This window comes from Symphalangus syndactylus, chromosome 3, assembly GCF_028878055.3.
Source record: "Symphalangus syndactylus isolate Jambi chromosome 3, NHGRI_mSymSyn1-v2.1_pri, whole genome shotgun sequence".
NCBI classification, from domain to species: Eukaryota; Metazoa; Chordata; class Mammalia; order Primates; family Hylobatidae; genus Symphalangus; species Symphalangus syndactylus.
In genome coordinates this window covers 157,438,508-157,582,686 of record NC_072425.2, presented here as the reverse complement: position 1 = coordinate 157,582,686, position 144,179 = coordinate 157,438,508, and positions in this window count along the sequence as shown.

Genomic DNA, 144,179 nt, shown 5'->3' with positions numbered 1-144,179 from the left:
CTCTGTTAGTTGAATGCACAGAACAGAAAGAATTTTTACAGAATGCTACTGTGTAGTTTATATTTGAATATATTCCTTTTTCCACTATTACCCTCTTAGCGCTCCGAATGTCCACTTGCATTTTCTACAGAAAGAGTGTTCAGAACTGCGCAATCAAAAGTATGGTTTAACTCTGTTAGCTTAATGAACATATCAGAAATAAGTTTCACACAATGCTTCTGTGTAGTTTTTATTTGAAGATATTTTTTTTCCCAATATAGGCCTCTTAGCGCTCAGAATGTCCAATTGCAGTTTCTACAGAAAGAGTGTTTCAGAAAGGCTCAATCAAAAGTAAGGTTCAACTCTGTTAGTTGAATGCACAGAACAGAAAGAAGTTTCATACACTGCTTCTGTGTAGTTTATATTTGAACATATTCTTTTTTCCACACTTACCCACTTAGCGCTACGAATGTCCAGTTGCATTTTCTACAGACAGAGTGTTTCAAAACTGCTCAATCAAAAGTATGGTTTAACTCTGTTAGCTGAATGCTCAGATCAGAAAGAAGTTTCACAGAATGCTTCTGTGTAGTTTATATTTGAATATATTCCTTTTTCCACTACTACTCTCTTAGCGCTCCAAATGTCCAGTTGCATTTTCTACAGAAAGAGAGTTCAGATCTGCTCAATCAAAAGTATGGTTTAACTCTGTTAGCTGAATGCACAGATCAGAAAGAAGTTTCACAGAATCATTCTGTGTAGTTTATATTTGGAGACATTCCTTTTTCCACTATTACCCTCTTAGCGCTCTGAATCTCCACTTGCATTTTCTACAGAAAGAGTATTTCAGAACGGCTCAATCAAAACTAAGGTTCAACTCTTTTAGTTGAACAAACAGAACAGAAAGAAGTTTCACACAATTCTTCTGTGTAGTTTTTATTTGTAGACATTCTTTTTCCCAATATAGGCCTCTTAGCGCTCAGAATGTCCAATTGCAGTTTCTACAGAAAGAGTGTTTCAGAACGGCTCAATCAAAAGTAAGGTTCAACTCTGTTAGTTGAATGCACAGAACAGAAAGAAGTTTCATACAATGCTTCTGTGTAGTTTATATTTGAACATATTCTTTTTTCCACTATTACCCACTTAGCGCTACGAATGTCCAGTTGCATTTTCTACAGACAGAGTGTTTCAAAACTACTCAATCAAAATTATGGTTTAACTCTGTTAGCTGAATGCTCAGATCAGAAAAAAGTTTCACAGAATGCTTCTGTGTAGTTTATATTTGAATATATTCCTTTTATCCACTACGACGCTCTTAGCCCTCCAAATGTCCAGTTGCATTTTCTACAGAAAGAGTGTTCATATCTGCTCAATCAAAAGTATGGTTTAACTCTGTTAGCTGAATGCACAGATCAGAAAGAAGTTTCACCGAATGATTCTGTGTAGTTTATATTTGAAGACATTCCTTTTTCCACTATTACCCTCTTAGCGCTCCGAATCTCCACTTGCATTTTCTACAAAAAGAGTGTTTCAAAACTGCTCAATCAAAAATATGTTTTATCTCTGTTAACTGAATTTACAGATCAGAAATAAGTTTCACAGAATGCATCTGTGTAGTTTTTATTTGAAGATATTCTTTTTCCCAATGTAGGCCTCTTAGCGCTTAGCATGTCCAATTGCAGTTTCTACAGAAAGAGTGTTTCAGAACGGCTCAATCAAAAGTAAGGTTCAACTCTGTTAGTTGAATGCACAGAACAGAAAGAATTTTCACAGAATGCTACTGTGTAGTTTATATTTGAATATATTCCTTTTTCCACTATTACCCTCTTTGCGCTCCGAATGTCCACTTGCATTTTCTACAGAAAGAGTGTTCAGAACTGCGCAATCAAAAGTATGGTTTAACTCAGTTAGCTTAATGAACATATCAGAAATAAGTTTCAAACAATGATTCTGTGTAGTTTTTATTTGAAGATATTGTTTTTCCCAATATAGGCCTCTTAGCGCTCAGAATGTCCAATTGCAGTTTCTACAGAAAGAGTGATTCAGAAAGGCTCAATCAAAGGTAAGGTTCAACTCTGTTAGTTGAATGCACAGAACAGAAAGGAGTTTCATACAATGCTTCTGTGTAGTTTATATTTGAACATATTCTTTTTTCCACTATTACCCACTTAGCGCTACGAATGTCCAGTTGCATTTTCTACAGACAGAGTGTTTCAAAACTGCTCAATCAAAAGTATGGTTTAACTCTGTTAGCTTAATGAACATATCAGAAATAAGTTTCACACAATGCTTCTGTGTAGTTTTTATTTGAAGATATTATTTTTCCCAATATAGGCCTCTTAGCGCTCAGAATGTCCAATTGCAGTTTCTACAGAAAGAGCGTTTCAGAAAGGCTCAATCAAAAGTAAGGTTCAACTCTGTTAGTTGAATGCACAGAACAGAAAGTAGTTTCATACAATGCTTCTGTGTAGTTTATATTTGAACATATTCTCTTTTCCACTATTACCCACTTAGCGCTACGAATGTCCAGTTGCATTTTCTACAGACAGAGTGTTTCAAAACTGCTCAATCAAAAGTATGGTTTAACTCTGTTAGCTGAATGCTCAGATCAGAAAGAAGTTTCACAGAATGCTTCTGTGTAGTTTATATTTGAATATATTCCTTTTTTCCACTACTACGCTCTTAGCGCTCCAAATGTCCAGTTGCATTTTCTACAGAAAGAGTGTTCAGATCTGCTCAATCAAAGTATGGTTTAACTCTGTTAGCTGAATGCACAGATCAGAAAGAAGTTTCACCGAATGATTCTGTGTAGTTTATATTTGAAGACATTCCTTTTTCCACTATTAAACTCTTAGCGCTCCGAATATCCACTTGCATTTTCTACAAAAAGAGTGTTTCATAACTGCTCAATCAAAAATATGTTTTATCTCTGTTAACTGAATTTACAGATCAGAAATAAGTTTCACAGAATGCATCTGTGTAGTTTTTATTTGAAGATATTTTTTTTCCCAATGTAGGCCTCTTAGCGCTTAGCATGTCCAATTGCAGTTTCTACAGAAAGAGTGTTTCAGAACGGCTCAATCAAAAGTAAGGTTCAACTCTGTTAGTTGAATGCACAGAACAGAAAGAATTTTCACAGAATGCTACTGTGTAGTTTATATTTGAATATATTCCTTTTTCCACTATTACCCTCTTAGCGCTCCGAATGTCCACTTGCATTTTCTACAGAAAGAGTGTTCAGAACTGCGCAATCAAAAGTATGGTTTAACTCTGTTAGCTTAATGAACATATCAGAAATAAGTTTCACACAATGCTTCTGTGTAGTTTTTATTTGAAGATATTTTTTTTCCCAATATAGGCCTCTTAGCGCTCAGAATGTCCAATTGCAGTTTCTACAGAAAGAGTGTTTCAGAAAGGCTCAATCAAAAGTAAGGTTCAACTCTGTTAGTTGAATGCACAGAACAGAAAGAAGTTTCATACACTGCTTCTGTGTAGTTTATATTTGAACATATACTTTTTTCCATAATTACCCACTTAGCGCTACGAATGTCCAGTTGCATTTTCTACAGACAGAGTGTTTCAAAACTGCTCAATCAAAAGTATGGTTTAACTCTGTTAGCTGAATGCTCAGATCAGAAAGAAGTTTCACAGAATGCTTCTGTGTAGTTTATATTTGAATATATTCCTTTTTCCACTACTTCTCTCTTAGCGCTCCAAATGTCCAGTTGCATTTTCTACAGAAAGAGAGTTCAGATCTGCTCAATCAAAAGTATGGTTTAATTCTGTTAGCTGAATGCACAGATCAGAAAGAAGTTTCACAGAATGATTCTGTGTAGTTTATATTTGGAGACATTCCTTTTTCCACTATTACCCTCTTAGCGCTCTGAATCTCCACTTGCATTTTCTACAGAAAGAGTATTTCAGAACGGCTCAATCAAAACTAAGGTTCAACTCTTTTAGTTGAACAAACTGAACAGAAAGAAGTTTCACACAATTCTTCTGTGTAGTTTTTATTTGTAGACATTCTTTTTCCCAATATAGGCCTCTTAGCGCTCAGAATGTCCAATTGCAGTTTCTACAGAAAGAGTGTTTCAGAACGGCTCAATCAAAAGTAAGGTTCAACTCTGTTAGTTGAATGCACAGAACAGAAAGAAGTTTCATACAATGCTTCTGTGTAGTTTATATTTGAACATATTCTTTTTTCCACTATTACCCACTTAGCGCTACGAATGTCCAGTTGCATTTTCTACAGACAGAGTGTTTCAAAACTGCTCAATCAAAATTATGGTTTAACTCTGTTAGCTGAATGCTCAGATCAGAAAAAAGTTTCACAGAATGCTTCTGTGTAGTTTATATTTGAATATATTCCTTTTTTCCACTACTACGCTCTTAGCGCTCCAAATGTCCAGTTGCATTTTCTACAGAAAGAGTGTTCATATCTGCTCAATCAAAAGTATGGTTTAACTCTGTTAGCTGAATGCACAGATCAGAAAGAAGTTTCACCGAATGATTCTGTGTAGTTTATATTTGAAGACATTCCTTTTTCCACTATTACCTTCTTAGCGCTCCGAATCTCCACTTGCATTTTCTACAAAAAGAGTGTTTCATAACTGCTCAATCAAAAATATGTTTTATCTCTGTTAACTGAATTTACAGATCAGAAATAAGTTTCACAGAATGCATCTGTGTAGTTTTTATTTGAAGATATTCTTTTTCCCAATATAGGCCTCTTAGCGCTTAGCATGTCCAATTGCAGTTTCTACAGAAAGAGTGTTTCAGAACGGCTCAATCAAAAGTAAGGTTCAACTCTGTTAGTTGAATGCACAGAACAGAAAGAATTTTCACAGAATGCTACTGTGTAGTTTATATTTGAATATATTCCTTTTTCCACTATTACCCTCTTAGCGCTCCGAATGTCCACTTGCATTTTCTACAGAAAGAGTGTTCAGAACTGCGCAATCAAAAGTATGGTTTAACTCTGTTAGCTTAATGAACATATCAGAAATAAGTTTCACACAATGATTCTGTGTAGTTTTTATTTGAAGATATTGTTTTTCCCAATATAGGCCTCTTAGCGCTCAGAATGTCCAATTGCAGTTTCTACAGAAAGAGTGTTTCAGAAAGGCTCAATCAAAAGGAAGGTTCAACTCTGTTAGTTGAATGCACAGAACAGAAAGAAGTTTCATACAATGCTTCTGTGTAGTTTATATTTGAACATATTCTTTTTTCCACTATTACCCACTTAGCGCTACGAATGTCCAGTTGCATTTCCTACAGACAGAGTGTTTCAAAACTGCTCAATCAAAAGTATGGTTTAACTCTGTTAGCTGAATGCTCAGATCAGAAAGAAGTTTCACAGAATGCTTCTGTGTAGTTTATATTTGAATATATTCCTTTTTCCACTACTACTCTCTTAGCGCTCCAAATGTCCAGTTGCATTTTCTACAGAAAGAGAGTTCAGATCTGCTCAATCAAAAGTATGGTTTCACTCTGTTAGCTGAATGCACAGATCAGAAAGAAGTTTCACAGAATGATTCTGTGTAGTTTATATTTGGAGACATTCCTTTTTCCACTATTACCCTCTTAGCGCTCCGAATCTCCACTTGCATTTTCTACAGAAAGAGTGTTTCAGAACGGCTCAATCAAAACTAAGGTTCAACTCTTTTAGTTGAACAAACAGAACAGAAAGAAGTTTCACAAAATTCTTCTGTGTAGTTTTTATTTGTAGACATTCTTTTTCCCAATATAGGCCTCTTAGCGCTCAGAATGTCCAATTGCAGTTTCTACAGAAAGAGTGTTTCAGAACGGCTCAATCAAAAGTAAGGTTCAACTCTGTTAGTTGAATGCACAGAACAGAAAGAAGTTTCATACAATGCTTCTGTGTAGTTTATATTTGAACATATTCTTTTTTCCACTATTACCCACTTAGCGCTACGAATGTCCAGTTGCATTTTCTACAGACAGAGTGTTTCAAAACTGCTCAATCAAAATTATGGTTTAACTCTGTTAGCTGAATGCTCAGATCAGAAAAAAGTTTCACAGAATGCTTCTGTGTAGTTTATATTTGAATATATTCCTTTTTTCCACTACTACGCTCTTAGCGCTCCAAATGTCCAGTTGCATTTTCTACAGAAAGAGTGTTCATATCTGCTCAATCAAAAGTATGGTTTAACTCTGTTAGCTGAATGCACAGATCAGAAAGAAGTTTCACCGAATGATTCTGTGTAGTTTATATTTGAAGACATTCCTTTTTCCACTATTACCTTCTTAGCGCTCCGAATCTCCACTTGCATTTTCTACAAAAAGAGTGTTTCATAACTGCTCAATCAAAAATATGTTTTATCTCTGTTAACTGAATTTACAGATCAGAAATAAGTTTCACAGAATGCATCTGTGTAGTTTTTATTTGAAGATATTCTTTTTCCCAATATAGGCCTCTTAGCGCTTAGCATGTCCAATTGCAGTTTCTACAGAAAGAGTGTTTCAGAACGGCTCAATCAAAAGTAAGGTTCAACTCTGTTAGTTGAATGCACAGAACAGAAAGAATTTTCACAGAATGCTACTGTGTAGTTTATATTTGAATATATTCCTTTTTCCACTATTACCCTCTTAGCGCTCCGAATGTCCACTTGCATTTTCTACAGAAAGAGTGTTCAGAACTGCGCAATCAAAAGTATGGTTTAACTCTGTTAGCTTAATGAACATATCAGAAATAAGTTTCACACAATGATTCTGTGTAGTTTTTATTTGAAGATATTGTTTTTCCCAATATAGGCCTCTTAGCGCTCAGAATGTCCAATTGCAGTTTCTACAGAAAGAGTGTTTCAGAAAGGCTCAATCAAAAGGAAGGTTCAACTCTGTTAGTTGAATGCACAGAACAGAAAGAAGTTTCATACAATGCTTCTGTGTAGTTTATATTTGAACATATTCTTTTTTCCACTATTACCCACTTAGCGCTACGAATGTCCAGTTGCATTTCCTACAGACAGAGTGTTTCAAAACTGCTCAATCAAAAGTATGGTTTAACTCTGTTAGCTGAATGCTCAGATCAGAAAGAAGTTTCACAGAATGCTTCTGTGTAGTTTATATTTGAATATATTCCTTTTTCCACTACTACTCTCTTAGCGCTCCAAATGTCCAGTTGCATTTTCTACAGAAAGAGAGTTCAGATCTGCTCAATCAAAAGTATGGTTTCACTCTGTTAGCTGAATGCACAGATCAGAAAGAAGTTTCACAGAATGATTCTGTGTAGTTTATATTTGGAGACATTCCTTTTTCCACTATTACCCTCTTAGCGCTCCGAATCTCCACTTGCATTTTCTACAGAAAGAGTGTTTCAGAACGGCTCAATCAAAACTAAGGTTCAACTCTTTTAGTTGAACAAACAGAACAGAAAGAAGTTTCACAAAATTCTTCTGTGTAGTTTTTATTTGTAGACATTCTTTTTCCCAATATAGGCCTCTTAGCGCTCAGAATGTCCAATTGCAGTTTCTACAGAAAGAGTGTTTCAGAACGGCTCAATCAAAAGTAAGGTTCAACTCTGTTAGTTGAATGCACAGAACAGAAAGAAGTTTCATACAATGCTTCTGTGTAGTTTATATTTGAACATATTCTTTTTTCCACTATTACCCACTTAGCGCTACGAATGTCCAGTTGCATTTTCTACAGACAGAGTGTTTCAAAACTGCTCAATCAAAAGTATGGTTTAACTCTGTTAGCTTAATGAACATATCAGAAATAAGTTTCACACAATGCTTCTGTGTAGTTTTTATTTGAAGATATTATTTTTCCCAATATAGGCCTCTTAGCGCTCAGAATGTCCAATTGCAGTTTCTACAGAAAGAGCGTTTCAGAAAGGCTCAATCAAAAGTAAGGTTCAACTCTGCTAGTTGAATGCACAGAACAGAAAGTAGTTTCATACAATGCTTCTGTGTAGTTTATATTTGAACATATTCTCTTTTCCACTATTACCCACTTAGCGCTACGAATGTCCAGTTGCATTTTCTACAGACAGAGTGTTTCAAAACTGCTCAATCAAAAGTATGGTTTAACTCCGTTAGCTGAATGCTCAGATCAGAAAGAAGTTTCACAGAATGCTTCTGTGTAGTTTATATTTGAATATATTCCTTTTTTCCACTACTACGCTCTTAGCGCTCCAAATGTCCAGTTGCATTTTCTACAGAAAGAGTGTTCAGATCTGCTCAATCAAAGTATGGTTTAACTCTGTTAGCTGAATGCACAGATCAGAAAGAAGTTTCACCGAATGATTCTGTGTAGTTTATATTTGAAGACATTCCTTTTTCCACTATTACCCACTTAGCGCTCCGAATCTCCACTTGCATTTTCTACAAAAAGAGTGTTTCATAACTGCTCAATCAAAAATATGTTTTATCTCTGTTAACTGAATTTACAGATCAGAAATAAGTTTCACAGAATGCATCTGTGTAGTTTTTATTTGAAGATATTTTTTTTCCCAATGTAGGCCTCTTAGCGCTTAGCATGTCCAATTGCAGTTTCTACAGAAAGAGTGTTTCAGAACGGCTCAATCAAAAGTAAGGTTCAACTCTGTTAGTTGAATGCACAGAACAGAAAGAATTTTCACAGAATGCTACTGTGTAGTTTATATTTGAATATATTCCTTTTTCCACTATTACCCTCTTAGCGCTCCGAATGTCCACTTGCATTTTCTACAGAAAGAGTGTTCAGAACTGCGCAATCAAAAGTATGGTTTAATTCTGTTAGCTTAATGAACATATCAGAAATAAGTTTCACACAATGCTTCTGTGTAGTTTTTATTTGAAGATATTTTTTTTCCCAATATCGGCCTCTTAGCGCTCAGAATGTCCAATTGCAGTTTCTACAGAAAGAGTGTTTCAGAAAGGCTCAATCAAAAGTAAGGTTCAACTCTGTTAGTTGAATGCACAGAACAGAAAGAAGTTTCATACACTGCTTCTGTGTAGTTTATATTTGAACATATTCTTTTTTCCACTATTACCCACTTAGCGCTACGAATGTCCAGTTGCATTTTCTACAGACAGAGTGTTTCAAAACTGCTCAATCAAAAGTATGGTTTTACTCTGTTAGCTGAATGCTCAGATCAGAAAGAAGTTTCACAGAATGCTTCTGTGTAGTTTATATTTGAATATATTCCTTTTTCCACTACTACTCTCTTAGCGCTCCAAATGTCCAGTTGCATTTTCTACAGAAAGAGAGTTCAGATCTGCTCAATCAAAAGTATGGTTTCACTCTGTTAGCTGAATGCACAGATCAGAAAGAAGTTTCACCGAATGATTCTGTGTAGTTTATATTTGAAGACATTCCTTTTTCCACTAATACCCTCTTAGCGCTCCGAATCTCCACTTGCATTTTCTAAAAAAGAGTGTTTCATAACTGCTCAATCAAAAATATGTTTTATCTCTGTTAACTGAATTTACAGATCAGAAATAAGTTTCACAGAATGCATCTGTGTAGTTTTTATTTGAAGATATTCTTTTTCCCAATGTAGGCCTCTTAGCGCTTAGCTTGTCCAATTGCAGTTTCTACAGAAAGAGTGTTTCAGAACGGCTCAATCAAAAGTAAGGTTCAACTCTGTTAGTTGAATGCACAGAACAGAAAGAATTTTCACAGAATGCTACTGTGTAGTTTATATTTGAATATATTCCTTTTTCCACTATTACCCTCTTAGCGCTCCGAATGTCCACTTGCATTTTCTACAGAAAGAGTGTTCAGAACTGCGCAATCAAAAGTATGGTTTAACTCTGTTAGCTTAATGAACATATCAGAAATAAGTTTCACACAATGCTTCTGTGTAGTTTTTATTTGAAGATATTTTTTTTCCCAATATCGGCCTCTTAGCGCTCAGAATGTCCAATTGCAGTTTCTACAGAAAGAGTGTTTCAGAAAGGCTCAATCAAAAGTAAGGTTCAACTCTGTTAGTTGAATGCACAGAACAGAAAGAAGTTTCATACAATGCTTCTGTGTAGTTTATATTTGAACATATTCTTTTTTCCACTATTACCCACTTAGCGCTACGAATGTCCAGTTGCATTTTCTACAGACAGAGTGTTTCAAAACTGCTCAATCAAAATTATGGTTTAACTCTGTTAGCTGAATGCTCAGATCAGAAAAAAGTTTCACAGAATGCTTCTGTGTAGTTTATATTTGAATATATTCCTTTTTTCCACTACTACGCTCTTAGCGCTCCAAATGTCCAGTTGCATTTTCTACAGAAAGAGTGTTCATATCTGCTCAATCAAAAGTATGGTTTAACTCTGTTAGCTGAATGCACAGATCAGAAAGAAGTTTCACCGAATGATTCTGTGTAGTTTATATTTGAAGACATTCCTTTTTCCACTATGACACTCTTAGCGCTCCGAATCTCCACTTGCATTTTCTACAAAAAGAGTGTTTCATAACTGCTCAATCAAAAATATGTTTTATCTCTGTTAACTGAATTTACAGATCAGAAATAAGTTTCACAGAATGCATCTGTGTAGTTTTTATTTGAAGATATTCTTTTTCCCAATGTAGGCCTCTTAGCGCTTAGCATGTCCAATTGCAGTTTCTACAGAAAGAGTGTTTCAGAACGGCTCAATCAAAAGTAAGGTTCAACTCTGTTAGTTGAATGCACAGAACAGAAAGAAGTTTCATACAATGCTTCTGTGTAGTTTATATTTGAACATATTCTTTTTTCCACTATTACCCACTTAGCGCTACGAATGTCCAGTTGCATTTCCTACAGACAGAGTGTTTCAAAACTGCTCAATCAAAAGTATGGTTTAACTCTGTTAGCTGAATGCTCAGATCAGAAAGAAGTTTCACAGAATGCTTCTGTGTAGTTTATATTTGAATATATTTCTTTTTCCACTACTACTCTCTTAGCGCTCCAAATGTCCAGTTGCATTTTCTACAGAAAGAGAGTTCAGATCTGCTCAATCAAAAGTATGGTTTCACTCTGTTAGCTGAATGCACAGATCAGAAAGAAGTTTCACCGAATGATTCTGTTTAGTTTATATTTGAAGACATTCCTTTTTCCACTAATACCCTCTTAGCACTCCGAATCTCCACTTGCATTTTCTACAAAAAGAGTGTTTCATAACTGCTCAATCAAAAATATGTTTTATCTCTGTTAACTGAATTTACAGATCAGAAATAAGTTTCACAGAATGCATCTGTGTAGTTTTTATTTGAAGATATTCTTTTTCCCAATGTAGGCCTCTTAGCGCTTAGCATGTCCAATTGCAGTTTCTACAGAAAGAGTGTTTCAGAACGGCTCAATCAAAAGTAAGGTTCAACTCTGTTAGTTGAATGCACAGAACAGAAAGAATTTTCACAGAATGCTACTGTGTAGTTTATATTTGAATATATTCCTTTTTCCACTATTACCCTCTTAGCGCTCCGAATGTCCACTTGCATTATCTACAGAAAGAGTGTTCAGAACTGCGCAATCAAAAGTATGGTTTAACTCTGTTAGCTTAATGAACATATCAGAAATAAGTTTCACACAATGATTCTGTGTAGTTTTTATTTGAAGATATTTTTTTTCCCAATATAGGCCTCTTAGCGCTCAGAATGTCCAATTGCAGTTTCTACAGAAAGAGTGTTTCAGAAAGGCTCAGTCAAAAGTAAGGTTCAACTCTGTTAGTTGAATGCACAGAAAAGAAAGAAGTTTCATACAATGCTTCTGTGTAGTTTATATTTGAACATATTATTTTTTCCACTATTACCCACTTAGCGCTACGAATGTCCAGTTGCATTTTCTACAGACAGAGTGTTTCAAAACTGCTCAATCAAAAGTATGGTTTAACTCTGTTAGCTGAATGCTCAGATCAGAAAGAAGTTTCACAGAATGCTTCTGTGTAGTTTATATTTGAATATATTCCTTTTTCCACTACTACTCTCTTAGCGCTCCAAATGTCCAGTTGCATTTTCTACAGAAAGAGAGTTCAGATCTGCTCAATCAAAAGTATGGTTTCACTCTGTTAGCTGAATGCACAGATCAGAAAGAAGTTTCACAGAATGATTCTGTGTAGTTTATATTTGGAGACATTCCTTTTTCCACTATTACCCTCTTAGCGCTCCGAATCTCCACTTGCATTTTCTACAGAAAGAGTGTTTCAGAACGGCTCAATCAAAACTAAGGTTCAACTCTTTTAGTTGAACAAACAGAACAGAAAGAAGTTTCACAAAATTATTCTGTGTAGTTTTTATTTGTAGACATTCTTTTTCCCAATATAGGCCTCTTAGCGCTCAGAATGTCCAATTGCAGTTTCTACAGAAAGAGTGTTTCAGAACGGCTCAATCAAAAGTAAGGTTCAACTCTGTTAGTTGAATGCACAGAACAGAAAGAAGTTTCATACACTGCTTCTGTGTAGTTTATATTTGAACATATTCTTTTTTCCACAATTACCCACTTAGCGCTACGAATGTCCAGTTGCATTTTCTACAGACAGAGTGTTTCAAAACTGCTCAATCAAAAGTATGGTTTAACTCTGTTAGCTGAATGCTCAGATCAGAAAGAAGTTTCACAGAATGCTTCTGTGTAGTTTATATTTGAATATATTCCTTTTTCCACTACTACTCTCTTAGCGCTCCAAATGTCCAGTTGCATTTTCTACAGAAAGAGAGTTCAGATCTGCTCAATCAAAAGTATGGTTTAACTCTGTTAGCTGAATGCACAGATCAGAAAGAAGTTTCACAGAATGATTCTGTGTAGTTTATATTTGGAGACATTCCTTTTTCCACTATTACCCTCTTAGCGCTCTGAATCTCCACTTGCATTTTCTACAGAAAGAGTATTTCAGAACGGCTCAATCAAAACTAAGGTTCAACTCTTTTAGTTGAACAAACAGAACAGAAAGAAGTTTCACACAATTCTTCTGTGTAGTTTTTATTTGTAGACATTCTTTTTCCCAATATAGGCCTCTTAGCGCTCAGAATGTCCAATTGCAGTTTCTACAGAAAGAGTGTTTCAGAACGGCTCAATCAAAAGTAAGGTTCAACTCTGTTAGTTGAATGCACAGAATAGAAAGAAGTTTCATACAATGCTTCTGTGTAGTTTATATTTGAACATATTCTTTTTTCCACTATTACCCACTTAGCGCTACGAATGTCCAGTTGCATTTTCTACAGACAGAGTGTTTCAAAACTGCTCAATCAAAATTATGGTTTAACTCTGTTAGCTGAATGCTCAGATCAGAAAAAAGTTTCACAGAATGCTTCTGTGTAGTTTATATTTGAATATATTCCTTTTTTCCACTACTACGCTCTTAGCGCTCCAAATGTCCAGTTGCATTTTCTACAGAAAGAGTGTTCATATCTGCTCAATCAAAAGTATGGTTTAACTCTGTTAGCTGAATGCACAGATCAGAAAGAAGTTTCACCGAATGATTCTGTGTAGTTTATATTTGAAGACATTCCTTTTTCCACTATTACCCTCTTAGCGCTCCGAATCTCCACTTGCATTTTCTACAAAAAGAGTGTTTCATAACTGCTCAATCAAAAATATGTTTTATCTCTGTTAACTGAATTTACAGATCAGAAATAAGTTTCACAGAATGCATCTGTGTAGTTTTTATTTGAAGATATTCTTTTTCCCAATGTAGGCCTCTTAGCGCTTAGCATGTCCAATTGCAGTTTCTAAAGAAAGAGTGTTTCAGAACGGCTCAATCAAAGTAAGGTTCAACTCTGTTAGTTGAATGCACAGAACAGAAAGAATTTTCACAGAATGCTACTGTGTAGTTTATATTTGAATATATTCCTTTTTCCACTATTACCCTCTTAGCGCTCCGAATGTCCACTTGCATTTTCTACAGAAAGAGTGTTCAGAACTGCGCAATCAAAAGTATGGTTTAACTCTGTTAGCTTAATGAACATATCAGAAATAAGTTTCACACAATGATTCTGTGTAGTTTTTATTTGAAGATACTGTTTTTCCCAATATAGGCCTCTTAGCGCTCAGAATGTCCAATTGCAGTTTCTACAGAAAGAGTGTTTCAGAAAGGCTCAATCAAAAGTAATGTTCAACTCTGTTAGTTGAATGCACAGAACAGAAAGAAGTTTCATACAATGCTTCTGTGTAGTTTATATTTGAACATATTCTTTTTTCCACTATTACCCACTTAGCGCTACGAATGTCCAGTTGCATTTTCTACAGACAGAGTGTTTCAAAACTGCTCAATCAAAAGTATGGTTTAACTCTGTTAGCTGAATGCTCAGATCAGAAAGAAGTTTCACAGAATGCTTCTGTGTAGTTTATATTTGAATATATTCCTTTTTCCACTACTACTCTCTTAGCGCTCCAAATGTCCAGTTGCATTTTCTACAGAAAGAGAGTTCAGATCTGCTCAATCAAAAGTATGGTTTCACTCTGTTAGCTGAATGCACAGATCAGAAAGAAGTTTCACCGAATGATTCTGTTTAGTTTATATTTGAAGACATTCCTTTTTCCACTAATACCCTCTTAGCACTCCGAATCTCCACTTGCATTTTCTACAAAAAGAGTGTTTCATAACTGCTCAATCAAAAATATGTTTTATCTCTGTTAACTGAATTTACAGATCAGAAATAAGTTTCACAGAATGCATCTGTGTAGTTTTTATTTGAAGATATTCTTTTTCCCAATGTAGGCCTCTTAGCGCTTAGCATGTCCAATTGCAGTTTCTACAGAAAGAGTGTTTCAGAACGGCTCAATCAAAAGTAAGGTTCAACTCTGTTAGTTGAATGCACAGAACAGAAAGAATTTTCACAGAATGCTACTGTGTAGTTTATATTTGAATATATTCCTTTTTCCACTATTACCCTCTTAGCGCTCCGAATGTCCACTTGCATTTTCTACAGAAAGAGTGTTCAGAAATGCGCAATCAAAAGTATGGTTTAACTCTGTTAGCTTAATGAACATATCAGAAATAAGTTTCACACAATGCTTCTGTGTAATTTTTATTTGAAGATATTATTTTTCCCAATATAGGCCTCTTAGCGCTCAGAATGTCCAATTGCAGTTTCTACAGAAAGAGTGTTTCAGAAAGGCTCAATCAAAAGTAAGGTTCAACTCTGTTAGTTGAATGCACAGAACAGAAAGAAGTTTCATACACTGCTTCTGTGTAGTTTATATTTGAACATATTCTTTTTTCCACAATTACCCACTTAGCGCTACGAATGTCCAGTTGCATTTTCTACAGACAGAGTGTTTCAAAACTGCTCAATCAAAATTATGGTTTAACTCTGTTAGCTGAATGCTCAGATCAGAAAAAAGTTTCACAGAATGCTTCTGTGTAGTTTATATTTGAATATATTCCTTTTTTCCACTACTACGCTCTTAGCGCTCTAAATGTCCAGTTGCATTTTCTACAGAAAGAGTGTTCATATCTGCTCAATCAAAAGTATGGTTTAACTCTGTTAGCTGAATGCACAGATCAGAAAGAAGTTTCACCGAATGATTCTGTGTAGTTTATATTTGAAGACATTCCTTTTTCCACTATTACCCTCTTAGCGCTCCGAATCTCCACTTGCATTTTCTACAAAAAGAGTGTTTCATAACTGCACAATCAAAAATATGTTTTATCTCTGTTAACTGAATTTACAGATCAGAAATAAGTTTCACAGAATGCATCTGTGTAGTTTTTATTTGAAGATATTCTTTTTCCCAATGTAGGCCTCTTAGCGCTTAGCATGTCCAATTGCAGTTTCTACAGAAAGAGTGTTTCAGAACGGCTCAATCAAAAGTAAGGATCAACTCTGTTAGTTGAATGCACAGAACAGAAAGAATTTTCACAGAATGCTACTGTGTAGTTTATATTTGAATATATTCCTTTTTCCACTATTACCCTCTTAGCGCTCCGAATGTCCACTTGCATTTTCTACAGAAAGAGTGTTCAGAACTGCGCAATCAAAAGTATGGTTTAACTCTGTTAGCTTAATGAACATATCAGAAATAAGTTTCACACAATGATTCTGTGTAGTTTTTATTTGAAGATATTTTTTTTCCCAATATAGGCCTCTTAGCGCTCAGAATGTACAATTGCAGTTTCTACAGAAAGAGTGTTTCAGAAAGGCTCAATCAAAAGTAAGGTTCAACTCTGTTAGTTGAATGCACAGAAAAGAAAGAAGTTTCATACAATGCTTCTGTGTAGTTTATATTTGAACATATTCTTTTTTCCACTATTACCCACTTAGCGCTACGAATGTCCAGTTGCATTTTCTACAGACAGAGTGTTTCAAAACTGCTCAATCAAAAGTATGGTTTAACTCTGTTAGCTGAATGCTCAGATCAGAAAGAAGTTTCACAGAATGATTCTGTGTAGTTTAAATTTGAGACATTCCTTTTTCCACTATTACCCTCTTAGCGCTCCGAATCTCCACTTGCATTTTCTACAGAAAGAGTGTTTCAGAACGGCTCAATCAAAACTAAGGTTCAACTCTTTTAGTTGAACAAACAGAACAGAAAGAAGTTTCACAAAATTCTTCTGTGTAGTTTTTATTTGTAGACATTCTTTTTCCCAATATAGGCCTCTTAGCGCTCAGAATGTCCAATTGCAGTTTCTACAGAAAGAGTGTTTCAGAACGGCTCAATCAAAAGTAAGGTTCAACTCTGTTAGTTGAATGCACAGAACAGAAAGATGTTTCATACAATGCTTCTGTGTAGTTTATATTTGAACATATTCTTTTTTCCACTATTACCCACTTAGCGCTTCGAATGTCCAGTTGCATTTTCTACAGACAGAGTGTTTCAAAACTGCTCAATCAAAAGTATGGTTTAACTCTGTTAGCTGAATGCTCAGATCAGAAAAATGTTTCACAGAATTCTTCTGTGTAGTTTATATTTGAATATATTCCTTTTTCCACTACTACGCTCTTAGCGCTACAAATGTCCAGTTGCATTTTCTACAGAAAGAGTGTTCAGATCTGCTCAATCAAAAGTATGGTTTAACTCTGTTAGCTGAATGCACAGATCAGAAAGAAGTTTCACCGAATGATTCTGTGTAGTTTATATTTGAAGACATTCCTTTTTCCACTATTACCCTCTTAGCGCTCCGAATCTCCACTTGCATTTTCTACAAAAAGAGTGTTTCATAACTGCTCAATCAAAAATATGTTTTATCTCTGTTAACTGAATTTACAGATCAGAAATAAGTTTCACAGAATGCATCTGTGTAGTTTTTATTTGAAGATATTCTTTTTCCCAATGTAGGCCTCTTAGCGCTTAGCATGTCCAATTGCAGTTTCTACAGAAAGAGTGTTTCAGAACGGCTCAATCAAAAGTAAGGTTCAACTCTGTTAGTTGAATGCACAGAACAGAAAGAATTTTCACAGAATGCTACTGTGTAGTTTATATTTGAATATATTCCTTTTTCCACTATTACCCTCTTAGCGCTCCGAATGTCCACTTGCATTTTCTACAGAAAGAGTGTTCAGAACTGCGCAATCAAAAGTATGGTTTAACTCTGTTAGCTTAATGAACATATCAGAAATAAGTTTCACACAATGCTTCTGTGTAGTTTTTATTTGAAGATATTATTTTTCCCAATATAGGCCTCTTAGCGCTCAGGATGTCCAATTGCAGTTTCTACAGAAAGAGTGTTTCAGAAAGGCTCAATCAAAATAAGGTTCAACTCTGTTAGTTGAATGCACAGAACAGAAAGAAGTTTCATAGAATGCTTCTGTGTAGTTCATATTTGAACATATTCTTTTTTCCACTATTACCCACTTAGCGCTACGAAGGTCCAGTTGCATTTTCTACAGACAGAGTGTTTCAAAACTGCTCAATCAAAAGTATGGTTTAAATCTGTTAGCTGAATGCTCGGATCAGAAAGAAGTTTCACAGAATGCTTCTGTGTAGTTTATATTTGAATATATTCCTTTTTCCACTACTACTCTCTTAGCGCTCCAAATGTCCAGTTGCATTTTCTACAGAAAGAGTGTTCAGATCTGCTCAATCAAAAGTATGGTTTAACTCTGTTAGCTGAATGCACAGATCAGAAAGAAGTTTCACAGAATGATTCTGTGCAGTTTATATTTGGAGACATTCCTTTTTCCACTATTACCCTCTTAGCGCTCTGAATCTCCACTTGCATTTTCTATAGATAGTGTGTTTCAGAACGGCTCAATCAAAACTAAGGTTCAACTCTTTTAGTTGAACAAACAGAACAGAAAGAAGTTTCACACAATTCTTCTGTGTAGTTTTTATTTGTAGACATTCTTTTCCCAATATAGGCCTCTTAGCGCTCAGAATGTCCAATTGCAGTTTCTACAGAAAGAGTGTTTCAGAACGGCTCAATCAAAAGTAAGGTTCAACTCTGTTGGTTGAATGCACAGAACAGAAAGAAGTTTCATACAATGCTTCTGTGTAGTTTATATTTGAACATATTCTTTTTTCCACTATTACCCAGTTAGCGCTACGAATGTCCAGTTGCATTTTCTACAGACAGAGTGTTTCAAAACTGCTCAATCAAAAGTATGGTTTAACTCGGTTAGCTGAATGCTCAGATCAGAAAGAAGTTTCACAGAATGCTTCTGTGTAGTTTATATTTGAATATATTCCTTTTTCCACTACTACGCTCTTAGCGCTCCAAATGTCCAGTTGCATTTTCTACAGAAAGAGGGTTCAGATCTGCTCAATCAAAAGTATGGTTTAACTCTGTTAGCTGAATGCACAGATCAGAAAGAAGTTTCACCAAATGATTCTGTGTAGTTTATATTTGAAGACATTCCTTTTTCCACTAATACCCTCTTAGCGCTCCGAATCTCCACTTGCATTTTCTACAAAAAGAGTGTTTCATAACTGCTGAATCAAAAATATGTTTTATCTCTGTTAACTGAATTTACAGATCAGAAATAAGTTTCACAGAATGCATCTGTGTAGTTTTTATTTGAAGATATTCTTTTTCCCAATGTAGGCCTCTTAGCGCTTAGCATGTCCAATTGCAGTTTCTACAGAAAGAGTGTTTCAGAACGGCTCAATCAAAAGTAAGGTTCAACTCTGTTAGTTGAATGCACAGAACAGAAAGAATTTTCACAGAATGCTACTGTGTAGTTTATATTTGAATATATTCCTTTTTCCACTATTACCCTCTTAGCGCTCCGAATGTCCACTTGCATTTTCTACAGAAAGAGTGTTCAGAACTGCGCAATCAAAAGTATGGTTTAACTCTGTTAGCTTAATGAACATATCAGAAATAAGTTTCACACAATGATTCTGTGTAATTTTTATTTGAAAATATTTTTTTTCCCAATATAGGCCTCTTAGCGCTCAGAATGTCCAATTGCAGTTTCTACAGAAAGAGTGTTTCAGAAAGGCTCAATCAAAAGTAAGGTTCAACTCTGTTAGTTGAATGCACAGAAAAGAAAGAAGTTTCATACAATGCTTCTGTGTAGTTTATATTTGAATATATTCTTTTTTCCACTATTACCCACTTAGCGCTACGAATGTCCAGTTGCATTTTCTACAGACAGAGTGTTTCAAAACTGCTCAATCAAAAGTATGGTTTAACTCTGTTAGCTGAATGCTCAGATCAGAAAAAAGTTTCACAGAATGCTTCTGTGTAGTTTATATTTGAATATATTCCTTTTTCCACTACTACTCTCTTAGCGCTCCAAATGTCCAGTTGCATTTTCTACAGAAAGAGAGTTCAGATCTGCTCAATCAAAAGTATGGTTTCACTCTGTTAGCTGAATGCACAGATCAGAAAGAAGTTTCACAGAATGATTCTGTGTAGTTTATATTTGGAGACATTCCTTTTTCCACTATTACCCTCTTAGCGCTCCGAATCTCCACTTGCATTTTCTACAGAAAGAGTGTTTCAGAACGGCTCAATCAAAACTAAGGTTCAACTCTTTTAGTTGAACAAACAGAACAGAAAGAAGTTTCACAAAATTCTTCTGTGTAGTTTTTATTTGTAGACATTCTTTTTCCCAATATAGGCCTCTTAGCGCTCAGAATGTCCAATTGCAGTTTCTACAGAAAGAGTGTTTCAGAACGGCTCAATCAAAAGTAAGGTTCAACTCTGTTAGTTGAATGCACAGAACAGAAAGATGTTTCATACAATGCTTCTGTGTAGTTTATATTTGAACATATTATTTTTTCCACTATTACCCACTTAGCGCTACGAATGTCCAGTTGCATTTTCTACAGACAGAGTGTTTCAAAACTGCTCAATCAAAAGTATGGTTTAACTCTGTTAGCTGAATGCTCAGATCAGAAAAAAGTTTCACAGAATTCTTCTGTGTAGTTTATATTTGAATATGTTCCTTTTTCCACTACTACGCTCTTAGCGCTCCAAATGTCCAGTTGCATTTTCTACAGAAAGAGTGTTCAGATCTGCTCAATCAAAAGTATGGTTTAACTCTGTTAGCTGAATGCACAGATCAGAAAGAAGTTTCACAGAATGATTCTGTGCAGTTTATATTTGGAGACATTCCTTTTTCCACTATTACCCTCTTAGCGCTCCGAATCTCCACTTGCATTTTCTATAGATAGTGTGTTTCAGAACGGCTCAATCAAAACTAAGGTTCAACTCTTTTAGTTGAACAAACAGAACAGAAAGAAGTTTCACACAATTCTTCTGTGTAGTTTTTATTTGTAGACATTCTTTTCCCAATATAGGCCTCTTAGCGCTCAGAATGTCCAATTGCAGTTTCTACAGAAAGAGTGTTTCAGAACGGCTCAATCAAAAGTAAGGTTCAACTCTGTTAGTTGAATGCACAGAACAGAAAGAAGTTTCATACAATGCTTCTGTGTAGTTTATATTTGAACATATTCTTTTTTCCACTATTACCCACTTAGCGCTACGAATGTCCAGTTGCATTTTCTACAGACAGAGTGTTTCAAAACTGCTCAATCAAAAGTATGGTTTAACTCTGTTAGCTGAATGCTCAGATCAGAAAGAAGTTTCACAGAATGCTTCTGTGTAGTTTATATTTGAATATATTCCTTTTTCCACTACTACGCTCTTAGCGCTCCAAATGTCCAGTTGCATTTTCTACAGAAAGAGGGTTCAGATCTGCTCAATCAAAAGTATGGTTTAACTCTGTTAGCTGAATGCACAGATCAGAAAGAAGTTTCACCGAATGATTCTGTGTAGTTTATATTTGAAGACATTCCTTTTTCCACTAATACCCTCTTAGCGCTCCGAATCTCCACTTGCATTTTCTACAAAAAGAGTGTTTCATAACTGCTCAATCAAAAATATGTTTTATCTCTGTTAACTGAATTTACAGATCAGAAATAAGTTTCACAGAATGCATCTGTGTAGTTTTTATTTGAAGATATTCTTTTTCCCAATGTAGGCCTCTTAGCGCTTAGCATGTCCAATTGCAGTTTCTACAGAAAGAGTGTTTCAGAACGGCTCAATCAAAAGTAAGGTTCAACTCTGTTAGTTGAATGCACAGAACAGAAAGAATTTTCACAGAATGCTACTGTGTAGTTTATATTTGAATATATTCCTTTTTCCACTATTACCCTCTTAGCGCTCCGAATGTCCACTTGCATTTTCTACAGAAAGAGTGTTCAGAACTGCGCAATCAAAAGTATGGTTTAACTCTGTTAGCTTAATGAACATATCAGAAATAAGTTTCACACAATGATTCTGTGTAGTTTTTATTTGAAGATATTGTTTTTCCCAATATAGGCCTCTTAGCGCTCAGAATGTCCAATTGCAGTTTCTACAGAAAGAGTGTTTCAGAAAGGCTCAATCAAAAGTAAGGTTCAACTCTGTTAGTTGAATACACAGAACAGAAAGAAGTTTCATACAATGCTTCTGTGTAGTTTATATTTGAACATATTCTTTTTTCCACTATTACCCACATAGCGCTACGAATGTCCAGTTGCATTTTCTACAGACAGAGTGTTTCAAAACTGCTCAATCAAAAGTATGGTTAAACTCTGTTAGCTGAATGCTCAGATCAGAAAGAAGTTTCACAGAATGCTTCTGTGTAGTTTATATTTGAATATATTCCTTTTTCCACTACTACTCTCTTAGCGCTCCAAATGTCCAGTTGCATTTTCTACAGAAAGAGAGTTCAGATCTGCTCAATCAAAATTATGGTTTCACTCTGTTAGCTGAATGCACAGATCAGAAAGAAGTTTCACAGAATGATTCTGTGTAGTTTATATTTGGAGACATTCCTTTTTCCACTATTACCCTCTTAGCGCTCCGAATCTCCACTTGCATTTTCTACAGAAAGAGTGTTTCAGAACGGCTCAATCAAAACTAAGGTTCAACTCTTTTAGTTGAACAAACAGAACAGAAAGAAGTTTCACAAAATTCTTCTGTGTAGTTTTTATTTGTAGACATTCTTTTTCCCAATATAGGCCTCTTAGCGCTCAGAATGTCCAATTGCAGTTTCTACAGAAAGAGTGTTTCAGAACGGCTCAATCAAAAGTAAGGTTCAACTCTGTTAGTTGAATGCACACAACAGAAAGATGTTTCATACAATGCTTCTGTGTAGTTTATATTTGAACATATTCTTTTTTCCACTATTACCCACTTAGCTCTACGAATGTCCAGTTGCATTTTCTACAGACAGAGTGTTTCAAAACTGCTCAATCAAAAGTATGGTTTAACTCTGTTAGCTGAATGCTCAGATCAGAAAAAAGTTTCACAGAATGCTTCTGTGTAGTTTATATTTGAATATATTCCTTTTTCCACTACTACGCTCTTAGCGCTCCAAATGTCCAGTTGCATTTTCTACAGAAAGAGTGTTCAGATCTGCTCAATCAAAAGTATGGTTTAACTCTGTTAGCTGAATGCACAGATCAGAAAGAAGTTTCACCGAATGATTCTGTGTAGTTTATATTTGAAGACATTCCTTTTTCCACTATTACCCTCTTAGCGCTCCGAATCTCCACTTGCATTTTCTACAAAAAGAGTGTTTCATAACTGCTCAATCAAAAATATGTTTTATCTCTGTTAACTGAATTTACAGATCAGAAATAAGTTTCACAGAATGCATCTGTGTAGTTTTTATTTGAAGATATTCTTTTTCCCAATGTAGGCCTCTTAGCGCTTAGCATGTCCAATTGCAGTTTCTACAGAAAGAGTGTTTCAGAACGGCTCAATCAAAAGTAAGGTTCAACTCTGTTAGTTGAATGCACAGAACAGAAAGAATTTTCACAGAATGCTACTGTGTAGTTTATATTTGAATATATTCCTTTTTCCACTATTACCCTCTTAGCGCTCCGAATGTCCACTTGCATTTTCTACAGAAAGAGTGTTCAGAACTGCGCAATCAAAAGTATGGTTTAACTCTGTTCGCTTAATGAACATATCAGAAATAAGTTTCACACAATGCTTCTGTGTAGTTTTTATTTGAAGATATTATTTTTCCCAATATAGGCCTCTTAGCGCTCAGGATGTCCAATTGCAGTTTCTACAGAAAGAGTGTTTCAGAAAGGCTCAATTAAAAGTAAGGTTCAACTCTGTTAGTTGAATGCACAGAACAGAAAGAAGTTTCATAGAATGCTTCTGTGTAGTTCATATTTGAACATATTCTTTTTTCCACTATTACCCACTTAGCGCTACGAATGTCCAGTTGCATTTTCTACAGACAGAGTGTTTCAAAACTGCTCAATCAAAAGTATGGTTTAACTCTGTTAGCTGAATGCTCGGATCAGAAAGAAGTTTCACAGAATGCTTCTGTGTAGTTTATATTTGAATATATTCCTTTTTCCACTACTACTCTCTTAGCGCTCCAAATGTCCAGTTGCATTTTCTACAGAAAGAGTGTTCAGATCTGCTCAATCAAAAGTATGGTTTAACTCTGTTAGCTGAATGCACAGATCAGAAAGAAGTTTCACAGAATGATTCTGTGCAGTTTATATTTGGAGACATTCCTTTTTCCACTATTACCCTCTTAGCGCTCCGAATCTCCACTTGCATTTTCTATAGATAGTGTGTTTCAGAACGGCTCAATCAAAACTAAGGTTCAACTCTTTTAGTTGAACAAACAGAACAGAAAGAAGTTTCACACATTTCTTCTGTGTAGTTTTTATTTGTAGACATTCTTTTCACAATATAGGCCTCTTAGCGCTCAGAATGTCCAATTGCAGTTTCTACAGAAAGAGTGTTTCAGAACGGCTCAATCAAATGTAAGGTTCAACTCTGTTAGTTGAATGCACAGAACAGAAAGAAGTTTCATACAATGCTTCTGTGTAGTTTATATTTGAACATATTTTTTTTTCCACTATTACCCACTTAGCGCTACGAATGTCCAGTTGCATTTTCTACAGACAGAATGTTTCAAAACTGCTCAATCAAAAGTATGGTTTAACTCTGTTAGCTGAATGCTCAGATCAGAAAGAAGTTTCACAGAATGCTTCTGTGTAGTTTATATTTGAATATATTCCTTTTTCCACTACTACGCTCTTAGCGCTCCAAATGTCCAGTTGCATTTTCTACAGAAAGAGTGTTCAGATCTGCTCAATCAAAAGTATGGTTTCACTCTGTTAGCTGAATGCACAGTTCAGAAAGAAGTTTCACAGAATGATTCTGTGTAGTTTATATTTGGAGACATTCCATTTTCCACTATTACCCTCTTAGCGCTCCGAATCTCCACTTGCATTTTCTACAGAAAGAGTGTTTCAGAACGGCTCAATCAAAACTAAGGTTCAACTCTTTTAGTTGAACAAACAGAACAGAAAGAAGTTTCACAAAATTCTTCTGTGTAGTTTTTATTTGTAGACATTCTTTTTCCCAATATAGGCCTCTTAGCGCTCAGAATGTCCAATTGCAGTTTCTACAGAAAGAGTGTTTCAGAACGGCTCAATCAAAAGTAAGGTTCAACTCTGTTAGTTGAATGCACAGAACAGAAAGATGTTTCATACAATGCTTCTGTGTAGTTTATATTTGAACATATTATTTTTTCCACTATTACCCACTTAGCGCTACGAATGTCCAGTTGCATTTTCTACAGACAGAGTGTTTCAAAACTGCTCAATCAAAAGTATGGTTTAACTCTGTTAGCTGAATGCTCAGATCAGAAAAAAGTTTCACAGAATTCTTCTGTGTAGTTTATATTTGAATATATTCCTTTTTCCACTACTACGCTCTTAGCGCTCCAAATGTCCAGTTGCATTTTCTACAGAAAGAGTGTTCAGATCTGCTCAATCAAAAGTATGGTTTAACTCTGTTAGCTGAATGCACAGATCAGAAAGAAGTTTCACAGAATGATTCTGTGCAGTTTATATTTGGAGACATTCCTTTTTCCACTATTACCCTCTTAGCGCTCCGAATCTCCACTTGCATTTTCTATAGATAGTGTGTTTCAGAACGGCTCAATCAAAACTAAGGTTCAACTCTTTTAGTTGAACAAACAGAACAGAAAGAAGTTTCACACAATTCTTCTGTGTAGTTTTTATTTGTAGACATTCTTTTCCCAATATAGGCCTCTTAGCGCTCAGAATGTCCAATTGCAGTTTCTACAGAAAGAGTGTTTCAGAACGGCTCAATCAAAAGTAAGGTTCAACTCTGTTAGTTGAATGCACAGAACAGAAAGAAGTTTCATACAATGCTTCTGTGTAGTTTATATTTGAACATATTCTTTTTTCCACTATTACCCACTTAGCGCTACGAATGTCCAGTTGCATTTTCTACAGACAGAGTGTTTCAAAACTGCTCAATCAAAAGTATGGTTTAACTCTGTTAGCTGAATGCTCAGATCAGAAAGAAGTTTCACAGAATGCTTCTGTGTAGTTTATATTTGAATATATTCCTTTTTCCACTACTACGCTCTTAGCGCTCCAAATGTCCAGTTGCATTTTCTACAGAAAGAGGGTTCAGATCTGCTCAATCAAAAGTATGGTTTAACTCTGTTAGCTGAATGCACAGATCAGAAAGAAGTTTCACCGAATGATTCTGTGTAGTTTATATTTGAAGACATTCCTTTTTCCACTAATACCCACTTAGCGCTCCGAATCTCCACTTGCATTTTCTACAAAAAGAGTGTTTCATAACTGCTCAATCAAAAATATGTTTTATCTCTGTTAACTGAATTTACAGATCAGAAATAAGTTTCACAGAATGCATCTGTGTAGTTTTTATTTGAAGATATTCTTTTTCCCAATGTAGGCCTCTTAGCGCTTAGCATGTCCAATTGCAGTTTCTACAGAAAGAGTGTTTCAGAACGGCTCAATCAAAAGTAAGGTTCAACTCTGTTAGTTGAATGCACAGAACAGAAAGAATTTTCACAGAATGCTACTGTGTAGTTTATATTTGAATATATTCCTTTTTCCACTATTACCCTCTTAGCGCTCCGAATGTCCACTTGCATTTTCTACAGAAAGATTGTTCAGAACTGCGCAATCAAAAGTATGGTTTAACTCTGTTAGCTTAATGAACATATCAGAAATAAGTTTCACACAATGATTCTGTGTAGTTTTTATTTGAAGATATTGTTTTTCCCAATATAGGCCTCTTAGCGCTCAGAATGTCCAATTGCAGTTTCTACAGAAAGAGTGTTTCAGAAAGGCTCAATCAAAAGTAAGGTTCAACTCTGTTAGTTGAATACACAGAACAGAAAGAAGTTTCATACAATGCTTCTGTGTAGTTTATATTTGAACATATTCTTTTTTCCACTATTACCCACATAGCGCTACGAATGTCCAGTTGCATTTTCTACAGACAGAGTGTTTCAAAACTGCTCAATCAAAAGTATGGTTAAACTCTGTTAGCTGAAGGCTCAGATCAGAAAGAAGTTTCACAGAATGCTTCTGTGTAGTTTATATTTGAATATATTCCTTTTTCCACTACTACTCTCTTAGCGCTCCAAATGTCCAGTTGCATTTTCTACAGAAAGAGAGTTCAGATCTGCTCAATCAAAATTATGGTTTCACTCTGTTAGCTGAATGCACAGATCAGAAAGAAGTTTCACAGAATGATTCTGTGTAGTTTATATTTGGAGACATTCCTTTTTCCACTATTACCCTCTTAGCGCTCCGAATCTCCACTTGCATTTTCTACAGAAAGAGTGTTTCAGAACGGCTCAATCAAAACTAAGGTTCAACTCTTTTAGTTGAACAAACAGAACAGAAAGAAGTTTCACAAAATTCTTCTGTGTAGTTTTTATTTGTAGACATTTTTTTCCCAATATAGGCCTCTTAGCGCTCAGAATGTCCAATTGCAGTTTCTACAGAAAGAGTGTTTCAGATCGGCTCAATCAAAAGTAAGGTTCAACTCTGTTAGTTGAATGCACAGAACAGAAAGATGTTTCATACAATGCTTCTGTGTAGTTTATATTTGAACATATTCTTTTTTCCACTATTACCCACTTAGCTCTACGAATGTCCAGTTGCATTTTCTACAGACAGAGTGTTTCAAAACTGCTCAATCAAAAGTATGGTTTAACTCTGTTAGCTGAATGCTCAGATCAGAAAAAAGTTTCACAGAATGCTTCTGTGTAGTTTATATTTGAATATATTCCTTTTTCCACTACTACGCTCTTAGCGCTCCAAATGTCCAGTTGCATTTTCTACAGAAAGAGTGTTCAGATCTGCTCAATAAAAAGTATGGTTTAACTCTGTTAGCTGAATGCACAGATCAGAAAGAATTTTCACCGAATGATTCTGTGTAGTTTATATTTGAAGACATTCCTTTTTCCACTATTACCCTCTTAGCGCTCCGAATCTCCACTTGCATTTTCTACAAAAAGAATGTTTCATAACTGCTCAATCAAAAATATGTCTTATCTCTGTTAACTGAATTTACAGATCAGAAATAAGTTTCACAGAATGCATCTGTGTAGTTTTTATTTGAAGATATTCTTTTTCCCAATGTAGGCCTCTTAGCGCTTAGCATGTCCAATTGCAGTTTCTACAGAAAGAGTGTTTCAGAACGGCTCAATCAAAAGTAAGGTTCAACTCTTTTAGTTGAATGCACAGAACAGAAAGAATTTTCACAGAATGCTACTGTGTAGTTTATATTTGAATATATTCCTTTTTCCACTATTACCCTCTTAGCGCTCCGAATGTCCACTTGCATTTTCTACAGAAAGAGTGTTCAGAACTGCGCAATCAAAAGTATGGTTTAACTCTGTTAGCTTAATGAACATATCAGAAATAAGTTTCACACAATGCTTCTGTGTAGTTTTTATTTGAAGATATTATTTTTCCCAATAGAGGCCTCTTAGCGCTCAGAATGTCCAATTGCAGTTTCTACAGAAAGAGTGTTTCAGAAAGGCTCAATCAAAAGTAAGGTTCAACTCTGTTAGTTGAATGCACAGAATAGAAAGAAGTTTCATACAATGCTTCTGTGTAGTTTATATCTGAACATACTCTTTTTTCCACTATTACCCACTTAGCGCTACGAATGTCCAGTTGCATTTTCTACAGACAGAGTGTTTCAAAACTGCTCAATCAAAAGTATGGTTTAACACTGTTAGCTGAATGCTCAGATCAGAAAGAAGTTTCACAGAATGCTTCTGTGTAGTTTATATTTGAATATATTCCTTTTTCCACTACTACTCTCTTAGCGCTCCAAATGTCCAGTTGCATTTTCTACAGAAAGAGTGTTCAGATCTGCTAAATCAAAAGTATGGTTTAACTCTGTTAGCTGAATGCACAGATCAGAAAGAAGTTTCACAGAATGATTCTGTGTAGTTTATATTTGGAGACATTCCTTTTTCCACTATTACCCTATTAGCGCTCCGAATCTCCACTTGCATTTTCTACAGAAAGAGTGTTTCAGAACGGCTCAATCAAAACTAAGGTTCAACTCTTTAACTTGAACAAACAGAACAGAAAGAAGTTTCACACAATTCTTCTGTGTAGTTTTTATTTGTAGACATTCTTTTTCCCAATATAGGCCTCTTAGCGCTCAGAATGTCCAATTGCAGTTTCTACAGAAAGAGTGTTTCAGAACGGCTCAATCAAAAGTAAGGTTCAACTCTGTTAGTTGAATGCACAGAACAGAAAGATGTTTCATACAATGCTTCTGTGTAGTTTATATTTGAACATATTATTTTTTCCACTATTACCCACTTAGCGCTACGAATGTCCAGTTGCATTTTCTACAGACAGAGTGTTTCAAAACTGCTCAATCAAAAGTATGGTTTAACTCTGTTAGCTGAATGCTCAGATCAGAAAAAAGTTTCACAGAATTCTTCTGTGTAGTTTATATTTGAATATATTCCTTTTTCCACTACTACGCTCTTAGCGCTCCAAATGTCCAGTTGCATTTTCTACAGAAAGAGTGTTCAGATCTGCTCAATCAAAAGTATGGTTTAATTCTGTTAGCTGAATGCACAGATCAGAAAGAAGTTTCACAGAATGATTCTGTGCAGTTTATATTTGGAGACATTCCTTTTTCCACTATTACCCTCTTAGCGCTCCGAATCTCCACTTGCATTTTCTATAGATAGTGTGTTTCAGAACGGCTCAATCAAAACTAAGGTTCAACTCTTTTAGTTGAACAAACAGAACAGAAAGAAGTTTCACACAATTCTTCTGTGTAGTTTTTATTTGTAGACATTCTTTTCCCAATATAGGCCTCTTAGCGCTCAGAATGTCCAATTGCAGTTTCTACAGAAAGAGTGTTTCAGAACGGCTCAATCAAAAGTAAGGTTCAACTCTGTTAGTTGAATGCACAGAACAGAAAGAAGTTTCATACAATGCTTCTGTGTAGTTTATATTTGAACATATTCTTTTTTCCACTATTACCCACTTAGCGCTACGAATGTCCAGTTGCATTTTCTACAGACAGAGTGTTTCAAAACTGCTCAATCAAAAGTATGGTTTAACTCTGTTAGCTGAATGCTCAGATCAGAAAGAAGTTTCACAGAATGCTTCTGTGTAGTTTATATTTGAATATATTCCTTTTTCCACTACTACGCTCTTAGCGCTCCAAATGTCCAGTTGCATTTTCTACAGAAAGAGGGTTCAGATCTGCTCAATCAAAAGTATGGTTTAACTCTGTTAGCTGAATGCACAGATCAGAAAGAAGTTTCACCGAATGATTCTGTGTAGTTTATATTTGAAGACATTCCTTTTTCCACTAATACCCACTTAGCGCTCCGAATCTCCACTTGCATTTTCTACAAAAAGAGTGTTTCATAACTGCTCAATCAAAAATATGTTTTATCTCTGTTAACTGAATTTACAGATCAGAAATAAGTTTCACAGAATGCATCTGTGTAGTTTTTATTTGAAGATATTCTTTTTCCCAATGTAGGCCTCTTAGCGCTTAGCATGTCCAATTGCAGTTTCTACAGAAAGAGTGTTTCAGAACGGCTCAATCAAAAGTAAGGTTCAACTCTGTTAGTTGAATGCACAGAACAGAAAGAATTTTCACAGAATGCTACTGTGTAGTTTATATTTGAATATATTCCTTTTTCCACTATTACCCTCTTAGCGCTCCGAATGTCCACTTGCATTTTCTACAGAAAGATTGTTCAGAACTGCGCAATCAAAAGTATGGTTTAACTCTGTTAGCTTAATGAACATATCAGAAATAAGTTTCACAAAATGATTCTGTGTAGTTTTTATTTGAAGATATTGTTTTTCCCAATATAGGCCTCTTAGCGCTCAGAATGTCCAATTGCAGTTTCTACAGAAAGAGTGTTTCAGAAAGGCTCAATCAAAAGTAAGGTTCAACTCTGTTAGTTGAATACACAGAACAGAAAGAAGTTTCATACAATGCTTCTGTGTAGTTTATATTTGAACATATTCTTTTTTCCACTATTACCCACATAGCGCTACGAATGTCCAGTTGCATTTTCTACAGACAGAGTGTTTCAAAACTGCTCAATCAAAAGTATGGTTAAACTCTGTTAGCTGAAGGCTCAGATCAGAAAGAAGTTTCACAGAATGCTTCTGTGTAGTTTATATTTGAATATATTCCTTTTTCCACTACTACTCTCTTAGCGCTCCAAATGTCCAGTTGCATTTTCTACAGAAAGAGAGTTCAGATCTGCTCAATCAAAATTATGGTTTCACTCTGTTAGCTGAATGCACAGATCAGAAAGAAGTTTCACAGAATGATTCTGTGTAGTTTATATTTGGAGACATTCCTTTTTCCACTATTACCCTCTTAGCGCTCCGAATCTCCACTTGCATTTTCTACAGAAAGAGTGTTTCAGAACGGCTCAATCAAAACTAAGGTTCAACTCTTTTAGTTGAACAAACAGAACAGAAAGAAGTTTCACAAAATTCTTCTGTGTAGTTTTTATTTGTAGACATTTTTTTCCCAATATAGGCCTCTTAGCGCTCAGAATGTCCAATTGCAGTTTCTACAGAAAGAGTGTTTCAGATCGGCTCAATCAAAAGTAAGGTTCAACTCTGTTAGTTGAATGCACAGAACAGAAAGATGTTTCATACAATGCTTCTGTGTAGTTTATATTTGAACATATTCTTTTTTCCACTATTACCCACTTAGCTCTACGAATGTCCAGTTGCATTTTCTACAGACAGAGTGTTTCAAAACTGCTCAATCAAAAGTATGGTTTAACTCTGTTAGCTGAATGCTCAGATCAGAAAAAAGTTTCACAGAATGCTTCTGTGTAGTTTATATTTGAATATATTCCTTTTTCCACTACTACGCTCTTAGCGCTCCAAATGTCCAGTTGCATTTTCTACAGAAAGAGTGTTCAGATCTGCTCAATAAAAAGTATGGTTTAACTCTGTTAGCTGAATGCACAGATCAGAAAGAATTTTCACCGAATGATTCTGTGTAGTTTATATTTGAAGACATTCCTTTTTCCACTATTACCCTCTTAGCGCTCCGAATCTCCACTTGCATTTTCTACAAAAAGAATGTTTCATAACTGCTCAATCAAAAATATGTTTTATCTCTGTTAACTGAATTTACAGATCAGAAATAAGTTTCACAGAATGCATCTGTGTAGTTTTTATTTGAAGATATTGTTTTTCCCAATGTAGGCCTCTTAGCGCTTAGCATGTCCAATTGCAGTTTCTACAGAAAGAGTGTTTCAGAACGGCTCAATCAAAAGTAAGGTTCAACTCTGTTAGTTGAATGCACAGAACAGAAAGAATTTTCACAGAATGCTACTGTGTAGTTTATATTTGAATATATTCCTTTTTCCACTATTACCCTCTTAGCGCTCCGAATGTCCACTTGCATTTTCTACAGAAAGAGTGTTCAGAACTGCGCAATCAAAAGTATGGTTTAACTCTGTTAGCTTAATGAACATATCAGAAATAAGTTTCACACAATGCTTCTGTGTAGTTTTTATTTGAAGATATTATTTTTCCCAATAGAGGCCTCTTAGCGCTCAGAATGTCCAATTGCAGTTTCTACAGAAAGAGTGTTTCAGAAAGGCTCAATCAAAAGTAAGGTTCAACTCTGTTAGTTGAATGCACAGAACAGAAAGAAGTTTCATACAATGCTTCTGTGTAGTTTATATCTGAACATACTCTTTTTTCCACTATTACCCACTTAGCGCTACGAATGTCCAGTTGCATTTTCTACAGACAGAGTGTTTCAAAACTGCTCAATCAAAAGTATGGTTTAACACTGTTAGCTGAATGCTCAGATCAGAAAGAAGTTTCACAGAATGCTTCTGTGTAGTTTATATTTGAATATATTCCTTTTTCCACTACTACTCTCTTAGCGCTCCAAATGTCCAGTTGCATTTTCTACAGAAAGAGTGTTCAGATCTGCTCAATCAAAAGTATGGTTTAACTCTGTTAGCTGAATGCACAGATCAGAAAGAAGTTTCACAGAATGATTCTGTGCAGTTTATATTTGGAGACATTCCTTTTTCCACTATTACCCTCTTAGCGCTCCGAATCTCCACTTGCATTTTCTATAGATAGTGTGTTTCAGAACGGCTCAATCAAAACTAAGGTTCAACTCTTTTAGTTGAACAAACAGAACAGAAAGAAGTTTCACACAATTCTTCTGTGTAGTTTTTATTTGTAGACATTCTTTTCCCAATATAGGCCTCTTAGCGCTCAGAATGTCCAATTGCAGTTTCTACAGAAAGAGTGTTTCAGAACGGCTCAATCAAAAGTAAGGTTCAACTCTGTTAGTTGAATGCACAGAACAGAAAGAAGTTTCATACAATGCTTCTGTGTAGTTTATATTTGAACATATTCTTTTTTCCACTATTACCCACTTAGCGCTACGAATGTCCAGTTGCATTTTCTACAGACAGAGTGTTTCAAAACTGCTCAATCAAAAGTATGGTTTAACTCTGTTAGCTGAATGCTCAGATCAGAAAGAAGTTTCACAGAATGCTTCTGTGTAGTTTATATTTGAATATATTCCTTTTTCCACTACTACGCTCTTAGCGCTCCAAATGTCCAGTTGCATTTTCTACAGAAAGAGGGTTCAGATCTGCTCAATCAAAAGTATGGTTTAACTCTGTTAGCTGAATGCACAGATCAGAAAGAAGTTTCACCGAATGATTCTGTGTAGTTTATATTTGAAGACATTCCTTTTTCCACTAATACCCACTTAGCGCTCCGAATCTCCACTTGCATTTTCTACAAAAAGAGTGTTTCATAACTGCTCAATCAAAAATATGTTTTATCTCTGTTAACTGAATTTACAGATCAGAAATAAGTTTCACAGAATGCATCTGTGTAGTTTTTATTTGAAGATATTCTTTTTCCCAATGTAGGCCTCTTAGCGCTTAGCATGTCCAATTGCAGTTTCTACAGAAAGAGTGTTTCAGAACGGCTCAATCAAAAGTAAGGTTCAACTCTGTTAGTTGAATGCACAGAACAGAAAGAATTTTCACAGAATGCTACTGTGTAGTTTATATTTGAATATATTCCTTTTTCCACTATTACCCTCTTAGCGCTCCGAATGTCCACTTGCATTTTCTACAGAAAGATTGTTCAGAACTGCGCAATCAAAAGTATGGTTTAACTCTGTTAGCTTAATGAACATATCAGAAATAAGTTTCACAAAATGATTCTGTGTAGTTTTTATTTGAAGATATTGTTTTTCCCAATATAGGCCTCTTAGCGCTCAGAATGTCCAATTGCAGTTTCTACAGAAAGAGTGTTTCAGAAAGGCTCAATCAAAAGTAAGGTTCAACTCTGTTAGTTGAATACACAGAACAGAAAGAAGTTTCATACAATGCTTCTGTGTAGTTTATATTTGAACATATTCTTTTTTCCACTATTACCCACATAGCGCTACGAATGTCCAGTTGCATTTTCTACAGACAGAGTGTTTCAAAACTGCTCAATCAAAAGTATGGTTAAACTCTGTTAGCTGAAGGCTCAGATCAGAAAGAAGTTTCACAGAATGCTTCTGTGTAGTTTATATTTGAATATATTCCTTTTTCCACTACTACTCTCTTAGCGCTCCAAATGTCCAGTTGCATTTTCTACAGAAAGAGAGTTCAGATCTGCTCAATCAAAATTATGGTTTCACTCTGTTAGCTGAATGCACAGATCAGAAAGAAGTTTCACAGAATGATTCTGTGTAGTTTATATTTGGAGACATTCCTTTTTCCACTATTACCCTCTTAGCGCTCCGAATCTCCACTTGCATTTTCTACAGAAAGAGTGTTTCAGAACGGCTCAATCAAAACTAAGGTTCAACTCTTTTAGTTGAACAAACAGAACAGAAAGAAGTTTCACAAAATTCTTCTGTGTAGTTTTTATTTGTAGACATTTTTTTCCCAATATAGGCCTCTTAGCGCTCAGAATGTCCAATTGCAGTTTCTACAGAAAGAGTGTTTCAGATCGGCTCAATCAAAAGTAAGGTTCAACTCTGTTAGTTGAATGCACAGAACAGAAAGATGTTTCATACAATGCTTCTGTGTAGTTTATATTTGAACATATTCTTTTTTCCACTATTACCCACTTAGCTCTACGAATGTCCAGTTGCATTTTCTACAGACAGAGTGTTTCAAAACTGCTCAATCAAAAGTATGGTTTAACTCTGTTAGCTGAATGCTCAGATCAGAAAAAAGTTTCACAGAATGCTTCTGTGTAGTTTATATTTGAATATATTCCTTTTTCCACTACTACGCTCTTAGCGCTCCAAATGTCCAGTTGCATTTTCTACAGAAAGAGTGTTCAGATCTGCTCAATAAAAAGTATGGTTTAACTCTGTTAGCTGAATGCACAGATCAGAAAGAATTTTCACCGAATGATTCTGTGTAGTTTATATTTGAAGACATTCCTTTTTCCACTATTACCCTCTTAGCGCTCCGAATCTCCACTTGCATTTTCTACAAAAAGAATGTTTCATAACTGCTCAATCAAAAATATGTTTTATCTCTGTTAACTGAATTTACAGATCAGAAATAAGTTTCACAGAATGCATCTGTGTAGTTTTTATTTGAAGATATTGTTTTTCCCAATGTAGGCCTCTTAGCGCTTAGCATGTCCAATTGCAGTTTCTACAGAAAGAGTGTTTCAGAACGGCTCAATCAAAAGTAAGGTTCAACTCTGTTAGTTGAATGCACAGAACAGAAAGAATTTTCACAGAATGCTACTGTGTAGTTTATATTTGAATATATTCCTTTTTCCACTATTACCCTCTTAGCGCTCCGAATGTCCACTTGCATTTTCTACAGAAAGAGTGTTCAGAACTGCGCAATCAAAAGTATGGTTTAACTCTGTTAGCTTAATGAACATATCAGAAATAAGTTTCACACAATGCTTCTGTGTAGTTTTTATTTGAAGATATTATTTTTCCCAATAGAGGCCTCTTAGCGCTCAGAATGTCCAATTGCAGTTTCTACAGAAAGAGTGTTTCAGAAAGGCTCAATCAAAAGTAAGGTTCAACTCTGTTAGTTGAATGCACAGAACAGAAAGAAGTTTCATACAATGCTTCTGTGTAGTTTATATCTGAACATACTCTTTTTTCCACTATTACCCACTTAGCGCTACGAATGTCCAGTTGCATTTTCTACAGACAGAGTGTTTCAAAACTGCTCAATCAAAAGTATGGTTTAACACTGTTAGCTGAATGCTCAGATCAGAAAGAAGTTTCACAGAATGCTTCTGTGTAGTTTATATTTGAATATATTCCTTTTTCCACTACTACTCTCTTAGCGCTCCAAATGTCCAGTTGCATTTTCTACAGAAAGAGTGTTCAGATCTGCTAAATCAAAAGTATGGTTTAACTCTGTTAGCTGAATGCACAGATCAGAAAGAAGTTTCACAGAATGATTCTGTGTAGTTTATATTTGGAGACATTCCTTTTTCCACTATTACCCTATTAGCGCTCCGAATCTCCACTTGCATTTTCTACAGAAAGAGTGTTTCAGAACGGCTCAATCAAAACTAAGGTTCAACTCTTTAACTTGAACAAACAGAACAGAAAGAAGTTTCACACAATTCTTCTGTGTAGTTTTTATTTGTAGACATTCTTTTTCCCAATATAGGCCTCTTAGCGCTCAGAATGTCCAATTGCAGTTTCTACAGAAAGAGTGTTTCAGAACGGCTCAATCAAAAGTAAGGTTCAACTCTGTTAGTTGAATGCACAGAACAGAAAGAAGTTTCATACAATGCTTCTGTGTAGTTTATATTTGAACATATTCTTTTTTCCACTATTACCCACTTAGCGCTACGAATGTCCAGTTGCATTTTCTACAGACAGAGTGTTTCAAAACTGCTCAATCAAAAGTATGGTTTAACTCTGTTAGCTGAATGCTCAGATCAGAAAAAAGTTTCACAGAATTCTTCTGTGTAGTTTATATTTGAATATATTCCTTTTTCCACTACTACGCTCTTAGCGCTCCAAATGTCCAGTTGCATTTTCTACAGAAAGAGTGTTCAGATCTGCTCAATCAAAAGTATGGTTTAATTCTGTTAGCTGAATGCACAGATCAGAAAGAAGTTTCACAGAATGATTCTGTGCAGTTTATATTTGGAGACATTCCTTTTTCCACTATTACCCCCTTAGCGCTCCGAATCTCCACTTGCATTTTCTATAGATAGTGTGTTTCAGAACGGCTCAATCAAAACTAAGGTTCAACTCTTTTAGTTGAACAAACAGAACAGAAAGAAGTTTCACACAATTCTTCTGTGTAGTTTTTATTTGTAGACATTCTTTTCCCAATATAGGCCTCTTAGCGCTCAGAATGTCCAATTGCAGTTTCTACAGAAAGAGTGTTTCAGAACGGCTCAATCAAAAGTAAGGTTCAACTCTGTTAGTTGAATGCACAGAACAGAAAGAAGTTTCATACAATGCTTCTGTGTAGTTTATATTTGAACATATTCTTTTTTCCACTATTACCCACTTAGCGCTACGAATGTCCAGTTGCATTTTCTACAGACAGAGTGTTTCAAAACTGCTCAATCAAAAGTATGGTTTAACTCTGTTAGCTGAATGCTCAGATCAGAAAGAAGTTTCACAGAATGCTTCTGTGTAGTTTATATTTGAATATATTCCTTTTTCCACTACTACGCTCTTAGCGCTCCAAATGTCCAGTTGCATTTTCTACAGAAAGAGGGTTCAGATCTGCTCAATCAAAAGTATGGTTTAACTCTGTTAGCTGAATGCACAGATCAGAAAGAAGTTTCACCGAATGATTCTGTGTAGTTTATATTTGAAGACATTCCTTTTTCCACTAATACCAACTTAGCGCTCCGAATCTCCACTTGCATTTTCTACAAAAAGAGTGTTTCATAACTGCTCAATCAAAAATATGTTTTATCTCTGTTAACTGAATTTACAGATCAGAAATAAGTTTCACAGAATGCATCTGTGTAGTTTTTATTTGAAGATATTCTTTTTCCCAATGTAGGCCTCTTAGCGCTTAGCATGTCCAATTGCAGTTTCTACAGAAAGAGTGTTTCAGAACGGCTCAATCAAAAGTAAGGTTCAACTCTGTTAGTTGAATGCACAGAACAGAAAGAATTTTCACAGAATGCTACTGTGTAGTTTATATTTGAATATATTCCTTTTTCCACTATTACCCTCTTAGCGCTCCGAATGTCCACTTGCATTTTCTACAGAAAGATTGTTCAGAACTGCGCAGTCAAAAGTATGGTTTAACTCTGTTAGCTTAATGAACATATCAGAAATAAGTTTCACACAATGATTCTGTGTAGTTTTTATTTGAAGATATTGTTTTTCCCAATATAGGCCTCTTAGCGCTCAGAATGTCCAATTGCAGTTTCTACAGAAAGAGTGTTTCAGAAAGGCTCAATCAAAAGTAAGGTTCAACTCTGTTAGTTGAATACACAGAACAGAAAGAAGTTTCATACAATGCTTCTGTGTAGTTTATATTTGAACATATTCTTTTTTCCACTATTACCCACATAGCGCTACGAATGTCCAGTTGCATTTTCTACAGACAGAGTGTTTCAAAACTGCTCAATCAAAAGTATGGTTAAACTCTGTTAGCTGAAGGCTCAGATCAGAAAGAAGTTTCACAGAATGCTTCTGTGTAGTTTATATTTGAATATATTCCTTTTTCCACTACTACTCTCTTAGCGCTCCAAATGTCCAGTTGCATTTTCTACAGAAAGAGAGTTCAGATCTGCTCAATCAAAATTATGGTTTCACTCTGTTAGCTGAATGCACAGATCAGAAAGAAGTTTCACAGAATGATTCTGTGTAGTTTATATTTGGAGACATTCCTTTTTCCACTATTACCCTCTTAGCGCTCCGAATCTCCACTTGCATTTTCTACAGAAAGAGTGTTTCAGAACGGCTCAATCAAAACTAAGGTTCAACTCTTTTAGTTGAACAAACAGAACAGAAAGAAGTTTCACAAAATTCTTCTGTGTAGTTTTTATTTGTAGACATTTTTTTCCCAATATAGGCCTCTTAGCGCTCAGAATGTCCAATTGCAGTTTCTACAGAAAGAGTGTTTCAGATCGGCTCAATCAAAAGTAAGGTTCAACTCTGTTAGTTGAATGCACAGAACAGAAAGATGTTTCATACAATGCTTCTGTGTAGTTTATATTTGAACATATTCTTTTTTCCACTATTACCCACTTAGCTCTACGAATGTCCAGTTGCATTTTCTACAGACAGAGTGTTTCAAAACTGCTCAATCAAAAGTATGGTTTAACTCTGTTAGCTGAATGCTCAGATCAGAAAAAAGTTTCACAGAATGCTTCTGTGTAGTTTATATTTGAATATATTCCTTTTTCCACTACTACGCTCTTAGCGCTCCAAATGTCCAGTTGCATTTTCTACAGAAAGAGTGTTCAGATCTGCTCAATAAAAAGTATGGTTTAACTCTGTTAGCTGAATGCACAGATCAGAAAGAATTTTCACCGAATGATTCTGTGTAGTTTATATTTGAAGACATTCCTTTTTCCACTATTACCCTCTTAGCGCTCCGAATCTCCACTTGCATTTTCTACAAAAAGAATGTTTCATAACTGCTCAATCAAAAATATGTTTTATCTCTGTTAACTGAATTTACAGATCAGAAATAAGTTTCACAGAATGCATCTGTGTAGTTTTTATTTGAAGATATTGTTTTTCCCAATGTAGGCCTCTTAGCGCTTAGCATGTCCAATTGCAGTTTCTACAGAAAGAGTGTTTCAGAACGGCTCAATCAAAAGTAAGGTTCAACTCTGTTAGTTGAATGCACAGAACAGAAAGAATTTTCACAGAATGCTACTGTGTAGTTTATATTTGAATATATTCCTTTTTCCACTATTACCCTCTTAGCGCTCCGAATGTCCACTTGCATTTTCTACAGAAAGAGTGTTCAGAACTGCGCAATCAAAAGTATGGTTTAACTCTGTTAGCTTAATGAACATATCAGAAATAAGTTTCACACAATGCTTCTGTGTAGTTTTTATTTGAAGATATTATTTTTCCCAATAGAGGCCTCTTAGCGCTCAGAATGTCCAATTGCAGTTTCTACAGAAAGAGTGTTTCAGAAAGGCTCAATCAAAAGTAAGGTTCAACTCTGTTAGTTGAATGCACAGAACAGAAAGAAGTTTCATACAATGCTTCTGTGTAGTTTATATCTGAACATACTCTTTTTTCCACTATTACCCACTTAGCGCTACGAATGTCCAGTTGCATTTTCTACAGACAGAGTGTTTCAAAACTGCTCAATCAAAAGTATGGTTTAACACTGTTAGCTGAATGCTCAGATCAGAAAGAAGTTTCACAGAATGCTTCTGTGTAGTTTATATTTGAATATATTCCTTTTTCCACTACTACTCTCTTAGCGCTCCAAATGTCCAGTTGCATTTTCTACAGAAAGAGTGTTCAGATCTGCTAAATCAAAAGTATGGTTTAACTCTGTTAGCTGAATGCACAGATCAGAAAGAAGTTTCACAGAATGATTCTGTGTAGTTTATATTTGGAGACATTCCTTTTTCCACTATTACCCTATTAGCGCTCCGAATCTCCACTTGCATTTTCTACAGAAAGAGTGTTTCAGAACGGCTCAATCAAAACTAAGGTTCAACTCTTTAACTTGAACAAACAGAACAGAAAGAAGTTTCACACAATTCTTCTGTGTAGTTTTTATTTGTAGACATTCTTTTTCCCAATATAGGCCTCTTAGCGCTCAGAATGTCCAATTGCAGTTTCTACAGAAAGAGTGTTTCAGAACGGCTCAATCAAAAGTAAGGTTCAACTCTGTTAGTTGAATGCACAGAACAGAAAGAAGTTTCATACAATGCTTCTGTGTAGTTTATATTTGAACATATTCTTTTTTCCACTATTACCCAGTTATCGCTACGAATGTCCAGTTGCATTTTCTACAGACAGAGTGTTTCAAAACTGCTCAATCAAAAGTATGGTTTAACTCTGTTAGCTGAATGCTCAGATCAGAAAGAAGTTTCACAGAATGCTTCTGTGTAGTTTATATTTGAATATATTCCTTTTTCCACTACTACGCTCTTAGCGCTCCAAATGTCCAGTTGCATTTTCTACAGAAAGAGTGTTCAGATCTGCTCAATCAAAAGTATGGTTTAACTCTGTTAGCTGAATGCACAGATCAGAAAGAAGTTTCACCGAATGATTCTGTGTAGTTTATATTTGAAGACATTCCTTTTTCCACTATTACCCCCTTAGCGCTCCGAATCTCCACTTGCATTTTTTACAAAAAGAGTGTTTCATAACTGCTCAATCAAAAATATATTTTATCTCTGTTAACTGAATTTACAGATCAGAAATAAGTTTCACAGAATGCATCTGTGTAGTTTTTATTTGAAGATATTCTTTTTCCCAATGTAGGCCTCTTAGCGCTTAGCATGTCCAATTGCAGTTTCTACAGAAAGAGAGTTTCAGAACGGCTCAATCAAAAGTAAGGTTCAACTCTGATAGTTGAATGCACAGAACAGAAAGAATTTTCACAGAATGCTACTGTGTAGTTTATATTTGAATATATTCCTTTTTCCACTATTACCCTCTTAGCGCTCCGAATGTCCACTTGCATTTTCTACAGAAAGAGTGTTCAGAACTGCGCAATCAAAAGTATGGTTTAACTCTGTTAGCTTAATGAACATATCAGAAATAAGTTTCACACAATGCTTCTGTGTAGTTTTTATTTGAAGATATTATTTTTCCCAATAGAGGCCTCTTAGCGCTCAGAATGTCCAATTGCAGTTTCTACAGAAAGAGTGTTTCAGAAAGGCTCAATCAAAACTAAGGTTCAACTCTGTTAGTTGAATGCACAGAACAGAAAGAAGTTTCATACAATGCTTCTGTGTAGTTTATATTTGAACATATTCTTTTTTCCACTATTACCCACTTAGCGCTACGAATGTCCAGTTGCATTTTCTACAGACAGAGTGTTTCAAAACTGCTCAATCAAAAGTATGGTTTAACTCTGTTAGCTGAATGCTCAGATCAGAAAGAAGTTTCACAGAATGCTTCTGTGTAGTTTATATTTGAATATATTCCTTTTTCCACTACTACTCTCTTAGCGCTCCAAATGTCCAGTTGCATTTTCTACAGAAAGAGAGTTCAGATCTGCTCAATCAAAAGTATGGTTTCACTCTGTTAGCTGAATGCACAGATCAGAAAGAAGTTTCACAGAATGATTCTGTGTAGTTTATATTTGGAGACATTCCTTTTTCCACTATTACCCTCTTAGCGCTCCGAATCTCCACTTGCATTTTCTACAGAAAGAGTGTTTCAGAACGGCTCAATCAAAACTAAGGTTCAACTCTTTTAGTTGAACAAACAGAACAGAAAGAAGTTTCACAAAATTCTTCTGTGTAGTTTTTATTTGTAGACATTCTTTTTCCCAATATAGGCCTCTTAGCGCTCAGAATGTCCAATTGCAGTTTCTACAGAAAGAGTGATTCAGAACGGCTCAATCAAAAGTAAGGTTCAACTCTGTTAGTTGAATGCACAGAACAGAAAGAAGTTTCATACAATGCTTCTGTGTAGTTTATATTTGAACATATTCTTTTTTCCGCTATTACCCACTTAGCGCTACGAATGTCCAGTTGCATTTTCTACAGACAGAGTGTTTCAAAACTGCTCAATCAAAAGTATGGTTTAACTCTGTTAGCTGAATGCTCAGATCAGAAAAAAGTTTCACAGAATGCTTCTGTGTAGTTTATATTTGAATATATTCCTTTTTCCACTACTACGCTCTTAGCGCTCCAAATGTCCAGTTGCATTTTCTACAGAAAGAGGGTTCAGATCTGCTCAATCAAAAGTATGGTTTAACTCTGTTAGCTGAATGCACAGATCAGAAAGAAGTTTCACCGAATGATTCTGTGTAGTTTATATTTGAAGACATTCCTTTTTCCACTAATACCCACTTAGCGCTCCGAATCTCCACTTGCATTTTCTACAAAAAGAGTGTTTCATAACTGCTCAATCAAAAATATGTTTTATCTCTGTTAACTGAATTTACAGATCAGAAATAAGTTTCACAGAATGCATCTGTGTAGTTTTTATTTGAAGATATTCTTTTTCCCAATGTAGGCCTCTTAGCGCTTAGCATGTCCAATTGCAGTTTCTACAGAAAGAGTGTTTCAGAACGGCTCAATCAAAAGTAAGGTTCAACTCTGTTAGTTGAATGCACAGAACAGAAAGAATTTTCACAGAATGCTACTGTGTAGTTTATATTTGAATATATTCCTTTTTCCACTATTACCCTCTTAGCGCTCCGAATGTCCACTTGCATTTTCTACAGAAAGATTGTTCAGAACTGCGCAATCAAAAGTATGGTTTAACTCTGTTAGCTTAATGAACATATCAGAAATAAGTTTCACAAAATGATTCTGTGTAGTTTTTATTTGAAGATATTGTTTTTCCCAATATAGGCCTCTTAGCGCTCAGAATGTCCAATTGCAGTTTCTACAGAAAGAGTGTTTCAGAAAGGCTCAATCAAAAGTAAGGTTCAACTCTGTTAGTTGAATACACAGAACAGAAAGAAGTTTCATACAATGCTTCTGTGTAGTTTATATTTGAACATATTCTTTTTTCCACTATTACCCACATAGCGCTACGAATGTCCAGTTGCATTTTCTACAGACAGAGTGTTTCAAAACTGCTCAATCAAAAGTATGGTTAAACTCTGTTAGCTGAAGGCTCAGATCAGAAAGAAGTTTCACAGAATGCTTCTGTGTAGTTTATATTTGAATATATTCCTTTTTCCACTACTACTCTCTTAGCGCTCCAAATGTCCAGTTGCATTTTCTACAGAAAGAGAGTTCAGATCTGCTCAATCAAAATTATGGTTTCACTCTGTTAGCTGAATGCACAGATCAGAAAGAAGTTTCACAGAATGATTCTGTGTAGTTTATATTTGGAGACATTCCTTTTTCCACTATTACCCTCTTAGCGCTCCGAATCTCCACTTGCATTTTCTACAGAAAGAGTGTTTCAGAACGGCTCAATCAAAACTAAGGTTCAACTCTTTTAGTTGAACAAACAGAACAGAAAGAAGTTTCACAAAATTCTTCTGTGTAGTTTTTATTTGTAGACATTTTTTTCCCAATATAGGCCTCTTAGCGCTCAGAATGTCCAATTGCAGTTTCTACAGAAAGAGTGTTTCAGATCGGCTCAATCAAAAGTAAGGTTCAACTCTGTTAGTTGAATGCACAGAACAGAAAGATGTTTCATACAATGCTTCTGTGTAGTTTATATTTGAACATATTCTTTTTTCCACTATTACCCACTTAGCTCTACGAATGTCCAGTTGCATTTTCTACAGACAGAGTGTTTCAAAACTGCTCAATCAAAAGTATGGTTTAACTCTGTTAGCTGAATGCTCAGATCAGAAAAAAGTTTCACAGAATGCTTCTGTGTAGTTTATATTTGAATATATTCCTTTTTCCACTACTACGCTCTTAGCGCTCCAAATGTCCAGTTGCATTTTCTACAGAAAGAGTGTTCAGATCTGCTCAATAAAAAGTATGGTTTAACTCTGTTAGCTGAATGCACAGATCAGAAAGAATTTTCACCGAATGATTCTGTGTAGTTTATATTTGAAGACATTCCTTTTTCCACTATTACCCTCTTAGCGCTCCGAATCTCCACTTGCATTTTCTACAAAAAGAATGTTTCATAACTGCTCAATCAAAAATATGTTTTATCTCTGTTAACTGAATTTACAGATCAGAAATAAGTTTCACAGAATGCATCTGTGTAGTTTTTATTTGAAGATATTGTTTTTCCCAATGTAGGCCTCTTAGCGCTTAGCATGTCCAATTGCAGTTTCTACAGAAAGAGTGTTTCAGAACGGCTCAATCAAAAGTAAGGTTCAACTCTGTTAGTTCAATGCACAGAACAGAAAGAATTTTCACAGAATGCTACTGTGTAGTTTATATTTGAATATATTCCTTTTTCCACTATTACCCTCTTAGCGCTCCGAATGTCCACTTGCATTTTCTACAGAAAGAGTGTTCAGAACTGCGCAATCAAAAGTATGGTTTAACTCTGTTAGCTTAATGAACATATCAGAAATAAGTTTCACACAATGCTTCTGTGTAGTTTTTATTTGAAGATATTATTTTTCCCAATAGAGGCCTCTTAGCGCTCAGAATGTCCAATTGCAGTTTCTACAGAAAGAGTGTTTCAGAAAGGCTCAATCAAAAGTAAGGTTCAACTCTGTTAGTTGAATGCACAGAACAGAAAGAAGTTTCATACAATGCTTCTGTGTAGTTTATATCTGAACATACTCTTTTTTCCACTATTACCCACTTAGCGCTACGAATGTCCAGTTGCATTTTCTACAGACAGAGTGTTTCAAAACTGCTCAATCAAAAGTATGGTTTAACACTGTTAGCTGAATGCTCAGATCAGAAAGAAGTTTCACAGAATGCTTCTGTGTAGTTTATATTTGAATATATTCCTTTTTCCACTACTACTCTCTTAGCGCTCCAAATGTCCAGTTGCATTTTCTACAGAAAGAGTGTTCAGATCTGCTAAATCAAAAGTATGGTTTAACTCTGTTAGCTGAATGCACAGATCAGAAAGAAGTTTCACAGAATGATTCTGTGTAGTTTATATTTGGAGACATTCCTTTTTCCACTATTACCCTATTAGCGCTCCGAATCTCCACTTGCATTTTCTACAGAAAGAGTGTTTCAGAACGGCTCAATCAAAACTAAGGTTCAACTCTTTAACTTGAACAAACAGAACAGAAAGAAGTTTCACACAATTCTTCTGTGTAGTTTTTATTTGTAGACATTCTTTTTCCCAATATAGGCCTCTTAGCGCTCAGAATGTCCAATTGCAGTTTCTACAGAAAGAGTGTTTCAGAACGGCTCAATCAAAAGTAAGGTTCAACTCTGTTAGTTGAATGCACAGAACAGAAAGAAGTTTCATACAATGCTTCTGTGTAGTTTATATTTGAACATATTCTTTTTTCCACTATTACCCACTTAGCGCTACGAATGTCCAGTTGCATTTTCTACAGACAGAGTGTTTCAAAACTGCTCAATCAAAAGTATGGTTTAACTCTGTTAGCTGAATGCTCAGATCAGAAAAAAGTTTCACAGAATTCTTCTGTGTAGTTTATATTTGAATATATTCCTTTTTCCACTACTACGCTCTTAGCGCTCCAAATGTCCAGTTGCATTTTCTACAGAAAGAGTGTTCAGATCTGCTCAATCAAAAGTATGGTTTAATTCTGTTAGCTGAATGCACAGATCAGAAAGAAGTTTCACAGAATGATTCTGTGCAGTTTATATTTGGAGACATTCCTTTTTCCACTATTACCCCCTTAGCGCTCCGAATCTCCACTTGCATTTTCTATAGATAGTGTGTTTCAGAACGGCTCAATCAAAACTAAGGTTCAACTCTTTTAGTTGAACAAACAGAACAGAAAGAAGTTTCACACAATTCTTCTGTGTAGTTTTTATTTGTAGACATTCTTTTCCCAATATAGGCCTCTTAGCGCTCAGAATGTCCAATTGCAGTTTCTACAGAAAGAGTGTTTCAGAACGGCTCAATCAAAAGTAAGGTTCAACTCTGTTAGTTGAATGCACAGAACAGAAAGAAGTTTCATACAATGCTTCTGTGTAGTTTATATTTGAACATATTCTTTTTTCCACTATTACCCACTTAGCGCTACGAATGTCCAGTTGCATTTTCTACAGACAGAGTGTTTCAAAACTGCTCAATCAAAAGTATGGTTTAACTCTGTTAGCTGAATGCTCAGATCAGAAAGAAGTTTCACAGAATGCTTCTGTGTAGTTTATATTTGAATATATTCCTTTTTCCACTACTACGCTCTTAGCGCTCCAAATGTCCAGTTGCATTTTCTACAGAAAGAGGGTTCAGATCTGCTCAATCAAAAGTATGGTTTAACTCTGTTAGCTGAATGCACAGATCAGAAAGAAGTTTCACCGAATGATTCTGTGTAGTTTATATTTGAAGACATTCCTTTTTCCACTAATACCAACTTAGCGCTCCGAATCTCCACTTGCATTTTCTACAAAAAGAGTGTTTCATAACTGCTCAATCAAAAATATGTTTTATCTCTGTTAACTGAATTTACAGATCAGAAATAAGTTTCACAGAATGCATCTGTGTAGTTTTTATTTGAAGATATTCTTTTTCCCAATGTAGGCCTCTTAGCGCTTAGCATGTCCAATTGCAGTTTCTACAGAAAGAGTGTTTCAGAACGGCTCAATCAAAAGTAAGGTTCAACTCTGTTAGTTGAATGCACAGAACAGAAAGAATTTTCACAGAATGCTACTGTGTAGTTTATATTTGAATATATTCCTTTTTCCACTATTACCCTCTTAGCGCTCCGAATGTCCACTTGCATTTTCTACAGAAAGATTGTTCAGAACTGCGCAGTCAAAAGTATGGTTTAACTCTGTTAGCTTAATGAACATATCAGAAATAAGTTTCACACAATGATTCTGTGTAGTTTTTATTTGAAGATATTGTTTTTCCCAATATAGGCCTCTTAGCGCTCAGAATGTCCAATTGCAGTTTCTACAGAAAGAGTGTTTCAGAAAGGCTCAATCAAAAGTAAGGTTCAACTCTGTTAGTTGAATACACAGAACAGAAAGAAGTTTCATACAATGCTTCTGTGTAGTTTATATTTGAACATATTCTTTTTTCCACTATTACCCACATAGCGCTACGAATGTCCAGTTGCATTTTCTACAGACAGAGTGTTTCAAAACTGCTCAATCAAAAGTATGGTTAAACTCTGTTAGCTGAAGGCTCAGATCAGAAAGAAGTTTCACAGAATGCTTCTGTGTAGTTTATATTTGAATATATTCCTTTTTCCACTACTACTCTCTTAGCGCTCCAAATGTCCAGTTGCATTTTCTACAGAAAGAGAGTTCAGATCTGCTCAATCAAAATTATGGTTTCACTCTGTTAGCTGAATGCACAGATCAGAAAGAAGTTTCACAGAATGATTCTGTGTAGTTTATATTTGGAGACATTCCTTTTTCCACTATTACCCTCTTAGCGCTCCGAATCTCCACTTGCATTTTCTACAGAAAGAGTGTTTCAGAACGGCTCAATCAAAACTAAGGTTCAACTCTTTTAGTTGAACAAACAGAACAGAAAGAAGTTTCACAAAATTCTTCTGTGTAGTTTTTATTTGTAGACATTTTTTTCCCAATATAGGCCTCTTAGCGCTCAGAATGTCCAATTGCAGTTTCTACAGAAAGAGTGTTTCAGATCGGCTCAATCAAAAGTAAGGTTCAACTCTGTTAGTTGAATGCACAGAACAGAAAGATGTTTCATACAATGCTTCTGTGTAGTTTATATTTGAACATATTCTTTTTTCCACTATTACCCACTTAGCTCTACGAATGTCCAGTTGCATTTTCTACAGACAGAGTGTTTCAAAACTGCTCAATCAAAAGTATGGTTTAACTCTGTTAGCTGAATGCTCAGATCAGAAAAAAGTTTCACAGAATGCTTCTGTGTAGTTTATATTTGAATATATTCCTTTTTCCACTACTACGCTCTTAGCGCTCCAAATGTCCAGTTGCATTTTCTACAGAAAGAGTGTTCAGATCTGCTCAATAAAAAGTATGGTTTAACTCTGTTAGCTGAATGCACAGATCAGAAAGAATTTTCACCGAATGATTCTGTGTAGTTTATATTTGAAGACATTCCTTTTTCCACTATTACCCTCTTAGCGCTCCGAATCTCCACTTGCATTTTCTACAAAAAGAATGTTTCATAACTGCTCAATCAAAAATATGTTTTATCTCTGTTAACTGAATTTACAGATCAGAAATAAGTTTCACAGAATGCATCTGTGTAGTTTTTATTTGAAGATATTGTTTTTCCCAATGTAGGCCTCTTAGCGCTTAGCATGTCCAATTGCAGTTTCTACAGAAAGAGTGTTTCAGAACGGCTCAATCAAAAGTAAGGTTCAACTCTGTTAGTTGAATGCACAGAACAGAAAGAATTTTCACAGAATGCTACTGTGTAGTTTATATTTGAATATATTCCTTTTTCCACTATTACCCTCTTAGCGCTCCGAATGTCCACTTGCATTTTCTACAGAAAGAGTGTTCAGAACTGCGCAATCAAAAGTATGGTTTAACTCTGTTAGCTTAATGAACATATCAGAAATAAGTTTCACACAATGCTTCTGTGTAGTTTTTATTTGAAGATATTATTTTTCCCAATAGAGGCCTCTTAGCGCTCAGAATGTCCAATTGCAGTTTCTACAGAAAGAGTGTTTCAGAAAGGCTCAATCAAAAGTAAGGTTCAACTCTGTTAGTTGAATGCACAGAACAGAAAGAAGTTTCATACAATGCTTCTGTGTAGTTTATATCTGAACATACTCTTTTTTCCACTATTACCCACTTAGCGCTACGAATGTCCAGTTGCATTTTCTACAGACAGAGTGTTTCAAAACTGCTCAATCAAAAGTATGGTTTAACACTGTTAGCTGAATGCTCAGATCAGAAAGAAGTTTCACAGAATGCTTCTGTGTAGTTTATATTTGAATATATTCCTTTTTCCACTACTACTCTCTTAGCGCTCCAAATGTCCAGTTGCATTTTCTACAGAAAGAGTGTTCAGATCTGCTAAATCAAAAGTATGGTTTAACTCTGTTAGCTGAATGCACAGATCAGAAAGAAGTTTCACAGAATGATTCTGTGTAGTTTATATTTGGAGACATTCCTTTTTCCACTATTACCCTATTAGCGCTCCGAATCTCCACTTGCATTTTCTACAGAAAGAGTGTTTCAGAACGGCTCAATCAAAACTAAGGTTCAACTCTTTAACTTGAACAAACAGAACAGAAAGAAGTTTCACACAATTCTTCTGTGTAGTTTTTATTTGTAGACATTCTTTTTCCCAATATAGGCCTCTTAGCGCTCAGAATGTCCAATTGCAGTTTCTACAGAAAGAGTGTTTCAGAACGGCTCAATCAAAAGTAAGGTTCAACTCTGTTAGTTGAATGCACAGAACAGAAAGAAGTTTCATACAATGCTTCTGTGTAGTTTATATTTGAACATATTCTTTTTTCCACTATTACCCAGTTATCGCTACGAATGTCCAGTTGCATTTTCTACAGACAGAGTGTTTCAAAACTGCTCAATCAAAAGTATGGTTTAACTCTGTTAGCTGAATGCTCAGATCAGAAAGAAGTTTCACAGAATGCTTCTGTGTAGTTTATATTTGAATATATTCCTTTTTCCACTACTACGCTCTTAGCGCTCCAAATGTCCAGTTGCATTTTCTACAGAAAGAGTGTTCAGATCTGCTCAATCAAAAGTATGGTTTAACTCTGTTAGCTGAATGCACAGATCAGAAAGAAGTTTCACCGAATGATTCTGTGTAGTTTATATTTGAAGACATTCCTTTTTCCACTATTACCCCCTTAGCGCTCCGAATCTCCACTTGCATTTTTTACAAAAAGAGTGTTTCATAACTGCTCAATCAAAAATATATTTTATCTCTGTTAACTGAATTTACAGATCAGAAATAAGTTTCACAGAATGCATCTGTGTAGTTTTTATTTGAAGATATTCTTTTTCCCAATGTAGGCCTCTTAGCGCTTAGCATGTCCAATTGCAGTTTCTACAGAAAGAGAGTTTCAGAACGGCTCAATCAAAAGTAAGGTTCAACTCTGATAGTTGAATGCACAGAACAGAAAGAATTTTCACAGAATGCTACTGTGTAGTTTATATTTGAATATATTCCTTTTTCCACTATTACCCTCTTAGCGCTCCGAATGTCCACTTGCATTTTCTACAGAAAGAGTGTTCAGAACTGCGCAATCAAAAGTATGGTTTAACTCTGTTAGCTTAATGAACATATCAGAAATAAGTTTCACACAATGCTTCTGTGTAGTTTTTATTTGAAGATATTATTTTTCCCAATAGAGGCCTCTTAGCGCTCAGAATGTCCAATTGCAGTTTCTACAGAAAGAGTGTTTCAGAAAGGCTCAATCAAAACTAAGGTTCAACTCTGTTAGTTGAATGCACAGAACAGAAAGAAGTTTCATACAATGCTTCTGTGTAGTTTATATTTGAACATATTCTTTTTTCCACTATTACCCACTTAGCGCTACGAATGTCCAGTTGCATTTTCTACAGACAGAGTGTTTCAAAACTGCTCAATCAAAAGTATGGTTTAACTCTGTTAGCTGAATGCTCAGATCAGAAAGAAGTTTCACAGAATGCTTCTGTGTAGTTTATATTTGAATATATTCCTTTTTCCACTACTACTCTCTTAGCGCTCCAAATGTCCAGTTGCATTTTCTACAGAAAGAGAGTTCAGATCTGCTCAATCAAAAGTATGGTTTCACTCTGTTAGCTGAATGCACAGATCAGAAAGAAGTTTCACAGAATGATTCTGTGTAGTTTATATTTGGAGACATTCCTTTTTCCACTATTACCCTCTTAGCGCTCCGAATCTCCACTTGCATTTTCTACAGAAAGAGTGTTTCAGAACGGCTCAATCAAAACTAAGGTTCAACTCTTTTAGTTGAACAAACAGAACAGAAAGAAGTTTCACAAAATTCTTCTGTGTAGTTTTTATTTGTAGACATTCTTTTTCCCAATATAGGCCTCTTAGCGCTCAGAATGTCCAATTGCAGTTTCTACAGAAAGAGTGATTCAGAACGGCTCAATCAAAAGTAAGGTTCAACTCTGTTAGTTGAATGCACAGAACAGAAAGAAGTTTCATACAATGCTTCTGTGTAGTTTATATTTGAACATATTCTTTTTTCCGCTATTACCCACTTAGCGCTACGAATGTCCAGTTGCATTTTCTACAGACAGAGTGTTTCAAAACTGCTCAATCAAAAGTATGGTTTAACTCTGTTAGCTGAATGCTCAGATCAGAAAAAAGTTTCACAGAATGCTTCTGTGTAGTTTATATTTGAATATATTCCTTTTTCCACTACTACGCTCTTAGCGCTCCAAATGTCCAGTTGCATTTTCTAGAGAAAGAGTGTTCAGATCTGCTCAATCAAAAGTATGGTTTAACTCTGTTAGCTGAATGCACAGATCAGAAAGAAGTTTCACCGAATGATTCTGTGTAGTTTATATTTGAAGACATTCCTTTTTCCACTATTACCCTCTTAGCGCTCCGAATCTCCACTTGCATTTTCTACAAAAAGAATGTTTCATAACTGCTCAATCAAAAATATGTTTTATCTCTGTTAACTGAATTTACAGATCAGAAATAAGTTTCACAGAATGCATCTGTGTAGTTTTTATTTGAAGATATTCTTTTTCCCAATGTAGGCCTCTTAGCGCTTAGCATGTCCAATTGCAGTTTCTACAGAAAGAGTGTTTCAGAACGGCTCAATCAAAAGTAAGGTTCAACTCTGTTAGTTGAATGCACAGAACAGAAAGAATTTTCACAGAATGCTACTGTGTAGTTTATATTTGAATATATTCCTTTTTCCACTATTACCCTCTTAGCGCTCCGAATGTCCACTTGCATTTTCTACAGAAAGAGTGTTCAGAACTGCGCAATCAAAAGTATGGTTTAACTCTGTTAGCTTAATGAACATATCAGAAATAAGTTTCACACAATGCTTCTGTGTAGTTTTTATTTGAAGATATTATTTTTCCCAATAGAGGCCTCTTAGCGCTCAGAATGTCCAATTGCAGTTTCTACAGAAAGAGTGTTTCAGAAAGGCTCAATCAAAAGTAAGGTTCAACTCTGTTAGTTGAATGCACAGAACAGAAAGAAGTTTCATACAATGCTTCTGTGTAGTTTATATCTGAACATATTATTTTTTCCACTATTACCCACTTAGCGCTACGAATGTCCAGTTGCATTTTCTACAGACAGAGTGTTTCAAAACTGCTCAATCAAAAGTATGGTTTAACACTGTTAGCTGAATGCTCAGATCAGAAAGAAGTTTCACAGAATGCTTCTGTGTAGTTTATATTTGAATATATTCCTTTTTCCACTACTACTCTCTTAGCGCTCCAAATGTCCAGTTGCATTTTCTACAGAAAGAGTGTTCAGATCTGCTCAATCAAAAGTATGGTTTAACTCTGTTAGCTGAATGCACAGATCAGAAAGAAGTTTCACTGAATGATTCTGTGTAGTTTATATTTGGAGACATTCCTTTTTCCACTATTACCCTATTAGCGCTCCGAATCTCCACTTGCATTTTCTACAGAAAGAGTGTTTCAGAACGGCTCAATCAAAACTAAGGTTCAACTCTTTTACTTGAACAAACAGAACAGAAAGAAGTTTCACACAATTCTTCTGTGTAGTTTTTATTTGTAGACATTCTTTTTCCCAATATAGGCCTCTTAGCGCTCAGAATGTCCAATTGCAGTTTCTACAGAAAGAGTGTTTCAGAACGGCTCAATCAAAAGTAAGGTTCAACTCTGTTAGTTGAATGCACAGAACAGAAAGAAGTTTCATACAATGCTTCTGTGTAGTTTATATTTGAACATATTCTTTTTTCCACTATTACCCAGTTATCGCTACGAATGTCCAGTTGCATTTTCTACAGACAGAGTGTTTCAAAACTGCTCAATCAAAAGTATGGTTTAACTCTGTTAGCTGAATGCTCAGATCAGAAAGAAGTTTCACAGAATGCTTCTGTGTAGTTTATATTTGAATATATTCCTTTTTCCACTACTACGCTCTTAGCGCTCCAAATGTCCAGTTGCATTTTCTACAGAAAGAGTGTTCAGATCTGCTCAATCAAAAGTATGGTTTAACTCTGTTAGCTGAATGCACAGATCAGAAAGAAGTTTCACCGAATGATTCTGTGTAGTTTATATTTGAAGACATTCCTTTTTCCACTATTACCCCCTTAGCGCTCCGAATCTCCACTTGCATTTTTTACAAAAAGAGTGTTTCATAACTGCTCAATCAAAAATATATTTTATCTCTGTTAACTGAATTTACAGATCAGAAATAAGTTTCACAGAATGCATCTGTGTAGTTTTTATTTGAAGATATTCTTTTTCCCAATGTAGGCCTCTTAGCGCTTAGCATGTCCAATTGCAGTTTCTACAGAAAGAGAGTTTCAGAACGGCTCAATCAAAAGTAAGGTTCAACTCTGATAGTTGAATGCACAGAACAGAAAGAATTTTCACAGAATGCTACTGTGTAGTTTATATTTGAATATATTCCTTTTTCCACTATTACCCTCTTAGCGCTCCGAATGTCCACTTGCATTTTCTACAGAAAGAGTGTTCAGAACTGCGCAATCAAAAGTATGGTTTAACTCTGTTAGCTTAATGAACATATCAGAAATAAGTTTCACACAATGCTTCTGTGTAGTTTTTATTTGAAGATATTATTTTTCCCAATAGAGGCCTCTTAGCGCTCAGAATGTCCAATTGCAGTTTCTACAGAAAGAGTGTTTCAGAAAGGCTCAATCAAAACTAAGGTTCAACTCTGTTAGTTGAATGCACAGAACAGAAAGAAGTTTCATACAATGCTTCTGTGTAGTTTATATTTGAACATATTCTTTTTTCCACTATTACCCACTTAGCGCTACGAATGTCCAGTTGCATTTTCTACAGACAGAGTGTTTCAAAACTGCTCAATCAAAAGTATGGTTTAACTCTGTTAGCTGAATGCTCAGATCAGAAAGAAGTTTCACAGAATGCTTCTGTGTAGTTTATATTTGAATATATTCCTTTTTCCACTACTACTCTCTTAGCGCTCCAAATGTCCAGTTGCATTTTCTACAGAAAGAGAGTTCAGATCTGCTCAATCAAAAGTATGGTTTCACTCTGTTAGCTGAATGCACAGATCAGAAAGAAGTTTCACAGAATGATTCTGTGTAGTTTATATTTGGAGACATTCCTTTTTCCACTATTACCCTCTTAGCGCTCCGAATCTCCACTTGCATTTTCTACAGAAAGAGTGTTTCAGAACGGCTCAATCAAAACTAAGGTTCAACTCTTTTAGTTGAACAAACAGAACAGAAAGAAGTTTCACAAAATTCTTCTGTGTAGTTTTTATTTGTAGACATTCTTTTTCCCAATATAGGCCTCTTAGCGCTCAGAATGTCCAATTGCAGTTTCTACAGAAAGAGTGATTCAGAACGGCTCAATCAAAAGTAAGGTTCAACTCTGTTAGTTGAATGCACAGAACAGAAAGAAGTTTCATACAATGCTTCTGTGTAGTTTATATTTGAACATATTCTTTTTTCCGCTATTACCCACTTAGCGCTACGAATGTCCAGTTGCATTTTCTACAGACAGAGTGTTTCAAAACTGCTCAATCAAAAGTATGGTTTAACTCTGTTAGCTGAATGCTCAGATCAGAAAAAAGTTTCACAGAATGCTTCTGTGTAGTTTATATTTGAATATATTCCTTTTTCCACTACTACGCTCTTAGCGCTCCAAATGTCCAGTTGCATTTTCTAGAGAAAGAGTGTTCAGATCTGCTCAATCAAAAGTATGGTTTAACTCTGTTAGCTGAATGCACAGATCAGAAAGAAGTTTCACCGAATGATTCTGTGTAGTTTATATTTGAAGACATTCCTTTTTCCACTATTACCCTCTTAGCGCTCCGAATCTCCACTTGCATTTTCTACAAAAAGAATGTTTCATAACTGCTCAATCAAAAATATGTTTTATCTCTGTTAACTGAATTTACAGATCAGAAATAAGTTTCACAGAATGCATCTGTGTAGTTTTTATTTGAAGATATTCTTTTTCCCAATGTAGGCCTCTTAGCCCTTAGCATGTCCAATTGCAGTTTCTACAGAAAGAGTGTTTCAGAACGGCTCAATCAAAAGTAAGGTTCAACTCTGATAGTTGAATGCACAGAACAGAAAGAATTTTCACAGAATGCTACTGTGTAGTTTATATTTGAATATATTCCTTTTTCCACTATTACCCTCTTAGCGCTCCGAATGTCCACTTGCATTTTCTACAGAAAGAGTGTTCAGAACTGCGCAATCAAAGTATGGTTTAACTCTGTTAGCTTAATGAACATATCAGAAATAAGTTTCACACAATGCTTCTGTGTAGTTTTTATTTGAAGATATTATTTTTCCCAATAGAGGCCTCTTAGCGCTCAGAATGTCCAATTGCAGTTTCTACAGAAAGAGTGTTTCAGAAAGGCTCAATCAAAAGTAAGGTTCAACTCTGTTATTTGAATGCACAGAACAGAAAGAAGTTTCATACAATGCTTCTGTGTAGTTTATATTTGAACATATTCTTTTTTCCACTATTACCCACTTAGCGCTACGAATGTCCAGTTGCATTTTCTACAGACAGAGTGTTTCAAAACTGCTCAATCAAAAGTATGGTTTAACTCTGTTAGCTGAATGCTCAGATCAGAAAGAAGTTTCACAGAATGCTTCTGTGTAGTTTATATTTGAATATATTCCTTTTTCCACTACTACTCTCTTAGCGCTCCAAATGTAAAGTTGCATTTTCTACAGAAAGAGAGTTCAGATCTGCTCAATCAAAAGTATGGTTTCATTCTGTTAGCTGAATGCACAGATCAGAAAGAACTTTCACAGAATGATTCTGTGTAGTTTATATTTGGAGACATTCCTTTTTCCACTATTACCCTCTTAGCGCTCCGAATCTCCAATTGCATTTTCTACAGAAAGAGTGTTTCAGAACGGCTCAATCAAAACTAAGGTTCAACTCTTTTAGTTGAACAAACAGAACAGAAAGAAGTTTCACAAAATTCTTCTGTGTAGTTTTTATTTGTAGACATTCTTTTTCCCAATATAGGCCTCTTAGCGCTCAGAATGTCCAATTGCAGTTTCTACAGAAAGAGTGATTCAGAACGGCTCAATCAAAAGTAAGGTTCAACTCTGTTAGTTGAATGCACAGAACAGAAAGAAGTTTCATACAATGCTTCTGTGTAGTTTATATTTGAACATATTCTTTTTTCCACTATTACCCACTTAGCGCTACGAATGTCCAGTTGCATTTTCTACAGACAGAGTGTTTCAAAACTGCTCAATCAAAAGTATGGTTTAACTCTGTTAGCTGAATGCTCAGATCAGAAAAATGTTTCACAGAATGCTTCTGTGTAGTTTATATTTGAATATATTCCTTTTTCCACTACTACGCTCTTAGCGCTACAAATGTCCAGTTGCATTTTCTACAGAAAGAGTGTTCAGATCTGCTCAATCAAAAGTATGGTTTAACTCTGTTAGCTGAATGCACAGATCAGAAAGAAGTTTCACCGAATGATTCTGTGTAGTTTATATTTGAAGACATTCCTTTTTCCACTATTACCCTCTTAGCGCTCCGAATCTCCACTTGCATTTTCTACAAAAAGAATGTTTCATAACTGCTCAATCAAAAATATGATTTATCTCTGTTAACTGAATTTACAGATCAGAAATAAGTTTCACAGAATGCATCTGTGTAGTTTTTATTTGAAGATATTCTTTTTCCCAATGTAGGCCTCTTAGCGCTTAGCATGTCCAATTGCAGTTTCTACAGAAAGAGTGTTTCAGAACGGCTCAATCAAAAGTAAGGTTCAACTCTGTTAGTTGAATGCACAGAACAGAAAGAATTTTCACAGAATGCTACTGTGTAGTTTATATTTGAATATATTCCTTTTTCCACTATTACCCTCTTAGCGCTCCGAATGTACACTTGCATTTTCTACAGAAAGAGTGTTCAGAACTGCGCAATCAAAAGTATGGTTTAACTCTGTTAGCTTAATGAACATATCAGAAATATGTTTCACACAATGCTTCTGTGTAGTTTTTATTTGAAGATATTATTTTTCCCAATAGAGGCCTCTTAGCGCTCAGAATGTCCAATTGCAGTTTCTACAGAAAGAGTGTTTCAGAAAGGCTCAATCAAAAGTAAGGTTCAACTCTGTTAGTTGAATGCACAGAACAGAAAGAAGTTTCATACAATGCTTCTGTGTAGTTTATATCTGAACATACTCTTTTTTCCACTATTACCCACTTAGCGCTACGAATCTCCAGTTGCATTTTCTACAGACAGAGTGTTTCAAAACTGCTCAATCAAAAGTATGGTTTAACACTGTTAGCTGAATGCTCAGATCAGAAAGAAGTTTCACAGAATGCTTCTGTGTAGTTTATATTTGAATATATTCCTTTTTCCACTACTACTCTATTAGCGCTCCAAATGTCCAGTTGCATTTTCTACAGAAAGAGTGTTCAGATCTGCTCAATCAAAAGTATGGTTTAACTCTGTTAGCTGAATGCACAGATCAGAAAGAAGTTTCACTGAATGATTCTGCGTAGTTTATATTTGGAGACATTCCTTTTTCCACTATTACCCTATTAGCGCTCCGAATCTCCACTTGCATTTTCTACAGAAAGAGTGTTTCAGAACGGCTCAATCAAAACTAAGGTTCAACTCTTTTACTTGAACAAACAGAACAGAAAGAAGTTTCACACAATTCTTCTGTGTAGTTTTTATTTGTAGACATTCTTTTTCCCAATATAGGCCTCTTAGCGCTCAGAATGTCCAATTGCAGTTTCTACAGAAAGAGTGTTTCAGAACGGCTCAATCAAAAGTAAGGTTCAACTCTGTTAGTTGAATGCACAAAACAGAAAGAAGTTTCATACAATGCTTCTGTGTAGTTTATATTTGAACATATTCTTTTTTCCACTATTACCCACTTAGCGCTACGAATGTCCAGTTGCATTTTCTACAGACAGAGTGTTTCAAAACTGCTCAATCAAAAGTATGGTTTAACTCTGTTAGCTGAATGCTCAGATCAGAAAGTAGTTTCACAGAATGCTTCTGTGTAGTTTATATTTGAATATATTCCTTTTTCCACTACTACGCTCTTAGCGCTCCAAATGTCCAGTTGCATTTTCTACAGAAAGAGTGTTCAGATCTGCTCAATCAAAAGTATGGTTTAACTCTGTTAGCTGAATGCACAGATCAGAAAGAAGTTTCACCGAATGATTCTGTGTAGTTTATATTTGAAGACATTCCTTTTTCCACTATTACCCTCTTAGCGCTCCGAATCTCCACTTGCATTTTCTACAAAAAGAGTGTTTCATAACTGCTCAATCAAAAATATGTTTTATCTCTGTTAACTGAATTTACAGATCAGAAATAAGTTTCACAGAATGCATCTGTGTAATTTTTATTTGAAGATATTCTTTTTCCCAATGTAGGCCTCTTAGCCCTTAGCATGTCCAATTGCAGTTTCTACAGAAAGAGTGTTTCAGAACGGCTCAATCAAAAGTAAGGTTCAACTCTGATAGTTGAATGCACAGAACAGAAAGAATTTTCACAGAATGCTACTGTGTAGTTTATATTTGAATATATTCCTTTTTCCACTATTACCCTCTTAGCGCTCCGAATGTCCACTTGCATTTTCTACAGAAAGAGTGTTCAGAACTGCGCAATCAAAGTATGGTTTAACTCTGTTAGCTTAATGAACATATCAGAAATAAGTTTCACACAATGCTTCTGTGTAGTTTTTATTTGAAGATATTATTTTTCCCAATAGAGGCCTCTTAGCGCTCAGAATGTCCAATTGCAGTTTCTACAGAAAGAGTGTTTCAGAAAGGCTCAATCAAAAGTAAGGTTCAACTCTGTTATTTGAATGCACAGAACAGAAAGAAGTTTCATACAATGCTTCTGTGTAGTTTATATTTGAACATATTCTTTTTTCCACTATTACCCACTTAGCGCTACGAATGTCCAGTTGCATTTTCTACAGACAGAGTGTTTCAAAACTGCTCAATCAAAAGTATGGTTTAACTCTGTTAGCTGAATGCTCAGATCAGAAAGAAGTTTCACAGAATGCTTCTGTGTAGTTTATATTTGAATATATTCCTTTTTCCACTACTACTCTCTTAGCGCTCCAAATGTAAAGTTGCATTTTCTACAGAAAGAGAGTTCAGATCTGCTCAATCAAAAGTATGGTTTCATTCTGTTAGCTGAATGCACAGATCAGAAAGAAGTTTCACAGAATGATTCTGTGTAGTTTATATTTGGAGACATTCCTTTTTCCACTATTACCCTCTTAGCGCTCCGAATCTCCAATTGCATTTTCTACAGAAAGAGTGTTTCAGAACGGCTCAATCAAAACTAAGGTTCAACTCTTTTAGTTGAACAAACAGAACAGAAAGAAGTTTCACAAAATTCTTCTGTGTAGTTTTTATTTGTAGACATTCTTTTTCCCAATATAGGCCTCTTAGCGCTCAGAATGTCCAATTGCAGTTTCTACAGAAAGAGTGATTCAGAACGGCTCAATCAAAAGTAAGGTTCAACTCTGTTAGTTGAATGCACAGAACAGAAAGAAGTTTCATACAATGCTTCTGTGTAGTTTATATTTGAACATATTCTTTTTTCCACTATTACCCACTTAGCGCTACGAATGTCCAGTTGCATTTTCTACAGACAGAGTGTTTCAAAACTGCTCAATCAAAAGTATGGTTTAACTCTGTTAGCTGAATGCTCAGATCAGAAAAATGTTTCACAGAATGCTTCTGTGTAGTTTATATTTGAATATATTCCTTTTTCCACTACTACGCTCTTAGCGCTCCAAATGTCCAGTTGCATTTTCTACAGAAAGAGTGTTCAGATCTGCTCAATCAAAAGTATGGTTTAACTCTGTTAGCTGAATGCACAGATCAGAAAGAAGTTTCACCGAATGATTCTGTGTAGTTTATATTTGAAGACATTCCTTTTTCCACTATTACCCTCTTAGCGCTCCGAATCTCCACTTGCATTTTCTACAAAAAGAATGTTTCATAACTGCTCAATCAAAAATATGTTTTATCTCTGTTAACTGAATTTACAGATCAGAAATAAGTTTCACAGAATGCATCTGTGTAGTTTTTATTTGAAGATATTCTTTTTCCCAATGTAGGCCTCTTAGCGCTTAGCATGTCCAATTGCAGTTTCTACAGAAAGAGTGTTTCAGAACGGCTCAATCAAAAGTAAGGTTCAACTCTGTTAGTTGAATGCACAGAACAGAAAGAATTTTCACAGAATGCTACTGTGTAGTTTATATTTGAATATATTCCTTTTTCCACTATTACCCTCTTAGCGCTCCGAATGTACACTTGCATTTTCTACAGAAAGAGTGTTCAGAACTGCGCAATCAAAAGTATGGTTTAACTCTGTTAGCTTAATGAACATATCAGAAATATGTTTCACACAATGCTTCTGTGTAGTTTTTATTTGAAGATATTAGTTTTCCCAATAGAGGCCTCTTAGCGCTCAGAATGTCCAATTGCAGTTTCTACAGAAAGAGTGTTTCAGAAAGGCTCAATCAAAAGTAAGGTTCAACTCTGTTAGTTGAATGCACAGAACAGAAAGAAGTTTCATACAATGCTTCTGTGTAGTTTATATCTGAACATACTCTTTTTTCCACTATTACCCACTTAGCGCTACGAATCTCCAGTTGCATTTTCTACAGACAGAGTGTTTCAAAACTGCTCAATCAAAAGTATGGTTTAACACTGTTAGCTGAATGCTCAGATCAGAAAGAAGTTTCACAGAATGCTTCTGTGTAGTTTATATTTGAATATATTCCTTTTTCCACTACTACTCTCTTAGCGCTCCAAATGTCCAGTTGCATTTTCTACAGAAAGAGTGTTCAGATCTGCTCAATCAAAAGTATGGTTTAACTCTGTTAGCTGAATGCACAGATCAGAAAGAAGTTTCACTGAATGATTCTGCGTAGTTTATATTTGGAGACATTCCTTTTTCCACTATTACCCTATTAGCGCTCCGAATCTCCACTTGCATTTTCTACAGAAAGAGTGTTTCAGAACGGCTCAATCAAAACTAAGGTTCAACTCTTTTACTTGAACAAACAGAACAGAAAGTAGTTTCACACAATTCTTCGTTGTAGTTTTTATTTGTAGACATTCTTTTTCCCAATATAGGCCTCTTAGCGCTCAGAATGTCCAATTGCAGTTTCTACAGAAAGAGTGTTTCAGAACGGCTCAATCAAAAGTAAGGTTCAACTCTGTTAGTTGAATGCACAGAACAGAAAGAAGTTTCATACAATGCTTCTTTGTAGTTTATATTTGAACATAATCTTTTTTCCACTATTACCCACTTAGCGCTACGAATGTCCAGTTGCATTTTCTACAGACAGAGTGTTTCAAAACTGCTCAATCAAAAGTATGGTTTAACTCTGTTAGCTGAATGCTCAGATCAGAAAGAAGTTTCACAGAATGCTTCTGTGTAGTTTATATTTGAATATATTCCTTTTTCCACTACTACGCTCTTAGCGCTCCAAATGTCCAGTTGCATTTTCTACAGAAAGAGTGTTCAGATCTGCTCAATCAAAAGTATGGTTTAACTCTGTTAGCTGAATGCACAGATCAGAAAGAAGTTTCACCGAATGATTCTGTGTAGTTTATATTTGAAGACATTCCTTTTTCCACTATTACCCTCTTAGCGCTCCGAATCTCCTCTTGCATTTTCTACAAAAAGAGTCTTTCATAACTGCTCAATCAAAAATATGTTTTATCTCTGTTAACTGAATTTACAGATCAGAAATAAGTTTCACAGAATGCATCTGTGTAGTTTTTATTTGAAGATATTCTTTTTCCCAATGTAGGCCTCTTAGGGCTTAGCATGTCCAATTGCAGTTTCTACAGAAAGAGTGTTTCAGAACGGCTCAATCAAAAGTAAGGTTCAACTCTGATAGTTGAATGCACAGAACAGAAAGAATTTTCACAGAATGCTACTGTGTAGTTTATATTTGAATATATTCCTTTTTCCACTATTACCCTCTTAGCGCTCCGAATGTCCACTTGCATTTTCTACAGAAAGAGTGTTCAGAACTGCGCAATCAAAAGTATGGTTTAACTCTGTTAGCTTAATGAACATATCAGAAATAAGTTTCACACAATGCTTCTGTGTAGTTTTTATTTGAAGATATTATTTTTCCCAATAGAGGCCTCTTAGCGCTCAGAATGTCCAATTGCAGTTTCTACAGAAAGAGTGTTTCAGAAAGGCTCAATCAAAAGTAAGGTTCAACTCTGTTATTTGAATGCACAGAACAGAAAGAAGTTTCATACAATGCTTCTGTGTAGTTTATATTTGAACATATTCTTTTTTCCACTATTACCCACTTAGCGCTACGAATGTCCAGTTGCATTTTCTACAGACAGAGTGTTTCAAAACTGCTCAATCAAAAGTATGGTTTAACTCTGTTAGCTGAATGCTCAGATCAGAAAGAAGTTTCACAGAATGCTTCTGTGTAGTTTATATTTGAATATATTCCTTTTTCCACTACTACTCTCTTAGCGCTCCAAATGTAAAGTTGCATTTTCTACAGAAAGAGAGTTCAGATCTGCTCAATCAAAAGTATGGTTTCATTCTGTTAGCTGAATGCACAGATCAGAAAGAAGTTTCACAGAATGATTCTGTGTAGTTTATATTTGGAGACATTCCTTTTTCCACTATTACCCTCTTAGCGCTCCGAATCTCCAATTGCATTTTCTACAGAAAGAGTGTTTCAGAACGGCTCAATCAAAACTAAGGTTCAACTCTTTTAGTTGAACAAACAGAACAGAAAGAAGTTTCACAAAATTCTTCTGTGTAGTTTTTATTTGTAGACATTCTTTTTCCCAATATAGGCCTCTTAGCGCTCAGAATGTCCAATTGCAGTTTCTACAGAAAGAGTGATTCAGAACGGCTCAATCAAAAGTAAGGTTCAACTCTGTTAGTTGAATGCACAGAACAGAAAGAAGTTTCATACAATGCTTCTGTGTAGTTTATATTTGAACATATTCTTTTTTCCACTATTACCCACTTAGCGCTACGAATGTCCAGTTGCATTTTCTACAGACAGAGTGTTTCAAAACTGCTCAATCAAAAGTATGGTTTAACTCTGTTAGCTGAATGCTCAGATCAGAAAAATGTTTCACAGAATGCTTCTGTGTAGTTTATATTTGAATATATTCCTTTTTCCACTACTACGCTCTTAGCGCTCCAAATGTCCAGTTGCATTTTCTAGAGAAAGAGTGTTCAGATCTGCTCAATCAAAAGTATGGTTTAACTCTGTTAGCTGAATGCACAGATCAGAAAGAAGTTTCACCGAATGATTCTGTGTAGTTTATATTTGAAGACATTCCTTTTTCCACTATTACCCTCTTAGCGCTCCGAATCTCCACTTGCATTTTCTACAAAAAGAATGTTTCATAACTGCTCAATCAAAAATATGTTTTATCTCTGTTAACTGAATTTACAGATCAGAAATAAGTTTCACAGAATGCATCTGTGTAGTTTGTATTTGAAGATATTCTTTTTCCCAATGTAGGCCTCTTAGCGCTTAGCATGTCCAATTGCAGTTTCTACAGAAAGAGTGTTTCAGAACGGCTCAATCAAAAGTAAGGTTCAACTCTGTTAGTTGAATGCACAGAACAGAAAGAATTTTCACAGAATGCTACTGTGTAGTTTATAATTGAATATATTCCTTTTTCCACTATTACCCTCTTAGCGCTCCGAATGTACACTTGCATTTTCTACAGAAAGAGTGTTCAGAACTGCGCAATCAAATGTATGGTTTAACTCTGTTAGCTTAATGAACATATCAGAAATAAGTTTCACACAATGCTTCTGTGTAGTTTTTATTTGAAGATATTATTTTTCCCAATAGAGGCCTCTTAGCGCTCAGAATGTCCAATTGCAGTTTCTACAGAAAGAGTGTTTCAGAAAGGCTCAATCAAAAGTAAGGTTCAACTCTGTTAGTTGAATGCACAGAACAGAAAGAAGTTTCATACAATGCTTCTGTGTAGTTTATATCTGAACATACTCTTTTTTCCACTATTACCCACTTAGCGCTACGAATGTCCAGTTGCATTTTCTACAGACAGAGTGTTTCAAAACTGCTCAATCAAAAGTATGGTTTAACACTGTTAGCTGAATGCTCAGATCAGAAAGAAGTTTCACAGAATGCTTCTGTGTAGTTTATATTTGAATATATTCCTTTTTCCACTACTACTCTCTTAGCGCTCCAAATGTCCAGTTGCATTTTCTACAGAAAGAGTGTTCAGATCTGCTCAATCAAAAGTATGGTTTAACTCTGTTAGCTGAATGCACAGATCAGAAAGAAGTTTCACTGAATGATTCTGTGTAGTTTATATTTGGAGACATTCCTTTTTCCACTATTACCCTATTAGCGCTCCGAATCTCCACTTGCATTTTCTACAGAAAGAGTGTTTCAGAACGGCTCAATCAAAACTAAGGTTCAACTCTTTTACTTGAACAAACAGAACAGAAAGAAGTTTCACACAATTCTTCTGTGTAGTTTTTATTTGTAGACATTCTTTTTCCCAATATAGGCCTCTTAGCGTTCAGAATGTCCAATTGCAGTTTCTACAGAAAGAGTGTTTCAGAACGGCTCAATCAAAAGTAAGGTTCAACTCTGTTAGTTGAATGCACAGAACAGAAAGAAGTTTCATACAATGCTTCTGTGTAGTTTATACTTGAACATATTCTTTTTTCCACTATTACCCACTTAGCGCTACGAATGTCCAGTTGCATTTTCTACAGACAGAGTGTTTCAAAGCTGCTCAATCAAAAGTATGGTTTAACTCTGTTAGCTGAATGCTCAGATCAGAAAGAAGTTTCACAGAATGCTTCTGTGTAGTTTATATTTGAATATAATCCTTTTTCCACTACTACGCTCTTAGCGCTCCAAATGTCCAGTTGCATTTTCTACAGAAAGAGTGTTCAGATCTGCTCAATCAAAAGTATGGTTTAACTCTGTTAGCTGAATGCACAGATCAGAAAGAAGTTTCACCGAATGATTCTGTGTAGTTTATATTTGAAGACATTCCTTTTTCCACTATTACCCTCTTAGCGCTCCGAATCTCCACTTGCATTTTCTACAAAAAGAGTGTTTCATAACTGCTCAATCAAAAATATGTTTTATCTCTGTTAACTGAATTTACAGATCAGAAATAAGTTTCACAGAATGCATCTGTGTAGTTTTTATTTGAAGATATTCTTTTTCCCAATGTAGGCCTCTTAGCGCTTAGCATGTCCAATTGCAGTTTCTACAGAAAGAGTGTTTCAGAACGGCTCAATCAAAAGTAAGGTTCAACTCTGATAGTTGAATGCACAGAACAGAAAGAATTTTCACAGAATGCTACTGTGTAGTTTATATTTGAATATATTCCTTTTTCCACTATTACCCTCTTAGCGCTCCGAATGTCCACTTGCATTTTCTACAGAAAGAGTGTTCAGAACTGCGCAATCAAAGTATGGTTTAACTCTGTTAGCTTAATGAACATATCAGAAATAAGTTTCACACAATGCTTCTGTGTAGTTTTTATTTGAAGATATTATTTTTCCCAATAGAGGCCTCTTAGCGCTCAGAATGTCCAATTGCAGTTTCTACAGAAAGAGTGTTTCAGAAAGGCTCAATCAAAAGTAAGGTTCAACTCTGTTATTTGAATGCACAGAACAGAAAGTAGTTTCATACAATGCTTCTGTGTAGTTTATATTTGAATATATTCCTTTTTCCACTACTACTCTCTTAGCGCTCCAAATGTCCAGTTGCATTTTCTACAGAAAGTGTGTTCAGATCTGCTCAATCAAAAGTATGGTTTAACTCTGTTAGCTGAATACACAGATCAGAAAGAAGTTTCACAGAATGATTCTGTGTAGTTTATATTTGGAGACATTCCTTTTTCCACTATTACCCTATTAGCGCTCCGAATCTCCACTTGCATTTTCTACAGAAAGAGTGTTTCAGAACGGCTCAATCAAAACTAAGGTTCAACTCTTTTACTTGAACAAACAGAACAGAAAGAAGTTTCACACAATTCTTCTGTGTAGTTTTTATTTGTAGACATTCTTTTTCCCAATATAGGCCTCTTAGCGTTCAGAATGTCCAATTGCAGTTTCTACAGAAAGAGTGTTTCAGAACGGCTCAATCAAAAGTAAGGTTCAACTCTGTTAGTTGAATGCACAGAACAGAAAGAAGTTTCATACAATGCTTCTGTGTAGTTTATACTTGAACATATTCTTTTTTCCACTATTACCCACTTAGCGCTACGAATGTCCAGTTGCATTTTCTACAGACAGAGTGTTTCAAAGCTGCTCAATCAAAAGTATGGTTTAACTCTGTTAGCTGAATGCTCAGATCAGAAAGAAGTTTCACAGAATGCTTCTGTGTAGTTTATATTTGAATATAATCCTTTTTCCACTACTACGCTCTTAGCGCTCCAAATGTCCAGTTGCATTTTCTACAGAAAGAGTGTTCAGATCTGCTCAATCAAAAGTATGGTTTAACTCTGTTAGCTGAATGCACAGATCAGAAAGAAGTTTCACCGAATGATTCTGTGTAGTTTATATTTGAAGACATTCCTTTTTCCACTATTACCCTCTTAGCGCTCCGAATCTCCACTTGCATTTTCTACAAAAAGAGTGTTTCATAACTGCTCAATCAAAAATATGTTTTATCTCTGTTAACTGAATTTACAGATCAGAAATAAGTTTCACAGAATGCATCTGTGTAGTTTTTATTTGAAGATATTCTTTTTCCCAATGTAGGCCTCTTAGCGCTTAGCATGTCCAATTGCAGTTTCTACAGAAAGAGTGTTTCAGAACGGCTCAATCAAAAGTAAGGTTCAACTCTGATAGTTGAATGCACAGAACAGAAAGAATTTTCACAGAATGCTACTGTGTAGTTTATATTTGAATATATTCCTTTTTCCACTATTACCCTCTTAGCGCTCCGAATGTCCACTTGCATTTTCTACAGAAAGAGTGTTCAGAACTGCGCAATCAAAGTATGGTTTAACTCTGTTAGCTTAATGAACATATCAGAAATAAGTTTCACACAATGCTTCTGTGTAGTTTTTATTTGAAGATATTATTTTTCCCAATAGAGGCCTCTTAGCGCTCAGAATGTCCAATTGCAGTTTCTACAGAAAGAGTGTTTCAGAAAGGCTCAATCAAAAGTAAGGTTCAACTCTGTTATTTGAATGCACAGAACAGAAAGTAGTTTCATACAATGCTTCTGTGTAGTTTATATTTGAATATATTCCTTTTTCCACTACTACTCTCTTAGCGCTCCAAATGTCCAGTTGCATTTTCTACAGAAAGTGTGTTCAGATCTGCTCAATCAAAAGTATGGTTTAACTCTGTTAGCTGAATACACAGATCAGAAAGAAGTTTCACAGAATGATTCTGTGTAGTTTATATTTGGAGACATTCCTTTTTCCACTATTACCCTATTAGCGCTCCGAATCTCCACTTGCATTTTCTACAGAAAGAGTGTTTCAGAACGGCTCAATCAAAACTAAGGTTCAACTCTTTTACTTGAACAAACAGAACAGAAAGAAGTTTCACACAATTCTTCTGTGTAGTTTTTATTTGTAGACATTCTTTTTCCCAATATAGGCCTCTTAGCGCTCAGAATGTCCAATTGCAGTTTCTACAGACAGAGTGTTTCAAAACTGCTCAATCAAAAGTATGGTTTAACTCTGTTAGCTGAATGCTCAGATCAGAAAGAAGTTTCACAGAATGCTTCTGTGTAGTTTATATCTGAATATATTCCTTTTTCCACTACTACGCTCTTAGCGCTCCAAATGTCCAGTTGCATTTTCTACAGAAAGAGTGTTCAGATCTGCTCAATCAAAAGTATGGTTTAACTCTGTTAGCTGAATGCACAGATCAGAAAGAAGTTTCACCGAATGATTCTGTGTAGTTTATATTTGAAGACATTCCTTTTTCCACTACTACCCCCTTAGCGCTCCGAATCTCCACTTGCATTTTCTACAAAAAGAGTGTTTCATAACTGCTCAATCAAAAATATGTTTTATCTCTGTTAACTGAATTTACAGATCAGAAATAAGTTTCACAGAATGCATCTGTGTAGTTTTTATTTGAAGATATTCTTTTTCCCAATGTAGGCCTCTTAGCGCTTAGCATGTCCAATTGCAGTTTCTACAGAAAGAGAGTTTCAGAACGGCTCAATCAAAAGTAAGGTTCAACTCTGATTGTTGAATGCACAGAACAGAAAGAATTTTCACAGAATGCTACTGTGTAGTTTATATTTGAATATATTCCTTTTTCCACTATTACCCTCTTAGCGCTCCGAATGTCCACTTGCATTTTCTACAGAAAGAGTGTTCAGAACTGCGCAATCAAAAGTATGGTTTAACTCTGTTAGCTTAATGAACGTATCAGAAATAAGTTTCACAAAATGCTTCTGTGTAGTTTTTATTTGAAGATATTATTTTTCCCAATAGAGGCCTCTTAGCGCTCAGAATGTCCAATTGCAGTTTCTACAGAAAGAGTGTTTCAGAAAGGCTCAATCAAAAGTAAGGTTCAACTCTGTTAGTTGAATGCACAGAACAGAAAGAAGTTTCATACAATGCTTCTGTGTAGTTTATATTTGAACATATTCTTTTTTCCACTATTACCCACTTAGCGCTACGAATGTCCAGTTGCATTTTCTACAGACAGAGTGTTTCAAAACTGCTCAATCAAAAGTATGGTTTAACTCTGTTAGCTGAATGCTCAGATCAGAAAGAAGTTTCACAGAATGCTTCTGTGTAGTTTATATTTGAATATATTCCTTTTTCCACTACTACTCTCTTAGCGCTCCAAATGTAAAGTTGCATTTTCTAGAGAAAGAGTGTTCAGATCTGCTCAATCAAAAGTATGGTTTAACTCTGTTAGCTGAATGCACAGATCAGAAAGAAGTTTCACCGAATGATTCTGTGTAGTTTATATTTGAAGACATTCCTTTTTCCACTATTACCCTTTAGCGCTCCGAATCTCCACTTGCATTTTCTACAAAAAGAATGTTTCATAACTGCTCAATCAAAAATATGTTTTATCTCTGTTAACTGAATTTACAGATCAGAAATAAGTTTCACAGAATGCATCTGTGTAGTTTTTATTTGAAGATATTCTTTTTCCCAATGTAGGCCTCTTAGCGCTTAGCATGTCCAATTGCAGTTTCTACAGAAAGAGTGTTTCAGAACGGCTCAATCAAAAGTAAGGTTCAACTCTGTTAGTTGAATGCACAGAACAGAAAGAATTTTCACAGAATGCTACTGTGTAGTTTATATTTGAATATATTCCTTTTTCCACTATTACCCTCTTAGCGCTCCGAATGTCCACTTGCATTTTCTACAGAAAGAGTGTTCAGAACTGCGCAATCAAAAGTATGGTTTAACTCTGTTAGCTTAATGAACATATCAGAAATATGTTTCACACAATGCTTCTGTGTAGTTTTTATTTGAAGATATTATTTTTCCCAATAGAGGCCTCTTAGCGCTCAGAATGTCCAATTGCAGTTTCTAAAGAAAGAGTGTTTCAGAAAGGCTCAATCAAAAGTAAGGTTCAACTCTGTTAGTTGAATGCACAGAAGAGAAAGAAGTTTCATACAATGCTTCTGTGTAGTTTATATCTGAACATACTCTTTTTTCCACTATTACCCACTTAGCGCTACGAATGTCCAGTTGCATTTTCTACAGACAGAGTGTTTCAAAACTGCTCAATCAAAAGTATGGTTTAACACTGTTAGCTGAATGCTCAGATCAGAAAGAAGTTTCACAGAATGCTTCTGTGTAGTTTATATTTGAATATATTCCTTTTTCCACTACTACTCTCTTAGCGCTCCAAATGTCCAGTTGCATTTTCTACAGAAAGACTGTTCAGATCTGCTCAATCAAAAGTATGGTTTAACTCTGTTAGCTGAATGCACAGATCAGAAAGAAGTTTCACTGAATGATTCTGCGTAGTTTATATTTGGAGACATTCCTTTTTCCACTATTACCCTATTAGCGCTCCGAATCTCCACTTGCATTTTCTACAGAAAGAGTGTTTCAGAACAGCTCAATCAAAACTAAGGTTCAACTCTTTTACTTGAACAAACAGAACAGAAAGAAGTTTCACACAATTCTTCTGTGTAGTTTTTATTTGTAGACATTCTTTTTCCCAATATAGGCCTCTTAGCGCTCAGAATGTCCAATTGCAGTTTCTACAGAAAGAGTGTTTCAGAACGGCTCAATCAAAAGTAAGGTTCAACTCTGTTAGTTGAATGCACAGAACAGAAAGAAGTTTCATACAATGCTTCTGTGTAGTTTATATTTGAACATAATCTTTTTTCCACTATTACCCACTTAGCGCTACGAATGTCCAGTTGCATTTTCTACAGACAGAGTGTTTCAAAACTGCTCAATCAAAAGTATGGTTTAACTCTGTTAGCTGAATACTCAGATCAGAAAGAAGTTTCACAGAATGCTTCTGTGTAGTTTATATTTGAATATATTCCTTTTTCCACTACTACGCTCTTAGCGCTCCAAATGTCCAGTTGCATTTTCTACAGAAAGAGTGTTCAGATCTGCTCAATCAAAAGTATGGTTTAACTCTGTTAGCTGAATGCACAGATCAGAAAGAAGTTTCACCGAATGATTCTGTGTAGTTTATATTTGAAGACATTCCTTTTTCCACTATTACCCTCTTAGCGCTCCGAATCTCCACTTGCATTTTCTACAAAAAGAGTGTTTCATAACTGCTCAATCAAAAATATGTTTTATCTCTGTTAACTGAATTTACAGATCAGAAATAAGTTTCACAGAATGCATCTGTGTAGTTTTTATTTGAAGATATTCTTTTTCCCAATGTAGGCCTCTTAGCGCTTAGCATGTCCAATTGCAGTTTCTACAGAAAGAGTGTTTCAGAACGGCTCAATCAAAAGTAAGGTTCAACTCTGATAGTTGAATGCACAGAACAGAAAGAATTTTCACAGAATGCTACTGTGTAGTTTATATTTGAATATATTCCTTTTTCCACTATTACCCTCTTAGCGCTCCGAATGTCCACTTGCATTTTCTACAGAAAGAGTGTTCAGAACTGCGCAATCAAAGTATGGTTTAACTCTGTTAGCTTAATGAACATATCAGAAATAAGTTTCACACAATGCTTCTGTGTAGTTTTTATTTGAAGATATTATTTTTCCCAATAGAGGCCTCTTAGCGCTCAGAATGTCCAATTGCAGTTTCTACAGAAAGAGTGTTTCAGAAAGGCTCAATCAAAAGTAAGGTTCAACTCTGTTAGTTGAATGCACAGAATAGAAAGAAGTTTCATACAATGCTTCTGTGTAGTTTATATTTGAACATATTCTTTTTTCCACTATTACCCAGTTAGCGCTACGAATGTCCAGTTGCATTTTCTACAGACAGAGTGTTTCAAAACTGCTCAATCAAAAGTATGGTTTAACTCTGTTAGCTGAATGCTCAGATCAGAAAGAAGTTTCACAGAATGCTTCTGTGTAGTTTATATTTGAATATATTCCTTTTTCCACTACTACTCTCTTAGCGCTCCAAATGTAAAGTTGCATTTTCTACAGAAAGAGAGTTCAGATCTGCTCAATCAAAAGTATGGTTTCACTCTGTTAGCTGAATGCACAGATCAGAAAGAAGTTTCACAGAATGATTCTGTGTAGTTTATATTTGGAGACATTCCTTTTTCCACTATTACCCTCTTAGCGCTCCGAATCTCCACTTGCATTTTCTACAGAAAGAGTGTTTCAGAACAGCTCAATCAAAACTAAGGTTCAACTCTTTTAGTTGAACAAACAGAACAGAAAGAAGTTTCACAAAATTCTTCTGTGTAGTTTTTATTTGTAGACATTCTTTTTCCCAATATAGGCCTCTTAGCGCTCAGAATGTCCAATTGCAGTTTCTACAGAAAGAGTGATTCAGAACGGCTCAATCAAAAGTAAGGTTCAACTCTGTTAGTTGAATGCACAGAACAGAAAGAAGTTTCATACAATGCTTCTGTGTAGTTTATATTTGAACATATTCTTTTTTCCACTATTACCCACTTAGCGCTACGAATGTCCAGTTGCATTTTCTACAGACAGAGTGTTTCAAAACTGCTCAATCAAAAGTATGGTTTAACTCTGTTAGCTGAATGCTCAGATCAGAAAAAAGTTTCACAGAATGCTTCTGTGTAGTTTATATTTGAATATATTCCTTTTTCCACTACTACGCTCTTAGCGCTCCAAATGTCCAGTTGCATTTTCTAGAGAAAGAGTGTTCAGATCTGCTCAATCAAAAGTATTTTTTAACTCTGTTAGCTGAATGCACAGATCAGAAAGAAGTTTCACCGAATGATTCTGTGTAGTTTATATTTGAAGACATTCCTTTTTCCACTATTACCCTTTAGCGCTCCGAATCTCCACTTGCATTTTCTACAAAAAGAATGTTTCATAACTGCTCAATCAAAAATATGTTTTATCTCTGTTAACTGAATTTACAGATCAGAAATAAGTTTCACAGAATGCATCTGTGTAGTTTTTATTTGAAGATATTCTTTTTCCCAATGTAGGCCTCTTAGCGCTTAGCATGTCCAATTGCAGTTTCTACAGAAAGAGTGTTTCAGAACGGCTCAATCAAAAGTAAGGTTCAACTCTGTTAGTTGAATGCACAGAACAGAAAGAATTTTCACAGAATGCTACTGTGTAGTTTATATTTGAATATATTCCTTTTTCCACTATTACCCTCTTAGCGCTCCGAATGTCCACTTGCATTTTCTACAGAAAGAGTGTTCAGAACTGCGCAATCAAAAGTATGGTTTAACTCTGTTAGCTTAATGAACATATCAGAAATATGTTTCACACAATGCTTCTGTGTAGTTTTTATTTGAAGATATTATTTTTCCCAATAGAGGCCTCTTAGCGCTCAGAATGTCCAATTGCAGTTTCTACAGAAAGAGTGTTTCAGAAAGGCTCAATCAAAAGTAAGGTTCAACTCTGTTATTTGAATGCACAGAACAGAAAGAAGTTTCATACAATGCTTCTGTGTAGTTTATATCTGAACATACTCTTTTTTCCACTATTACCCACTTAGCGCTACGAATGTCCAGCTGCATTTTCTACAGACAGAGTGTTTCAAAACTGCTCAATCAAAAGTATGGTTTAACACTGTTAGCTGAATGCTCAGATCAGAAAGAAGTTTCACAGAATGCTTCTGTGTAGTTTATATTTGAATATATTCCTTTTTCCACTACTACTCTCTTAGCGCTCCAAATGTCCAGTTGCATTTTCTACAGAAAGAGTGTTCAGATCTGCTCAATCAAAAGTATGGTTTAACTCTGTTAGCTGAATGCACAGATCAGAAAGAAGTTCACTGAATGATTCTGCGTAGTTTATATTTGGAGACATTCCTTTTTCCACTATTACCCTATTAGCGCTCCGAATCTCCACTTGCATTTTCTACAGAAAGAGTGTTTCAGAACAGCTCAATCAAAACTAAGGTTCAACTCTTTTACTTGAACAAACAGAACAGAAAGAAGTTTCACACAATTCTTCTGTGTAGTTTTTATTTGTAGACATTCTTTTTCCCAATATAGGCCTCTTAGCGCTCAGAATGTCCAATTGCAGTTTCTACAGAAAGAGTGTTTCAGAACGGCTCAATCAAAAGTAAGGTTCAACTCTGTTAGTTGAATGCACAGAACAGAAAGAAGTTTCATACAATGCTTCTGTGTAGTTTATATTTGAACATAATCTTTTTTCCACTATTACCCACTTAGCGCTACGAATGTCCAGTTGCATTTTCTACAGACAGAGTGTTTCAAAACTGCTCAATCAAAAGTATGGTTTAACTCTGTTAGCTGAATGCTCAGATCAGAAAGAAGTTTCACAGAATGCTTCTGTGTAGTTTATATTTGAATATATTCCTTTTTCCACTACTACGCTCTTAGCGCTCCAAATGTCCAGTTGCATTTTCTACAGAAAGAGTGTTCAGATCTGCTCAATCAAAAGTATGGTTTAACTCTGTTAGCTGAATGCACAGATCAGAAAGAAGTTTCACCGAATGATTCTGTGTAGTTTATATTTGAAGACATTCCTTTTTCCACTATTACCCTCTTAGCGCTCCGAATCTCCACTTGCATTTTCTACAAAAAGAGTGTTTCATAACTGCTCAATCAAAAATATGTTTTATCTCTGTTAACTGAATTTACAGATCAGAAATAAGTTTCACAGAATGCATCTGTGTAGTTTTTATTTGAAGATATTCTTTTTCCCAATGTAGGCCTCTTAGCGCTTAGCATGTCCAATTGCAGTTTCTACAGAAAGAGTGTTTCAGAACGGCTCAATCAAAAGTAAGGTTCAACTCTGATAGTTGAATGCACAGAACAGAAAGAATTTTCACAGAATGCTACTGTGTAGTTTATATTTGAATATATTCCTTTTTCCACTATTACCCTCTTAGCGCTCCGAATGTCCACTTGCATTTTCTACAGAAAGAGTGTTCAGAACTGCGCAATCAAAGTATGGTTTAACTCTGTTAGCTTAATGAACATATCAGAAATAAGTTTCACACAATGCTTCTGTGTAGTTTTTATTTGAAGATATTATTTTTCCCAATAGAGGCCTCTTAGCGCTCAGAATGTCCAATTGCAGTTTCTACAGAAAGAGTGTTTCAGAAAGGCTCAATCAAAAGTAAGGTTCAACTCTGTTATTTGAATGCACAGAACAGAAAGAAGTTTCATACAATGCTTCTGTGTAGTTTATATTTGAACATATTCTTTTTTCCACTATTACCCACTTAGCGCTACGAATGTCCAGTTGCATTTTCTACAGACAGAGTGTTTCAAAACTGCTCAATCAAAAGTATGGTTTAACTCTGTTAGCTGAATGCTCAGATCAGAAAGAAGTTTCACAGAATGCTTCTGTGTAGTTTATATTTGAATATATTCCTTTTTCCACTACTACTCTCTTAGCGCTCCAAATGTCCAGTTGCATTTTCTACAGAAAGAGTGTTCAGATCTGCTCAATCAAAAGTATGGTTTAACTCTGTTAGCTGAATGCACAGATCAGAAAGAAGTTTCACAGAATGATTCTGTGTAGTTTATATTTGGAGACATTCCTTTTTCCACTATTACCCACTTAGCGCTCCGAATCTCCACTTGCATTTTCTATAGAAAGTGTGTTTCAGAACGGCTCAATCAAAACTAAGGTTCAACTCTTTTAGTTGAACAAACAGAACAGAAAGAAGTTTCACACAATTCTTCTGTGTAGTTTTTATTTGTAGACATTCTTTTCCCAATATAGGCCTCTTAGCGCTCAGAAGGTCCAATTGCAGTTTCTACAGAAAGAGTGTTTCAGAACGGCTCAATCAAAAGTAAGGTTCAACTCTGTTAGTTGAATGCACAGAACAGAAAGAAGTTTCATACAATGCTTCTGTGTAGTTTATATTTGAACATATTCTTTTTTCCACTATTACCCACTTAGCGCTACGAATGTCCAGTTGCATTTTCTACAGACAGAGTGTTTCAATACTGCTCAATCAAAATTATGGTTTAACTCTGTTAGCTGAATGCTCAGATCAGAAAGAAGTTTCACAGAATGCTTCTGTGTAGTTTATATTTGAATATATTCCTTTTTCCACTACTAAGCTCTTAGCGCTCCAAATGTCCAGTTGCATTTTCTACAGAAAGAGTGTTCAGATCTGCTCAATCAAAAGTATGGTTTAAATCTGTTAGCTGAATGCACAGATCAGGAAGAAGTTTCACCAAATGATTCTGTGTAGTTTATATTTGAAGACATTCCTTTTTCCACTATTACCCTCTTAGCGCTCCGAATCTCCACTTGCATTTTCTAAAAAAAGAGTTTTTCATAAATGCTCAATCAAAAATGTGTTTTATCTCTGTTAAATGAATTTACAGATCAGAAATAAGTTCCACAGAATGCATCTGTGTAGTTTTTATTTGAAGATATTCTTTTACCCAATGTAGGCCTCTTAGCGCTTAGCATGTCCAATTGCAGTTTCTACAGAAAGAGTGTTTCAGAACGGCTCAATCAAAAGTAAGGTTCAACTCTGTTAGTTGAATGCACAGAACAGAAAGAATTTTCACAGAATGCTACTGTGTAGTTTATATTTGAATATATTCCTTTTTCCACTATTACCCTCTTAGCGCACCGAATGTCCACTTGCATTTTCTACAGAAAGAGTGTTCAGAACTGCGCAATCAAAATATGGTTTAACTCTGTTAGCTTAATGAACATATCAGAAATAAGCTTCACACAATGCTTCCGTGTAGTTTTTATTTGAAGATATTATTTTTCCCAATAGAGGCCTCTTAGCGCTCAGAATGTCCAATTGCAGTTTCTACAGAAAGAGTGTTTCAGAAAGGCTCAATCAAAAGTAAGGTTCAACTCTGTTAGTTGAATGCACAGAACAGAAAGAAGTTTCATACAATGCTTCTGTGTAGTTTATATTTGAACATATTCTTTTTTCCACTATTACCCACTTAGCGCTACGAATGTCCAGTTGCATTTTCTACAGACAGAGTGTTTCAAAACTGCTCAATCAAAAGTATGGTTTAACTCTGTTAGCTGAATGCTCAGATCAGAAAGAAGTTTCACAGAATGCTTCTGTGTAGTTTATATTTGAATATATTCCTTTTTCCACTACTACTCTCTTAGCGCTCCAAATGTCCAGTTGCATTTTCTACAGAAAGAGTGTTCAGATCTGCTCAATCAAAAGTATGGTTTAACTCTGTTAGCTGAATGCACAGATCAGAAAGAAGTTTCACAGAATGATTCTGTGTAGTTTATATTTGGAGACATTCCTTTTTCCACTATTACCCTCTTAGCGCTCCGAATCTCCACTTGCATTTTCTACAGAAAGAGTGTTTCAGAACGGCTCAATCAAAACTAAGGTTCAACTCTTTTAGTTGAACAAACAGAACAGAAAGAAGTTTCACACAATTCTTCTGTGTAGTTTTTATTTGTAGACATTCTTTTTCCCAATATAGGCCTCTTAGCGCTCAGAATGTCCAATTGCAGTTTCTACAGAAAGAGTGTTTCAGAACGGCTCAATCAAAAGTAAGGTTCAACTCTGTTAGTTGAATGCACAGAACAGAAAGAATTTTCACAGAATGCTACTGTGTAGTTTATATTTGAATATATTCCTTTTTCCACTATTACCCTCTTAGCGCTCCGAATGTCCACTTGCATTTTCTACAGAAAGAGTGTTCAGAACTGCGCAATCAAAAGTATGGTTTAACTCTGTTAGCTTAATGAACATATCAGAAATAAGTTTCACACAATGCTTCTGTGTAGTTTTTATTTGAAGATATTATTTTTCCCAATAGAGGCCTCTTAGCGCTCAGAATGTCCAATTGCAGTTTCTACAGAAAGAGTGTTTCAGAAAGGCTCAATCAAAAGTAAGGTTCAACTCTGTTAGTTGAATGCACAGAACAGAAAGAAGTTTCATACAATGCTTCTGTGTAGTTTATATTTGAACATATTCTTTTTTCCACTATTACCCACTTAGCGCTACGAATGTCCAGTTGCATTTTGTACAGACAGAATGTTTCAAAACTGCTCAATCAAAAGTATGGTTTAACTCTGTTAGCTGAATGCTCAGATCAGAAAGAAGTTTCACAGAATGCTTCTGTGTAGTTTATATTTGAATATATTCCTTTTTCCACTACTACTCTCTTAGCGCTCCAAATGTCCAGTTGCATTTTCTACAGAAAGAGTGTTCAGATCTGCTCAATCAAAAGTATGGTTTAACTCTGTTAGCTGAATGCACAGATCAGAAAGAAGTTTCACAGAATGATTCTGTGTAGTTTATATTTGGAGACATTCCTTTTTCCACTATTACCCCTTTAGCGCTCCGAATCTCCACTTGCATTATCTATAGAAAGTGTGTTTCAGAACGGCTCAATCAAAACTAAGGTTCAACTCTTTTAGTTGAACAAACAGAACAGAAAGAAGTTTCACACAATTCTTCTGTGTAGTTTTTATTTGTAGACATTCTTTTCCCAATATAGGCCTCTTAGCGCTCAGAAGGTCCAATTGCAGTTTCTACAGAAAGAGTGTTTCAGAACGGCTCAATCAAAAGTAAGGTTCAACTCTGTTAGTTGAATGCACAGAACAGAAAGAAGTTTCATACAATGCTTCGGTGTAGTTTATATTTGAACATATTCTTTTTTCCACTATTACCCACTTAGCGCTACGAATGTCCAGTTTCATTTTCTACAGACAGAGTGTTTCAAAACTGCTCAATCAAAAGTATGGTTTAACTCTGTTAGCTGAATGCACAGATCAGAAAGAAGTTTCACAGAATGATTCTGTGTAGTTTATATTTGAAGACATTCCTTTTTCCACTATTACCCTCTTAGCGTTCCGAATCTCCACTTGCATTTTCTACAAAAAGAGTGTTTCATAACTGCTCAATCAAAAATATGTTTTATCTCTGTTAACTGAATTTACAGATCAGAAATAAGTTTCACAGAATGCATCTGTGTAGTTTTTATTTGAAGATATTCTTTTTCCCAATGTAGGCCTCTTAGCGCTTAGCATGTCCAATTGCAGTTTCTACAGAAAGAGTGTTTCAGAACGGCTCAATCAAAAGTAAGGTTCAACTCTGTTAGTTGAATGCACAGAACAGAAAGTATTTTCACAGAATGCTACTGTGTAGTTTATATTTGAATATATTCCTTTTTCCACTATTACCCTCTTAGCGCTCCGAATGTCCACTTGCATTTTCTACAGAAAGAGTGTTCAGAACTGCGCAATCAAAAGTATGGTTTAACTCTGTTAGCTTAATGAACATATCAGAAATAAGTTTCACACAATGCTTCTGTGTAGTTTTTATTTGAAGATATTATTTTTCCCAATAGAGGCCTCTTAGCGCTCAGAATGTCCAATTGCAGTTTCTACAGAAAGAGTGTTTCAGAAAGGCTCAATCAAAAGTAAGGTTCAACTCTGTTAGTTGAATGCACAGAACAGAAAGAAGTTTCATACAATGCTTCTGTGTAGTTTATATTTGAGCATATTCTTTTTTCCACTATTACCCACTTAGCGCTACGAATGTCCAGTTGCATTTTCTACAGACAGAGTGTTTCAAAACTGCTCAATCAAAAGTATGGTTTAACTCTGTTAGCTGAATGCTCAGATCAGAAAGAAGTTTCACAGAATGCTTCTGTGTAGTTTATATTTGAATATATTCCTTTTTCCACTACTACGCTCTTAGCGCTCAAATTGTCCAGTTGCATTTCCAACAGAAAGAGTGTTCAGATCTGCTCAATCAAAAGTATGGTTTAACTCTGTTAGCTGAATGCACAGATCAGAAAGAAGTTTCACCGAATGATTCTGTGTAGTTTATATTTGAAGACATTCCTTTTTCCACTATTACCCTCTTAGCGCTCCGAATCTCCACTTGCATTTTCTACAAAAAGAGTGTTTCATAAATGCTCAATCAAAAATATGTTTTATCTCTGTTAAATGAATTTACAGATCAGAAATAAGTTCCACAGAATGCATCTGTGTAGTTTTTATTTGAAGATATTCTTTTACCCAATGTAGGCCTCTTAGCGCTTAGCATGTCCAATTGCAGTTTCTACAGAAAGAGAGTTTCAGAACGGCTCAATCAAAAGTATGGTTCAAATCTGTTAGTTGAATGCACAGAACAGAAAGAATTTTCACAGAATGCTACTGTGTAGTTTATATTTGAATATATTCCTTTTTCCACTATTACCCTCTTAGCGCTGCGAATGTCCACTTGCATTTTCTACAGAAAGATTGTTCAGAACTGCGCAATCAAAAGTATGGTTTAACTCTGTTAGCTTAATGAACATATCAGAAATAAGTTTCACACAATGCTTCTGTGTAGTTTTTATTTGAAGATATAACTTTTCCCAATATAGGCCTCTTAGCGCTCAGAATGTCCAATTGCAGTTTCTACAGAAAGAGTGTTTCAGAAAGGCTCAATCAAAATTAAGGTTCAACTCTGTTAGTTGAATGCACAGAACAGAAAGAAGTTTCATACGATGCTTCTGTGTAGTTTATATTTGAACATATTCTTTTTTCCACTATTACCCACTTAGCGCTACGAATGTCCAGTTTCATTTTCTACAGACAGAGTGTTTCAAAACTGCTCAATCAAAAGTATGGTTTAACTCTGTTAGCTGAATGCACAGATCAGAAAGAAGTTTCACAGAATGATTCTGTGTAGTTCATATTTGGAGTCATTCCTTTTTCCACTATTACCCCCTTAGCGCTCCGAATCTCCACTTGCATTTTCTACAGAAAGAGTGTTTCAGAACGGCTCAATCAAAACTAAGGTTCAACTCTTTTAGTTGAACAAACAGAACAGAAAGAAGTTTCACACAATTCTTCTGTGTAGTTTTTATTTGTAGACATTCTTTTTCCCAATATAGGCCTCTTAGCGCTCAGAATGTCCAATTGCAGTTTCTACAGAAAGAGTGTTTCAGAACGGCTCAATCAAAAGTAAGGTTCAACTCTGTTAGTTGAATGCACAGAACAGAAAGAAGTTTCATACAATGCTTCTGTGTAGTTTATATTTGAACATATTCTTTTTTCCACTATTACCCACTTAGCGCTACGAAAGTCCAGTTGCATTTTCTACAGACAGAGTGTTTCAAAACTGCTCAATCAAAAGTATGGTTTAACTCTGTTAGCTGAATGCTCAGATCAGAAAGAAGTTTCACAGAATGATTCTGTGTAGTTTATATTTGAATATATTCCTTTTTCCACTACTACGCTCTTAGCGCTCCAAATGTCCAGTTGCATTTTCAACAGAAAGAGTGTTCAGATCTGCTCAATCAAAAGTATTGTTTAACTCTGTTAGCTGAATGCACAGATCAGAAAGAAGTTTCACCGAATGATTCTGTGTAGTTTATATTTGAAGACATTCCTTTTTCCACTATTACCCTCTTAGCGCTCCGAATCTCCACTTGCATTTTCTACAAAAAGAGTGTTTCATAACTGCTCACTCAAAAATATGTTTTATCTCTGTTAACTGAATTTACAGATCAGAAATAAGTTTCACAGAATGCATCTGTGTAGTTTTTATTTGAAGATATTCTTTTTCCCAATGTAGGCCTCTTAGCGCTTAGCATGTCCAATTGCAGTTTCTACAGAAAGAGTGTTTCAGAACGGCTCAATCAAAAGTAAGGTTCAACTCTGTTAGTTGAATGCACAGAACAGAAAGAATTTTCACAGAATGCTACTGTGTAGTTTATATTTGAATATATTCCTTTTTCCACTATTACCCTCTTAGCGCTCCGAATGTCCACTTGCATTTTCTACAGAAAGAGTGTTCAGAACTGCGCAATCAAAACTATGGTTTAACTCTGTTAGCTTAATGAACATATCAGAAATAAGTTTCACACAATGCTTCTGTGTAGTTTTTATTTGAAGATATTATTTTTCCCAATAGAGGCCTCTTAGTGCTCAGAATGTCCAATTGCAGTTTCTACAGAAAGAGTGTTTCAGAAAGGCTCAATCAAAAGTAAGTTTCAACTCTGTTAGTTGAATGCACAGAACAGAAAGAAGTTTCATACAATGCTTCTGTGTAGTTTATATTTGAACATATTCTTTTTTCCACTATTACCCACTTAGCGCTACGAATGTCCAGTTGCATTTTCTCCAGACAGAGTGTTTCAAAACTGCTCAATCAAAAGTATGGTTTAACTCTGTTAGCTGAATGCTCAGATCAGAAAGAAGTTTCACAGAATGCTTCTGTGTAGTTTATATTTGAATATATTCCTTTTTCCACTACTACTCTCTTAGCGCTCCAAATGTCCAGTTGCATTTTCTACAGAAAGAGTGTTCAGATCTGCTCAATCAAAAGTATGGTTTAACTCTGTTAGCTGAATGCATAGATCAGAAAGAAGTTTCACAGAATGATTCTGTGTAGTTTATATTTGGAGACATTCCTTTTTCCACTATTACCCCCTTAGCGCTCCGAATCTCCACTTGCATTTTCTACAGAAAGACTGTTACAGAACGGCTCAATCAAAACTAAGGTTCAACACTTTTAGTTGAACAAACAGAACAGAAAGAAGTTTCACACAATTCTTCTGTGTAGTTTTTATTTGTAGACATTCTTTTTCCCAATATAGGCCTCTTAGCGCTCAGAATGTCCAATTGCAGTTTCTACAGAAAGTGTGTTTCAGAACGGCTCAATCAAAAGTAAGGTTCAATTCTGTTAGTTGAATGCACAGAACAGAAAGAAGTTTCATACAATGTTTCTGTGTAGTTAATATTTGAACATATTCTTTTTTCCACTATTACCCACTTAGCGCTACGAATGTCCAGTTGCATTTTCTCCAGACAGAGTGTTTCAAAACTGCTCAATCAAAAGTATGGTTTAACTCTGTTAGCTGAATGCTCAGATCAGAAAGAAGTTTCACAGAATGCTTCTGTGTAGTTTATATTTGAATATATTCCTTTATCCACTACTACTCTCTTAGCGCTCAAAATGTCCAGTTGCATTTTCAACAGAAAGAGTGTTCACATCTGCTCAATCAAAAGTATGGTTTAACTCTGTTAGCTGAATGCACAGATCAGAAAGAAGTTTCACAGAATGATTCTGTGTAGTTCATATTTGGAGACATTCTTATTTCCACTATTTCCCCCTTAGCGCTCCGAATCTCCACTTGCATTTTCTACAGAAAGACTGTTTCAGAACGGCTCAATCAAAACTAAGGTTCAACTCTTTTAGTTGAACAAACAGAACAGAAAGAAGTTTCACACAATTCTTCTGTGTAGTTTTTATTTGTAGACATTCTTTTTCCCAATATAGGCCTCTTAGCGCTCAGAATGTCCAATTGCAGTTTCTACAGAAAGCGTGTTTCAGAACGGCTCAATCAAAAGTAAGGTTCATTTCTGTTAGTTGAATGCACAGAACAGAAAGAAGTTTCATACAATGCTTCTGTGTAGTTTATATTTGAACATATTCTTTTTTCCACTATTACCCACTTAGCGCTACGAATGTCCAGTTGCATTTTCTACAGACAGATTGTTTCAAAACTGCTCAATCAAAAGTATGGTTTAACTCTGTTAGCTGAATGCTCAGATCAGAAAGAAGTTTCACAGAATGCTTCTGTGTAGTTTATATTTGAATATATTCCTTTTTCCACTACTACGCTCTTAGCGCTCCAATTGTCCAGTTGCATTTTCAACAGAAAGAGTGTTCAGATCTGCTCAATCAAAAGTATGTTTTAACTCTGTTAGCTGAATGCACAGATCAGAAATAAGTTTCACCGAATGATTCTGTGTAGTTTATATTTGAAGACATTCCTTTTTCCACTATTACCCTCTTAGCGCTCCGAATCTCCACTTGCATTTTCTACAAAAAGAGTGTTTCATAAATGCTCAATCAAAAATATGTTTTATCTCTGTTAAATGAATTTACAGATCAGAAATAAGTTCCACTGAATGCATCTGTGTAGTTTTTATTTGAAGATATTCTTTTTCCCAATGTAGGCCTCTTAGCGCTTAGCATGTCCAATTGCAGTTTCTACAGAAAGAGTGTTTCAGAACGGCTCAATCAAAAGTAAGGTTCAACTCTGTTAGTTGAATGCACAGAACAGAAAGAATTTTCACAGAATGCTACTGTGTAGTTTATATTTGAATATATTCCTTTTTCCACTATTACCCTCTTAGCGCTCCGAATGTCCACTTGCATTTTCTACAGAAAGAGTGTTCAGAACTGCGCAATCAAAAGTATGGTTTAACTCTGTTAGCTTAATGAACATATCAGAAATAAGTTTCACACAATGCTTCTGTGTAGTTTTTATTTGAAGATATTATTTTTCCCAATAGAGGCCTCTTAGCGCTCAGAATGTCCAATTGCAGTTTCTACAGAAAGAGTGTTTCAGAAAGGCTCAATCAAAAGTAAGGTTCAACACTGTTAGTTGAATGCACAGAACAGAAAGAAGTTTCATACAATGCTTCTGTGTAGTTTATATTTGAACATATTCTTTTTTCCACTATTACCCACTTAGCGCTACGAATGTCCAGTTGCATTTTCTACAGACAGAGTGTTTCAAAACTGCTCAATCAAAAGTATGGTTTAACTCTGTTAGCTGAATGCTCAGATCAGAAAGAAGTTTCACAGAATGCTTCTGTGTAGTTTATATTTGAATATATTCCTTTTTCCACTACTACTCTCTTAGCGCTCCAAATGTCCAGTTGCATTTTCTACAGAAAGAGTGTTCAGATCTGCTCAATCAAAAGTATGGTTTAAATCTGTTAGCTGAATGCACAGATCAGAAAGAAGTTTCACAGAATGATTCTGTGTAGTTTATATTTGGAGACATTCCTTTTTCTACTATTACCCTCTTAGCGCTCCGAATCTCCACTTGCATTTTCTACAGAAAGAGTGTTTCAGAACGGCTCAATCAAAACTAAGGTTCAACTCTTTTAGTTGAACAAACAGAACAGAAAGAAGTTTCACAAAATTCTTCTGTGTAGTTTTTATTTGTAGACATTCTTTTTCCCAATATAGGCCTCTTAGCGCTCAGAATGTCCAATTGCAGTTTCTACAGAGTGTTTCAGAATGGCTCAATCAAAAGTAAGGTTCAACACTGTTAGTTGAATGCACAGAACAGAAAGTATTTTCACAGAATGCTACTGTGTAGTTTATATTTGAATATATTCCTTTTTCCACTATTACCCTCTTAGCGCTCCGAATGTCCACTTGCATTTTCTACAGAAAGAGTGTTCAGAACTGCGCAATCAAAAGTATGGTTTAACTCTGTTAGCTTAATGAACATATCAGAAATAAGTTTCACACAATGCTTCTGTGTAGTTTTTATTTGAAGATATTACTTTTCCCAATATAGGCCTCTTAGCGCTCAGAATGTCCAATTGCAGTTTCTACAGAAAGAGTGTTTCAGAAAGGCTCAATCAAAATTAAGGTTCAACTCTGTTAGTTGAATGCACAGAACAGAAAGAAGTTTCATACGATGCTTCTGTGTAGTTTATATTTGAACATATTCTTTTTTCCACTATTACCCACTTAGCGCTACGAATGTCCAGTTTCATTTTCTACAGACAGAGTGTTTCAAAACTGCTCAATCAAAAGTATGGTTTAACTCTGTTAGCTGAATGCACAGATCAGAAAGAAGTTTCACAGAATGATTCTGTGTAGTTCATATTTGGAGTCATTCCTTTTTCCACTATTACCCCCTTAGCGCTCCGAATCTCCACTTGCATTTTCTACAGAAAGAGTGTTTCAGAACGGCTCAATCAAAACTAAGGTTCAACTCTTTTAGTTGAACAAACAGAACAGAAAGAAGTTTCACACAATTCTTCTGTGTAGTTTTTATTTGTAGACATTCTTTTTCCCAATATAGGCCTCTTAGCGCTCAGAATGTCCAATTGCAGTTTCTACAGAAAGAGTGTTTCAGAACGGCTCAATCAAAAGTAAGGTTCAACTCTGTTAGTTGAATGCACAGAACAGAAAGAAGTTTCATACAATGCTTCTGTGTAGTTTATATTTGAACATATTCTTTTTTGCACTATTACCCACTTAGCGCTACGAATGTCCAGTTGCATTTTCTACCGACAGAGTGTTTCAAAACTGCTCAATCAAAAGTATGGTTTAACTCTGTTAGCTGAATGCTCAGATCAGAAAGAAGTTTCACAGAATGCTTCTGTGTAGTTTATATTTGAATATATTCCTTTTTCCACTACTACGCTCTTAGCGCTCCAAATGTCCAGTTGCATTTTCAACAGAAAGAGTGTTCAGATCTGCTCAATCAAAAGTATGGTTTAACTCTGTTAGCTGAATGCACAGATCAGAAAGAAGTTTCACCGAATGATTCTGTGTAGTTTATATTTGAAGACATTCCTTTTTCCACTATTACCCTCTTAGCGTTCCGAATCTCCACTTGCATTTTCTACAAAAAGAGTGTTTCATAACTGCTCAATCAAAAATATGTTTTATCTCTGTTAACTGAATTTACAGATCAGAAATAAGTTTCACAGAATGCATCTGTGTAGTTTTTATTTGAAGATATTCTTTTTCCCAATGTAGGCCTCTTAGCGCTTAGCATGTCCAATTGCAGTTTCTACAGAAAGAGTGTTTCAGAACGGCTCAATCAAAAGTAAGGTTCAACTCTGTTAGTTGAATGCACAGAACAGAAAGTATTTTCACAGAATGCTACTGTGTAGTTTATATTTGAATATATTCCTTTTTCCACTATTACCCTCTTAGCGCTCCGAATGTCCACTTGCATTTTCTACAGAAAGAGTGTTCAGAACTGCGCAATCAAAAGTATGGTTTAACTCTGTTAGCTTAATGAACATATCAGAAATAAGTTTCACACAATGCTTCTGTGTAGTTTTTATTTGAAGATATTATTTTTCCCAATAGAGGCCTCTTAGCGCTCAGAATGTCCAATTGCAGTTTCTACAGAAAGAGTGTTTCAGAAAGGCTCAATCAAAAGTAAGTTTCAACTCTGTTAGTTGAATGCACAGAACAGAAAGAAGTTTCATACAATGCTTCTGTGTAGTTTATATTTGAACATATTCTTTTTTCCACTATTACCCACTTAGCGCTACGAATGTCCAGTTGCATTTTCTCCAGACAGAGTGTTTCAAAACTGCTCAATCAAAAGTATGGTTTAACTCTGTTAGCTGAATGCTCAGATCAGAAAGAAGTTTCACAGAATGCTTCTGTGTAGTTTATATTTGAATATATTCCTTTTTCCACTACTACTCTCTTAGCGCTCCAAATGTCCAGTTGCATTTTCTACAGAAAGAGTGTTCAGATCTGCTCAATCAAAAGTATGGTTTAACTCTGTTAGCTGAATGCACAGATCAGAAAGAAGTTTCACAGAATGATTCTGTGTAGTTCATATTTGGAGACATTCCTTTTTCCACTATTACCCCCTTAGCGCTCCGAATCTCCACTTGCATTTTCTACAGAAAGAGTGTTTCAGAACGGCTCAATCAAAACTAAGGTTCAACTCTTTTAGTTGAACAAACAGAACAGAAAGAAGTTTCACACAATTCTTCTGTGTAGTTTTTATTTGTAGACATTCTTTTTCCCAATATAGGCCTCTTAGCGCTCAGAATGTCCAATTGCAGTTTCTACAGAAAGAGTGTTTCAGAACGGCTCAATCAAAAGTAAGGTTCAACTCTGTTAGTTGAATGCACAGAACAGAAAGATGTTTCATACAATGCTTCTGTGTAGTTTATATTTGAACATATTCTTTTTTCCACTATTACCCACTTAGCGCTACGAAAGTCCAGTTGCATTTTCTACAGACAGAGTGTTTCAAAACTGCTCAATCAAAAGTATGGTTTAACTCTGTTAGCTGAATGCTCAGATCAGAAAGAAGTTTCACAGAATGATTCTGTGTAGTTTATATTTGAATATATTCCTTTTTCCACTACTACGCTCTTAGCGCTCCAAATGTCCAGTTGCATTTTCAACAGAAAGAGTGTTCAGATCTGCTCAATCAAAAGTATTGTTTAACTCTGTTAGCTGAATGCACAGATCAGAAAGAAGTTTCACCGAATGATTCTGTGTAGTTTATATTTGAAGACATTCCTTTTTCCACTATTACCCTCTTAGCGCTCCGAATCTCCACTTGCATTTTCTACAAAAAGAGTGTTTCATAACTGCTCAATCAAAAATATGTTTTATCTCTGTTAACTGAATTTACAGATCAGAAATAAGTTTCACAGAATGCATCTGTGTAGTTTTTATTTGAAGATATTCTTTTTCCCAATGTAGGCCTCTTAGCGCTTAGCATGTCCAATTGCAGTTTCTACAGAAAGAGTGTTTCAGAACGGCTCAATCAAAAGTAAGGTTCAACTCTGTTAGTTGAATGCACAGAACAGAAAGAATTTTCACAGAATGCTACTGTGTAGTTTATATTTGAATATATTCCTTTTTCCACTATTACCCTCTTAGCGCTCCGAATGTCCACTTGCATTTTCTACAGAAAGAGTGTTCAGAACTGCGCAATCAAAACTATGGTTTAACTCTGTTAGCTTAATGAACATATCAGAAATAAGTTTCACACAATGCTTCTGTGTAGTTTTTATTTGAAGATATTATTTTTCCCAATAGAGGCCTCTTAGTGCTCAGAATGTCCAATTGCAGTTTCTACAGAAAGAGTGTTTCAGAAAGGCTCAATCAAAAGTAAGTTTCAACTCTGTTAGTTGAATGCACAGAACAGAAAGAAGTTTCATACAATGCTTCTGTGTAGTTTATATTTGAACATATTCTTTTTTCCACTATTACCCACTTAGCGCTACGAATGTCCAGTTGCATTTTCTCCAGACAGAGTGTTTCAAAACTGCTCAATCAAAAGTATGGTTTAACTCTGTTAGCTGAATGCTCAGATCAGAAAGAAGTTTCACAGAATGCTTCTGTGTAGTTTATATTTGAATATATTCCTTTTTCCACTACTACTCTCTTAGCGCTCCAAATGTCCAGTTGCATTTTCTACAGAAAGAGTGTTCAGATCTGCTCAATCAAAAGTATGGTTTAACTCTGTTAGCTGAATGCATAGATCAGAAAGAAGTTTCACAGAATGATTCTGTGTAGTTTATATTTGGAGACATTCCTTTTTCCACTATTACCCCCTTAGCGCTCCGAATCTCCACTTGCATTTTCTACAGAAAGACTGTTACAGAACGGCTCAATCAAAACTAAGGTTCAACACTTTTAGTTGAACAAACAGAACAGAAAGAAGTTTCACACAATTCTTCTGTGTAGTTTTTATTTGTAGACATTCTTTTTCCCAATATAGGCCTCTTAGCGCTCAGAATGTCCAATTGCAGTTTCTACAGAAAGTGTGTTTCAGAACGGCTCAATCAAAAGTAAGGTTCAATTCTGTTAGTTGAATGCACAGAACAGAAAGAAGTTTCATACAATGTTTCTGTGTAGTTAATATTTGAACATATTCTTTTTTCCACTATTACCCACTTAGCGCTACGAATGTCCAGTTGCATTTTCTCCAGACAGAGTGTTTCAAAACTGCTCAATCAAAAGTATGGTTTAACTCTGTTAGCTGAATGCTCAGATCAGAAAGAAGTTTCACAGAATGCTTCTGTGTAGTTTATATTTGAATATATTCCTTTATCCACTACTACTCTCTTAGCGCTCAAAATGTCCAGTTGCATTTTCAACAGAAAGAGTGTTCACATCTGCTCAATCAAAAGTATGGTTTAACTCTGTTAGCTGAATGCACAGATCAGAAAGAAGTTTCACAGAATGATTCTGTGTAGTTCATATTTGGAGACATTCTTATTTCCACTATTTCCCCCTTAGCGCTCCGAATCTCCACTTGCATTTTCTACAGAAAGACTGTTTCAGAACGGCTCAATCAAAACTAAGGTTCAACTCTTTTAGTTGAACAAACAGAACAGAAAGAAGTTTCACACAATTCTTCTGTGTAGTTTTTATTTGTAGACATTCTTTTTCCCAATATAGGCCTCTTAGCGCTCAGAATGTCCAATTGCAGTTTCTACAGAAAGTGTGTTTCAGAACGGCTCAATCAAAAGTAAGGTTCAATTCTGTTAGTTGAATGCACAGAACAGAAAGAAGTTTCATACAATGCTTCTGTGTAGTTTATATTTGAACATATTCTTTTTTCCACTATTACCCACTTAGCGCTACGAATGTCCAGTTGCATTTTCTACAGACAGATTGTTTCAAAACTGCTCAATCAAAAGTATGGTTTAACTCTGTTAGCTGAATGCTCAGATCAGAAAGAAGTTTCACAGAATGCTTCTGTGTAGTTTATATTTGAATATATTCCTTTTTCCACTACTACGCTCTTAGCGCTCCAATTGTCCAGTTGCATTTTCAACAGAAAGAGTGTTCAGATCTGCTCAATCAAAAGTATGTTTTAACTCTGTTAGCTGAATGCACAGATCAGAAATAAGTTTCACCGAATGATTCTGTGTAGTTTATATTTGAAGACATTCCTTTTTCCACTATTACCCTCTTAGCGCTCCGAATCTCCACTTGCATTTTCTACAAAAAGAGTGTTTCATAAATGCTCAATCAAAAATATGTTTTATCTCTGTTAAATGAATTTACAGATCAGAAATAAGTTCCACTGAATGCATCTGTGTAGTTTTTATTTGAAGATATTCTTTTTCCCAATGTAGGCCTCTTAGCGCTTAGCATGTCCAATTGCAGTTTCTACAGAAAGAGTGTTTCAGAACGGCTCAATCAAAAGTAAGGTTCAACTCTGTTAGTTGAATGCACAGAACAGAAAGAATTTTCACAGAATGCTACTGTGTAGTTTATATTTGAATATATTCCTTTTTCCACTATTACCCTCTTAGCGCTCCGAATGTCCACTTGCATTTTCTACAGAAAGAGTGTTCAGAACTGCGCAATCAAAAGTATGGTTTAACTCTGTTAGCTTAATGAACATATCAGAAATAAGTTTCACACAATGCTTCTGTGTAGTTTTTATTTGAAGATATTATTTTTCCCAATAGAGGCCTCTTAGCGCTCAGAATGTCCAATTGCAGTTTCTACAGAAAGAGTGTTTCAGAAAGGCTCAATCAAAAGTAAGGTTCAACACTGTTAGTTGAATGCACAGAACAGAAAGAAGTTTCATACAATGCTTCTGTGTAGTTTATATTTGAACATATTCTTTTTTCCACTATTACCCACTTAGCGCTACGAATGTCCAGTTGCATTTTCTACAGACAGAGTGTTTCAAAACTGCTCAATCAAAAGTATGGTTTAACTCTGTTAGCTGAATGCTCAGATCAGAAAGAAGTTTCACAGAATGCTTCTGTGTAGTTTATATTTGAATATATTCCTTTTTCCACTACTACTCTCTTAGCGCTCCAAATGTCCAGTTGCATTTTCTACAGAAAGAGTGTTCAGATCTGCTCAATCAAAAGTATGGTTTAAATCTGTTAGCTGAATGCACAGATCAGAAAGAAGTTTCACAGAATGATTCTGTGTAGTTTATATTTGGAGACATTCCTTTTTCTACTATTACCCTCTTAGCGCTCCGAATCTCCACTTGCATTTTCTACAGAAAGAGTGTTTCAGAACGGCTCAATCAAAACTAAGGTTCAACTCTTTTAGTTGAACAAACAGAACAGAAAGAAGTTTCACACAATTCTTCTGTGTAGTTTTTATTTGTAGACATTCTTTTTCCCAATATAGGCCTCTTAGCGCTCAGAATGTCCAATTGCAGTTTCTACAGAGTGTTTAAGAACGGCTCAATCAAAAGTAAGGTTCAACACTGTTAGTTGAATGCACAGAACAGAAAGTATTTTCACAGAATGCTACTGTGTAGTTTATATTTGAATATATTCCTTTTTCCACTATTACCCTCTTAGCGCTCCGAATGTCCACTTGCATTTTCTACAGAAATAGTGTTCAGAACTGCGCAATCAAAAGTATGGTTTAACTCTGTTAGCTTAATGAACATATCAGAAATAAGTTTCACGCAATGCTTCTGTGTAGTTTTTATTTGAAGATATTACTTTTCCCAATAGAGGCCTCTTAGCGCTCAGAATGTCCAATTGCAGTTTCTACAGAAAGAGTGTTTCAGAAAGGCTCAATCAAAAGTAAGGTTCAACTCTGTTAGTTGAATGCACAGAACAGAAAGAAGTTTCATACGATGCTTCTGTGTAGTTTATATTTGAACATATTCTTTTTTCCACTATTACCCACTTAGCGCTACGAATGTCCAGTTTCATTTTCTACAGACAGAGTGTTTCAAAACTGCTCAATCAAAAGTATGGTTTAACTCTGTTAGCTGAATGCACAGATCAGAAAGAAGTTTCACAGAATGATTCTGTGTAGTTCATATTTGGAGACATTCCTTTTTCCACTATTACCCCCTTAGCGCTCCGAATCTCCACTTGCATTTTCTACAGAAAGAGTGTTTCAGAACGGCTCAATCAAAACTAAGGTTCAACTCTTTTAGTTGAACAAACAGAACAGAAAGAAGTTTCACACAATTCTTCTGTGTAGTTTTTATTTGTAGACATTCTTTTTCCCAATATAGGCCTCTTAGCGCTCAGAATGTCCAATTGCAGTTTCTACAGAAAGAGTGTTTCAGAACGGCTCAATCAAAAGTAAGGTTCAACTCTGTTAGTTGAATGCACAGAACAGAAAGAAGTTTCATACAATGCTTCTGTGTAGTTTATATTTGAACATATTCTTTTTTCCACTATTACCCAGTTAGCGCTACGAAAGTCCAGTTGCATTTTCTACAGACAGAGTGTTTCAAAACTGCTCAATCAAAAGTATGGTTTAACTCTGTTAGCTGAATGCTCAGATCAGAAAGAAGTTTCACAGAATGCTTCTGTGTAGTTTATATTTGAATATATTCCTTTTTCCACTACTACGCTCTTAGCGCTCCAAATGTCCAGTTGCATTTTCAACAGAAAGAGTGTTCAGATCTGCTCAATCAAAAGTATGGTTTAACTCTGTTAGCTGAATGCACAGATCAGAAAGAAGTTTCACAGAATGATTCTGTGTAGTTTATATTTGGAGACATTCCTTTTTCCACTATTACCCTCTTAGCGCTCCGAATCTCCACTTGCATTTTCTACAGAAAGAGTGTTTCAGAACGGCTCAATCAAAACTAAGGTTCAACTCTTTTAGTTGAACAAACAGAACAGAAAGAAGTTTCACACAATTCTTCTGTGTAGTTTTTATTTGTAGACATTCTTTTTCCCAATATAGGCCTCTTAGCGCTCAGAATGTCCAATTGCAGTTTCTACAGAAAGAGTGTTTCAGAACGGCTCAATCAAAAGTAAGGTTCAACTCTGTTAGTTGAATGCACAGAACAGAAAGAATTTTCACAGAATGCTACTGTGTAGTTTATATTTGAATATATTCCTTTTTCCACTATTACCCTCTTAGCGTTCCGAATCTCCACTTGCATTTTCTACAAAAAGAGTGTTTCATAACTGCTCAATCAAAAATATGTTTTATCTCTGTTAACTGAATTTACAGATCAGAAATAAGTTTCACAGAATGCATCTGTGTAGTTTTTATTTGAAGATATTCTTTTTCCCAATGTAGGCCTCTTAGCGCTTAGCATGTCCAATTGCAGTTTCTACAGAAAGAGTGTTTCAGAACGGCTCAATCAAAAGTAAGGTTCAACTCTGTTAGTTGAATGCACAGAACAGAAAGTATTTTCACAGAATGCTACTGTGTAGTTTATATTTGAATATATTCCTTTTTCCACTATTACCCTCTTAGCGCTCCGAATGTCCACTTGCATTTTCTACAGAAAGAGTGTTCAGAACTGCGCAATCAAAAGTATGGTTTAACTCTGTTAGCTTAATGAACATATCAGAAATAAGTTTCACACAATGCTTCTGTGTAGTTTTTATTTGAAGATATTATTTTTCCCAATAGAGGCCTCTTAGCGCTCAGAATGTCCAATTGCAGTTTCTACAGAAAGAGTGTTTCAGAAAGGCTCAATCAAAAGTAAGGTTCAACTCTGTTAGTTGAATGCACAGAACAGAAAGAAGTTTCATACAATGCTTCTGTGTAGTTTATATTTGAGCATATTCTTTTTTCCACTATTACCCACTTAGCGCTACGAATGTCCAGTTGCATTTTCTACAGACAGAGTGTTTCAAAACTGCTCAATCAAAAGTATGGTTTAACTCTGTTAGCTGAATGCTCAGATCAGAAAGAAGTTTCACAGAATGCTTCTGTGTAGTTTATATTTGAATATATTCCTTTTTCCACTACTACGCTCTTAGCGCTCCAATTGTCCAGTTGCATTTCCAACAGAAAGAGTGTTCAGATCTGCTCAATCAAAAGTATGGTTTAACTCTGTTAGCTGAATGCACAGATCAGAAAGAAGTTTCACCGAATGATTCTGTGTAGTTTATATTTGAAGACATTCCTTTTTCCACTATTACCCTCTTAGCGCTCCGAATCTCCACTTGCATTTTCTACAAAAAGAGTGTTTCATAAATGCTCAATCAAAAATATGTTTTATCTCTGTTAAATGAATTTACAGATCAGAAATAAGTTCCACAGAATGCATCTGTGTAGTTTTTATTTGAAGATATTCTTTTACCCAATGTAGGCCTCTTAGCGCTTAGCATGTCCAATTGCAGTTTCTACAGAAAGAGAGTTTCAGAACGGCTCAATCAAAAGTATGGTTCAAATCTGTTAGTTGAATGCACAGAACAGAAAGAATTTTCACAGAATGCTACTGTGTAGTTTATATTTGAATATATTCCTTTTTCCACTATTACCCTCTTAGCGCTCCGAATGTCCACTTGCATTTTCTACAGAAAGAGTGTTCAGAACTGCGCAATCAAAAGTATGGTTTAACTCTGTTAGCTTAATGAACATATCAGAAATAAGTTTCACACAATGCTTCTGTGTAGTTTTTATTTGAAGATATTACTTTTCCCAATAGAGGCCTCTTAGCGCTCAGAATGTCCAATTGCAGTTTCTACAGAAAGAGTGTTTCAGAAAGGCTCAATCAAAATTAAGGTTCAACTCTGTTAGTTGAATGCACAGAACAGAAAGAAGTTTCATACGATGCTTCTGTGTAGTTTATATTTGAACATATTCTTTTTTCCACTATTACCCACTTAGCGCTACGAATGTCCAGTTTCATTTTCTACAGACAGAGTGTTTCAAAACTGCTCAATCAAAAGTATGGTTTAACTCTGTTAGCTGAATGCACAGATCAGAAAGAAGTTTCACAGAATGATTCTGTGTAGTTCATATTTGGAGTCATTCCTTTTTCCACTATTACCCCCTTAGCGCTCCAAATCTCCACTTGCATTTTCTACAGAAAGAGTGTTTCAGAACGGCTCAATCAAAACTAAGGTTCAACTCTTTTAGTTGAACAAACAGAACAGAAAGAAGTTTCACACAATTCTTCTGTGTAGTTTTTATTTGTAGACATTCTTTTTCCCAATATAGGCCTCTTAGCGCTCAGAATGTCCAATTGCAGTTTCTACAGAAAGAGTGTTTCAGAACGGCTCAATCAAAAGTAAGGTTCAACTCTGTTAGTTGAATGCACAGAACAGAAAGAAGTTTCATACAATGCTTCTGTGTAGTTTATATTTGAACATATTCTTTTTTGCACTATTACCCACTTAGCGCTACGAATGTCCAGTTGCATTTTCTACCGACAGAGTGTTTCAAAACTGCTCAATCAAAAGTATGGTTTAACTCTGTTAGCTGAATGCTCAGATCAGAAAGAAGTTTCACAGAATGCTTCTGTGTAGTTTATATTTGAATATATTCCTTTTTCCACTACTACGCTCTTAGCGCTCCAATTGTCCAGTTGCATTTCCAACAGAAAGAGTGTTCAGATCTGCTCAATCAAAAGTATGGTTTAACTCTGTTAGCTGAATGCACAGATCAGAAAGAAGTTTCACCGAATGATTCTGTGTAGTTTATATTTGAAGACATTCCTTTTTCCACTATTACCCTCTTAGCGCTCCGAATCTCCACTTGCATTTTCTACAAAAAGAGTGTTTCATAAATGCTCAATCAAAAATATGTTTTATCTCTGTTAAATGAATTTACAGATCAGAAATAAGTTCCACAGAATGCATCTGTGTAGTTTTTATTTGAAGATATTCTTTTACCCAATGTAGGCCTCTTAGCGCTTAGCATGTCCAATTGCAGTTTCTACAGAAAGAGAGTTTCAGAACGGCTCAATCAAAAGTATGGTTCAAATCTGTTAGTTGAATGCACAGAACAGAAAGAATTTTCACAGAATGCTACTGTGTAGTTTATATTTGAATATATTCCTTTTTCCACTATTACCCTCTTAGCGCTCCGAATGTCCACTTGCATTTTCTACAGAAAGAGTGTTCAGAACTGCGCAATCAAAAGTATGGTTTAACTCTGTTAGCTTAATGAACATATCAGAAATAAGTTTCACACAATGCTTCTGTGTAGTTTTTATTTGAAGATATTACTTTTCCCAATAGAGGCCTCTTAGCGCTCAGAATGTCCAATTGCAGTTTCTACAGAAAGAGTGTTTCAGAAAGGCTCAATCAAAATTAAGGTTCAACTCTGTTAGTTGAATGCACAGAACAGAAAGAAGTTTCATACGATGCTTCTGTGTAGTTTATATTTGAACATATTCTTTTTTCCACTATTACCCACTTAGCGCTACGAATGTCCAGTTTCATTTTCTACAGACAGAGTGTTTCAAAACTGCTCAATCAAAAGTATGGTTTAACTCTGTTAGCTGAATGCACAGATCAGAAAGAAGTTTCACAGAATGATTCTGTGTAGTTCATATTTGGAGTCATTCCTTTTTCCACTATTACCCCCTTAGCGCTCCAAATCTCCACTTGCATTTTCTACAGAAAGAGTGTTTCAGAACGGCTCAATCAAAACTAAGGTTCAACTCTTTTAGTTGAACAAACAGAACAGAAAGAAGTTTCACACAATTCTTCTGTGTAGTTTTTATTTGTAGACATTCTTTTTCCCAATATAGGCCTCTTAGCGCTCAGAATGTCCAATTGCAGTTTCTACAGAAAGAGTGTTTCAGAACGGCTCAATCAAAAGTAAGGTTCAACTCTGTTAGTTGAATGCACAGAACAGAAAGAAGTTTCATACAATGCTTCTGTGTAGTTTATATTTGAACATATTCTTTTTTCCACTATTACCCAGTTAGCGCTACGAAAGTCCAGTTGCATTTTCTACAGACAGAGTGTTTCAAAACTGCTCAATCAAAAGTATGGTTTAACTCTGTTAGCTGAATGCTCAGATCAGAAAGAAGTTTCACAGAATGCTTCTGTGTAGTTTATATTTGAATATATTCCTTTTTCCACTACTACGCTCTTAGCGCTCCAAATGTCCAGTTGCATTTTCAACAGAAAGAGTGTTCAGATCTGCTCAATCAAAAGTATGGTTTAACTCTGTTAGCTGAATGCACAGATCAGAAAGAAGTTTCACAGAATGATTCTGTGTAGTTTATATTTGGAGACATTCCTTTTTCCACTATTACCCTCTTAGCGCTCCGAATCTCCACTTGCATTTTCTACAGAAAGAGTGTTTCAGAACGGCTCAATCAAAACTAAGGTTCAACTCTTTTAGTTGAACAAACAGAACAGAAAGAAGTTTCACACAATTCTTCTGTGTAGTTTTTATTTGTAGACATTCTTTTTCCCAATATAGGCCTCTTAGCGCTCAGAATGTCCAATTGCAGTTTCTACAGAAAGAGTGTTTCAGAACGGCTCAATCAAAAGTAAGGTTCAACTCTGTTAGTTGAATGCACAGAACAGAAAGAATTTTCACAGAATGCTACTGTGTAGTTTATATTTGAATATATTCCTTTTTCCACTATTACCCTCTTAGCGTTCCGAATCTCCACTTGCATTTTCTACAAAAAGAGTGTTTCATAACTGCTCAATCAAAAATATGTTTTATCTCTGTTAACTGAATTTACAGATCAGAAATAAGTTTCACAGAATGCATCTGTGTAGTTTTTATTTGAAGATATTCTTTTTCCCAATGTAGGCCTCTTAGCGCTTAGCATGTCCAATTGCAGTTTCTACAGAAAGAGTGTTTCAGAACGGCTCAATCAAAAGTAAGGTTCAACTCTGTTAGTTGAATGCACAGAACAGAAAGTATTTTCACAGAATGCTACTGTGTAGTTTATATTTGAATATATTCCTTTTTCCACTATTACCCTCTTAGCGCTCCGAATGTCCACTTGCATTTTCTACAGAAAGAGTGTTCAGAACTGCGCAATCAAAAGTATGGTTTAACTCTGTTAGCTTAATGAACATATCAGAAATAAGTTTCACACAATGCTTCTGTGTAGTTTTTATTTGAAGATATTATTTTTCCCAATAGAGGCCTCTTAGCGCTCAGAATGTCCAATTGCAGTTTCTACAGAAAGAGTGTTTCAGAAAGGCTCAATCAAAAGTAAGGTTCAACTCTGTTAGTTGAATGCACAGAACAGAAAGAAGTTTCATACAATGCTTCTGTGTAGTTTATATTTGAGCATATTCTTTTTTCCACTATTACCCACTTAGCGCTACGAATGTCCAGTTGCATTTTCTACAGACAGAGTGTTTCAAAACTGCTCAATCAAAAGTATGGTTTAACTCTGTTAGCTGAATGCTCAGATCAGAAAGAAGTTTCACAGAATGCTTCTGTGTAGTTTATATTTGAATATATTCCTTTTTCCACTACTACGCTCTTAGCGCTCCAATTGTCCAGTTGCATTTCCAACAGAAAGAGTGTTCAGATCTGCTCAATCAAAAGTATGGTTTAACTCTGTTAGCTGAATGCACAGATCAGAAAGAAGTTTCACCGAATGATTCTGTGTAGTTTATATTTGAAGACATTCCTTTTTCCACTATTACCCTCTTAGCGCTCCGAATCTCCACTTGCATTTTCTACAAAAAGAGTGTTTCATAAATGCTCAATCAAAAATATGTTTTATCTCTGTTAAATGAATTTACAGATCAGAAATAAGTTCCACAGAATGCATCTGTGTAGTTTTTATTTGAAGATATTCTTTTACCCAATGTAGGCCTCTTAGCGCTTAGCATGTCCAATTGCAGTTTCTACAGAAAGAGAGTTTCAGAACGGCTCAATCAAAAGTATGGTTCAAATCTGTTAGTTGAATGCACAGAACAGAAAGAATTTTCACAGAATGCTACTGTGTAGTTTATATTTGAATATATTCCTTTTTCCACTATTACCCTCTTAGCGCTCCGAATGTCCACTTGCATTTTCTACAGAAAGAGTGTTCAGAACTGCGCAATCAAAAGTATGGTTTAACTCTGTTAGCTTAATGAACATATCAGAAATAAGTTTCACACAATGCTTCTGTGTAGTTTTTATTTGAAGATATTACTTTTCCCAATAGAGGCCTCTTAGCGCTCAGAATGTCCAATTGCAGTTTCTACAGAAAGAGTGTTTCAGAAAGGCTCAATCAAAATTAAGGTTCAACTCTGTTAGTTGAATGCACAGAACAGAAAGAAGTTTCATACGATGCTTCTGTGTAGTTTATATTTGAACATATTCTTTTTTCCACTATTACCCACTTAGCGCTACGAATGTCCAGTTTCATTTTCTACAGACAGAGTGTTTCAAAACTGCTCAATCAAAAGTATGGTTTAACTCTGTTAGCTGAATGCACAGATCAGAAAGAAGTTTCACAGAATGATTCTGTGTAGTTCATATTTGGAGTCATTCCTTTTTCCACTATTACCCCCTTAGCGCTCCAAATCTCCACTTGCATTTTCTACAGAAAGAGTGTTTCAGAACGGCTCAATCAAAACTAAGGTTCAACTCTTTTAGTTGAACAAACAGAACAGAAAGAAGTTTCACACAATTCTTCTGTGTAGTTTTTATTTGTAGACATTCTTTTTCCCAATATAGGCCTCTTAGCGCTCAGAATGTCCAATTGCAGTTTCTACAGAAAGAGTGTTTCAGAACGGCTCAATCAAAAGTAAGGTTCAACTCTGTTAGTTGAATGCACAGAACAGAAAGAAGTTTCATACAATGCTTCTGTGTAGTTTATATTTGAACATATTCTTTTTTGCACTATTACCCACTTAGCGCTACGAATGTCCAGTTGCATTTTCTACCGACAGAGTGTTTCAAAACTGCTCAATCAAAAGTATGGTTTAACTCTGTTAGCTGAATGCTCAGATCAGAAAGAAGTTTCACAGAATGCTTCTGTGTAGTTTATATTTGAATATATTCCTTTTTCCACTACTACGCTCTTAGCGCTCCAATTGTCCAGTTGCATTTCCAACAGAAAGAGTGTTCAGATCTGCTCAATCAAAAGTATGGTTTAACTCTGTTAGCTGAATGCACAGATCAGAAAGAAGTTTCACCGAATGATTCTGTGTAGTTTATATTTGAAGACATTCCTTTTTCCACTATTACCCTCTTAGCGCTCCGAATCTCCACTTGCATTTTCTACAAAAAGAGTGTTTCATAAATGCTCAATCAAAAATATGTTTTATCTCTGTTAAATGAATTTACAGATCAGAAATAAGTTCCACAGAATGCATCTGTGTAGTTTTTATTTGAAGATATTCTTTTACCCAATGTAGGCCTCTTAGCGCTTAGCATGTCCAATTGCAGTTTCTACAGAAAGAGAGTTTCAGAACGGCTCAATCAAAAGTATGGTTCAAATCTGTTAGTTGAATGCACAGAACAGAAAGAATTTTCACAGAATGCTACTGTGTAGTTTATATTTGAATATATTCCTTTTTCCACTATTACCCTCTTAGCGCTCCGAATGTCCACTTGCATTTTCTACAGAAAGAGTGTTCAGAACTGCGCAATCAAAAGTATGGTTTAACTCTGTTAGCTTAATGAACATATCAGAAATAAGTTTCACACAATGCTTCTGTGTAGTTTTTATTTGAAGATATTACTTTTCCCAATAGAGGCCTCTTAGCGCTCAGAATGTCCAATTGCAGTTTCTACAGAAAGAGTGTTTCAGAAAGGCTCAATCAAAATTAAGGTTCAACTCTGTTAGTTGAATGCACAGAACAGAAAGAAGTTTCATACGATGCTTCTGTGTAGTTTATATTTGAACATATTCTTTTTTCCACTATTACCCACTTAGCGCTACGAATGTCCAGTTTCATTTTCTACAGACAGAGTGTTTCAAAACTGCTCAATCAAAAGTATGGTTTAACTCTGTTAGCTGAATGCACAGATCAGAAAGAAGTTTCACAGAATGATTCTGTGTAGTTCATATTTGGAGTCATTCCTTTTTCCACTATTACCCCCTTAGCGCTCCAAATCTCCACTTGCATTTTCTACAGAAAGAGTGTTTCAGAACGGCTCAATCAAAACTAAGGTTCAACTCTTTTAGTTGAACAAACAGAACAGAAAGAAGTTTCACACAATTCTTCTGTGTAGTTTTTATTTGTAGACATTCTTTTTCCCAATATAGGCCTCTTAGCGCTCAGAATGTCCAATTGCAGTTTCTACAGAAAGAGTGTTTCAGAACGGCTCAATCAAAAGTAAGGTTCAACTCTGTTAGTTGAATGCACAGAACAGAAAGAAGTTTCATACAATGCTTCTGTGTAGTTTATATTTGAACATATTCTTTTTTGCACTATTACCCACTTAGCGCTACGAATGTCCAGTTGCATTTTCTACCGACAGAGTGTTTCAAAACTGCTCAATCAAAAGTATGGTTTAACTCTGTTAGCTGAATGCTCAGATCAGAAAGAAGTTTCACAGAATGCTTCTGTGTAGTTTATATTTGAATATATTCCTTTTTCCACTACTACGCTCTTAGCGCTCCAAATGTCCAGTTGCATTTTCAACAGAAAGAGTGTTCAGATCTGCTCAATCAAAAGTATGGTTTAACTCTGTTAGCTGAATGCACAGATCAGAAAGAAGTTTCACCGAATGATTCTGTGTAGTTTATATTTGAAGACATTCCTTTTTCCACTATTACCCTCTTAGCGTTCCGAATCTCCACTTGCATTTTCTACAAAAAGAGTGTTTCATAACTGCTCAATCAAAAATATGTTTTATCTCTGTTAACTGAATTTACAGATCAGAAATAAGTTTCACAGAATGCATCTGTGTAATTTTTATTTGAAGATATTCTTTTTCCCAATGTAGGCCTCTTAGCGCTTAGCATGTCCAATTGCAGTTTCTACAGAAAGAGTGTTTCAGAACGGCTCAATCAAAAGTAAGGTTCAACTCTGTTAGTTGAATGCACAGAACAGAAAGTATTTTCACAGAATGCTACTGTGTAGTTTATATTTGAATATATTCCTTTTTCCACTATTACCCTCTTAGCGCTCCGAATGTCCACTTGCATTTTCTACAGAAAGAGTGTTCAGAACTGCGCAATCAAAAGTATGGTTTAACTCTGTTAGCTTAATGAACATATCAGAAATAAGTTTCACACAATGCTTCTGTGTAGTTTTTATTTGAAGATATTATTTTTCCCAATAGAGGCCTCTTAGCGCTCAGAATGTCCAATTGCAGTTTCTACAGAAAGAGTGTTTCAGAAAGGCTCAATCAAAAGTAAGGTTCAACTCTGTTAGTTGAATGCACAGAACAGAAAGAAGTTTCATACAATGCTTCTGTGTAGTTTATATTTGAGCATATTCTTTTTTCCACTATTACCCACTTAGCGCTACGAATGTCCAGTTGCATTTTCTACAGACAGAGTGTTTCAAAACTGCTCAATCAAAAGTATGGTTTAACTCTGTTAGCTGAATGCTCAGATCAGAAAGAAGTTTCACAGAATGCTTCTGTGTAGTTTATATTTGAATATATTCCTTTTTCCACTACTACGCTCTTAGCGCTCCAATTGTCCAGTTGCATTTCCAACAGAAAGAGTGTTCAGATCTGCTCAATCAAAAGTATGGTTTAACTCTGTTAGCTGAATGCACAGATCAGAAAGAAGTTTCACCGAATGATTCTGTGTAGTTTATATTTGAAGACATTCCTTTTTCCACTATTACCCTCTTAGCGCTCCGAATCTCCACTTGCATTTTCTACAAAAAGAGTGTTTCATAAATGCTCAATCAAAAATATGTTTTATCTCTGTTAAATGAATTTACAGATCAGAAATAAGTTCCACAGAATGCATCTGTGTAGTTTTTATTTGAAGATATTCTTTTACCCAATGTAGGCCTCTTAGCGCTTAGCATGTCCAATTGCAGTTTCTACAGAAAGAGAGTTTCAGAACGGCTCAATCAAAAGTATGGTTCAAATCTGTTAGTTGAATGCACAGAACAGAAAGAATTTTCACAGAATGCTACTGTGTAGTTTATATTTGAATATATTCCTTTTTCCACTATTACCCTCTTAGCGCTCCGAATGTCCACTTGCATTTTCTACAGAAAGAGTGTTCAGAACTGCGCAATCAAAAGTATGGTTTAACTCTGTTAGCTTAATGAACATATCAGAAATAAGTTTCACACAATGCTTCTGTGTAGTTTTTATTTGAAGATATTACTTTTCCCAATAGAGGCCTCTTAGCGCTCAGAATGTCCAATTGCAGTTTCTACAGAAAGAGTGTTTCAGAAAGGCTCAATCAAAATTAAGGTTCAACTCTGTTAGATGAATGCACAGAACAGAAAGAAGTTTCATACGATGCTTCTGTGTAGTTTATATTTGAACATATTCTTTTTTCCACTATTACCCACTTAGCGCTACGAATGTCCAGTTTCATTTTCTACAGACAGAGTGTTTCAAAACTGCTCAATCAAAAGTATGGTTTAACTCTGTTAGCTGAATGCACAGATCAGAAAGAAGTTTCACAGAATGATTCTGTGTAGTTCATATTTGGAGTCATTCCTTTTTCCACTATTACCCCCTTAGCGCTCCAAATCTCCACTTGCATTTTCTACAGAAAGAGTGTTTCAGAACGGCTCAATCAAAACTAAGGTTCAACTCTTTTAGTTGAACAAACAGAACAGAAAGAAGTTTCACACAATTCTTCTGTGTAGTTTTTATTTGTAGACATTCTTTTTCCCAATATAGGCCTCTTAGCGCTCAGAATGTCCAATTGCAGTTTCTACAGAAAGAGTGTTTCAGAACGGCTCAATCAAAAGTAAGGTTCAACTCTGTTAGTTGAATGCACAGAACAGAAAGAAGTTTCATACAATGCTTCTGTGTAGTTTATATTTGAACATATTCTTTTTTGCACTATTACCCACTTAGCGCTACGAATGTCCAGTTGCATTTTCTACCGACAGAGTGTTTCAAAACTGCTCAATCAAAAGTATGGTTTAACTCTGTTAGCTGAATGCTCAGATCAGAAAGAAGTTTCACAGAATGCTTCTGTGTAGTTTATATTTGAATATATTCCTTTTTCCACTACTACGCTCTTAGCGCTCCAAATGTCCAGTTGCATTTTCAACAGAAAGAGTGTTCAGATCTGCTCAATCAAAAGTATGGTTTAACTCTGTTAGCTGAATGCACAGATCAGAAAGAAGTTTCACCGAATGATTCTGTGTAGTTTATATTTGAAGACATTCCTTTTTCCACTATTACCCTCTTAGCGTTCCGAATCTCCACTTGCATTTTCTACAAAAAGAGTGTTTCATAACTGCTCAATCAAAAATATGTTTTATCTCTGTTAACTGAATTTACAGATCAGAAATAAGTTTCACAGAATGCATCTGTGTAGTTTTTATTTGAAGATATTCTTTTTCCCAATGTAGGCCTCTTAGCGCTTAGCATGTCCAATTGCAGTTTCTACAGAAAGAGTGTATCAGAACGGCTCAATCAAAAGTAAGGTTCAACTCTGTTAGTTGAATGCACAGAACAGAAAGTATTTTCACAGAATGCTACTGTGTAGTTTATATTTGAATATATTCCTTTTTCCACTATTACCCTCTTAGCGCTCCGAATGTCCACTTGCATTTTCTACAGAAAGAGTGTTCAGAACTGCGCAATCAAAAGTATGGTTTAACTCTGTTAGCTTAATGAACATATCAGAAATAAGTTTCACACAATGCTTCTGTGTAGTTTTTATTTGAAGGTATTATTTTTCCCAATAGAGGCCTCTTAGCGCTCAGAATGTCCAATTGCAGTTTCTACAGAAAGAGTGTTTCAGAAAGGCTCAATCAAAAGTAAGGTTCAACTCTGTTAGTTGAATGCACAGAACAGAAAGAAATTTCATACAATGCTTCTGTGTAGTTTATATTTGAACATATTCTTTTTTCCACTATTACCCACTTAGCGCTACGAATGTCCAGTTGCATTTTCTACAGACAGAGTGTTTCAAAACTGCTCAATCAAAAGTATGGTTTAACTCTGTTAGCTGAATGCTCAGATCAGAAAGAAGTTTCACAGAATGCTTCTGTGTAGTTTATATTTGAATATATTCCTTTCTCCACTACTACTCTCTTAGCGCTCCAAATGTCCAGTTGCATTTTCTACAGAAAGAGTGTTCAGATCTGCTCAATCAAAAGTATGGTTTAACTCTGTTAGCTGAATGCACAGATCAGAAAGAAGTTTCACAGAATGATTCTGTGTAGTTTATATTTGGAGACATTCCTTTTTCCACTATTACCCCCTTAGCGCTCCGAATCTCCACTTGCATTTTCTACAGAAAGACTGTTACAGAACGGCTCAATCAAAACTAAGGTTCAACACTTTTAGTTGAACAAACAGAACAGAAAGAAGTTTCACACAATTCTTCTGTGTAGTTTTTATTTGTAGACATTCTTTTTCCCAATATAGGCCTCTTAGCGCTCAGAATGTCCAATTGCAGTTTCTACAGAAAGTGTGTTTCAGAACGGCTCAATCAAAAGTAAGGTTCAATTCTGTTAGTTGAATGCACAGAACAGAAAGAAGTTTCATACAATGCTTCTGTGTAGTTTATATTTGAACATATTCTTTTTTCCACTATTACCCACTTAGCGCTACGAATGTAAAGTTGCATTTTCTACAGACAGAGTGTTTCAAAACTGCTCAATCAAAAGTATGGTTTAACTCTGTTAGCTGAATGCTCAGATCAGAAAGAAGTTTCACAGAATGCTTCTGTGTAGTTTATATTTGAATATATTCCTTTTTCCACTACTACGCTCTTAGCGCTCCAATTGTCCAGTTGCATTTTCAACAGAAAGAGTGTTCAGATCTGCTCAATCAATAGTATGGTTTAACTCTGTTAGCTGAATGCACAGATCAGAAAGAAGTTTCACCGAATGATTCTGTGTAGTTTATATTTGAAGACATTCCTTTTTCCACTATTACCCTCTTAGCGCTCCGAATCTCCACTTGCATTTTCTACAAAAAGAGTGTTTCATAAATGCTCAATCAAAAATATGTTTTATCTCTGTTAAATGAATTTACAGATCAGAAATAAGTTCCACAGAATGCATCTGTGTAGTTTTTATTTGAAGATATTCTTTTACCCAATGTAGGCCTCTTAGCGCTTAGCATGTCCAATTGCAGTTTCTACAGAAAGAGAGTTTCAGAACGGCTCAATCAAAAGTATGGTTCAAATCTGTTAGTTGAATGCACAGAACAGAAAGAATTTTCACAGAATGCTACTGTGTAGTTTATATTTGAATATATTCCTTTTTCCACTATTACCCTCTTAGCGCTCCGAATGTCCACTTGCATTTTCTACAGAAAGAGTGTTCAGAACTGCGCAATCAAAAGTATGGTTTAACTCTGTTAGCTTAATGAACATATCAGAAATAAGTTTCACACAATGCTTCTGTGTAGTTTTTATTTGAAGATATTATTTTTCCCAATAGAGGCCTCTTAGCGCTCAGAATGTCCAATTGCAGTTTCTACAGAAAGAGTGTTTCAGAAATGCTCAATCAAAAGTAAGGTTCAACTCTGTTAGTTGAATGCACAGAAGAGAAAGAAGTTTCATACAATGCTTCTGTGTAGTTTATATTTGAACATATTCTTTTTTCCACTATTACCCATTTAGCGCTACGAATGTCCAGTTGCATTTTCTACAGACAGAGGGTTTCAAAACTGCTCAATCAAAAGTATGGTTTAACTCTGATAGCTGAATGCTCAGATCAGAAAGAAGTTTCACAGAATGCTTCTGTGTAGTTTATATTTGAATATATTCCTTTTTCCACTACTACTCTCTTAGCGCTCCAAATGTCCAGTTGCATTTTCTACAGAAAGAGTGTTCAGATCTGCTCAATCAAAAGTATGGTTTAACTCTGTTAGCTGAATGCACAGATCAGAAAGAAGTTTCACAGAATGATTCTGTGTAGTTTATATTTGGAGACATTCCTTTTTCCACTATTACCCTCTTAGCGCTCCGAATCTCCACTTGCATTTTCTACAGAAAGAGTGTTTCAGAACGGCTCAATCAAAACTAAGGTTCAAATCTTTTAGTTGAACAAAGAGAACAGAAAGTAGTTTCACACAATTCTTCTGTGTAGTTTTTATTTGTAGACATTCTTTTTCCCAATATAGGCCTCTTAGCGCTCAGAATGTCCAATTGCAGTTTCTACAGAAAGAGTGTTTCAGAACGGCTCAATCAAAAGTAAGGTTCAACTCTGTTAGTTGAATGCACAGAACAGAAAGAATTTTCATACAATGCTTCTGTGTAGTTTATATTTGAACATATTCTTTTTTCCACTATTACCCACTTAGCGCTACGAATGTCCAGTTGCATTTTCTACAGACAGAGTGTTTCAAAACTGCTCAATCAAAGTATGGTTTAACTCTGTTAGCTGAATGCTCACATCAGAAAGAAGTTTCACAGAATGCTTCTGTGTAGTTTATATTTGAATATATTCCTTTTTCCACTACTACGCTCTTAGCGCTCCAAATGTCCAGTTGCATTTTCTACAGAAAGAGTGTTCAGATCTGCTCAATCAAAAGTATGGTTTAACTCTGTTAGCTGAATGCACATATCAGAAAGAAGTTTCACCGAATGATTCTGTGTAGTTTATATTTGAAGACATTCCTTTTTCCACTATTACCCTCTTAGCGTTCCGAATCTCCACTTGCATTTTCTACAAAAAGAGTGTTTCATAACTGCTCAATCAAAAATATGTTTTATCTCTGTTAACTGAATTTACAGATCAGAAATAAGTTTCACAGAATGCATCTGTGTAGTTTTTATTTGAAGATATTATTTTTCCCAATGTAGGCCTCTTAGCGCTTAGCATGTCCAATTGCAGTTTCTACAGAAAGAGTGTTTCAGAACGGCTCAATCAAAAGTAAGGTTCAACTCTGTTAGTTGAATGCACAGAACAGAAAGTATTTTCACAGAATGCTACTGTGTAGTTTATATTTGAATATATTCCTTTTTCCACTATTACCCTCTTAGCGCTCCGAATGTCCACTTGCATTTTCTACAGAAAGAGTGTTCAGAACTGCGCAATCAAAAGTATGGTTTAACTCTGTTAGCTTAATGAACATATCAGAAATAAGTTTCACACAATGCTTCTGTGTAGTTTTTATTTGAAGATATTATTTTTCCCAATAGAGGCCTCTTAGCGCTCAGAATGTCCAATTGCAGTTTCTACAGAAAGAGTGTTTCAGAAAGGCTCAATCAAAAGTAAGGTTCAACTCTGTTAGTTGAATGCACAGAACAGAAAGAAATTTCATACAATGCTTCTGTGTAGTTTATATTTGAACATATTCTTTTTTCCACTATTACCCACTTAGCGCTACGAATGTCCAGTTGCATTTTCTACAGACAGAGTGTTTCAAAACTGCTCAATCAAAAGTATGGTTTAACTCTGTTAGCTGAATGCTCAGATCAGAAAGAAGTTTCACAGAATGCTTCTGTGTAGTTTATATTTGAATATATTCCTTTCTCCACTACTACTCTCTTAGCGCTCCAAATGTCCAGTTGCATTTTCTACAGAAAGAGTGTTCAGATCTGCTCAATCAAAAGTATGGTTTAACTCTGTTAGCTGAATGCACAGATCAGAAAGAAGTTTCACAGAATGATTCTGTGTAGTTTATATTTGGAGACATTCCTTTTTCCACTATTACCCCCTTAGCGCTCCGAATCTCCACTTGCATTTTCTACAGAAAGACTGTTACAGAACGGCTCAATCAAAACTAAGGTTCAACACTTTTAGTTGAACAAACAGAACAGAAAGAAGTTTCACACAATTCTTCTGTGTAGTTTTTATTTGTAGACATTCTTTTTCCCAATATAGGCCTCTTAGCGCTCAGAATGTCCAATTGCAGTTTCTACAGAAAGTGTGTTTCAGAACGGCTCAATCAAAAGTAAGGTTCAATTCTGTTAGTTGAATGCACAGAACAGAAAGAAGTTTCATACAATGCTTCTGTGTAGTTTATATTTGAACATATTCTTTTTTCCACTATTACCCACTTAGCGCTACGAATGTAAAGTTGCATTTTCTACAGACAGAGTGTTTCAAAACTGCTCAATCAAAAGTATGGTTTAACTCTGTTAGCTGAATGCTCAGATCAGAAAGAAGTTTCACAGAATGCTTCTGTGTAGTTTATATTTGAATATATTCCTTTTTCCACTACTACGCTCTTAGCGCTCCAATTGTCCAGTTGCATTTTCAACAGAAAGAGTGTTCAGATCTGCTCAATCAATAGTATGGTTTAACTCTGTTAGCTGAATGCACAGATCAGAAAGAAGTTTCACCGAATGATTCTGTGTAGTTTATATTTGAAGACATTCCTTTTTCCACTATTACCCTCTTAGCGCTCCGAATCTCCACTTGCATTTTCTACAAAAAGAGTGTTTCATAAATGCTCAATCAAAAATATGTTTTATCTCTGTTAAATGAATTTACAGATCAGAAATAAGTTCCACAGAATGCATCTGTGTAGTTTTTATTTGAAGATATTCTTTTACCCAATGTAGGCCTCTTAGCGCTTAGCATGTCCAATTGCAGTTTCTACAGAAAGAGAGTTTCAGAACGGCTCAATCAAAAGTATGGTTCAAATCTGTTAGTTGAATGCACAGAACAGAAAGAATTTTCACAGAATGCTACTGTGTAGTTTATATTTGAATATATTCCTTTTTCCACTATTACCCTCTTAGCGCTCCGAATGTCCACTTGCATTTTCTACAGAAAGAGTGTTCAGAACTGCGCAATCAAAAGTATGGTTTAACTCTGTTAGCTTAATGAACATATCAGAAATAAGTTTCACACAATGCTTCTGTGTAGTTTTTATTTGAAGATATTATTTTTCCCAATAGAGGACTCTTAGCGCTCAGAATGTCCAATTGCAGTTTCTACAGAAAGAGTGTTTCAGAAATGCTCAATCAAAAGTAAGGTTCAACTCTGTTAGTTGAATGCACAGAAGAGAAAGAAGTTTCATACAATGCTTCTGTGTAGTTTATATTTGAACATATTCTTTTTTCCACTATTACCCATTTAGCGCTACGAATGTCCAGTTGCATTTTCTACAGACAGAGGGTTTCAAAACTGCTCAATCAAAAGTATGGTTTAACTCTGTTAGCTGAATGCTCAGATCAGAAAGAAGTTTCACAGAATGCTTCTGTGTAGTTTATATTTGAATATATTCCTTTTTCCACTACTACTCTCTTAGCGCTCCAAATGTCCAGTTGCATTTTCTACAGAAAGAGTGTTCAGATCTGCTCAATCAAAAGTATGGTTTAACTCTGTTAGCTGAATGCACAGATCAGAAAGAAGTTTCACAGAATGATTCTGTGTAGTTTATATTTGGAGACATTCCTTTTTCCACTATTACCCTCTTAGCGCTCCGAATCTCCACTTGCATTTTCTACAGAAAGAGTGTTTCAGAACGGCTCAATCAAAACTAAGGTTCAAATCTTTTAGTTGAACAAACAGAACAGAAAGTAGTTTCACACAATTCTTCTGTGTAGTTTTTATTTGTAGACATTCTTTTTCCCAATATAGGCCTCTTAGCGCTCAGAATGTCCAATTGCAGTTTCTACAGAAAGAGTGTTTCAGAACGGCTCAATCAAAAGTAAGGTTCAACTCTGTTAGTTGAATGCACAGAACAGAAAGAATTTTCATACAATGCTTCTGTGTAGTTTATATTTGAACATATTCTTTTTTCCACTATTACCCACTTAGCGCTACGAATGTCCAGTTGCATTTTCTACAGACAGAGTGTTTCAAAACTGCTCAATCAAAGTATGGTTTAACTCTGTTAGCTGAATGCTCAGATCAGAAAGAAGTTTCACAGAATGCTTCTGTGTAGTTTATATTTGAATATATTCCTTTTTCCACTACTACGCTCTTAGCGCTCCAAATGTCCAGTTGCATTTTCTACAGAAAGAGTGTTCAGATCTGCTCAATCAAAACTATGGTTTAACTCTGTTAGCTGAATGCACAGATCAGAAAGAAGTTTCACCGAATGATTCTGTGTAGTTTATATTTGAAGACATTCTTTTATCCACTATTACCCTCTTAGCGCTCCGAATCTCCACTTGCATTTTCTACAAAAAGAGTGTTTCATAACTGCTCAATCAAAAATATGTTTTATCTCTGTTAAATGAATTTACAGATCAGAAATAAGTTCCACAGAATGCATCTGTGTAGTTTTTATTTGAAGATATTCTTTTACCCAATGTAGGCCTCTTAGCGCTTAGCATGTCCAATTGCAGTTTCTACAGAAAGAGTGTTTCAGAACGGCTCAATCAAAAGTAAGGTTCAACTCTGTTAGTTGAATGCACAGAACAGAAAGAATTTTCACAGAATGCTACTGTGAAGTTTATATTTGAATATATTCCTTTTTCCACTATTACCCTCTTAGCGCTCCGAATGTCCACTTGCATTTTCTAAAGAAAGAGTGTTCAGAACTGCGCAATCAAAAGTATGGTTTAACTCTGTTAGCTTAATGAACATATCAGAAATAAGTTTCACACAATGCTTCTGTGTAGTTTTTATTTGAAGATATTATTTTTCCCAATAGAGGTGTCTTAGCGCTCAGAATGTCCAATTGCAGTTTCTACAGAAAGAGAGTTTCAGAAAGGCTCAATCAAAAGTAAGGTTCAACTCTGTTAGTTGAATGCACAGAACAGAAAGAAGTTTCATACGATGCTTCTGTGTAGTTTATATTTGAACATATTCTTTTTTCCACTATTACCCACTTAGCGCTACGAATGTCCAGTTGCATTTTCTACAGACAGAGTGTTTCAAAACTGCTCAATCAAAAGTATGGTTTAACTCTGTTAGCTGAATGCTCAGATCAGAAAGAAGTTTCACAGAATGCTTCTGTGTAGTTTATATTTGAATATATTCCTTTTTCCACTACTACTCTCTTAGCGCTCCAAATGTCCAGTTGCATTTTCTACAGAGTGTTCAGATCTGCTCAATCAAAAGTATGGTTTAACTCTGTTAGCTGAATGCACAGATCAGAAAGAAGTTTCACAGAATGATTCTGTGTAGTTCATATTTGGAGACATTCCTTTTTCCACTATTACCCCCTTAGCGCTCCGAATCTCCACTTGCATTTTCTACAGAAAGAGTGTTTCAGAACGGCTCAATCAAAACTAAGGTTCAACTCTTTTAGTTGAACAAACAGAACAGAAAGAAGTTTCACACAATTCTTCTGTGTAGTTTTTATTTGTAGACATTCTTTTTCCCAATATAGGCCTCTTAGCGCTCAGAATGTCCAATTGCAGTTTCTACAGAAAGAGTGTTTCAGAACGGCTCAATCAAAAGTAAGGTTCAACTCTGTTAGTTGAATGCACAGAACAGAAAGTTGTTTCATACAATGCTTCTGTGTAGTTTATATTTGAACATATTCTTTTTTCCACTATTACCCACTTTGCGCTACGAAAGTCCAGTTGCATTTTCTACAGACAGAGTGTTTCAAAACTGCTCAATCAAAAGTATGGTTTAACTCTGTTAGCTGAATGCTCAGATCAGAAAGAAGTTTCACAGAATGATTCTGTGTCGTTTATATTTGAATATATTCCTTTTTCCACTACTACGCTCTTAGCGCTCCAAATGTCCAGTTGCATTTTCAACAGAAAGAGTGTTCAGATCTGCTCAATCAAAAGTATTGTTTAACTCTGTTAGCTGAATGCACAGATCAGAAAGAAGTTTCACCGAATGATTCTGTGTAGTTTATATTTGAAGACATTCCTTTTTCCACTATTACCCTCTTAGCGCTCCGAATCTCCACTTGCATTTTCTACAAAAAGAGTGTTTCATAACTGCTCAATCAAAAATATGTTTTATCTCTGTTAACTAAATTTACAGATCAGAAATAAGTTTCACAGAATGCATCTGTGTAGTTTTTATTTGAAGATATTCTTTTTCCCAATGTAGGCCTCTTAGCGCTTAGCATGTCCAATTGCAGTTTCTACAGAAAGAGTGTTTCAGAACGGCTCAATCAAAAGTAAGGTTCAACTCTGTTAGTTGAATGCACAGAACAGAAAGAATTTTCACAGAATGCTACTGTGTAGTTTATATTTGAATATATTCCTTTTTCCACTATTACCCTCTTAGCGCTCCGAATGTCCACTTGCATTTTCTACAGAAAGAGTGTTCAGAACTGCGCAATCAAAAGTATGGTTTAACTCTGTTAGCTTAATGAACATATCAGAAATAAGTTTCACACAATGCTTCTGTGTAGTTTTTATTTGAAGATATTATTTTTCCCAATAGAGGCCTCTTAGCGCTCAGAATGTCCAATTGCAGTTTCTACAGAAAGAGTGTTTCAGAAAGGCTCAATCAAAAGTAAGGTTCAACTCTGTTAGTTGAATGCACAGAACAGAAAGAAGTTTCATACAATGCTTCTGTGTAGTTTATATTTGAACATATTCTTTTTTCCACTATTACCCACTTAGCGCTACGAATGTCCAGTTGCATTTTGTACAGACAGAGTGTTTCAAAACTGCTCAATCAAAAGTATGGTTTAACTCTGTTAGCTGAATGCTCAGATCAGAAAAAAGTTTCACAGAATGCTTCTGTGTAGTTTATATTTGAATATATTCCTTTTTCCACTACTACTCTCTTAGCGCTCCAAATGTCCAGTTGCATTTTCTACAGAAAGAGTGTTCAGATCTGCTCAATCAAAAGTATGGTTTAACTCTGTTAGCTGAATGCACAGATCAGAAAGAAGTTTCACAGAATTATTCTGTGTAGTTTATATTTGGAGACATTCCTTTTTCCACTATTACCCCCTTAGCGCTCATAATCTCCACTTGCATTTTCTACAGAAAGACTGTTACAGAACGGCTCAATCAAAACTAAGGTTCAACACTTTTAGTTGAACAAACAGAACAGAAAGAAGTTTCACACAATTCTTCTGTGTAGTTTTTATTTGTAGACATTCTTTTTCCCAATATAGGCCTCTTAGCGCTCAGAATGTCCAATTGCAGTTTCTACAGAAAGTGTGTTTCAGAACGGCTCAATCAAAAGTAAGGTTCAATTCTGTTAGTTGAATGCACAGAACAGAAAGAAGTTTCATACAATGTTTCTGTGTAGTTAATATTTGAACATATTCTTTTTTCCACTATTACCCACTTAGCGCTACGAATGTCCAGTTGCATTTTCTACAGACAGAGTGTTTCAAAACTGCTCAATCAAAAGTATGGTTTAACTCTGTTAGCTGAATGCTCAGATCAGAAAGAAGTTTCACAGAATGCTTCTGTGTAGTTTATATTTGAATATATTCCTTTATCCACTACTACTCTCTTAGCGCTCAAAATGCCCAGTTGCATTTTCAACAAAAAGAGTGTTCAGATCTGCTCAATCAAAAGTATGGTTTAACTCTGTTAGCTGAATGCACAGATCAGAAAGAAGTTTCACCGAATGATTCTGTGTAGTTTATATTTGAAGACATTCCTTTTTCCACTATTACCCTCTTAGCGCTCCGAATCTCCACTTGCATTTTCTACAAAAAGAGTGTTTCATAACTGCTCAATCAAAAATATGTTTTATCTCTGTTAACTGAATTTACAGATCAGAAATAAGTTTCACAGAATGCATCTGTGTAGTTTTTATTTGAAGATATTCTTTTTCCCAATGTAGGCCTCTTAGCGCTTAGCATGTCCAATTGCAGTTTCTACAGAAAGAGTGTTTCAGAACGGCTCAATCAAAAGTAAGGTTCAACTCTGTTAGTTGAATGCACAGAACAGAAAGAATTTTCACAGAATGCTACTGTGTAGTTTATATTTGAATATATTCCTTTTTCCACTATTACCCTCTTAGCGCTCCGAATGTCCACTTTCATTTTCTACAGAAAGAGTGTTCAGAACTGCGCAATCAAAAGTATGGTTTAACTCTGTTAGCTTAATGAACATATCAGAAATAAGTTTCACACAATGCTTCTGTGTAGTTTTTATTTGAAGATATTATTTTTCCCAATAGAAGCCTCTTAGCGCTCAGAATGTCCAATTGCAGTTTCTACAGAAAGAGTGTTTCAGAAAGGCTCAATCAAAAGTAAGGTTCAACTCTGTTAGTTGAATGCACAGAACAGAAAGAAGTTTCATACAACGCTTCTGTGTAGTTTATATTTGAACATATTCTTTTTTCCACTATTACCCACTTAGCGCTACGAATGTCCAGTTGCATTTTCTACAGACAGAGTGTTTCAAAACTGCTCAATCAAAAGTATGGTTTAACTCTGTTAGCTGAATGCTCAGATCAGAAAGAAGTTCCACAGAATGCTTCTGTGTAGTTTATATTTGGATATATTCCTTTTTCCACTACTACTCTCTTAGCGCTCCAAATGTCCAGTTGCATATTCTACAGAAAGAGTGTTCAGATCTGCTCAATCAAAAGTATGGTTTAACTCTGTTAGCTGAATGCACAGATCAGAAAGAAGTTTCACAGAATGATTCTGTGTAGTTTATATTTGGAGACATTCCTTTTTCCACTATTACCCCCTTAGCGCTCCGAATCTCCACTTGCATTTTCTACAGAAAGACTGTTACAGAACGGCTCAATCAAAACTAAGGTTCAACACTTTTAGTTGAACAAACAGAACAGAAAGAAGTTTCACACAATTCTTCTGTGTAGTTTTTATTTGTAGACATTCTTTTTCCCAATGTAGGCCTCTTAGCGCTCAGAATGTCCAATTGCAGTTTCTACAGAAAGTGTGTTTCAGAACGGCTCAATCAAAAGTAAGGTTCAATTCTGTTAGTTGAATGCACAGAACAGAAAGAAGTTTCATACAATGTTTCTGTGTAGTTAATATTTGAACATATTCTTTTTTCCACTATTACCCACTTAGCGCTACGAATGTCCAGTTGCATTTTCTACAGACAGAGTGTTTCAAAACTGCTCAATCAAAAGTATGGTTTAACTCTGTTAGCTGAATGCTCAGATCAGAAAGAAGTTTCACAGAATGCTTCTGTGTAGTTTATATATGAATATATTCCTTTTTCCACTACTACGCTCTTAGCGCTCCAAATGTCCAGTTGCATTTTCAACAGAAAGAGTGTTCAGATCTGCTCAATCAAAAGTATGGTTTAACTCTGTTAGCTGAATGCACAGATCAGAAAGAAGTTTCACCGAATGATTCTGTGTAGTTTATATTTGAAGACATTCCTTTTTCCACTATTACCCTCTTAGCGCTCCGAATCTCCACTTGTATTTTCTACAAAAAGAGTGTTTCATAACTGCTCAATCAAAAATATGTTTTATCTCTGTTAACTGAATTTACAGATCAGAAATAAGTTTCACAGAATGCATCTGTGTAGTTTTTATTTGAAGATATTCTTTTTCCCAATGTAGGCCTCTTAGCGCTTAGCATGTCCAATTGCAGTTTCTACAGAAAGAGTGTTTCAGAACGGCTCAATCAAAAGTAAGGTTCAACTCTGTTAGTTGAATGCACAGAACAGAAAGAATTTTCACAGAATGCTACTGTGTAGTTTATATTTGAATATATTCCTTTTTCCACTATTACCCTCTTAACGCTCCGAATGTCCACTTGCATTTTCTACAGAAAGAGTGTTCAGAACTGCGCAATCAAAAGTATGGTTTAACTCTGTTAGCTTAATGAACATATCAGAAAAAAGTTTCACACAATGCTTCTGTGTAGTTTTTATTTGAAGATATTATTTTTCCCAATATAGGCCTCTTCGCGCTCAGAATGTCCAATTGCAGTTTCTACAGAAAGAGTGTTTCAGAAAGGCTCAATCAAATTAAGGTTCAACTCTGTTAGTTGAATGCACAGAACAGAAAGAAGTTTCACACAATTCTTCTGTGTAGTTTTTATTTGTAGACATTCTTTTTCCCAATATAGGCCTCTTAGCGCTCATAATGTCCAATTGCAGTTTCTACAGAAAGAGTGTTTCAGAACGGCTCAATCAAAAGTAAGGTTCAACTCTGTTAGTTGAATGCACAGAATAGAAAGAAGTTTCATACAATGCTTCTGTGTAGTTTATATTTGAACATATTCTTTTTTCCACTATTACCCACTTAGCGCTACGAATGTCCAGTTGCATTTTCTACAGACAGAGTGTTTCAAAACTGCTCAATCAAAAGTATGGTTTAACTCTGTTAGCTGAATGCTCAGATCAGAAAGAAGTTTCACAGAATGCTTCTGTGTAGTTTATATTTGAATATATTCCTTTTTCCACTACTACGCTCTTAGCGCTCCAAATGTCCAGTTGCATTTTCTACAGAAAGAGTGTTCAGATCTGCTCAATCAAAAGTATGGTTTAACTCTGTTAGCTGAATGCACAGATCAGAAAGAAGTTTCACCGAATGATTCTGTGTAGTTTATATTTGAAGACATTCCTTTTTCCACTATTACCCTCTTAGCGCTCCGAATCTCCACTTGCATTTTCTACAAAAAGAGTGTTTCATAACTGCTCAATCAAAAATATGTTTTATCTCTGTTAACTGAATTTACAGATCAGAAATAAGTTTCACAGAATGCATCTGTGTAGTTTTTATTTGAAGATATTCTTTTTCCCAATGTAGGCCTCTTAGCGCTTAGCATGTCCAATTGCAGTTTCTACAGAAAGAGTGTTTCAGAACGGCTCAATCAAAAGTAAGGTTCAACTCTGTTAGTTGAATGCACAGAACAGAAAGAATTTTCACAGAATGCTACTGTGTAGTTTATATTTGAATATATTCCTTTCTCCACTATTACCCTCTTAGCGCTCCGAATGTCCACTTGCATTTCCTACAGAAAGAGTGTTCAGAACTGCGCCATCAAAAGTATGGTTTAACTCATTTAGCTTAATGAACATATCAGAAATAAGTTTCACACAATGCTTCTGTGTAGTTTTTATTTGAAGATATTATTTTTCCCAATAGAGGCCTCTTAGCGCTCAGAATGTCCAATTGCAGTTTCTACAGAAAGAGTGTTTCAGAAAGGCTCAATCAAAAGTAAGTTTCAACTCTGTTAGTTGAATGCACAGAACAGAAAGAAGTTTCATACAATGCTTCTGTGTAGTTTATATTTGAACATATTCTTTTTTCCACTATTACCCACTTAGCGCTACGAATGTCCAGTTGCATTTTCTACAGACAGAGTGTTTCAAAACTGCTCAATCAAAAGTATGGTTTAACTCTGTTAGCTGAATGCTCAGATCAGAAAGAAGTTTCACAGAATGCTTCTGTGTAGTTTATATTTGAATATATTCCTTTTTCCACTACTACTCTCTTAGCGCTCCAAATATCCAGTTGCATTTTCTACAGAAAGAGTGTTCAGATCTGCTCAATCAAAAGTATGGTTTAACTCTGTTAGCTGAATGCACAGGTCAGAAAGAAGTTTCACAGAATGATTCTGTGTAGTTTATATTTGGAGACATTCCGTTTTCCACTATTACCCTCTTAGCGCTCCGAATCTCCACTTGCATTTTCTACAGAAAGAGTGTTTCAGAACGGCTCAATCAAAACTAAGGTTCAACTCTTTTAGTTGAACAAACAGAGCAGAAATAAGTTTCACACAATTCTTCTGTGTAGCTTTTAATTGTAGACATCCTTTTTCCCAATATAGGCCTCTTAGCGCTCAGAATGTCCAATTGCAGTTTCTACAGAAAGAGTGTTTCAGAACGGCTCAATCAAAAGTAAGGTTCAACTCTGTTAGTAGAATGCACAGAACAGAAAGAAGTTTCATACTATGCTTCTGTGTAGTTCATATTGGAAAATATTCTTTTTTCCACTATTACCCACTTAGCGCAACGAATGTCCAGTTGCATTTTCTACAGACAGAGTGTTTCAAAACTGCTCAATCAAAAGTATGGTTTAACTCTGTTAGCTGAATGCTCAGATCAGAAAGAAGTTTCACAGAATGCTTCTGTGTAGTTTATATTTGAATATATTCCTTTTTCCACTACTACGCTCTTAGCGCTCCAAATGTCCAGTTGCATTTTCTACAGAAAGAGTGGTCAGATCTGCTCAATCAAAAGTATGGTTTAACTCTGTTAGCTGAATGCACAGATCAGAAAGAAGTTTCACCGAATGATTCTGTGTAGTTTATATTTGAAGACATTCCTTTTTCCACTATTACCCTCTTAGCGCTCCGAATCTCCACTTGCATTTTCTACAAAAAGAGTGTTTCATAACTGCTCAATCAAAAATATGTTTTATCTCTGTTAACTGAATTTACAGATCAGAAATAAGATTCACAGAATGCATCTGTGTAGTTTTTATTTGAAGATATTCTTTTTCCCAATGTAGGCCTCTTAGCGCTTAGCATGTCCAATTGCAGTTTCTACAGAAAGAGTGTTTCAGAACGGCTCAATCAAAAGTAAGGTTCAACTCTGTTAGTTGAATGCACAGAACAGAAAGAAGTTTCATACAATGCTTCTGTGTAGTTCATATTTGAACATATTCTTTTTTCCACTATTACCCACTTAGCGCTACGAATGTCCAGTTGCATTTTCTACAGACAGAGTGTTTCAAAACTGCTCAATCAAAAGTATGGTTTAACTCTGTTAGCTGAATGCTCAGATCAGAAAGTAGTTTCACAGAATGCTTCTGTGTAGTTTATATTTGAATATATTCCTTTTTCCACTACTTCGCTCTTAGCGCTCCAAATGTCCAGTTGCATTTTCTACAGAAAGAGTGTTCAGATCTGCTCAATCAAAAGTATGGTTTAACTCTGTTAGCTGAATGCACAGATCAGAAAGAAGTTTCACCGAATGATTCTGTGTAGTTTATATTTGAAGACATTCCTTTTTCCACTATTACCCTCTTAGCGCTCCGAATCTCCACTTGCATTTTCTTCAAAAAGAGTGTTTAATAACTGCACAATCAAAAATATGTTTTATCTCTGTTAACTGAATTTACAGATCAGAAATAAGTTTCACAGAATGCATCTGTGTAGTTTTTATTTGAAGATATTCTTTTTCCCAATGTAGGCCTCTTAGCGCTTAGCATGTCCAATTGCAGTTTCTACAGAAAGAGTGTTTCAGAACGGCTCAATCAAAAGTAAGGTTCAAATCTGTTAGTTGAATGCACAGAACAGAAAGAATTTTCACAGAATGCTACTGTGTAGTTTATATTTGAATATATTCCTTTTTCCACTATTACCCTCTTAGCGCTCCGAATGTCCACTTGCATTTTCTACAGAAAGAGTGTTCAGAACTGCGCAATCCAAAGTATGGTTTAACTCTGTTAGCATAATGAACATATCAGAAATAAGTTTCACACAATGCTTCTGTGTAGTTTTTATTTGAAGGTATTATTTTTCCCAATAGAGGCCTCTTAGCGCTCAGAATGTCCAATTGCAGTTTCTACAGAAAGAGTGTTTCAGAAAGGCTCAATCAAAAGTAAGGTTCAATTCTGTTAGTTGAATGCACAAAACAGAAAGTATTTTCACAGAATGCTACTGTGTAGTTTATATTTGAACATATTCTTTTTTCCACTATTACCCACTTAGCGCTACGAATGTCCAGTTGCATTTTCTACAGACAGAGTGTTTCAAAACTGCTCAATCAAAAGTATGGTTTAACTCTGTTAGCTGAATGCTCAGATCAGAAAGAAGTTTCACAGAATGCTTCTGTGTAGTTTATATTTGAATATATTCCTTTTTCCACTACTACTCTCTTAGCGCTCCAAATGTCCAGTTGCATTTTCTACAGAAAGAGTGTTCAGATCTGCTCAATCAAAAGTATGGTTTAACTCTGTTAGCTGAATGCACAGATCAGAAAGAAGTTTCACCGAATGATTCTGTGTAGTTTATATTTGAAGACATTCCTTTTTCCACTATTACCCTCTTAGCGCTCCGAATCTCCACTTGCATTTTCTTCAAAAAGAGTGTTTAATAACTGCACAATCAAAAATATGTTTTATCTCTGTTAACTGAATTTACAGATCAGAAATAAGTTTCACAGAATGCATCTGTGTAGTTTTTATTTGAAGATATTCTTTTTCCCAATGTAGGCCTCTTAGCGCTTAGCATGTCCAATTGCAGTTTCTACAGAAAGAGTGTTTCAGAACGGCTCAATCAAAAGTAAGGTTCAACTCTGTTAGTTGAATGCACAGAACAGAAAGAATTTTCACAGAATGCTACTGTGTAGTTTATATTTGAATATATTACTTTTTCCACTATTACCCTCTTAGCGCTCCGAATGTCCACTTGCATTTTCTACAGAAAGAGTGTTCAGAACTGCGCAATCAAAAGTATGGTTTAACTCTGTTAGCTTAATGAACATATCAGAAATAAGTTTCACACAATACTTCTGTGTAGTTTTTATTTGTAGACATTCTTTTTCCCAATATAGGCCTCTTAGCGCTCAGAATGTCCAATTGCAGTTTCTACAGAAAGAGTGATTCAGAACGGCTCAATCAAACGTAAGGTTCAACTCTGTTAGTTAAATGCACAGAACAGAAAGAAGTTTCATACAATGCTTCTGTGTAGTTTATATTTGAACATATTCTTTTTTCCACTATTACCCACTTAGCGCTACGAATGTCCAGTTGCATTTTCTACAGACAGAGTGTTTCAAAACTGCTCAATCAAAAGTATGGTTTAACTCTGTTAGCTGAATGCTCAGATCAGAAAGAAGTTTCACAGAATGCTTCTGTGTAGTTTATATTTGAATATATTCCTTTTTCCACTACTACGCTCTTAGCGCTCCAAATGTCCAGTTGCATTTTCTACAGAAAGAGTGTTCAGATCTGCTCAATCAAAAGTATGGTTTAACTCTGTTAGCTGAATGCACAGATCAGAAAGAAGTTTCACCGAATGATTCTGTGTAGTTTATATTTGAAGACATTCCTTTTTCCACTATTACCCTCTTAGCGCTCCGAATCTCCACTTGCATTTTCTTCAAAAAGAGTGTTTCATAACTGCTCAATCAAAAATATGTTTTATCTCTGTTAACTCAATTTACAGATCAGAAATAAGTTTCACAGAATGCATCTGTGTAGTTTTTATTTGAAGATATTCTTTTTCCCATTGTAGGCCTCTTAGCGCTTAGCATGTCCAATTGCAGTTTCTACAGAAAGAGTGTTTCAGAACGGCTCAATCAAAAGTAAGGTTCAACTCTGTTAGTTGAATGCACAGAACAGGAAGAATTTTCACAGAATGCTACTGTGTAGTTTATATTTGAATATATTCCTTTTTCCACTATTACATTCTTAGCGCTCCGAATGTCCACTTGCATTTTCTACAGAAAGAGTGTTCAGAACTGCGCAATCAAAACTAAGGTTCAACTCTTTTAGTTGAACAAACAGAACAGAAAGAAGTTTCACACAATGCTTCTGTGTAGTTTTTATTTGAAGATATTATTTTTCCCAATAGAGGCCTCTTAGCGCTCAGAATGTCCAATTGCAGTTTCTACAGAAAGAGTGTTTCAGAAAGGCTCAATCAAAAGTAAGGTTCAACTCTGTTAGTTGAATGCCCAGAACAGAAAGGAGTTTCATACAATCTTTCTGTGTAGTTTATATTTGAACATATTCTTTTTTCCACTATTACCCACTTAGCGCTATGAATGTCCAGTTGCATTTTCTACAGACAGAGTGTTTCAAAACTGCTCAATCAAAAGTATGGTTTAACTCTGTTAGCTGAATGCTCAGATCAGAAAGAAGTTTCACAGAATGCTTCTGTGTAGTTTATATTTGAATATATTCCTTTTTCCACTACTACTCTCTTAGCGCTCCAAATGTCCAGTTGCATTTTCTACAGAAAGAGTGTTCAGATCTGCTCAATCAAAAGTATGGTTTAACTCTGTTAGCTGAATGCACAGATCAGAAAGAAGTTTCACGGAATGATTCTTTGTAGTTTATATTTGGAGACATTCCTTTTTCCACTATTACCCTCTTAGCGCTCCGAATCTCCACTTGCATTTTCTACAGAAAGAGTGTTTCAGAACGGCTCAATCAAAACTAAGGTTCAACTCTTTTATTTGAACAAACAGAACAGAAAGGAGTTTCACACAATTCTTCTGTGTAGTTTTTATTTGTAGACATTCTTTTTCCCAATATAGGCCTCTTAGCGCTCAGAATGTCCAATTGCAGTTTCTACAGAAAGAGTGTTTCAGAACGGCTCAATCAAAAGTAAGGTTCAACTCTGTTAGTTGAATGCACAGAACAGAAAGAAGTTTCATACAATGCTTCTGTGTAGTTTATATTGGAACATATTCTTTTTCCACTATTACCCACTTAGCGCTACGAATGTCCAGTTGCATTTTCTACAGACAGAGTGTTTCAAAACTGCTCAATCAAAAGTATGGTTTAACTCTGTTAGCTGAATGCTCAGATCAGAAAGAAGTTTCACAGAATGCTTCTGTGTAGTTTATATTTGAATATATTCCTTTTTCCACTACTACGCTCCTAGAGCTCCAAATGTCCAGTTGCATTTTCTACAGAAAGAGTGATCAGATCTGCTCAATCAAAAGTATGGTTTAACTCTGTTACCTGAATGCACAGATCAGAAAGAAGTTTCACTGAATGATTCTGTGTAGTTTATATTTGAAGACATTCCTTTTTCCACTATTACCCTCTTAGCGCTCCGAATCTCCACTTGCATTTTCTACAAAAAGTGTGTTTCATAACTGCTCAATCAAAAATATGTTTTATCTCTGTTAACTGAATTTACAGATCAGAAATAAGTTTCACAGAATTCATCTGTGTAGTTTTTATTTGAAGATATTCTTTTTCCCAATGTAGGCCTCTTAGCGCTTAGCATGTCCAATTGCAGTTTCTACAGAAAGAGTGTTTCAGAACGGCTCAATCAAAAGTAAGGTTCAAATCTGTTAGTTGAATGCACAGAACAGAAAGAATTTTCACAGAATGCTACTGTGTAGTTTATATTTGAATATATTCCTTTTTCCACTATTACCCTCTTAGCGCTCCGAATGTCCACTTGCATTTTCTACAGAAAGAGTGTTCAGAACTGCGCAATCAAAAGTATTTTTTACCTCTGTTAGCTTAAAGAACATATCAGAAATAAGTTTCACACAATGCTTCTTTGTAGTTTTTATTTGAAGATATTATTTTTCCCAATACAGGCCTCTTAGCGCTCAGAATGTCCAATTGCAGTTTCTACAGAAAGAGTGTTTCAGAAAGGCTCAATCAAAAGTAAGGTTCAACTCTGTTAGTTGAATGCACAGAACAGAAAGAAGTTTCATACAATGCTTCTGTGTAGTTTATATTTGAACATATTCTTTTTTCCACTATTACCCACTTAGCGCTACGAATGTCCAGTTGCATTTTCTACAGACAGAGTGTTTCAAAACTGCTCCATCAAAAGTATGGTTTAACTCTGTTAGCTGAATGCTCAGATCAGAAAGAAGTTTCACAGAATGCTTCAGTGTAGTTTATATTTGAATATATTCCTTTTTCCACTACTACTCTCTTAGCGCTCCAAATGTCCAGTTGCATTTTCTACAGAAAGAGTGTTCAGATCTGCTCAATCAAAGTATGGTTTAACTCTGTTAGCTGAATGCACAGATCAGAAAGAAGTTTCACAGAATGATTCTGTGTAGTTTATATTTGGAGACATTAATTTTTCCACTATTACCCTCTTAGCGCTCCGAATCTCCACTTGCATGTTCTACAGAAAGAGTGTTTCAGAACGGCTCAATCAAAACTAAGGTTCAACTCTTTTAGTTGAACAAACAGAACAGAAAGGAGTTTCACACAATTCTTCTGTGTAGTTTTTATTTGTAGACATTCTTTTTCCCAATATAGGCCTCTTAGCGCTCAGAATTTCCAATTGCAGTTTCTACAGAAAGAGTGTTTCAGAACGGCTCAATCATAAGTAAGGTTCAACTCTGTTAGTTGAATGCACAGAACAGAAAGAAGTTTCATACAATGCTTCTGTGTAGTTTATATTGGAACATATTCTTTTTTCCACTATTACCCACTTAGCGCTACGAATGTCCAGTTGCATTTTCTACAGACAGAGTGTTTCAAAACTGCTCAATCAAAAGTATGGTTTAACTCTGTTAGCTGAATGCTCAGATCAGAAAGAAGTTTCACAGAATGCTTCTGTGTAGTTTATATTTGAATATATTCCTTTTTCCACTACTACGCTCCTAGAGCTCCAAATGTCCAGTTGCATTTTCTACAGAAAGAGTGATCAGATCTGCTCAATCAAAAGTATGGTTTAACTCTGTTACCTGAATGCACAGATCAGAAAGAAGTTTCACCGAATGATTCTGTGTAGTTTATATTTGAAGACATTCCTTTTTCCACTATTACCCTCTTAGCGCTCCGAATCTCCACTTGCATTTTCTACAAAAAGTGTGTTTCATAACTGCTCAATCAAAAATATGTTTTATCTCTGTTAACTGAATTTACAGATCAGAAATAAGTTTCACAGAATTCATCTGTGTAGTTTTTATTTGAAGATATTCTTTTTCCCAATGTAGGCCTCTTAGCGCTTAGCATGTCCAATTGCAGTTTCTAAAGAAAGAGTGTTTCAGAACGGCTCAATCAAAAGTAAGGTTCAAATCTGTTAGTTGAATGCACAGAACAGAAAGAATTTTCACAGAATGCTACTGTGTAGTTTATATTTGAATATATTCCTTTTTCCACTATTACCATCTTAGCGCACCGAATGTCCACTTGCATTTTCTACAGAAAGAGTGTTCAGAACTGCGCAATCAAAAGTATTTTTTACCTCTGTTAGCTTAAAGAACATATCAGAAATAAGTTTCACACAATGCTTCTGTGTAGTTTTTATTTGAAGATATTATTTTTCCCAATACAGGCCTCTTAGCGCTCAGAATGTCCAATTGCAGTTTCTACAGAAAGAGTGTTTCAGAAAGGCTCAATCAAAAGTAAGGTTCAACTCTGTTAGTTGAATGCACAGAACAGAAAGAAGTTTCATACAATGCTTCTGTGTAGTTTATATTTGAACATATTCTTTTTTCCACTATTACCCACTTAGCGCTACGAATGTCCAGTTGCATTTTCTACAGACAGAGTGTTTCAAAACTGCTCCATCAAAAGTATGGTTTAACTCTGTTAGCTGAATGCTCAGATCAGAAAGAAGTTTCACAGAATGCTTCAGTGTAGTTTATATTTGAATATATTCCTTTTTCCACTACTACTCTCTTAGCGCTCCAAATGTCCAGTTGCATTTTCTACAGAAAGAGTGTTCAGATCTGCCCAATCAAAGTATGGTTTAACTCTGTTAGCTGAATGCACAGATCAGAAAGAAGTTTCACAGAATGATTCTGTGTAGTTTATATTTGGAGACATTCCTTTTTCCACTATTACCCCCTTAGCGCTCCGAATCTCCACTTGCATTTTCTACAGAAAGACTGTTACAGAACGGCTCAATCAAAACTAAGGTTCAACACTTTTAGTTGAACAAACAGAACAGAAAGAAGTTTCACACAATTCTTCTGTGTAGTTTTTATTTGTAGACATTCTTTTTCCCAATATAGGCCTCTTAGCGCTCAGAATGTCCAATTGCAGTTTCTACAGAAAGTGTGTTTCAGAACGGCTCAATCAAAAGTAAGGTTCAATTCTGTTAGTTGAATGCACAGAACAGAAAGAAGTTTCACACAATGCTTCTGTGTAGTTTATATTTGAACATATTATTTTTTCCACTATTACCCACTTAGCGCTACGAATGTCCAGTTGCATTTTCTACAGACAGAGTGTTTCAAAACTGCTCAAACAAAAGTATGGTTTAACTCTGTTAGCTGAATGCTCAGATCAGAAAGAAGTTTCACAGAATGCTTCTGTGTAGTTTATATTTGAATATATTCCTTTTTCCACTACTACGCTCTTAGCGCTCCAAATGTCCAGTTGCATTTTCTACAGAAAGAGTGTTCAGATCTGCTCAATCAAAAGTATGGTTTAACTCTGTTAGCTGAATGCACAGATCAGAAAGAAGTTTCACCGAATGATTCTGTGTAGTTTATATTTGAAGACATTCCTTTTTCCACTATTACCCTCTTAGCGCTCCGAATCTCCACTTGCATTTTCTACAAAAAGAGTGTTTCATAACTGCTCAATCAAAAATATGTTTTATCTCTGTTAACTGAATTTACAGATCAGAAATAAGTTTCACAGAATGCATCTGTGTAGTTTTTATTTGAAGATATTCTTTTTCCCAATGTAGGCCTCTTAGCGCTTAGCATGTCCAATTGCAGTTTCTACAGAAAGAGTGTTTCAGAACGGCTCAATCAAAAGTAAGGTTCAACTCTGTTAGTTGAATGCACAGAACAGAAAGAATTTTCACAGAATGCTACTGTGTAGTTTATATTTGAATATATTCCTTTCTCCACTATTACCCTCTTAGCGCTCCGAATGTCCACTTGCATTTCCTACAGAAAGAGTGTTCAGAACTGCGCAATCAAAAGTATGGTTTAACTCATTTAGCTTAATGAACATATCAGAAATAAGTTTCACACAATGCTTCTGTGTAGTTTTTATTTGAAGATATTATTTTTCCCAATAGAGGCCTCTTAGCGCTCAGAATGTCCAATTGCAGTTTCTACAGAAAGAGTGTTTCAGAAAGGCTCAATCAAAAGTAAGGTTCAACTCTGTTAGTTGAATGCACAGAACAGAAAGAAGTTTCATACAATGCTTCTGTGTAGTTTATATTTGAACATATTCTTTTTTCCACTATTACCCACTTAGCGCTACGAATGTCCAGTTGCATTTTCTACAGACACAGTGTTTCAAAACTGCTCAATCAAAAGTATGGTTTAACTCTGTTAGCTGAATGCTCAGATCAGAAAGAAGTTTCACAGAATGCTTCTGTGTAGTTTATATTTGAATATATTCCTTTTTCCACTACTACTCTCTTAGCGCTCCAAATATCCAGTTGCATTTTCTACAGAAAGAGTGTTCAGATCTGCTCAATCAAAAGTATGGTTTAACTCTGTTAGCTGAATGCACAGATCAGAAAGAAGTTTCACAGAATGATTCTGTGTAGTTTATATTTGGAGACATTCCTTTTTCCACTATTACCCTCTTAGCGCTCCGAATCTCCACTTGCATTTTCTACAGAAAGAGTGTTTCAGAACGGCTCAATCAAAACTAAGTTTCAACTCTTTTAGTTGAACAAACAGAGCAGAAATAAGTTTCACACAATTCTTCTGTGTAGCTTTTAATTGTAGACATTCTTTTTCCCAATATAGGCCTCTTAGCGCTCAGAATGTCCAATTGCAGTTTCTACAGAAAGAGTTTTTCAGAACGGCTCAATCAAAAGTAAGGTTCAACTCTGTTAGTAGAATGCACAGAACAGAAAGAAGTTTCATACAATGCTTCTGTGTAGTTCATATTGGAAAATATTCTTTTTTCCACTATTACCCACTTAGCGCAACGTATGTCCAGTTGCATTTTCTACAGACAGAGTGTTTCAAAACTGCTCAATCAAAAGTATGGTTTAACTCTGTTAGCTGAATGCTCAGATCAGAAAGAAGTTTCACAGAATGCTTCTGTGTAGTTTATATTTGAATATATTCCTTTTTCCACTACTACGCTCTTAGCGCTCCAAATGTCCAGTTGCATTTTCTACAGAAAGAGTGGTCAGATCTGCTCAATCAAAAGTATGGTTTAACTCTGTTAGCTGAATGCACAGATCAGAAAGAAGTTTCACCGAATGATTCTGTGTAGTTTATATTTGAAGACATTCCTTTTTCCACTATTACCCTCTTAGCGCTCCGAATCTCCACTTGCATTTTCTACAAAAAGAGTGTTTCATAACTGCACAATCAAAAATATGTTTTATCTCTGTTAACTGAATTTACAGATCAGAAATAAGTTTCACAGAATGCATCTGTGTAGTTTTTATTTGAAGATAATCTTTTTCCCAATGTAGGCCTCTTAGCGCTTAGCATGTCCAATTGCAGTTTCTACAGAAAGAGTGTTTCAGAACGGCTCAATCAAAAGTAAGGTTCAAATCTGTTAGTTGAATGCACAGAACAGAAAGAATTTTCACAGAATGCTACTGTGTAGTTTATATTTGAATATATTCCTTTTTCCACTATTACCCTCTTAGCGCTCCGAATGTCCACTTGCATTTTCTACAGAAAGAGTGTTCAGAACTGCGCAATCCATAGTATGGTTTAACTCTGTTAGCTTAATGAGTATATCAGAAATAAGTTTCACACAATGCTTCTGTGTAGTTTTTATTTGAAGGTATTATTTTTCCCAATAGAGGCCTCTTAGCGCTCAGAATGTCCAATTGCAGTTTCTACAGAAAGAGTGTTTCAGAAAGGCTCAATCAAAAGTAAGGTTCAACTCTGTTAGTTGAATGCACAAAACAGAAAGGATTTTCACAGAATGCTACTGTGTAGTTTATATTTGAACATATTCTTTTTTCCACTATTACCCACTTAGCGCTACGAATGTCCAGTTGCATTTTCTACAGACAGAGTGTTTCAAAACTGCTCAATCAAAAGTATGGTTTAACTCTGTTAGCTGAATGCTCAGATCAGAAAGAAGTTTCACAGAATGCTTCTGTGTAGTTTATATTTGAATATATTCCTTTTTCCACTACTACTCTCTTAGCGCTCCAAATGTCCAGTTGCATTTTATACAGAAAGAGTGTTCAGATCTGCTCAATCAAAGTATGGTTTAACTCTGTTAGCTGAATTCACAGATCAGAAAGAAGTTTCACAGAATGATTCTGTGTAGTTTATATTTGGAGACATTCCTTTTTCCACTATTACCCTCTTAGCGCTCCGAATCTCCACTTGCATTTTCTACAGAAAGAGTGTTTCAGAACGGCTCAATCAAAACTAAGGTTCAACTCTTTTAGTTGAACAAACAGAACAGAAAGAAGTTTCACACAATTCTTCTGTGTAGTTTTTATTTGTAGACATTCTTTTTCCCAATATAGGCCTCTTAGCGCTCAGAATGTCTAATTGCATTTTCTACAGAAAGAGTGTTTCAGAACGGCTCAATCAAAAGTAAGGTTCAACTCTGTTAGTTGAATGCACAGAACAGAAAGAAGTTTCATACAATGCTTCTGTGTAGTTTATATTTGAACATATTCTTTTTTCCACTATTACCCACTTAGCGCTACGAATGTCCAGTTGCATTTTCTACAGACAGAGTGTTTCAAAACTGCTCAATCAAAAGTATGGTTTAACTCTGTTAGCTGAATGCTCAGATCAGAAAGAAGTTTCACAGAATGCTTCTGTGTAGTTTATATTTGAATATATTCCTTTTTCCACTACTACGCTCTTAGCGCTCAAAATGTCCAGTTGCATTTTCTACAGAAATAGTGTTCAGATCTGCTCAATCAAAAGTATGGTTTAACTCTGTTAGCTGAATGCACAGATCAGAAAGAAGTTTCACCGAATGATTCTGTGTAGTTTATATTTGAAGACATTCCTTTTTCCACTATTACCCTCTTAGCGCTCCGAATCTCCACTTGCATTTTCTACAAAAAGAGTGTTTCAAAACTGCTCAATCAAAAATATGTTTTATCTCTGTTAACTGAATTTACAGATCAGAAATAAGTTTCACAGAATGCATCTGTGTAGTTTTTATTTGAAGATATTCTTTTTCCCAATGTAGGCCTCTTAGCGCTTAGCATGTCCAATTGCAGTTTCTACAGAAAGAGTGTTTCAGAACGGCTCAATCAAAAGTAAGGTTCAACTCTGTTAGTTGAATGCACAGAACAGAAAGAATTTTCACAGAATGCTACTGTGTAGTTTATATTTGAATATATTCCTTTCTCCACTATTACCCTCTTAGCGCTCCGAATGTCCACTTGCATTTTCTACAGAAAGAGAGTTCAGAACTGCGCAATCAAAAGTATGGTTTAACGCTGTTAGCTTAATGAACATATCAGAAATAAGTTTCACACAATGCTTCTGTGTAGTTTTTATTTGAAGATATTATTTTTCCCAATAGAGGCCTCTTAGCGCTCAGAATGTCCAATTGCAGTTTCTACAGAAAGAGTGTTTCAGAAAGGCTCAATCAAAAGGAAGGTTCAACTCTGTTAGTTGAATGCACAGAACAGAAAGAAATTTCATACAATGCTTCTGTGTAGTTTATATTTGAACATATTCTTTTTTCCAGTATTACCCACTTGGCGCTACGAATGTCCAGTTGCATTTCCTACAGACAGAGTGTTTCAAAACTGCTCAATCAAAAGTATGGTTTAACTCTGTTAGCTGAATGCTCAGATCAGAAAGAAGTTTCACAGAATGCTTCTGTGTAGTTTATATTTGAATATATTCCTTTTTCCACTACTACTCTCCTAGCGCTCCAAATGTCCAGTTGCATTTTCTACAGAAAGAGTGTTCAGATCTGCTCAATCAAAAGTATGGTTTAACTCTGTTAGCTGAATGCACAGATCAGAAAGAAGTTTCACCGAATGATTCTGTGTAGTTTATATTTGAAGACATTCCTTTTTCCACTATTACCCTCTTAGCGCTCCGAATCTCCACTTGATTTTCTACAGAAAGAGTGTTTCAGAACGGCTCAATCAAAACTAAAGTTGAACTCTTTTAGTTGAACAAACAGAACAGAAACAAGTTTCACACAATTCTTCTGTGTAGTTTTTATTTGTAGACATTCTTTTTTCCAATATAGGCCTCTTAGCGCTCAGAATGTCCAATTGCAGTTTCTACAGAAAGAGTGTTTCAGAACGGCTCAATCAAAAGTATGGTTCAACTCTGTTAGTTGAATGCACAGAACAGAAAGAAGTTTCATACAATGCTTCTGTGTAGTTTATATTTGAACATATTCTTTTTTCCACTATTACCCACTTTGCGCTACGAATGTCCAGTTGCATTTTCTACAGACAGAGTGTTTCAAAACTGCTCAATCAAAAGTATGGTTTAACTCTGTTAGCTGAATGCTCAGATCAGAAAGAAGTTTCACAGAATGCTTCTGTGTAGTTTATATTTCAATATATTCCTTTTTCCACTACTACGCTCTTAGCGCTCCAAATGTCCAGTTGCATTTTCTACACAAAGAGTGTTCAGATCTGCTCAATCAAAAGTATGGTTTAACTCTGTTAGCTGAATGCACAGATCAGAAAGAAGTTTCACCGAATGATTCTGTGTAGTTTATATTTGAAGACATTCCTTTTTCCACTATTACCCTCTTAGCGCTCCGAATCTCCACTTGCATTTTCTACAAAAAGAGTGTTTCATAACTGCTCAATCAAAAATATGTTTTATCTCTGTTAACTGAATTTACAGATCAGAAATAAGTTTCACAGAATGCATCTGTGTAGTTTTTATTTGAAGATATTCTTTTTCCCAATGTAGGCCTCTTAGCGCTTAGCATGTCCAATTGCAGTTTCCACAGAAAGAGTGTTTCAGAACGGCTCAATTAAAAGTAAGGTTCAACTCTGTTAGTTGAATGCACAGAACAGAAATAATTTTCACAGAATGCTACTGTGTAGTTTATATTTGAATATATTCCTTTCTCCACTATTACCCTCTTAGCGCTCCGAATGTCCACTTGCATTTTCTACAGAAAGAGTGTTCAGAACTGCGCAATCAAAATTATGGTTTAACTCTGATAGCTTAATGAACATATCAGAAATAAGTTTCACACAATTCTTCTGTGTAGTTTTTATTTGTAGACATTCTTTTTCCCAATATAGGCCTCTTAGCGCTTAGAATGTCCAATTGCAATTTCTACAGAAAGAGTGTTTCAGAACGGCTCAATCAAAAGTAAGGTTCAACTCTGTTAGTTGAATGCACAGAACAGAAAGAAGTTTGATACAATGCTTCTGTGTAGTTTATATTTGAACATATTCTTTTTTCCACTGTTACCCACTTTGCGCTACGAATGTCCAGTTGCATTTTCTACAGACAGAGTGTTTCAAAACTGCTCAATCAAAAGTATGGTTTAACTCTGTTAGCTGAATGCACAGATCAGAAAGAAGTTTCACAGAATGATTCTGTGTAGTTTATATTTGGAGACATTCCTTTTTCCACTATTACCCTCTTAGCGCTCCGAATCTCCACTTGCATTTTCTACCTAAAGAGTGTTTCAGAACGGCTCAATCAAAACTAAAGTTCAACTCTTTTAGTTGAACAAACAGAACAGAAAGAAGTTTCACACAATTCTTCTGTGTAGTTTTTATTTGTAGACATTCTTTTCCCAATATAGGCCTCTTAGCGCTCACAATGTCCAATTGCAGTTTCTACATAAAGAGTGTTTCAGAACGGCTCAATCAAAAGTAAGGTTCATCTCCGTTAGTTGAATGCACAGAACAGAAAGAAATTTCATACAATGCTTCTCTGTAGTTTATATTTGAAGATATTCTTTTTTCCACTATTACCCACTTGGCGCTACGAATGTCCAGTTGCATTTCCTACAGACAGAGTGTTTCCAAACTGCTCAATCAAAAGTATGGTTTAACTCTGTTAGCTGAATGCTCAGATCAGAAAGAAGTTTCACAGAATGCTTCTGTGTAGTTTATATTTGAATATATTCCTTTTTCCACTACTACTCTCCTAGCGCACCAAATGTCCAGTTGCATTTTCTACAGAAAGAGTGTTCAGATCTGCTCAATCAAAAGTATGGTTTAACTCTGTTAGCTGAATGCACAGATCAGAAAGAACTTTCACAGAATGATTCTGTGTAGTTTATATTTGGAGACATTCCTTTTTCCACTATTACCCTCTTAGCGCTCCGAATCTCCACTTGTATTTTCTACAGAAAGAGTGTTTCAGAACGGCTCAATCAAAACTAAGGTTCAACTCTTTTAGTTGAACAAACAGAACAGAAAGAAGTTTCACACAATTCTTCTGTGTAGTTTTTATTTGTAGACATTCTTTTTCCCAATATAGGCCTCTTAGCGCTCAGAATGTCCAATTGCAGTTTCTACAGAAAGAGTGTTTCAGAACGGCTCAATCAAAAGTAAGGTTCAACTCTGTTAGTTGAATGCACAGAACAGAAAGAAGTTTCATACAATGCTTCTGTGTAGTTTATATTTGAACATATTCTTTTTTCCACTATTACCCACTTAGCGCTACGAATGTCCAGTTGCATTTTCTACAGACAGAGTGTTTCAAAACTGCTCAATCAAAAGTATGGTTTAAGTCTGTTAGCTGAATGCTCAGATAAGAAAGAAGTTTCACAGAATGCTTCTGTGTAGTTTATATTTGAATATATTCCTTTTTCCACTACTACTCTCCTAGCGCACCAAATGTCCAGTTGCATTTTCTACAGAAAGAGTGTTCAGATCTGCTCAATCAAAAGTATGGTTTAACTCTGTTAGCTGAATGCACAGATCAGAAAGAAGTTTCACAGAATGATTCTGTGTAGTTTATATTTGGAGACATTCCTTTTTCCACTATTACCCTCTTAGCGCTCCGAATCTCCACTTGTATTTTCTACAGAAAGAGTGTTTCAGAACGGCTCAATCAAAACTAAGGTTCAACTCTTTTAGTTGAACAAACAGAACAGAAAGAAGTTTCACACAATTCTTCTGTGTAGTTTTTATTTGTAGACATTCTTTTTCCCAATATAGGCCTCTTAGCGCTCAGAATGTCCAATTGCAGTTTCTACAGAAAGAGTGTTTCAGAACGGCTCAATCAAAAGTAAGGTTCAACTCTGTTAGTTGAATGCACAGAACAGAAAGAAGTTTCATACAATGCTTCTGTGTAGTTTATATTTGAACATATTCTTTTTTCCACTATAACCCACTTAGCGCTACGAATGTCCAGTTGCATTTTCTACAGACAGAGTGTTTCAAAACTGCTCAATCAAAAGTATGGTTTAACTCTGTTAGCTGAATGCTCAGATCAGAAAGAAGTTTCACAGAATGCTTCTGTGTAGTTTATATTTGAATATATTACTTTTTCCACTACTACGCTCTTAGCGCTCCAAATGTCCAGTTGCATTTTCTACAGAAAGAGTGTTCAGATCTGCTCAATCAAAAGTATGGTTTAACTCTGTTAGCTGAATGCACAGATCAGAAAGAAGTTTCACCGAATGATTCTGTGTAGTTTATATTTGAAGACATTCCTTTTTCCACTATTACCCTCTTAGCGCTCCGAATCTCCACTTGCATTTTCTACAAAAAGAGTGTTTCATAACTGCTCAATCAAAAATATGTTTTATCTCTGTTAACTGAATTTACAGATCAGAAATAAGTTTCACAGAATGCATCTGTGTAGTTTTTATTTGAAGATATTCTTTTTCCCAATGTAGGCCTCTTAGCGCTTAGCATGTCCAATTGCAGTTTCTACAGAAAGAGTGTTTCAGAACGGCTCAATCAAAAGTAAGGTTCAACTCTGTTAGTTGAATGCACAGAACAGAAAGAATTTTCACAGAATGCTACTGTGTAGTTTATATTTGAATATATTCCTTTCTCCACTATTACCCTCTTAGCGCTCCGAATGTCCACTTGCATTTTCTACAGAAAGAGTGTTCAGAACTGCGCAATCAAAAGTATGGTTTAACTCTGTTAGCTTAATGAACATATCAGAAATAAGTTTCACACAATGCTTCTGTGTAGTTTTTATTTGAAGATATTATTTTTCCCAATATAGGCCTCTTAGTGCTCAGAATGTCCAATTGCAGTTTCTACAGAAAGAGTGTTTCAGAAAGGCTCAATCAAAATTAAGGTTCATCTCTGTTAGTTGAATGCACAGAACAGAAAGAAATTTCATACAATGCTTCTGTGTAGTTTATATTTGAAGATATTCTTTTTTCCACTATTACCCACTTGGCGCTACGAATGTCCAGTTGCATTTCCTACAGACAGAGTGTTTCAAAACTGCTCAATCAAAAGTATGGTTTAACTCTGTTAGCTGAATGCTCAGATCAGAAAGAAGTTTCACAGAATGCTTCTGTGTAGTTTATATTTGAATATATTCCTTTTTCCACTACTACTCTCCTAGCGCACCAAATGTCCAGTTGCATTTTCTACAGAAAGAGTGTTCAGATCTGCTCAATCAAAAGTATGGTTTAACTCTGTTAGCTGAATGCACAGATCAGAAAGAAGTTTCACAGAATGATTCTGTGTAGTTTATATTTGGAGACATTCCTTTTTCCACTATTACCCTCTTAGCGCTCCGAATCTCCACTTGTATTTTCTACAGAAAGAGTGTTTCAGAACGGCTCAATCAAAACTAAGGTTCAACTCTTTTAGTTGAACAAACAGAACAGAAAGTAGTTTCACACAATTCTTCTGTGTAGTTTTTATTTGTAGACATTCTTTTTCCCAATATAAGCCTCTTAGCGCTCAGAATGTCCAATTGCAGTTTCTACAGAAAGAGTGTTTCAGAACGGCTCAATCAAAAGTAAGGTTCAACTCTGTTAGTTGAAAGCACAGAACAGAAAGAAGTTTCATACAATGCTTCTGTGTAGTTTATATTTGAACATATTCTTTTTTCCACTATTACCCACTTAGCGCTACGAATGTCCAGTTGCATTTTCTACAGAAAGAGTGTTCAGATCCGCTCAATCAAAAGTATGGTTTAACTCTGTTAGCTGAATGCACAGATCAGAAAGAAGTTTCACCGAATGATTCTGTGTAGTTTATATTTGAAGACATTCCTTTTTCCACTATTACCCTCTTAGCGCTCCGAATCTCCACTTGCATTTTCTACAGAAAGAGTGTTTCAGAACGGCTCAATCAAAACTAAAGTTGAACTCTTTTAGTTGAACAAACAGAACAGAAAGAAGTCTCACACAATTCTTCTGTGTAGTTTTTATTTGTAGACATTCTTTTTTCCAATATAGGCCTCTTAGGGCTCAGAATGTCCAATTGCAGTTTCTACAAAAAGAGTGTTTCAGAACGGCTCAATCAAAAGTAAGGTTCAACTCTGTTAGTTGAATGCACAGAACAGAAAGAAGTTTCATACAATGCTTCTGTGTAGTTTATATTTGAACATATTCTTTTTTCCACTATTACCCACTTAGCGCTACGAATGTCCAGTTGCATTTTCTACAGACAGAGTGTTTCAAAACTGCTCAATCAAAAGTGTGGTTTAACTCTGTTAGCTGAATGCTCAGATCAGAAAGAAGTTTCACAGAATGCTTCTGTGTAGTTTATATTTGAATATATTCCTTTTTCCACTACTACGCTCTTAGCGCTCCAAATGTCCAGTTGCATTTTCTACAGAAAGAGTGTTCAGATCTGCTCAATCAAAAGTATGGTTTAACTCTGTTAGCTGAATGCACAGATCAGAAAGAAGTTTCACCGAATGATTCTGTGTAGTTTATATTTGAAGACATTCCTTTTTCCACTATTACCCTCTTAGCGCTCCGAATCTCCACTTGCATTTTCTACAAAAAGAGTGTTTCATAACTGCTCAATCAAAAATATGTTTTATCTCTGTTAACTGAATTTACAGATCAGAAATAAGTTTCACAGAATGCATCTGTGTAGTTTTTATTTGAAGATATTCTTTTTCCCAATGTAGGCCTCTTAGCGCTTAGCATGTCCAATTGCAGTTTCTACAGAAAGAGTGTTTCAGAACGGCTCAATCAAAAGTAAGGTTCAACTCTGTTAGTTGAATGCACAGAACAGAAAGAATTTTCACAGAATGCTACTGTGTAGTTTATATTTGAATATATTCCTTTCTCCACTATTACCCTCTTAGCGCTCCGAATGTCCACTTGCATTTTCTACAGAAAGAGTGTTCAGAACTGCGCAATCAAAAGTATGGTTTAACTCTGTTAGCTTAATGAACATATCAGAAATAAGTTTCACACAATGCTTCTGTGTAGTTTTTATTTGAAGATATTATTTTTCCCAATATAGGCCTCTTAGTGCTCAGAATGTCCAATTGCAGTTTCTACAGAAAGAGTGTTTCAGAAAGGCTCAATCAAAATTAAGGTTCATCTCTGTTAGTTGAATGCACAGAACAGAAAGAAATTTCATACAATGCTTCTGTGTAGTTTATATTTGAAGATATTCTTTTTTCCACTATTACCCACTTGGTGCTACGAATGTCCAGTTGCATTTCCTACAGACAGAGTGTTTCAAAACTGCTCAATCAAAAGTATGGTTTAACTCTGTTAGCTGAATGCTCAGATCAGAAAGAAGTTTCACAGAATGCTTCTGTGTAGTTTATATTTGAATATATTCCTTTTTCCACTACTACTCTCCTAGCGCACCAAATGTCCAGTTGCATTTTCTACAGAAAGAGTGTTCAGATCTGCTCAATCAAAAGTATGGTTTAACTCTGTTAGCTGAATGCACAGATCAGAAAGAAGTTTCACAGAATGATTCTGTGTAGTTTATATTTGGAGACATTCCTTTTTCCACTATTACCCTCTTAGCGCTCCGAATCTCCACTTGTATTTTCTACAGAAAGAGTGTTTCAGAACGGCTCAATCAAAACTAAGGTTCAACTCTTTTAGTTGAACAAACAGAACAGAAAGAAGTTTCACACAATTCTTCTGTGTAGTTTTTATTTGTAGACATTCTTTTTCCCAATATAGGCCTCTTAGCGCTCAGAATGTCCAATTGCAGTTTCTACAGAAAGAGTGTTTCAGAACGGCTCAATCAAAAGTAAGGTTCAACTCTGTTAGTTGAATGCACAGAACAGAAAGAAGTTTCATACAATGCTTCTGTGTAGTTTATATTTGAACATATTCTTTTTTCCACTATTACCCACTTAGCGCTACGAATGTCCAGTTGCATTTTCTACAGACAGAGTGTTTCAAAACTGCTCAATCAAAAGTATGGTTTAACTCTGTTAGCTGAATGCTCAGATAAGAAAGAAGTTTCACAGAATGCTTCTGTGTAGTTTATATTTGAATATATTCCTTTTTCCACTACTAGTCTCCTAGCGCACCAAATGTCCAGTTGCATTTTCTACAGAAAGAGTGTTCAGATCTGCTCAATCAAAAGTATGGTTTAACTCTGTTAGCTGAATGCACAGATCAGAAAGAAGTTTCACAGAATGATTCTGTGTAGTTTATATTTGGAGATATTCCTTTTTCCACTATTACCCTCTTAGTGCTCCGAATCTCCACTTGTATTTTCTACAGAAAGAGTGTTTCAGAACGGCTCAATCAAAACTAAGGTTCAACTCTTTTAGTTGAACAAACAGAACAGAAAGAAGTTTCACACAATTCTTCTGTGTAGTTTTTATTTGTAGACATTCTTTTTCCCAATATAGGCCTCTTAGCGCTCAGAATGTCCAATTGCAGTTTCTACAGAAAGAGTGTTTCAGAACGGCTCAATCATAAGTAACGTTCAACTCTGTTAGTTGAATGCACAGAACAGAAAGAATTTTCATACAATGCTTCTGTGTAGTTTATATTTGAACATATTCTTTTTTCCACTATTACCCACTTAGCGCTACGAATGTCCAGTTGCATTTTCTACAGAGTGTTTCAAAACTGCTCAATCAAAAGTATGGTTTAACTCTGTTAGCTGAATGCTCAGATAAGAAAGAAGTTTCACAGAATGCTTCTGTGTAGTTTATATTTGAATATATTCCTTTTTCCACTACTACGCTCTTAGCGCTCCAAATGTCCAGTTGCATTTTCTACAGAAAGAGTGTTCAGATCTGCTCAATCAAAAGTATGGTTTAACTCTGTTAGCTGAATGCACAGATCAGAAAGAAGTTTCACCGAATGATTCTGTGTAGTTTATATTTGAAGACATTCCTTTTTCCACTATTACCCTCTTAGCGCTCCGAATCTCCACTTGCATTTTCTACAAAAAGAGTGTTTCATAACTGCTCAATCAAAAATATGTTTTATCTCTGTTAACTGAATTTACAGATCAGAAATAAGTTTCACAGAATGCATCTGTGTAGTTTTTATTTGAAGATATTCTTTTTCCCAATGTAGGCCTCTTAGCGCTTAGCATGTCCAATTGCAATTTCTACAGAAAGAGTGTTTCAGAACGGCTCAATCAAAAGTAAGGTTCAACTCTGTTAGTTGAATGCACAGAACAGAAAGAATTTTCACAGAATGCTACTGTGTAGTTTATATTTGACTATATTCCTTTCTCCACTATTACCCTCTTAGCGCTCCGAATGTCCTCTTGCATTTTCTACAGAAAGAGTGTTCAGAACTGCGCAATCAAAAGTATGGTTTAACTCTGTTAGCTTAATGAACATATCAGAAATAAGTTTCACATAATTCTTCTGTGTAGTTTTTATTTGAAGATATTTTTTTTCCCAATAGAGGCCTCTTAGCGCTCAGAATGTCCAATTGCAGTTTCTACAGAAAGAGTGTTTCAGAAAGGCACAATCAAAAGGAAGGTTCAACTCTGTTAGTTGAATGCACAGAACAGAAAGAAATTTCATACAATGCTTCTGTGTAGTTTATATTTGAACATATTCTTTTTTCCACTATTACCCACTTGGCGCTACGAATGTCCAGTTGCATTTCCTACAGACAGAGAGTTTCAAAACTGCTCAATCAAAAGTATGGTTTAACTCTGTTAGCTGAATGCTCAGATCAGAAAGAAGTTTCACAGAATGCTTCTGTGTAGTTTATATTTGAATATATTCCTTTTTCCACTACTACTCTCCCAGCGCTCCAAATGTCCAGTTGCATTTTCTACAGAAAGAGTGTTCAGATCTGCTCAATCAAAAGTATGGTTTAACTCTGTTAGCTGAATGCACAGATCAGAAAGAAGTTTCACCGAATGATTCTGTGTAGTTTATATTTGAAGACATTCCTTTTTCCACTATTACCCTCTTAGCGCTCCGAATCTCCACTTGCATTTTCTACAGAAAGAGTGTTTCAGAACGGCTCAATCAAAACTAAAGTTGAACTCTTTTAGTTGAACAAACAGAACAGAAAGAAGTTTCACACAATTCTTCTGTGTAGTTTTTATTTGTAGACATTCTTTTTTCCAATATAGGCCTCTTAGCGCTCAGAATGTCCAATTGCAGTTTCTACAGAAAGAGTGTTTCAGAACGGCTCAATCAAAAGTAAGGTTCAACTCTGTTAGTTGAATGCACAGAACAGAAAGAAGTTTCATACAATGCTTCTGTGTAGTTTATATTTGAACATATTCTTTTTTCCACTATTACCCACTTTGTGCTACGAATGTCCAGTTGCATTTTCTACAGACAGAGTGTTTCAAAACTGCTCAATCAAAAGTATGGTTTAACTCTGTTAGCTGAATGCTCAGATCAGAAAGAAGTTTCACAGAATGCTTCTGTGTAGTTTATATTTCAATATATTCCTTTTTCCACTACTACGCTCTTAGCGCTCCAAATGTCCAGTTGCATTTTCTACACAAAGAGTGTTCAGATCTGCTCAATCAAAAGTATGGTTTAACTCTGTTAGCTGAATGCACAGATCAGAAAGAAGTTTCACCGAATGATTCTGTGTAGTTTATATTTGAAGACATTCCTTTTTCCACTATTACCCTCTTAGCGCTCCGAATCTCCACTTGCATTTTCTACAAAAAGAGTGTTTCATAACTGCTCAATCAAAAATATGTTTTATCTCTGTTAACTGAATTTACAGATCAGAAATAAGTTTCACAGAATGCATCTGTGTAGTTTTTATTTGAAGATATTCTTTTTCCCAATGTAGGCCTCTTAGCGCTTAGCATGTCCAATTGCAATTTCTACAGAAAGAGTGTTTCAGAACGGCTCAATCAAAAGTAAGGTTCAACTCTGTTAGTTGAATGCACAGAACAGAAAGAATTTTCACAGAATGCTACTGTGTAGTTTATATTTGACTATATTCCTTTCTCCACTATTACCCTCTTAGCGCTCCGAATGTCCTCTTGCATTTTCTACAGAAAGAGTGTTCAGAACTGCGCAATCAAAAGTATGGTTTAACTCTGTTAGCTTAATGAACATATCAGAAATAAGTTTCACATAATTCTTCTGTGTAGTTTTTATTTGAAGATATTTTTTTTCCCAATAGAGGCCTCTTAGCGCTCAGAATGTCCAATTGCAGTTTCTACAGAAAGAGTGTTTCAGAAAGGCACAATCAAAAGGAAGGTTCAACTCTGTTAGTTGAATGCACAGAACAGAAAGAAATTTCATACAATGCTTCTGTGTAGTTTATATTTGAACATATTCTTTTTTCCACTATTACCCACTTGGCGCTACGAATGTCCAGTTGCATTTCCTACAGACAGAGTGTTTCAAAACTGCTCAATCAAAAGTATGGTTTAACTCTGTTAGCTGAATGCTCAGATCAGAAAGAAGTTTCACAGAATGCTTCTGTGTAGTTTATATTAGAATATATTCCTTTTTCCACTACTACTCTCCCAGCGCTCCAAATGTCCAGTTGCATTTTCTACAGAAAGAGTGTTCAGATCTGCTCAATCAAAAGTATGGTTTAACTCTGTTAGCTGAATGCACAGATCAGAAAGAAGTTTCACCGAATGATTCTGTGTAGTTTATATTTGAAGACATTCCTTTTTCCACTATTACCCTCTTAGCGCTCCGAATCTCCACTTGCATTTTCTACAGAAAGAGTGTTTCAGAACGGCTCAATCAAAACTAAAGTTGAACTCTTTTAGTTGAACAAACAGAACAGAAAGAAGTTTCACACAATTCTTCTGTGTAGTTTTTATTTGTAGACATTCTTTTTTCCAATATAGGCCTCTTAGCGCTCAGAATGTCCAATTGCAGTTTCTACAGAAAGAGTGTTTCAGAACGGCTCAATCAAAAGTAAGGTTCAACTCTGTTAGTTGAATGCACAGAACAGAAAGAAGTTTCATACAATGCTTCTGTGTAGTTTATATTTGAACATATTCTTTTTTCCACTATTACCCACTTTGTGCTACGAATGTCCAGTTGCATTTTCTACAGACAGAGTGTTTCAAAACTGCTCAATCAAAAGTATGGTTTAACTCTGTTAGCTGAATGCTCAGATCAGAAAGAAGTTTCACAGAATGCTTCTGTGTAGTTTATATTTCAATATATTCCTTTTTCCACTACTACGCTCTTAGCGCTCCAAATGTCCAGTTGCATTTTCTACACAAAGAGTGTTCAGATCTGCTCAATCAAAAGTATGGTTTAACTCTGTTAGCTGAATGCACAGATCAGAAAGAAGTTTCACCGAATGATTCTGTGTAGTTTATATTTGAAGACATTCCTTTTTCCACTATTACCCTCTTAGCGCTCCGAATCTCCACTTGCATTTTCTACAAAAAGAGTGTTTCATAACTGCTCAATCAAAAATATGTTTTATCTCTGTTAACTGAATTTACAGATCAGAAATAAGTTTCACAGAATGCATCTGTGTAGTTTTTATTTGAAGATATTCTTTTTCCCAATGTAGGCCTCTTAGCGCTTAGCATGTCCAATCGCAGTTTCTACAGAAAGAGTGTTTCAGAACGGCTCAATCAAAAGTAAGGTTCAACTCTGTTAGTTGAATGCACAGAACAGAAAGAATTTTCACAGAATGCTACTGTGTAGTTTATATTTGAATATATTCCTTTCTCCACTACTACCCTCTTAGCGCTCCGAATGTCCACTTGCATTTTCTACAGAAAGAGTGTTCAGAACTGCGCAATCAAAAGTATGGTTTAACTCTGTTAGCTTAATGAACATATCAGAAATAAGTTTCACACAATGCTTCTGTGTAGTTTTTATTTGAAGATATTATTTTTCCCAATATAGGCCTCTTAGTGCTCAGAATGTCCAATTGCAGTTTCTACAGAAAGAGTGTTTCAGAAAGGCTCAATCAAAATTAAGGTTCATCTCTGTTAGTTGAATGCACAGAACAGAAAGAAATTTCATACAATGCTTCTGTGTAGTTTATATTTGAAGATATTCTTTTTTCCACTATTACCCACTTGGTGCTACGAATGTCCAGTTGCATTTCCTACAGACAGAGTGTTTCAAAACTGCTCAATCAAAAGTATGGTTTAACTCTGTTAGCTGAATGCTCAGATCAGAAAGAAGTTTCACAGAATGCTTCTGTGTAGTTTATATTTGAATATATTCCTTTTTCCACTACTACTCTCCTAGCGCACCAAATGTCCAGTTGCATTTTCTACAGAAAGAGTGTTCAGATCTGCTCAATCAAAAGTATGGTTTAACTCTGTTAGCTGAATGCACAGATCAGAAAGAAGTTTCACAGAATGATTCTGTGTAGTTTATATTTGGAGACATTCCTTTTTCCACTATTACCCTCTTAGCGCTCCGAATCTCCACTTGTATTTTCTACAGAAAGAGTGTTTCAGAACGG